Below are 120,412 nucleotides of genomic sequence, written 5' to 3' on the forward strand. Positions count from 1 at the left end.
TTTGTGAGACACAGTCTTTTGGTATCTGCATCGGGAGGCTCCCTTCAAATATCTGATGAATCTCTATTTATGTGTTTATTTTTCAAAATAAAACTTACATAAAATAAAATGCAGAAATTTTAAGTGTCTAGCTCAATGAGATTTTACATATGTATACAGCTGTGGGAGCACCACTCAGCTCAAGATATAGAACATTTCTGTCAGCCAAAACTATTCCCTGTGCCCATTCCCAGTTACTGTCTCCTCTCTCCCCATAGGTAACCACCATAGATTCATTTTGTCAATTCTGTGATTTACTCTTTTGAGCCTGGCTCCTTTCATTCCGTATAATGTCTTTGGGATTCATCCATGTTACATCTATCTGTAGTTTAGTTTATTTTAATTCCTGTTTAGTATTTTTCTATATGTATATGCCACAATTTTTTTTCATTCTACTATTGATGGATATTTGGGTTGCTTTCCTATTATGTCTATTCATCTTTGAGAGTGAAAGTCATACAAAATGTTTCTGGAAGCTCTGTGTGAGTGGGGCTTAGAGACTAAATGGCTCCAGAGTGGGGCAATTGGATTGGCCATTTGGATGTGTGGTTTGGGACCTCCAAATATCACTCTTTCTAGCTTTTTTCTCTGGGGGTTGTTCAGTTTCTCTAGAGAAGGATCATCAAAATGTGTGAGCCAGGCTGCCAGTATTCTGGAACTTCAAGTCTTACCATTGCAGTTTAGAAATTCATATGCGCATTTTTTGTTCTGAGCTTCACCCTTCTCTCCAGGGCCTCTTTATTTCAATTTTTCCAGAAAACAAGCTCCTTTGGCAGGGATAATTACTGACAGTGAGTGTAGGGGAGTGTAGGGGAGAATGAGACACAATCTCATTTTCAGGCTCTTCCATCTTATCTCAGCCTTTTGTCATGTCCTCCATTCTTCAGCTGTTCAGAGATTCTGGGGGGAAATTGGATTTTTCTTATCAATGTATCTTTCCGAAGACACTTAGGTTTGATCTCCCTCTGATCTGCTAATTCATTTCTCTTTCCTCCATATACTTTCTTTCTTCATATGCTATGGTTTGGGGCAATATACCTTCCGGTTTCACTTAAAGATGAGTGTGTTTCTTTTATTCCTGCTATTTGGGGGTAAATGCTACAATAGGAAGAAAGTGGATTTGATGGATTTCCACTTCCTTTCCCCTCCTTTGCTGAAGTTAATGGCTCATCAACACGAATTCTAAGAGGTACAAAATCCTTAAGAGCTGATCCTGTCTCTCTCTACATTCACCTGTAGCAAGTCTCTTTAGACAAGACCCACATAGAGACTTACCTGATGGTCCTCCAGTACACAATGCTCTCTTACAACCACCTGCCTTGTTAAATTCTCTTCACACTGCCAGGAATCTTCCTCCCCGATTATTTACCTAAAATAGTCAAGGCTGTTCAAATGTCATCTCTTCCACAAAGACTGCCATGACCTTTCCCCAAAGTTCCCCACACATTCGTCCGTGCAGCATTTGCTGCAAGCACAATCATTGTCCACATGCTTGTTCTCCTCACTAGAATATGAGATTCTTGAAGACAAGTTTTATCCTGTTTTCATTTCCTTTACTAAGCAGATAACAATAGTGCTTATGGAACACTTGCTATGTGTACTATGTGCCAAGTACTAGTCTAATGACTTTATCCTATGAACTCACTTACTTCTCACAGCAACACTATAAGGTGGGTATTACATAACATCACCCCATGTTACATAATGGGAAAACTGCAGCACAGAGAGGTTAAGAAACTGTCCCAATTCTGTTTAACTAATAGTGGTAGAGCAGAAACCTGAACCCAGGTGATCTGGCTCAGAGACTTTGCTCTGGGCCTCTCTGACTTTTGAACAAAGTAGCACCTAACATGAATTAACTTGTTGAATGGGTTATTAAATGAATGACAGTGGGTAGTTGAAACTAAGGCTTTCAACAGAAGTCAAGCAAATTCATTCTTAGAGGTAGCTACATTTTGAAGCAAATTTAACTGATTTTATTGTCTTTGTTCTCTACGCAGCTCAAGCCATAAAGACCCAAGGAAAGAGGTCTAGGAAAGTATGTCTGTTGTCTAGTGTCATGGACTGAATGTTTGTATCCCCTCAAATCCATATATTGAAGCCCTAACCCAAACCCCCTCTGCCCCCAGCGTGGCTGTACTTGAAGATGGGGCCTCTAAGGAAGTAATTAAGGTTAAATGAGCTCATATGGGTGGGGCCCTGGTATAGCAGGATTAATGTCCTTATAAGAAGACATCAGCACATCCCTACCTATAAACCCCCAAGGCAAGCATGAAAGAAGAGAAACCTCACCAGAAAGCAAAGGTCAACATTTTACTTTCTATTTTTTCTTTCAACATCCCCTGCAAATATAGACTTTCTTAGCTTTCATTGTCTTAGCTAGCCAGCTCTCAGCCTATGCAGAAATTCAATTTCTCTTCTTAAAAATGTATACTGATCAATATTATTACTGGTATCAGCCATGTATATCTTAGTTAATAATGCTACTATATTTTCTTTCCCATTTGGAACTCTGCTATAATTGTGGAGTGAAACTTTGGGGTCTCTGAAAGATTTCAAGTTTCAGCTGTCTGGGGGCTTTAAAATAAACAAAAATTTTTTAACTATAAAAATTTCCAAACAGACAAAGAGTAGAGAGATTATAGCCTCACAAAGATGCAACATTATCAAGATTTTTGCTACAACTGCTTAGTTTATTCCTTTTCCTCTTTTTTCTTTGCTGACATATTTCAGAGCAAATCTAAGACATCAAGTCATTAGATTCTTTTCTCTTTAAAAAGGGAGACATTTTCTTATGTAATCATAATGCAATTATATCTAGAATTAACAATAATTCTTTTGTTTGCAGGCTTTTGAAGTGAAGCAATTCATACAAAATTTCATACTACGAAAAAGTTAGTACTGCATTAGAATAGCAATATTCTATAAACTCAAAAGTTTTAAAGTGAAACTGAGTATGTTCTGAAATGCGAGGTGCTGACCTACCATCCAACTAAAACTGAGCTCAAGAATGTCTGAGACAACTCTTAAAAATACACAGTATAAAGATTTCAGTCTTTTATATTATTTTAATAAAAAACACACTGCTGTGTACAAATATACAGATTCCAAGTTGTAACATTAAAATACAGAGTGCCATAAAGTAGTTTTGTAAGTTTTCTTCATTGAAAGACTTTCTGTCACATTTAGACTTTTATGATTATTAAGACATAGTGAATAAAAGAAGTACAGATTTTCCAACTTCATGATTATTAAATTTTCTGCAAAGGAATGAAAGTATACAGTTATTAAAAGGGAAACAGCTAGCAAATTAGATGGCCCTGCCTATGTTGTATTAATGTAACTAAGAGACACAATAAGAGCTATAAGAAACTGTAGTTAAATGTCATAAGTATAGGCAACATAGCTTTCTCAGACTTCTACCAATGATTATATACTTGATATATAAACATCCTTAAATGTAAAATACTTTAGTATGATTGCATCTGTATTTGTTCCAGAATGACAATTTGTTTAATGTATTAATCTGATATATATTTTTGAACTGGAATCATCTACCAAAAAAATGAGAAATCCTGAAAAGAAACTATTAGTTCCAAGTCAAATTATGTTTAAAAGTTGAAAGGTCTATTGAAAACAAAAGTGTGGCTAAAAAAACATTGGCTACATGCCAGTTTTTATTTCTAAGAGAAATTCTTACACAAATAATAATCTTCTTTATCTTACAAAACAAAACCAAAATATCCTAAAATCAATCCCACAAATCCAAATTAGGAGAACTTAGCATAACAAGTCAAAGCCATTCTTGCCATCCGCACGTTAATTTGATAAATCAAACTGCATACAAAAAAACCCCCCCAAACAAAAATCAACTTCATTTGCTCCTATGCAGAACTGATGACGACTTCCAGCCCTTAAATAAAGACAAATGTTACAGAGCTTTTTTTTTTTTTTAAAAGAAAGATGTATATCCAGGAAACCCACTAGAACATGTTACTTATGAAACACCATTAAGGCTGTTAGGCAGCCACGTGCTGATGGTACTTAAAGACAATAAAAGTTTGCATTCTTAATGCCCGTTGACGGGCTCTGTGCCAATATGCAAAAAATACGCTTTTCATTGGCTATAGATGATGAAAAGGTGAGGAAAGAAATATAATATTCCATCATACCCAAGCACAGAGCTACAATATTTGTATAAAGGAATCGCTAATTATTTGTTGTTTTAAATGGAGTCCCATCTAGGTATTAGGCTATAATCTAAATGTCAGTAGTGCCTAATTTTAACTCCCAAGATAAACAAAAAGAGTTTATGTATCAAGATTAATTCTCTTTGGCCTCAATGGATACCATTCCCTCTGGGGGCAGTCTTTAGTTCGCTTTCTCCTCAGCACCAAGTCAGTGGTTTTCCCAGTAGAAGTCTCTGCTGGTGTGGTTTCGATTTGTGCTATAAAGCTCTCGGGTTTAACATCTGGTTTCATGCAACAACTGGAAAAGACTTCTTGATGGACTCTCTGAAGCTGAATAATAGGCTGCATCTTTAAAACTTGGGAAAACCCATCTCCTTGTTCAATTAATGCAGGCAAGGACTTAAAAAGCAAACAGAAATACTCAACATTAATCTCAGGTTGAAACACAAACAGAGACAGACACAAAACTCGAGTATTTTAATTCTTCAGGTCTAAAACCTAAGTTTTTCAGTCATGGATATTTGACTTTACCTTAAAAATACCAATTTTAGCTGAGGAATTTTAATGAAAAGCTAAAACTAAATTTATCTATCTATCTATCTTTCTATTCTATTCTATTCTATTCTATTCTATTCTATTCTATTCCTACAATGCCTGGTAATAAAATAAAACTTTAGCAAAACAGGAGGTAACAGAATCTCAGACCTAAAAATTTAATGTATGAAAGTCCACATTTTAGGACAGTATTTTAGAAATCTTAATCATCAAGAACAGGGATCAGCACATTTTCCAGTAAAGGGCCACAGAGTAAATATTTTAGGCTCTAAGGGCCTTACATCTCTGTCACAATTATTCAACTTTACATTCACTGTAATGAAAAGAAGCCATAGACTATAACTAAATGAATGTACATGGCTAGGTTCCAATATAGTTATATTTTCAAAAACAGGCAGCAGGTTGGATTTTAGCCTGGACCACCACAGTCTGCTGATTCCTGATTAAGAACCTGCTATGAGAGAAGCATAAATACCAGAAAATCATGCGATCAATACAAAGTACAAAAGAATGTTATAGAATATGATCAAAACAGGGGAAATTCTGAAGGAATTTAAAAATAATTTTCATATACTAGCAATCCAAATGTTTTCTGTTTGGATAAAATAAATGTCAAGAATATAAATAATTTTATTATAATATCAAAGCTCCAAGTTGGATATGCGGTTGATGGAAGAAATTTTTACAAACAGAGATAAGAGGGAAGTCACTCTGATTTAGCCATGATTTGGCTTAAACTGTCTGCTAACTGAAACAGCTTGTCATGGCCTATCAAATATACACTGTACATCTGCTTTAACCATTAAAGAAAAGAATGTTGCTCATCATCCAGTTACACAAAAGGTTAAGTCACAACCCTATTGATTATTTGTGTCAATACAGTATAATATAATGGCTAAGAGTATAGGCTTTGGAGCCAAATATCCAGGGTTTAAATCCTGGCACAGTTATTTATTCGGGCAATCTACTTAGGCCCTCTCTGCCTTAGTTTCCTTCCTTAAAATTGGAAAATAAGAGTACTATCTCACAGGGTTACTGTAAGGATCAAATAAGGTTATATAATACATAGAGCCATTAGATGGTGGGCCTCATCCATACTAACTGCTGACTAAATGTTAGCTGGTATTAAACTGCTTGATGGATTGCTAACTCTCAGAACTAAAAATTATAGCCAGACTTTAAAGAAGCCAGCTATAATACTGGTGCTGAACAAATGATAGTTATTCTGAATGTTACTGTCACTTAATAAATTCATTAAAGGTCTATATAGAAGACTACTGAGAATTGCTGTTATAACAGACTAAAACACATAGGAATGTTGAAAACAAATTCCGAGCTACACATGTTGTTCACTTTACAATTTAGCAGGTAGCTTTTACCTTCATGGTTTCACTCATCTCCTTAGCTATTGTTTCTCCTCTGCATATCAGGTTTTCTATACGAGCGGCTGCAAAGAAACCACCGAACAGTGTTTTAGGTTTTACATCTACCACCACGTCATAAAAGGTATGCAGATGCTATCTGGACAACAATCTGTTAGGACTATTCACCTTAGCTCAGTCTTTCTTGGAATACTTTGTAATCTATTAAATTAAGTGTCCTATTAAGTTTATCTAAATAAAAAGACTGTGAAAATGTTAGCACAGCAGAGAAAAACTAATAATTACACATATAAAGCGACAGACAACAGAAGTTGTGCTATGAGTAGTCTTAACACTGTGTGCCCTTAAAAGAGAAGCAAATGTTTGTTCTATATGTTATCTGCCACTGTTTACTGTCTTCAAGCACTATCATCATGTTTTCAAATAAATTAGTATTTGTATTACTCTGAATTTTCTAAAACTAAAACATATTTGAACTTAAAGTATATAATCACACTACATCGAGAATACCTAGATGGAATTTCTGAAAAAGAAATCTGGAAGAGATTGTCAGTAATATTCATTTTTCTTTCCTCACATCCTCAATGCTCTTCTGATTCCTAATACATTTTATTTTCTGCCAATCTTTGTTGTAAATGTTCATGGCTACTTCATAACAGAACTGCATATTTAATGATATAGGGGGATAAAAATCCTACTAAAACTCCAAGTGAAACTAGAGATAATAAAAATCACTCTATTATGAAGTAATCTACAAATTAGTTTTGCAAAGAGTAGTTCTCACCAGAAATTTCTTAAAGCCTAAGCAAGTAAGGCCACAGCTTTTACTGGCTTCAAGAGATTGGCAAATAAGCCAAGCGAAGAATTTCACAGCTGCAATTTTTCTTTTCTGACTACTTAGCTCAAAAAAGTGAGAACACGTTTAGGAAAAAAAAAAAAGGAAATGCACAGCAAAAGCAACTGAGAGAAAGTGGGCACTCAAAGGAGAAAGGCAAAGGCAACATGATGGCTTCAGCAAAAGGGTTCTTCACCTTTTCTCTTCCCACAGATTCCTTTGGCAATTTGGTTAAGCCTGTGGACCTCTTCTCAGAATATTTTAACATGTTTATTTTTTAAATTGAGGTATAATTTACATACAGTGAAATGTAGGTCTTACATGTAGCATTCAATCACCTTTGACAAATGTATACCAAAGACATGGGACATTTCCATCACCCCATAGTGTCCTTGTGCCCACTTCCAGTCAGTCTTCTACACCAGAAGCAACCATTTGTCTGATTTCTATCATTATACATTAATTTTGCTTACTCTCAACATCCAGAACAATATTTTAAAATATAATTACTTAAAAATTCTGATAGGTAATACAAGTGCTTCTTCATTAATGATTTAAATAACAAGATCAAGCATCAGGTCTAATTACCATCCTAAGAAAATCATGATTATAAGTAATATTGTTAGGCATCTGCAACAACTGAAACTGAAAATATCTCTGGCTTCCAGTAGCAAAAAAAAAAAAAATTACAGGTATTGCTAATACTACCACCATTACCTGCATTCAAAATTGAAGGAAATGCTAGATTGCAGTTTGAGGTTAAGAAAAACAACAATGTAGCTTTTTTTTCCCAATCCAAGTTCATAGCCCCCTATATAAGGACTCTTACCTTAGAATAATATGCTATTTAAATTTCTTTTAAGATTTGGGGAGATCCCTCAAGAGTACTCAGGCAATTAATAAGTTTTCTCCTGGGTATGGCAAATAAATGATCCAACCTTTGGTACCCTTGTGGTAGTTTGGCTTCCAGTCAGACCCACACTTATGCTCTCCTCATCAAACCTGCACACCTATGTGGAGTTGCCCATTCTTGTAATATTTATTATGTATCTTCCACGAACAAGTACCAGCATTAGGTACTCAGAGTAAGGAAAAATGGTCTCTGCCCCTTAAAGAACTTTCAGTTTAAATGACAGAAATGCACAGAAACACACAGAAACAAACTACTTTTTCAAAATCAGCTCAACCTCAAATTCTCAAGTAAAATTTTAAGCAATGGGTCCAAGTGCTAATATGTAAAAAATGTAATAAATATTTGCCTCATGTTTCCAAATTTGGGGGACACTGTGGACTGTATTTATTGTACATATGAAAGCATAATGGGCACATTATTTGAAAACGTAACATACTATTTAAAAATAAGTTTATCCTATGTTTCCCAACTACACGGACACTCTATCTAGATCAAGGTGGCAGGTATATATCTTTTATGTGTATGTGTGTGTACAAATTTATTAAGCTGCACACCGTATGTTATATTTCAATAGACACACATACACACAACAGTGAACAAAATCTTTAACATTTACTCTAGAACATTATCTTACTTTTATGTATAGAGTAAGGCAATCATTTTCTTCTTCATTGCTATTGTATGACTCTATCATCCAAGGGATTCTTAATTTTTTTTATAAATACATGGTACTTAAAGATTTTTTTCTTCTGTAAACCCACATTGATGGGCAATAGCTGTTTTCTGTCTGTTGCACAAACAATGACAATGTAAAAAGTGCTGAGTAGTTTGGGTTTGTGTGTAAAATGGAGTTAGGTCCCAGGCTTGGATAATTATGAACAGATTTTCTCACGTGAATGTTTGGTGGAATATTCTAAAGTTGTGCTGGACTTACAGACAGTTAGTATTCCTGGCCCCTGACTACAAAATACCAGCTGTACCCTCCCATTACTGTGGTAACTAAAAACTTCCCCCTGCTTTTTCAAAGGGCCGCTAGGGGGCAGCACTGCCTCCAGTGGGAACCTTGGTGTTCTCAGGCATCTTTCAGAACTTCCTTGGGAAGAAGAACCTCATTCTCTTCATCTTGGACTCTCTAGCGCTGAACACAGTGCCTGACACGTAGAGTAGTTGCTTTATAAGCATGATGGACTAAGGATATGATAAAGTGTGCCACGGAGGCAGAGGAGGGTGAGGTCAATCCAATAGGTGAACTGAAAGGAGAGTAGAGCTTCACAGATGTTGTAAGAAGCTGCCTTAAGAGGAATTGGTGCTGGATGGCAGGGGGGTGAGGGGGAATAGGAGGTGGGTGGTAGAGGATGTGCTTTATCAAAACAAGGGAATAAATCAAGAAAGGAGAAAACACAGGAACCAGGAAACATGATCCAAAACAGAAAAGAAGTAAAGGAAATTCCCAGGATGATGAGGAAAGGAACAGACAGGATGAAAGCTTTGCAGCAGGCTGAGAGAGAACCCAGTCCAGATTAGGAGAGGAAGACAAAAGGCTCCCAGAGGAATAACCCAAGAAAAAGGAAAGGGTTTTAAAAAATGGTTTGTTGGACAACCTGAAGTGTTTACTACAGTGAGAGGAATTTTATAGTTCTGTTGAAGTGTTTGGGAAAGAATTAGTGATCGACACAACAGCAAATAAAGCAAACAGAAAAACAGAGCATTCTGAAGGGGGATGGGAAGATGTTCAAGAAAGAAAGTCCTTTCTGTCTCCTACTGAAGAACATTTACATAGTCGTAACAATATAAATGTTAAATAATACTGATTTTTTTTATAAAAATGAGAGATTAAAAGTAAAGCTGATGAGTGTAGATCATTCTTCTGAGAAACCTGGCTATGAAAAAAGAGTTCAGGGAAAAGAAATGATGCATGAAAGCTTTCCCTCCTTGAAACTCTGACAGCCCATTTCCATAGTATTATGGGTAGTCACACATTGCCAAGCAATCCTATGTAATAACTTAAGCAACCCGGTGAGGGAAGCAGGTTTCATCACCCTCCTTTTTTTTTTTAATTGAAGTATAGTCAGTTTACAATGTGTCAATTTCTTGTGTACTGCATAATATTTCAGTCATACATATACAAACATGTATTTGTTTTCATATTTTTTCATTATAGGTTACAAGATATTAAATATAGTTCCCTGTGCTATGCAGAAGAGCCTCCTTTTATAGATAAAGAAACAGAAGCTGTGAGAGCTGAGAAATGTATCTGAATTGAATGAATAACTGATTAAACATTGAAAATAATTAGAACCCACAGCACATGCTCTTCTATATTCTATACTATACTCCTAAGAATATAAGTTAATGAATGGTAAAAATTAGCTTCAATATAATGAAAATCTCTTGAAATAAATTATGCCTGGTAAAGAATTAAAAATGGAACAAGTCTAGAGTTAAATTTGTTTCAACTATTAACATTACAGTACCTTCTTTTTTTCGTTAAGTGAATTAAATTCCTTTCTTTGAAAACTAAGGAGCATCAGTAATTTTAGAAATAAAACCAAACACACAAAGACTTAAAAAAATCCACAAAGGTGGGAAAACAAACACACAATTAAAAACAATCACTAAATATGTAAATATGCTGTCTGTGAATGTATCAAAAAAGCATTTACCAACATTAGGATCTGCTTAGGAAATTTCAAAATATATAAACTTTTCAATCCCTCACTTAAGATTATTATAAATGAATTTTTCACTTTTTGTAACTAGTAAGAGCATATAGGTCCTCCTGATATACAAACATTTGACTTAAGAAGGTCTCACCAGAAGATGGCCTGTCCCTGCCATCCAGGAGGTGGGGACGGGCTTCCCCAACAAGTGTTCCCAATGGCGCTCTCCAGAGCCTTGATGGAAACATCTTCATGGCAGCACTATTTACCCTCTCACCACAAAGGTGTTTAGGAACCCAAACTATTCTCCCCAAATCCCATTTAAACATCATGTCAGTGGAACTTAATGGGCATCTGAAATGTTACTTTTATAATACTTTTCATCATAAATGTGTAGTATTTCAGCTACATTATGGGTTACACAGGTCTCTAAAGGGCAGCCTAGAAACTTACCTATTTACAATACCATTTGTAAATTTTTTTCAGGGGGGAAATGCATTTCAAGTTCCAAAGCCTGGATTAAATATCAATTTTTGAAACATAACCACTTGTAGTTACTACCTGTAACTATTCTGACAGAGGCTTAAGCAAGTCGTCATTATTAGGAAAAAAAGGAACTGCCTCTCAGTCTTCGGTTTGTAGGGTCAGCAGAAGAACTGGAATTATCATAAAGTCTACTATAGAGAAACTTAAAATAGCTCCTTGTCATCACTACATATTTAGTGAAGGACAAAAAATAATAAAAAGGGAGTCTCTTCAATTAACTTCAAAAAGCTTTTTGAAAAAGAAGATCATATGGAAGAATGATTAGTTTTACTAATAGGATCACAAAAGGTGACAAATGAAAATTCATCCTATTGGTAGACAGTTAATCAGAAGATTGCTGCAAAGTTATTAAAAAAAAATAAAGTTTGCTCTTAAAAATGTGGAAGTTAGGCACCCTTGAGTACACTGCCTTCCCTAGTTACTTGCTTTCTAAAACATAGGGAAATGAAAAAGTGGAAATGAAAGATTGAGTAACCAATCTTGTTTTGCTTTCAGGTCACTGCACTGACTAAACCAGGAAACATGAAATTCCAAAAGCCTGCACAAAATCAGAAATTCAGCAAAAAAGCATTAGCTGAGTGCTTCCTATCTCCACTGTACTTTATGAGCAGGAAGGAGCAAGCAGGTGTAATATAGGATGTCTGGTTTGTACTAGTTACTAAAAGGGTAGCTAAGGGTATGTATAAGAACCACGAATTGAAAAGTAGCATCCTTGTCGAAAATGAAACAAAAAACTAAGCAGTGATTTATGAATTTCTGGAAGATAACCTTTGCTACAAATTTAAACAGGTCTGTTTAACACACCTGCCAGGTAGCAGGTATATAATCCTCTGCATCCAATCCCACCTGCACCTCACCACCTCCTACGGTACTGAGAGCTGCATCTCGCTTAAGGTACCACATACTTTCAAACTCCTAGCTTGTGTTATCCGGCCTCAGCCGAGTCTCTAACCTCATCCTGTAATGCTCTTTCCCTCTATTCCTTCCACTACAGCCTTAGTGGTCTTTTGTTCTATAAATACTCAAGCCCATTCTTAACTTAGGAACCTTGTTCTAGCTCTTCTCTCCAGTTGAAAAAAGCTCTTCCTCTTTATTGTCACAAGACAAATTCCTTCTTGCTGCTTGCTCAGAAAAGTGTTTCCAAGCACCTAAACACATCACCCTAGCACTGATGTTACTTATTTATTTTTATAATTGTTCATACTTTTCTTTTCCCACTAGAATGTAAATTCCATAGAGCAAGGACCTTGTCTGTGTTGTTCACCGTTAAATCCTCCACATTGAGAACAGTTCTGGCATACAGTAGACATTCAATAAGTATGCTGAATGCATGGGTGAATAATGGTCACTCAGTAAGTATTTAGTGAGCATGGTGCTATATGCTGGCTACATGCAATGCAAACACAAAGTAAAAAAAAGCTAATGGAGCTTTCAGTTCTGTGAGAAACCATAAAGAAATACACAAATACATACTGTAACAAATGTCATTAAGGAAATAAACAGGTTTTATAATAGAAAACTGGGGAGAGGCTATTTTAACTAGGGTGGTTAGGGAAGATCTCTCTGAGGAGGTAGCATTTAACTGAGAAAGAAAAATTGAGAGATGCCAACTTCAGAAGTACTCAGGAAAAGCATGTGTGAAAGTGAGGCACTTGCAAAGAACTGAAAGATGGAACATGGGGTGAGAGCAGAAAGGAAAGTGCCTGAAATGAAGTTGGAGGGACCAGATTATGTAAGGGAATGATGAGAAGTTTGAAGTTTATTATATATATATTTTTAATTGGAAGATTTTAGAATTTTAAGCAACAGAATGAAAGTTGGTTTGTGTTTTTAAGAGTAGCTATGAAAGTTCTACATGTCAAGACTTGAGGATGTGGCTAAAGCAGGACTTAAGAGATAAATCTGTACTGTTAAATGCATTTACTAAAAAATAAGACTGAAGTAAACTAATTAAGCATTAAACTCAAGAAGCTAAAAATAACAGAGAGAACTCAAGAAAGCAGGAAGACCACACTAAAGATAAGATCAGAACTCAAGGAACCAGAAAATTGAAAAACAATAAAGAAACTCAATAAAACTAAAAAATGACTCTTTGGAAAGACCAATAAAAACAAAGAAACCTAGAATAAAATATCAAGAAAAAAGAGAAAGCAAAAATAATATTAAGAAATAAGCGTATGTGGAGTAGAGATTTTTTAAATTAGAAGCAACTACTATAGTTTCATACCAATGGACTGAACACATGGATGAAAAAGACTATTTTCCAAACAAGTATTACCAAAATTTATTCAAGAAAAAAATAAAAACCTGAAGAAATCAATAACCATTAAGTATACTAAATCAGTTAAATCAAACTTCCCCCAATACACTAAGCTCAGACAGTTATAAAGAAGAATCTTAACAACTTTTCAAAGAACAAATAATCTCTAATGTTTAGAAACTATTTTATGAGGGCAGCATAACCTTCATAACAAAACTGGAAAGGAACAGCATATTTTATATTTTAAAATATCACGTTCTTTTTTGTGTGACTAGAGATGCAAATTTACTATTGGTAAATATACTAAATATAAAGTACAGGTAACTTTAATTCAAATATATGAAAGAAAAAATATACTGAGTAAAGTGGGGTTCTCTCTATGAACGCAAAGACAACTACCAGAAAAAAAATCTGTCAACGTTAATTCACCATACTAACAGAGTTAGAGACAAAAAGCGTATGATCTAAGAGCACAAGGGAACTTTATGAGTGATGAAAAAATGTTCTATATCTGAACTGTGGTCATGGTTACATAGTTATATACATATGTCAAAACTCAAACTGTACACATAAAATGGATGTATTTTATTACATGTAAATTATACCTCAATAAAGTTGGTTAAAGAAGTATATGATCTCAGTTCATGCAAGAGAAATGTTCAATAAAATTAAATATTTATTCATAATTTATAAGTATCATGACCACTATCATCACTACTATTCAACATTATACTGGATATACAAAGTTAGGAAAAAGACAAAATCTAGCATTACTTGTAAATGATGTAATTATCTACAATTTTAAAAGATCTAATTGAAACTAGATAAACCATTAGAACTAATAAGAATTCAGAAAACAAAAATCAATAGTGTTCCTAAACACGAGGAATATTCAATTATAATATGTAATCCCAAAATGTTACCATTTATAATAGCTACAAAAAGATATCTAGGAACAACAACAAAAAAAAAGATATGTAAAAATCTATGTAGAGAAATTTACAAAACACTATTTTTTTCTTATAATCATCTTTATTACATGTTTTTAAACACTTCTCTAGATGCATAACAGAATATCATATCCATTTCCTTAAATAATACTGTTCTCAATGTAGCAAGCAGGCAGCACTATAACCATCTTTATTACATGTATTTATAGAAACTATTGGGGGACATTTTGAAAACTGAAAACATTTTGAAAAACTCAAAATGACACGTTTATAAATGGGAAGACATATATTGTTAATGTGACACTTCTTTCCAAACTTATCTACAAATTAAATGTAATTCCAATCAAATCCCAGTAAGATTATTCAAGCAATTTAACAAGTTGATTTTAACAATTCCTATGAAAGAATAAAGGGCCAAAAGTAGGCAACAAAATTTGAAAGAAATTGCAAGATATCAAGACTTCTTATAAAACTAGAGAAACTTAAAAAGTGTGGTAATGGTGCAGAGACAGCAAAGTCAACCAACAAAATTAAAAAGAGAGCCCAGACATATATCTGGAGAAAACTCTAATTCAAAAAGATACTTACACCCCAATATTCATAGCAGCACTATTTACTATAGCCAAGACATGGAAGCAACCTAAATTTTCACCAACAGATGACTGGATAAAGAAGATGTGGTATATATATGCAATGGAATACTACTCAGCCATAAAAAATGAAATAATGCCACTTGCAGCAAGATGGATGGACCTAGTGATTATCATACTAAGTGAAGTCAGACACAGAAAGATAAATATCATACATCACTTATACGTAGAATCTAAAAAAAATGATACAAATGAACTTATTTACAAAACAGACAGATCCATGACATGGAAAACAAACTTACGGTTACCAAAAGGGAAAGGGAGGATGGGGAGAATAAATTAGGAGTCTGGCATCAGCAGATACAAAGTACTGCATATAAACAGGTAAACAACAAGGTCTTAATGTATAACACAGGGAACTACATTCAATATCTTATAATAACCTATAATGAAAAAGAATATATATGTATGTGTGTGTGTGTATCACTGAATCACTGTGCTGTACACCAGAAACTAACACAACATTGTAAATCAACTACACTTCAATAGAAAGAAAGAAAGCAAGCAAGCAAGCAAGCAAGCCAACCCGCCCACCCGCCAGCCTGCCCAGCAAAGATTTTTAAACAAATGCCATTCATTGTTTATGATACATATCTGTAAAGTAAAAGCATAAAAACATTGGTAGGAAGGATCCACTCAGCTTGAGGACAGTAGTCATTTCTGAAATAAGAGGAAGTGAAATGGGATGGTGGAGGGTACAGTTTCAACTGTATCCATACCTTTTAGTTCCTAAAAAGGTCTGATTCAAGTTTGGCAAAATGTGAAAAACTCTTAAAAATGAGTAGGTACAAAGATGTTCATCATGTTATAATCCATGCTTTCTATATGTTTGAAATATTTCAAAGAATTTTTAAAAATTCACCTCTGCCTGATGGATATGCAATGGAATGGAAGAGAACAAGAGTGAAACAGAAGACCTTCTATAAAGCATGTCTAGAAGTCCTGGCAAGAGTGAGGGTGACCTAGATTAGAGGTAATAATAGCAAGATGAAGAGGAGTGGATGAATGTGAGCTTGTATTTCAAAGGAATAATTTGTAAGATTTACTAATGGATTGTGTGTAAGAAGTTCAGAAGAGGAAAGAACGAAGGTTGACTTCCGGCTAATGCAAATGTAGGTGAAGGTGCCAGTTACTCAGCTGGGGAAAACTGAGAAAGGAACTAGTTGGAGGCATCAAGAATCCTGTTTTATGTTCATCTCATTTCTTCTACTCAGACATAAGCTCTTTATGTGGAGAATCTGTCTTCTTTATCTCCATATCCTGCAAAGTTCTTAACATAACCATACAAAATCATTGTTATACACATTGCCTAAGCAATGCATTTTGAAAACCAGACTGTCTTCTTATTTGAAAGTGTCAGCTTTCAAATAAACTTGATATCACTTAATACTCTAGTAATAAAAAGAAAAAAATTTCTGAAGACATTCCCACAAAAATTTTACATGAGGCTTATTCAGATTTTTAGCTTCTATACAAATTTATGCTTTCTACTTTCCTCCTAAGCCATTTTAATTTCATACAATTTTATCAATTAAATGTATTATAAGTTATGCAGTATTATAATGTGTACCATTGTAAATGAGATAGAATTTATAATAGGGTTATTATTACATAGCATCTACTTATAAACTACTACTTTGTATTTTAGTTACAGTTTATAAAGCCCCTTATCACATGTGCTTCATAACACTATCTTGATAAGTAGGCAGGACATTTCTGTAAAATTTAGTGGCAAATCTGGAATTCACACCTTAAACATCAGGCTCAAAATCTAGAATTTGCCATAAAGAAACTGAGGCTTGAGGAAGTCAAGTGATTTGTCCAAGGACATACAGCTAACAGAACTGTAAGTTAATTTTGTTATGTTTAAACAGCTGATGCTATTCTAAGCTTATAAACATTCTAAAAATGTACAATGACAAAAATCTCAAAATTTATCCAAAAGATAGATTTCCAATTACTCCTTTGCGTACTTGTGAAATCAGAATCATATGATAAAGATTTTCCAGTAATACTATATAACTGTAATGGAAGGACTAAAACCATGTAGACCTTCAAAGGCCCATTTAAGTAAATCTGTTTTCGCTCCTAAGATAAAAAGGTTACCAAGTTTCTTTAGAAGATAAGTAACTATACCTAAAGAGTAATACTTCAGTATACTATGAAATGACAAGTTTCAATTATTATTTTTATGTTGTTCAAAATTAGAACAAGCATGTATCAACCACTGCATTCTGGCAACCATCCCTTTTTAGTGAAACATGACAATTAAATGTGAGGTCCTGGGTCCATTTTTATTGTCAAACACAGTGAATGCTGTGAATTTCACAATACCTTTATGCTTGTACTTCCTCCTCTCAGTTTATCCCGCTGGCTTGGGACATTTGCGAAGGGCAAGGGGACATGTTAGAAAGCACTTCAGAATTCCACAAAGGTAAGGTATTCAAAGCCTTAAGTATAAATGTCCAATACAAATAAATCAAGGTCTTAACTGTTTTTCTAATAGTTCAGAAATGGCACTTGAGTACCAAAGACAAATTCCAAATGCTCTCTTAGGAAGAGTGCTACAAATTTTTAAATGCGAGAATAGACTCATTTAAAAATATATATGACCCACATTTTCAGCAATGCCAGTTCTGTTGCTGGATTTACATAAGTCTGTATTAATTTTATTTCTCTGTGTTTTAGAGGATGCACCTCAAGGGAAACAGAATTGAGTTCAAAGGCATAACAAGTGTGTATATCTCTTAAGTTCAACATTGTATTTTTATTGGATTTTATTCTGTAAATGATGAGAAACCAATGAAGGTTATCACGCTGAGGAGTGACACCATGAGTGCTTTAATAGTATAACTTTGGCTGTAATGCAAAGAATGATAGCATAATAGCAGTTAGAGATGGGAAGGTGTAATAATAGACATTAGAGATTGGGATGGTGTTATAATAGTTTAGGTCAGGAGAGAGCTTTATAAAAGTCCAGATTCCTGAGTCCTAGTCCTAGAGATTCTGAGTCAGTAGGTTCAAAGCAAGTTCTCAAAATCCTAAGTGAAAAAGGAGCTAAACACTGATAACTCTCAGTGAGTTAGAACACCAAAGGGAAGAGACCTTCAAATGAGTATCAGGAACTCATAAAAATTACAAGCTCATGCTTCATTTTTACTGCAAATGAACACTGACTCACCTGGATCAGGGTCATATTTTAGGTCCAATGGATGTACAACAGGGTGGTACTGCTTCTAAACATAATATAAATTAAAACAGATTTAATGTAACCACTTAATACCTCATATAAACATTTTCTTCAGCTAATATAAGCAAATATACTGTTAGTATTAGCATTCTTTTGCAAAAAAAAAAACTTAGATTCTGAAATCTGTAGGGAAGAGAGAAGAAAAGAAAAAAAGACCAAACTAAGCCTGAATTATGCCTTTTGCAGTATTGTCACTTACTGCATACACGAAGAAAGAGCACCACTAAAAAGCATAAGAAAAGCAATCAAGCAAATAAAAGACACAGAGACTGAATCTTGTATTTATAAAGTACAAGGTAGTTTCCAAATTATGAATAGACTGTTTTTTAAAAGTTCACTTTAAAACAAGTGCTTGGAACTCAGAACTCACATTCCCCCAGAAACTCTATTTTAAAAAGTGGCGCGACCACTAGCATGCTGGCGTACTGAGGCTTATATACCCTGTGACACATTGGGACCACAGCAGCAGAACTATAAGAACAGGAGCCACAATTAAGGCAAAAAGAAAGAGGAAAATGTCCCTCCTTTCTCTTGCCCAAAGTAGCAGGAGCCAAAAAGTTTGTTTTTTTAAGTCGTCTTTAGTATCCTCACCTCATCCATTTTGTATCACTTTTTAAATTTCCACAGCAGTACTTCACCTAGGCCTGCCAACTTACTTTTATGTAATACAGATTACTAGGGGTTTTTTTGGGGAGGGAGAGGTAGTAATAGGGACGGGGACACTTGAAAGAAATACATTTTGATTGTATTTCCTGAGGAAATTTTAAAAGTGGCAAGGGTGGGGGTGATGGAGTGGGTGATTTCTGGGAGGACTGACTTCTACAGAAGGAAAAAATGAAAAATTCTGCTTATAATTATTTTTTCTCATGGAATGACGGCTAAAATGCTTCAGATAAAGTATCTACCTTTACTGTCTAGAACAATTCCTGGAAGGAAAGCAACTGGAAGATTCACACGTGAAAGTACGCTAATTTCAAAAAACTAAGGACCAACAGTATAGCCTAATCTAAAGCAGCATGGATTTCTCATTCCAGAGGCAATGCCATTGCTAGCAAACCTGCTTTTCCACCTTATCGTGATTTGGGGAGCAAAACAAATTACTCACAATCCATACAGCAAATTTTGATGTTATGAACAGGTACTCAATCTTCATCATAGATTAAACTGAAGGCTCTTCCAAAATATATTAACATAAATAATGTGCAAAAAACAAGTAACAAACAGAAGGAAAACGCTTAAAAGATAAATTTCTTTTTCCTTCCTCATCTCAAAATTAGGTTATTAAGTCATCTTCCATCTTCAAATTCTATTTCAATACCAGCTTACTCAAAACCTACAGTGACTTAGAAGAGGAAAAATTTTTACAACAGACGAACAGTAGTAATTGAGGCAGGAAAGACAAAGAAAACAAAATGTCATTTATCCCCACTTGGATCTTATACTCTAATTTTTTTATTGTAGTAAAATAGACAATACATAATATTTACTACTTTAAAGGTAAATCATCTTACCAGGATTTCTTGCTTTGCTTTTATGGTTTTGATGACACTTTCAAGGATCTTTCTGGGATATTGCTTACGTTTTGTGGCTATGTCTACTATGATTTCATCAAACTGGTCTTCAAGTACTTTGATATCAGAATCTATTTCAAGAGGAAAAAATAATACCAAAAAATTCCTTAAACACATTGTTTATATTCTATATGAAAATGTAATATAAAATAAACTAAATTTAGCAAACACAAAGTCTAAGGGAAACAAATATGACAAGTTAATAGATGCCCCACTTTGGTGATGGATTCATTTATTCATTGAACAATCAGTTACTGAGCACCTATGGGAAGCCAGGCCTAAATCAGAGAAACACAAAAATGAACATAACACAATCCCTGCTCTCTAAGAGCTCATGGTTCAGTGGAAGAAACAGATTAACTGCAAAATAATTTAAACGCAATACAGGTATGAACAAAATGCTATCAGGACAAAAACAATGGAACACTAACTCTGCCTTAGGAATTTAAGATTTTAAAGAGAAAGTAATACTTGAGTGGGACCTTGAAATACAAGTATAGAGCCACTGGATTAAAAAAAAGGTAGGGAAAAAAATAAAAGTGAGAAGAATTATATGCAGAGGAAACATATCTGTAAGATCAGTCTTTGGAAAACAGAAAAAGTTCTAACTGGTTACAGGATAAAGTATAAGGAAAGAAGGGTGACAAATATAAAAGAACCACATTGTAAACAGCATTTAACCTCAGGGATGCTAACAAGTTTTTGCTTTATTATGTGCTGAACCAAAGCCGTGACAGCAGCAGTGAGGAAAGTAGCTAGATTTGAAATAGGCACAATGGATAAATGGCAGGAAAATGTAAAAGATGTGGTGACTTTACAGTTTCTCTGCTTTAGCAACAGCTATCTTATCAGTTGCTTTCCTATGTTTTAAAACACAGTTGACCCTTGAACAACTTGGGGGTTAGGGCTGTTGACCCTCCACGCTGTCAAAAATCCAAATATAATTTCATAGTCTGCCCTCTTTATCCACGGTCTGCACCCGTGGATCCAACCAACTATAGATGATGTAGTACAGCAGCATGCGTTTAGTGAGAGGAAATAAAAAGAAAACCCGTATAAGTGGACCCTTGCAGTTAAACTCTGTGTTGTTCAACAGTCAACTGTACTGATTTTTAAACTCTAGGAGAGTGAATAATCAACTGGGGAACTTGTCAGAAGTGCAGAAATTTTGATTCAGTAGAGGTCTCTGGAATGGGGCCCAGAAATTAAGCATCCCAGATGAAATGAATGCAGGTGATACATCAACTTTATTTTGAAAATCATTTTAAAGAGTAGCAAATATTAAGTATTAAAAATACTAAAGAGCTAGGTCCTCGGCTTAACTGGTCTTATATCATACGTGTTCTGCTATGTCAAAGTCTATGCTAGAATGCATCTACTTATTTTATTGAGTAGAGCTTCCTAGGAAGAAGCCTGAAACATGTTATGTATTTTGGAAACATCTTGAGACACTGCTGACATACATCAGCAGAAACATACATACCAGGTAAAGGCTGATGAGGTACATCATGTATGGCTTTTCATTCATGAAACAAGTATTTACTAAGTGCAACTAAATTACTTCTTCTGAAAGCATTATGAGATATAATCATGTCTTACTTTGAATACTCATTTAAATAAGCAGCCCCCTCCCTATATTTTGATTTATTATTTAAAAGTTCAATCCCTAGCCTGAAAGGAAAATTGTTACTATTTCACAATCAGTTTTTAAAAAAAAAAAAGTCTCCCAGCTAAAAAGCTTCTTTGTATCATGGAAAATGGTTTCTTAGCGCCACCTAATGATAAAGCTACAAAACTGAAATGTATAAATTTGAGCAGGGAACAATTAGTCATTAATTTAACAAATATGTACTGTGTGCCAAGCCAAGTATTAAAAACACAGCAAAGAGGAAAAAATATATAATCCCTGCTCTCAAGGAAATTATCTTTTAATTCTTAAATGTGCCTGATCCAACCTTCTGAATTCAAGTCCTTTCAGGGTAGAGGGGCAGGGAAGGAGTTGGTTTCACTTGTGTATTCATTTTTTCACTTGTTCACTCACTTGTACAGTGATCTTGGTGAACAAAACAGACAAAAACCTCCCCCCTTGTGACACTTACTGATTCTCTGTATTAGATCAGACACAAATCTTATTAATTCTACCTGCTGAACATCTCTCGAGCCTGGCTGTTTCTCTCCTTTCCCACTGTCTTAGGGTAGGTCTTCACCATCTTTTGTTGTATTATGGCAATAATCTCCTAAGGTATGCCTGCCTTGAATTTCTCCCTTCTCCAATCCATCCCCCACCACACAGCTAGCAGGTAGCTCTCTAAAACACAAAACTTTTGTTATAGTAGTGCACCCTTATCTGTGGTTTCACTTTCTACAGTTTCAGTTACCCATGGTCAACCACAGTCTGAAAATATTAAATGGAAAATTCCAGAGATAAACAACTTGTAAGTTTTAAATTATGCGCCATTCTGAGTAGCATGGTGAAACCTCATGCCATCCTGCTCTGTTCCACTTGGGACACGAATCATCCTGCTGTCCAGCATACCCTGCCCATTAATCACTTGGCAGCCACCTCGGTTAACAGATCCACTGTCACAGTATCACAGTGCTTGTGTTCAAGTAACCTTTATTTTACTTAAAAATAGCCCCAAAGCACAAGAATAGCGATGCTGGAAATTCAAATATGGCAAAGAGAAGCTGTAAAATGCTTCCACTAAGTGAAAAGATGAAAGTTTTCAACATATTAGGAAAGGAAAAAAATTGTATGAAGAGGTTGCTAAGATCTACAATAAGAATAAATCTTCTATCCATGAAATTGTGAAGAAGGAAAAAAGAAACTTGTGCTAGCTTTGCTGTCACACCTCAAACTGCAAAAGTTACAGCTGCAGTGGGTGATAAGTGCTTAGTTAAGATGGAAAAGGCATTAAATTTATACAACAATTTGAGAGTGAGGGAGAGAGATCACATACATGTAACTTTCATTACAGTATATTATTATAATTGTTCTATTTTATTTTAGTTATTGTCATTAATCTCTTCCCATGCCTAATTTCTAAACTAAAGTTTATCACGGGTACGTATGTTTAAGAAAAAACATAGTATACATAGGGTTTGGAGCTACCTGAGATTTCAGGCAACCACTGGACGTCCTGGACAAAATCTCCCTCAGATAAGAGGAGACTACTGTAACTGGATTTTAAAAACCTTCACCAGTGTCCCCTTACCTACAAGATAAGTAAAAACTCCTTATCAGATCCTAAAGGACTTTTTGTGCTCTGGCCCCAGCTTCTCTCTCTGGTCACATCTGCCATTAGTTTTTCCAATTCACTTCTGACATTTTCCAAACATACCACTCCTCTGTGCCTTTGCACACGCTCTCTTCTTTGCTTCAGATGTTCTTCTTACCTCCTTTCTGTCTAGTACACTCTCATTTATTAAACCTACTCCATTAGGTCTTTTCCCACTTCCCAAAGAGTAACAGTGATTCCTTGTCCATGTCCTTCCATTAACAATGAGTTCCTAAAAGGTAAGGGCCATGTTTTTCATCTATTTCCCAGAATTTGGCCTAGTGTCTGGCATTTATCAAGTGCCCAGGAAAGAAGGTAAAAGTATAGTTTTCTTAACTATTTCCCCTCAGAGTTATTAGGGGAAAAGGGGACAGAGAATAGCCACACTTCAGCCATCCACCCAGGCTGCCAACCTGTCAGAAAATACTTATGTTAATCTATAAATTGATGAATCAGATTGCTAAAGGCAGTCTGAACCAAACAATAAAGTGACTTCACAGAAAAAGTCAGATAAAGACACAGTAAAGGCTGTGCAGTTTGAAAATACTCCTAGGTGATGCAGATACACTCTGTCTCTCCTACTAAGTGGCAATCACTCTGATAATATTTTGGAAAATCTGATTTTTTTTTCCATCTTAATATATAAACCAGAAAGTGAATTTTGGTGGCTTTGAAGAGATAATTATAATAATCCCAAGGATTAGGTAGTAAAGAACTATCTTAATGTTGAGGAGAATAATTATAACCACAGAGAATTACTTGATAGGCTTGGAATAAGCTCAAGGATATAACTGGATAACCTGAACAGCTAGCAGTGATATCCATCTTTGGTGGTCAGATCTCTGTAATATCACCATGGGGACTGACAAAACACTCTGGTCCTCTTGTCAGGGTATCCTTTCTCCTGGACACTGCTGGAGAATTCTGCCTCTCTTTACACACTGATCATTCTTTTTCTATTAAATTTTTTCCTTCCCACATGGACCATTTTCTTTCTATCAAAACTTTGATTTCTTTAGATATGTCAACATTATTAGTTAGGGTACAATCTAGTCTTCTCTGGACCAAAAAGAAATATTCTGTCTTTCTAAGGAGGTTTCTCCAAATATGGACGTCATCCTTTACACAGTACTTTTATAGTTTAACTTCACACTTCTAAACGCACTTCACTATCTACTCTAAGGATTGCCGGTAAAACTACAACTTGATTTATAAAGTATTAATCATAGGAATTCTCTGGGCCTGTGTCTTCATCTGGGGATAGTTCTACAGCATTTTCCAATAAACTATTGACAAGGGTGCTTTTGATAACTAATCAGATGAAAGTCCTGCTGGGAATACCAGATAGCATATATAAAGGATCAAGGTGACCGCTGTTACCTTGACTCAGCCTATGACTTCAATAGTCTTCTAGATTAGTTTTCTCTTTTTTCTAGTGAAGGAACTCCTCAAGTAAAGGACTTTAAAAAGAAGTGACACTGAAAATGGGGATTAAGAATTAGCATTCAGAGGGAGGGTATAGCTCAAGTGGTAGAGCGCATGCTTAACATGCATGAAGTCCTGGGTTCAATCCTCGGTACCTCCTCTAAAAATAAATAAAATAAACCTAATTACCCCCACTTTAAATAAATAAAATTTTAATTAATTAATTAATTATATTAAATTTTTTAAAATTAGCATTCAAAATAATATTAGCTACAAAAATAACACAGAAATTAATGACAGACGGGAAAAGTTAAATCATACCCATAAAGCAACTGTCTGAAGCTTCCTGCCATGCTTGCCCATTAATGCTGACATTCTCTTGCACAGCTGATTCAAAAGTCTGCAACACATTCACAATAGGCAAGTCACTAAAAATAACTTTAAATACTGAATTAAACATTTTGGCAAAATAACAATTTCAGATTTGTGCTAGAGAATACAAAGAAAAGTAACACAATAACCTATTAGTGTATTTATTATTTTCAATAAAGGAAGGTTTCACTTCGACCACTAATTCTACCTACACTCTAGCTCTGACAGCCATTATGCTATCTATGGGAAAATGTGCTGCAAAATTTCAAAATATTATTGTAAACGACAACAAAAAGTACTCCTTAAATGAAAGAAAAGAAAAGCTAACAAATTTGGACTCAGTTGAATCTCAAGGGTGTAAGTACTACGAATACACTGAATGAGTGTCAGTGTTAACAAGAGGGAAAATATACATGTTTAAAAGAAAGTGAAATTACTTTCTACTTTACATAGGATTGTACTTTTTTGAGCTGTACACTTAAGTATGTAGGAACAAAATGACACAAGATATGCAATTTGCTTTACAATAGGAAGTATAACGAATTTTTGATAACTTAAATTTTGTGATGATATGGGCTGTCCACTGAACTAGTCTACTTTTTGGTCTACTTTTTGTAAGGTTAAACATGTTCATAATACATTAAAAAATAAAAGACTAAAGGAATTTGGTAATATCATCCAAATTTTAAATGTGTATTCCCTACAACCTAGTAATTTCACTTCTAGCAATGTATCCTAAAGGACTAGTCTCATAAAAACATAGAGGATGTGCTGAGCACGTTTATTTCAGCACTGTTTGAAATTATGAAATATCGAGGGAAAAATAACAAAATCTAAATTCAAAATTAGGTAGGAATGGTTAAACATACAATATATCCATATCACACAATACTTAAAAAGAATGAAGCATTTCTCTACATAATATTGACAAACAAATAGTCAAAGCCATATTTCATTTTAAAAAAAGCAACTTGCTAACAATACAGTACCATGACACTATTAATGTAAAAAACAAAAAAAAAAAATTTAAAAACAGAGAGAGAAGCCAAGAAAAAAAAAGGATTACACCTTCCAAGAGCCCTTCAAAATAGTAAGTTATTTCCAGGAAGGAAGAGGGATAGGAGAGGGAAATTCAAATACTTTTGCTTTATGTTATTCTTTATAGTGAGAATGTATTTTGTACATTTTGTATAATTAAAAATAAGCTTAAATCAAATGATAACTAATAATTATGAGATAAAGTACATATTCTACACTTCAAAGGTTTTACAAGGTAAAATCTGACTTTCTATATATACTTTCAAGAATTATCTGAGAATATAAATTGTCTTTGTAATATTCTTTGTACAGTGGTACCAATACTACTTCTTTTAGAATATGCTACTATACTATATGGTTTTAGATAAAGAAGTCTCAACATAATTAAAGCCTCTGCCTTTTATCTGCTTTAATTAAAATAAAACAAGTGAATTTTTTGGTAGTTTAAGAGTATACACCTTTTATCTTCTAATTCACTTTATCATCTACTAAATAGGGTAAAATAGATTAAGCTAAGTTCCTTTTTTTCTGTAAGGTAATTAAATGTTCTAAGTACTTTAGCACTTCCTAGAAAGTGGTAAATTCTAAGATCATTACGCAACAAAACAGTCTTCTCCCAAAAAACTACGAAAAATGTCCTCAAGTATGCCTCTTACTCTTCCCTTGCTTGCAAGGAGGGAATGACTTAAGAGCCAGTGTATACAAAACTGGAATACAGAATCACAACCCAAGGAGTGTTCCTTCATTCTTCCACTTAACCTTTACTTTCTTTACACTGTGGTCATTCACACTCAAAAGCGTTCCGCATTTTAATTTCTTCCTATATATAAACAGATTTTGTGCTTTCTTTTCACAGGCACCAATCCCTCAAATTTGTTATGTCTCTTCCCAAAAAACTATCTTCTTCGGGACTCCGCAAAATATTTGAGAAAGGAAGGGGAAATATATTACAAGGGTCAATGTGTGATTCTTAGTGAAGTTTATAATCAAGACAGAGTCTTTCTCTACTTTAGACATATAGAGAAAATGTTTTCGTTGTCTTTACCAGATGTTCTAAAATAAGCAAAAGGAAAGGCTAAAAGCAAGCCTGGTGACTGACTGACTTCCAGGACTACCCTTTCCTGGAGAATTTCTCAAGAGTCTAGACTAGCCACTTTGTGGCTGCTGAGGCCTTAAAATGTGGCTAGTCCCAAAGGAGATGAGCTGTAAATTTAAGACATCAGATTTGAAAAGCTCAGTATATGAACAAAAGAATGTAAAATATCTCCTTCATTTTCCAACTATTACAAGTTAAAACGGTATCTTGGATATAGTGGGTTAAACAAAATATATTATTAAAATTAATTTCACCCATTGTTTCTTATTTTTATGTCAAGTTACATACGTGGCTCGCCTTGCATTTTTCTGACAGCAGCGGTTTAGGTAATTAACAATAATACCCCACTGCCTCTAGCATCTATTTCCTTCCCTCGCGTTTCTCGGGCTGCTTTCTAACGGAGCAAGCGGCACCGTTCACTCTGTCAAAGCCTGGCGTAGGCGCTTTTTCTGACTCTTGAAACCTGGGGTGTGGAGAAAAGGGGTGATAAGACAAGAGATGGCTACTGGGCCCGTACCCACTGCGCATCTCGCAGCACGGGCTCCCGAATCTCCTCTGGCAGCGCGTCCCCGAGCTTTTGCACGAAGCGGCTGCACAGCTCTAGCATTTCCGTCACGGCCCGCTTCGAGGTGCAGCGCACCCGGAAGTCTTTTCGGGAGGTGGCAGGGACCGAGACCCTGTCGTCTGTCCCGGCCACTCGTCCCACGTCCCGCGGAGGGGAAAGATCCACCAACTCAAGACCCCTCTCCATTTTTCCAGCTTGAACTGTGGGCGGGAACTCTGGGAGCGGAAGAGCGGGTGTCCCGGGAGGAAGGAGCAAGCGTCCGGCCGGAAACTTGGCCCGCCGCGGCGGCAGCGTTCCGGCTGGGACTCCGCGGGCGAGAGGAGAGCTTCAGTGGCTGAGGCGATGGGGGCGGCGGGCGTAGGGCTGGTGGACTGTCACTGCCACCTCTCCGCTCCGGACTTTGACCGCGTACGTGAAGGCGAGGCCGGGCCCGTGGGAGAGGGGAGGCCCCCGTTCTTCCCTTCAGGTTATCTTGCTCTCCTCCTTTAGGACGAAGCCTCAAATCCTCCCAGGCCTCTGTCTATGGCCCTGTGCAATTTGCTCCTTACTCCCTGTTTAATCTTAGTCGCACTGATTTTTCTTTCTGATCCTGAATAAAGATAAACCTTCTATCTCCACGTGGCTTTTATTTGCTGTTCCCGGCTACTGGAGTCCTTCTGCCTGCTTTGGCCCGGCTGTTTATCCACCGGCCTCACAGGTCCTGGCTGAGAATCCACTTTCCCCAGGAAGCGGTCCTCAAAACACCGGCTGGCTCCAACACGCCGCGTGCTCCAGTTCTAATTGGGAGAGAAGCAAACAGAAAGAACCACATACTACAAAATCGGGGTTTCAAAGTGTTTTACCCACTACATTGAAAACTAAAGGCTAATAATATAAAAGGAAGAGTGGAGTCTATTTTAGATGGAAACGTCTCAAGAGGTGACACTTAAGTTGGGACTATAAAGCCAGACAAGCAAGGGGGTGGACGTACGGTGGTGAGGAAAGCAGGCAGGTTGCAGGCCTCCAAACAAGGTAGAACTTGGCACTGCCAAGCTACTGGATGGAGCTTGAGCATAAAACCAGACCGAAGAGGTTTGCAAAGGATAGGTGAGGTAGATCAGTAAGGAGTTTGGATTTCATTAGAAGCACAATGAGGATCCAGTAAAAGGTTTTTGTTTTTGTTTTTGTTTTTAAGGAGAGTAAGGAGACCTGATATCCATTTAAAAACCATTTTGCTCATGTGTGGCTCATAGATAGAAGAGAGCAGAAGTGAAAGTTAGATGACCCGTTTGGAGGCTTTTGCAGTTTGTAGATAAGAGATGGTGGTTGCAGGGGAGTTTGAGAGCAGCAGATGGATTCAAGGCATATTTTAGAGATAGAATCTATAGTACGAGCTGAGAGGAATTGGATGTAGAAGGGGAGAGAAAGGGAGAACTTGAGGATGCTGTGGAGAGATGGTGGTGCTGTTTAGTGAGATGGGGGAAGACAGGTTGGAGAGGGCAGGCAGAAGGAATAGGTTTGTTGGGGAGAAAAGAGTTATGTTTGGCACAGGTTGAAACCCAGTATCCATCCAAGTAGAGATATCATCTGGGCATTTTAAAATGTGAATCTTGGGTTCAGGAGAGAATTATAGGCTAGAGATAAAAATTGAAGACTCATTAGCAAAGTGAGCATAGTCATGAGATCACTTAAGGTGAGTACAGAGAGAGAAGCATAAGGTCCTGAAATCAGATAGAGGAGAGACAGCCAGAATGAAAAGTAGTAGCCAGTTGGAGAGTAGTATTTGCAGAAGCTAATGAGTGGGAAATATTTCGGGAAAGGAGTGGACAAGTGAGAGATTCCAATTGCTGCTGAGGAGGAGAGTAGGAGCACAGAGAAGTGTCCTTTATATTTGAGAATAACAATTTCTGTTATAGTGGAGTGGGAACAGAAGCCAGATTTTACTGAGAGTAAACAGAAGGTGGAGCAGTGCAGGCTCTGCACATTCCACTACCCTGTTCCTTGCCATCATTGTCATTCTTTTAAAAAAATTTTTTTTAATTTATTTAGTTAGGTTTTTTTGAGGGGAATAATTAAGTTATTTATCTTTTTAACTATTTTTAGTGGAAATACTGAGGATTGACCCCAAGACCTCATACATGCTAAGCACCCTCTCTGCCACTGAGTTATACCCTCCCCCATTATCATTGTCACTCTTTATGGTGCCTCAACTACATTGATCTACACAGCCAAGGAACAGGTTCTTATCTATCCAAAATAATTGTGATTACTTATGCTTATTTTAGGATCTGGATGATGTGTTGGAGAAAGCCAAGAAAGTAAGTCAATATCTATAATTGCCCTTTTTTGTTGCTTTGTTTTCCTGCTAATTTTGATCTAAAACAGATTGAAATTTAGAGTTACTATGTTGAGTTTGCCTCAGTGATAAAAAGCTAATAAAAAGTAGCATTTATTAAGTATTTACTATGTGCCAGGCAGTGAGCTACACCTGTTCTTCACATTATCTCATTTAATGTTTCACCACAACCCTCTGAGGAAGCTGCTATTTTATAGTCAACCGTTACCCATTTTGTAGATGATGAAACTAAGGCCTAGAGATTATACATGTCCAAAGACGCCCATTAATAAAACGATAGAAGATAGTCTGAATCCAGGACATGTTCCCGCAGCCACCACGCTCACCAGCAACATGGAACAGATTCTGTCAGTTCTTAAATTAGCATTATTCTGGAGTTCTTGGAGAAATTATAAAAGTTTTCTGAAGCATTCTGATTTGCTTGGGAAAAAAATTACTAATTTTTGGAAGCGTTTATGAAATTCATTGTAACTAGCATTTTGTGGTCTTCCCTGAATGTGACAGTCAGAAATGGTTGCCAGTACACTTTTTTATACAGCCATCTTTCACTATGGGAGATTACATGGAGTTTTACACAGGCCTAATGATCTTGGGCAAGTTATTTGGCTCCATCCAAAACTCTGTCTCTTGAGCCATGCAGTGGATTATAGCAGTGCCTATGGCATAGGGGTAGATAGATTAAATGAGCTAATATTTATATTCACTGAACATAGTGCCTGAAACATAGTGACTACTCAGTGATAGCCATTGTGATTATATCATGAAGTGTGAGTGAGCAAGGATAACTGAAAACACAGAAGACTTTAACTTTTTATTTAATTATCTTGGATGTATGTTGTTTGAAACTCTTAACTATTCTATTCATTTTTGTTTCAGGCCAATGTTATGGCTCTTGTGGTGGTTGCTGAACATTCAGGAGAATTTGAAAAGATCATGAAGCTTTCAGAAAGGTGCTACTTCTCATTAAGAATTAGGAAGAGTTGTTAATAAGGATGCAGTTATGATGTCATATTGATAGTATGTTTTTAGAGAATAAGAAGAAAGAAATCTTAAAAACATAGCGCGAAGAAAATCCCTTCCTACTTGTTCTTTAGAGTAACATTGTCTCCTAGTCTAATATTCCTGCTTTCTTAATTTGTTCTACATTTTTAGGTATAATGGGTTTGTCCTGCCATGCTTGGGTGTTCACCCAGTTCAAGGAGTTTCACCAGAAGATCAAAGAAGTGTCACTTTAAAGGTAACAGTCCTATGAAACAAGAACCATAAAAAATAATAGCACCTTTTGACTTAGTAATCCTCCTCTTTCTGATTTATATTCCAAGGTGATAATCCAAAAGAAAATTCTGTCTTCTACAAAGATGTTCATTGCAGCATTATTTATAATAGAGAAAAAGTAGAAACAGCCTAGAGGTTCAGAAATAAAGGAATAACTAGTTAACTTGTAGAGTGTTAAATATAATGCATTTACGAAAAATGAAGATTGTAATGTTTATGTAGCAGCGTGGGAAATGTTTACAGTGTAGTGTAGGGAGAAAAGCAGGACACCAAATGGTTTATTCACTATGAGTCACATCCAGGTGAAAATATATTCTCTAAGGAAAAGACTAAAGAGAAAAATATAGAAATGCTACTAGCAGTGATGATCTGGTCGAGTTATAGGCAACTTGCTTTCACATTTTCTTATCATGTTGTCACATTGCTTTGGCAAAAAGTGATAAAATATCCAGAAAAAATAAAGATACAAGATACAGTATTTCTTTCATTTATGTAGAGATTATACTAATAGGCGTTCATTTAGATAGTCAGTCAACAAGTGTTTACTGAGCACCTACTGTATTCCAAGCACTGCTCTAAGCACTAGAGTCAAATCCTTCTCATGGAAGCTGGAGTCTAGGTGGGGGCAGACAGATGATCAGCAAATAGATACATTCACAGGAAAACTTTAGGTAATAGTAAGTGCTTTAAAGCCCATGAACCAAGATTGTGTGTTGGGGATTATGGATGTTGGTTTTTAGCTTGTGAGGTCAAAGAAGGCCTCTCTGAGGCGGTGACATTTGAACTGCAGCCTCAATGCTACAAAGGAATTGACCATGCAAAGGGAGGGGTCAGAGTGTTACAGGCAAAGGAAACAACCAAGCACAAAGGTCCTAAGGTAGAAATAAGCTTGATGTGGTCAAGAAAGAGGACTGATGTGACGACGGGGAAGGGAAAGTAACAGTGATGAGGTCAGAGGGATTGGGCAGGGATCACCGACCACCTCATACGGGGCCTTGTTGGATTGTAGTTTACATCAATGGGGGATTTAAAGTGAGGAGTGACAGGATATGGTTTCTGTTTTGAGGAGATCTCCTTGGCAATGGTGTGAAGAATTGATTTTGAAGAGGGCAAAAAAGGAAGAAGGGAGAATAGTTAGGAGGCTATTACGATGTCCGTGTGAGAAACGATGGTGGTTTGGACCAGTGGTAGCAGTAGAGTGGAAGAGAGGTGGGTGGATTTGGCATATTTTTGGCATGAGTGTAGAACTGACAGGATGGTATAACTACAAAATTAATTAAGATATCGGCAATATTCAGGTAATTTTAGATTCTGAAAGCAGATGGGAACTCATCACATCTCAAGAAAGCCCTCTGGGAAGGACCACTGTTAAGCAGTTGTATTCCTAACGTGCTTGTAGTTCATGTCTTGGTTTAGTTTTCATGTATTGATTAGATTATAAGCTCCCAATATGTGGTACAAAGTTAGGTATGTAGAAAATATTCACTAAATTACCTTGGTTTTTAAAATGAAAATTGCCTAGCATCACACAAATCTTTCAGCATATTCCTGAATTAATTTATTTATAGTTACTATTACCAGGCAGGATTTAGGCCCCCGCCATACCCTGGGGCATCACAATTCACTGGCCACAATCTGCTGCCCCCTGCAGGCAGGGCATGTGCTGTCCAGTTGATTCCTGTCTTCACTAGTTAACCCACTTCACTAGTTTCTGTTACACACCTGACCCCTGTTCTAAAGGTTCTGAAGACTAAACATTTTATTTAATAAAAAATCTGTTCTAAATATTTTAAATCATTCAGAGTAAGTGTCCCCTCCTCCCTCCCCTTTGTCCTTCTTTCTTCCTTCCCTTTCTTCCTCCTTCCCTTCCTTCTCTCTCTTTTCTTCTTTCAGCAGCATAGTGGAAACAGCATGGGCTTTGAAGTCAAAGACACTTGGCCTATTGGCTTCTACAATCTGTGGCACTTAACCTTTGCCAAGTCTCAATTTCCTTATTTGTAAATCGTGAATAATTATGTAGTGGTAGTATTCACAATCATAGGATATAGAGGTATAGGATATTTAAAAACCCCACAACAGAACCCTTAGCTGTTAAGGAACTTGAGACCTTAATGGAGGAAGTGGGAATAAAACTGAAGTCAGAAATAGACTTATGATTGTCCTTAATAAATATTTTTACATCTATTAAAATAAAATGATAGACCACACATACAAATACATTTATATATATTAAATTAGTGATATGAATTATGTTAATTTCTACTTACTATCCTTGGCTTACGAGAAACTTCCAAAATATTTCATAGGAATTGTAATGGTCTCATTGTAAATTTGTTTTGCTTCTTTTTATAGATAATACATTTTCCAAGAAGCATTTTTTCCCCTGTATCTGGTCTTCATCCAAATGTGCAATTTCTTTCAGACTTAAGACTTTCTAAGTGTCAAACATTTCCTGGGTAATCTCTCCAACTCCTCCAGTCCCTCTGAGGTTCCAGAGACACATAGTAGTTTGGATGTTTGATGAGGAACATCTTTGCTTGACATTTTGACCTACTCAGCTATTGTCAGACACCCAGGTATCTCTGATACCTGGGGTTATATACTCTTAGCTCCTGACAGTATTATTCTCCATCATTGAATCTACTGGAATGTCTAAGGCCTGAGTTTACCCTCCCTCCTCTTCTTTTCTCTTTCTCGTGATGTAATTATAAAATCTCCTGTTCTTCCCCCTTCTGCTGTACCTCCCTTTTCTTGATTCTCCCTTGTTCTGATTATCCTTAGTAGAAGTACCTTTAATTTACATATTCTGAGACTAAAATCCTTAAAGTAGTTTAAAATATCTAGAAGCAAATATTTCATGTATTTGTCTTTCCCTTGCCTTTTTAAGTGGAGGAATTCTCTTTAAGTAGAGGTAGTAATGTCATGGAAACCAATGGTATACCATTACTTCGGTAGTTGACATGCAAGCACGTATGTGATGTTTAGTATTTACATTGTTGAACCTTTAAGACAAAAATAGGCTAAGCAGGACTATAAAGACAAAAGAAATCAGTGAAAATAATGCAAATGATGTATGGAATTTTCACTGTTATAACTCACAAACCATTAGTACCATAAGAGAAGAATGTAACTCCCCAAAACTCACTCACAAAGGTGACCCCCTGGTGGCTTTCTGCTCTCTTGCTCAGCTATTCCAGAAAATTTAAATCAGTCCTCCTAAGTGCCAGGAAATGCCTCCTAAACAGAAGGAAGTGTTCAAGTGGGAATCTTCATAAAAAGTCATGTTCTTGTAACTCAAATTTCCAGGTAGAAGTATTGACCATTATGGAAGAATTATTATTCCTCTACTTCCTCTAGATATTGAATGTACATAAAGGACCCAGTATAGCATCGTGTCTGGGATATAATAGGTGTTTATAAAATATCAATTCCCCTCTCAGATTTTAATAAATTTACTTTTTTTCTCCCAGGATTTGGACGTAGCTTTGCCCATTATCGAGAATTATAAGGATCGATTGTTGGCAATTGGAGAGGTAAATACCTACTAGCTGATCAGATGATTTCTAATTCAGACTTTCATGTGATATATAAAGATAATCCTTAATTCAATATTGGTGATTATAATAGACTTGGATAATTAAGTTCACCCTGTTCAGAAGAATAATAATTTGTCAGTACCTCCTTGAAAGCGCTTAGGGATAAAACAATAGAAAGCCTCACCATAGGCTTATGTTAATGGAAGAAAACTACTTTATTAACATTTCAATATACTTTGCTCCTTTTTTTTTTTTTACTTTTGCTTAAATAGAGTTATCTCTCTGGTTAGTTAAAATAGTATATTCAAGGATACTTTAAATAGGTTGTAGCTTATAATTAAAGAACATTTTTTATTAAATAATTTATAGTTGTGAATCATTGTATCCCTTGGTAATGAACTCCACTTCTAACTAAAGATAAATGATAAGAATAACACATTCAGAATATAGGTTATAGCAATGTATGCCAAAGTAGTATCGAGGGAAGCAGTCATTTATCATCTTCACTGTCCAGTGTGGTGACCACATGCAACTGCTGAGCACTTGAAATGTGACTGGTACAAACTGAGATGAGCTAGCAAGGTAAAAAGCACAGAGGATTTCAAAGTGCCATCCCCCCAAAAGAGAACATAAAATAACTCAATGATGTTTATTTGTGTGTTGAAATAATAATATTACTGTCTAATAATGATGATGGTAGTGTTTTAGATACAGTGGATTAAAGCATATTATTAAAATAACTTCACCTGTTTCTTGTTAGTGTTTTTAATGTGGCTACTAGAAAATGTAAAGTGTACGTGACTGTTGTTGGGGCTCCCATTGTATTTCTCTTGGACAGTATTGCTCCATAGTACATCTTTTGGGGTTTGTTAAACCATAAACATGTAATTCTGTTTTATTTTTCTGTTACAGGTTGGACTAGATTTCTCCCCTAGAATTGCTGGCACTGATGATCAGAAGGAAGAGCAAAGACAAGTCCTAATCAGACAGGTCCAGTTAGCCAAAAGACTAAATTTGCCTTTGTAGGTTAATTAATCATCTTTCTTTATTAATATTTATAGAGCAAATTTAATAATGATTCTCCTGAAATGGAGATCTGCATTTCTTTTTCTCTGCATTTCTTTAGTATAGCAAAAATAATACTTTTATATTAAGTACTTAGAAGGAATTTTTTTGTTTGTTAAACAGAAATGTTCACTCACGCTCAGCTGGAAGACCCACCATCAGCCTCTTAAATGAGCAAGGTATTTAGGTTCCTGAAAAAAATATGTTTAACGTTTCAGTTTGACAATTCTAGTCCATGTTCTTGTACAACAAGCTATGTTTTATTTGATTTATTAAAGGAAAGGAAATGGGTTGAGGGTAGAGATGGAAATCAACTAAGATGGTTTTGCAAATCAGCCTACTATTTACAAGGTTTTCAGTGTGATTATGATTATGAGACCAGGATAAAGCAAATGAAAAACTGAATCAAGTAATTATATTCCTTAATTTAAAAATTATCAGTTCTTATATTTTAGTCAGCTTAACCAGCTGATTAGTGAGAGAGGAAAAAACAAAGTAAAGAATGGTGATATAATTGGGTTACTGTTTTGCATATTTTCTGGCTTGTACTATACAGATTATGGCCATCGTACGTAAAATGCACTGTCATCTTCACCAGTTGTTCCTGAAGTAAAAATACTTCTTATTGGATTACTTTTCAAAATGTTTAATGTGCCATTCACACTAAGAAGTATATTTTATTTTGAAACTCAGTATGTACACATTTTGGTTCTAAGACTTTGAGATTCAGTGTATACACATACAGAAAACTGACCAAAGTTTAAGAAGCAGTACATCTATATGTATGTGTGTATAGCTATCTGTAATAGGTATCATACAAGCACATGCTGGCCAGTCTTGACCCATTAAATTGATTTCATAACTTACTTATGATTGTAACCCACTAAATGTCACACCTACCATTTGAAAAACAGCACCAAACAGTGAAGTAAATGTAATTGCCTGCAACAAGAAAGCATTGTATTTCTCAGTGTTGAGGACTAAGCCACTCTGGAATCACCTAGAGCATGATTTTCATGCAGGCTGAGCAGCCATCCTTTGACAACTAGAGGTAGTTTTTAGAAGCCAACTCTGACTATTGAATTTATAGGTCATTTATCTCCCTGTTTCTTCTTCCACTAGCGTTCTTGTTAAGGACAATTTGACTGCTTAAAAACCTATTAAGAACAGTAATTTGACAGGTCACAAACTTTTAGAAAAGGTATGATGGTATAGGAAGTTTAAATAATAACTTAAAAACTTGTATTTCAATTTAATTTGTTTTATTCTAAAGATTAAGAATATACTATATTTTTATTCTACTATTTGAACACTGTATTTATCTATGTTTTAGACGTCACAGAACGTTATCTTTATATCACAGTGGCCAACATTTACTTAAAATCTGTCTTGCTCAATTTGATTAATGGGAAATCTCTCATTAAGGAAATAAAATAGGACTCTGATTTATCTTTAATTTTTGAGAGGTGCTGACAAAGTGTTGCTTCATGCATTTGACGGTCGGCCATCTGTAGCCATGGAAGGAATAAGAGCTGGGTACTTCTTCTCAATTCCGCCTTCTGTCATTAGAAGTGGACAGGTAAATTCTCTCATTAAAATTCATTTTACACTTTGTGAAATAGACTTTAAGATATGAACTTTTATTATATATTTGTGATACTATTCTGGTTTTATTACAAAAATTAATCCTAGGTCCCTACTTCACACTTATATGAAAAGTAACTCAAAAATGGATCAGAGAACTAAATGTAAGAGCTAAAATTATAAAACTCTTAGAAGAAAACAGATATAAATCTTTATGATCTTGGATTAGGCAATGGTTTCTTCGCTATGACACTAAAAGAACAAGCAAACCAAAGAAAAAATAGATTAAATTGGATATCATCAAAATTTAAAACTTCAACAATAAAAAGAAAATTTGAACCTTCATGCCTCAAAAGCACTATCAAGAAAGTGAAAAGATAATCCACAGAATGAGAAACATATTTGCAATTATATATCTGATAAGGGGTCTAGTGTCCAGAATATATAAAACCGTTACAACTCAACAATAAAAAGACAAATAACTTGATTTAAAAATTGGCAGAGTTTAAATAGCTATTTCTCAAAAAAAGACATACAAATGACCAATAAGCACATAAAACGATGTTCAATATCATTAGCCATTATGAAAACACAAATCAAAGGCACAGTGAGTTATCACTTTACATCCACTCAGTTTCATTCCTCAGAACATTAAATATAAAGTTACCATGTGACCCAGCAATTCCACTTCTAGGTAGATACCCAAGAGAAATGAAAACATACTTACACAAAAACTTGTACAGGAGTGTTTATAGCATTATTCATAATAGCCAAAAAGTATAAATGTAAATGTCCATCAGCTGATGAATGGATGAACAAAATGTGCTGTACCCCTGCAATGGAATATTGTTCAGCCATAAAAAGAAATGAAGTACTGATTCATGCTAAAACATGGATGAACCTTGAAAACATTATGCTAAGAAAAAAACAGCAAGACACAAAGGACCACATACTATATCATTCCATTTGTCCAATGTCCAGACTAGGCAAATCCATAGAGACAGAAAAGTAGATCAGTGGTTGCCAGGGAAAAGGAAAACAAGGAGTGACTGCTAATAATGGGTAAAGGGTTTCTTTTAGAGTGATGAAAATATACTGGAATTACACAGTGATGATGGTTGTACAACCTTGTGAATATAGTAAAAACTACTGAATTGTATACTTTTAAAGAGTGAATATCATGGTATATAAATTATACCAATGAACAATGTAACAAAAACCAATTTAGGTAATCTAACTTATTTCACCATTTTTAAGATACTTGTTTTTTCATATTTTATTGTATGTGAAATTGAGATGCATGTAACAATCAATGGCACCTTAAATTCTATGAAATACAGTAAGTTGTCTATTAATATTCAAAAACTAGTGTAAGTATAGAATTGAAGTATAGCCAATTTTTTAAAAAGTCTTCAATAGCAATCATTTATCTGGTTTTTTTTTAATTACAATTTTTAAATTCAGGCTTAATGAGGAATACGCCTATAGTGATTCACCCTTTTTAGGTGTATAAATTTGTGTGTTTTGACAAGTATATACTGGCATATAACTACCACCACATTCAAGATAGAGAATATTTCCATCATCCCAAAAAAATTGCTTCATGTTTCTTTCTAGTAAATCCCTCATTCTATCTCTCGTCCCAGGCAACCACTGATCTGATTTCTGTCCCTATAGTTTTGCCTTTTCTAGCATGTCATATAAATGAAATAATTTATGTAGGCTTTTGGATGTGGCTTCTTTTATTTAATGCTTTTGGGTTCATCGATGTTACTGCATGTATAAGTAGTCCATTTATTTTGATGGTTGAGTAATATGCATATCCACCTACCAGTTGATGATCATTTGAATTGTTTCAGTTTGGGACTATTTTGAATAGATTTGCTGTAAACATTCACACATAGATCTTTGTTTGGACATATATTTTCATTTTTGTCACATTAATACCTGGAAGTGGTACTGCTGAGTCATAAGGTAAGTATATGTTTACCTTAATAAGAAACTGTCAAACTGATTTCCAAAGTGGCTGAATCATTTTGAAATCCCACCAGTCATACGTCAAAGTTTTGGTTCTGCATCCTTACCAGCACTTGGTGTTGTCATTTTCTTAGCTATTCTGATACAGGTAGAGTCATCATTCTTTGTGGTTTTCATTTGCATTTCTTCAGTAGCTAATGACATTTAAAATAAGCACATCTTTTCATATGCTTAATTTCCATTCATACATCCATATCTCTCTGTTTGGTGAAGTTCCTTTCAAATATTTTGCACCTTTTGGCAGGAAGGGGCGGGGAAAACAATATTGTTTTTCATTATTGAGTTGGCAGAGTTTTTATATATTTGGGACACAAGTCCTATATGCTGTATGTTTTGAAAGTTTCTTCTCCCAGTCTTTTCATTTTCTGAAGTGTCTTTCAAAGAGCAGAAGTTCTTAATTTTGATGAACTTCTGTTGATCAGTATTTTTCTTTTAGGATTTGTACTTTTACTGTCATATCTAAAAAAATTTTATCTAACCCAAGGTCACAAAAATTTTTTCTTATATTTTCTTCTAGAAGATTTATGTTTAATTTTACATTTAGGTTTGTGATCTATTTTATATATGATGTGAAGTATGAGTCAAGATTCATTTTTTGCCAGTAGATGTCTAGTTTTGGTACAATTTGTGGAAAAGACCATTCTTTCTTCCTTAAATTACTTTGGCACTTAAAAAAAAAAACTAATTGGCCTTATATCAGGGTCTGTTTCTCATTTTTCAATTCTATACCATTGATCTATCTTGGTACATGCCTGTCCATTTGCCAGTATCACACTATCATGATTAGATTTCTGGTAAGTTTAAAAGTCAGGTAGTATGAGTCCTCCAAATATTTATCTATTTTCAGAATCATTTAGACTATTCCAAGTTCTTCGCTTTTCCGTATGTATTAGAATCAGCTTCATAAAACTACAAAAAGTTGACTGAGGTTTTTATTGGGATTGTATTGAATCTATAGATCAATTTGGGGATAATTCACATGAACACAGTATATCTCCTTATTTGGATCTTTCATTTCTCTCATCAGTGTTTTATAATTTTTGGCATATAGAACCTACATATATTTAGTTATATTTATCCCTAGAAATTTCATATTTTTCATTCTGTTTTAAATGATACTGTTTTAAAAGTAAGTTACCAATTATTCATTGTTAGTGTATGGAAATACAGCTGACTTTTATATGCTAAACTTTCATCAAGTGACCTTGCTAAATTATTAGTTTTAGTAGAGTTTTGTAGGTTTTTTTCAGGATTTTTTATATAGACAATCATGTCATCTATAAACGAAGACAGCTTTACCTTTGCTTTTCCAATATTTGTGCTCTTCTATTTCTTTTTCTTGTCTTATTTCACTATAAACAGCTACCAGCAGAATGTTAAATAAAAAATGGATGTTGGATTTTTGTCAAATGTTCTTTCTTTTCTATTTTTTAAGAAACTTTATTTTCTGTCAATTTTATTTCCATTTTCAGTTTGTCAAATGCTTTTTCTGCTTCTACTGAGATGATCATGTGTATTTTCTTTATTTTGCCATTGATTATATTATATTGATTGATTTTCTGATGTTGAACCAACCTTGCATTCCTAGGATACATTCTACTTGATCATAATATATTCTCCTTTTTATAGTTTCATTTTATTGTTTTTTAAGGTAGAATCTTAAATTATTTATTCAAAATCTCATATGTTTTCTAATATATACATTTAATACTAGAGTTGCATTAGCACTACCCACTTCTTATACTTGCAATCCACAAATTTTGATATATGCTGTATTTTCACTTTCTTTTGGTTCAAAACATTGTATAATTTACCTTGTGACTTTCTCTTTGACCATATCAATTGTTTAAAAGTGTGTTGTTTAATTTCCAAATACTTACAGATTTTCCTGGTATCTTTCTGTTACTGATTTCTACTTTAATTCTGTTTAATTCTAAAATCATACATTGTATGATTTTAATTCTTCTAAATTGGTTGAAATTTAATGGCCCAGTACATGGTCTGTCTTGGTGATTAGAACATATATACTTGAAAAAGAATGTATATTCTGCTATTGTTGGGTGGAGTGTTCTTGAAATGTCAGTTAGGCCAAGTTAAATGATAATCCAAGATTATTTTTATTTTTTCTACTTTTATTATTTGTAGAGGAATTTCTTAACTAGTAGTAATCTTTAGCTGTGGTATTGTTTCTTTGCCAAAACTAAAATGCTATATATTCTAATTTTAAAGATAATATTTGTACATTGTAGAAAATGGAAAAGAACAAATTTCAAGACAACTCAAATCCTACCACTCAGAGACAATCATTGTTAACACTGATTCAGATAAAATAAGAAGATACCTTATTCTTTTTGTTTTGTTTTGAGTCAGCTTCACAGGTATTTATTTGTATCTGTAACTATGAACTGTCATTAAAATGACTGCATATTTCACAATATGAATACACCATAATTTATTTAAGCATTACCTCAAGTAAAGATTAGGTTGTTTCTCATTTTTCACTGTTGTAAACTGTACTCAGTGAATGCCTTTGTACATCCACAAATACACATTTTCACTTTTGTAGTTGTTGCCTATAAATGAAATCACTGGGAAAAAAAAGGGTATACATCTTAAATTTTTGGTTATGTTGTCATGTTTCCTTCATGGAGGTTTATACTAGTTTAACTTTCATGCTACCAAAAGTGCATAAATATACCTATTTCTGTGCTTTTGAAATTTTAACCTTAAAACAGTTTATTCTAACAGTGTTCACTTTGCCTAATGTATCTCCTTCCCATTTTTTACTTTAAAAGTACAGTAGCTGCAAGAGAATTATGTTTTTGGTATAATACTCATTGTGTTCACTGTAGTCCTTAGAAAATCATGAACAAAATAAAATCATCTACCACCCAATCTAAAATTTAAAATGTGCATATGAATTGTGGTTTTATAAACATAAAGCCATGAGTGATTTAAAATGAGCAGTGGAAAGAAACACTGAGTGTGGTGGTGATGGTGGTGGAGAAACAACAGAAATCTCTCTGGATCTTTCAGTGGACACGTGATGTCAGGTGCTTCTTGCTAGATGTACTTCATTTTTTGCTATACTACTTTTTCGGTCCCTGGAAGCTTTGGATAATTTTTGGCAAAGAATGTTTCTGTTTAAATCTGTTAATAGTAGAATGATGAGAACATAGCGAACATTTATTGATTTAATATTAAAGCATGAATTATAGATTCTTGCAGAGTAAAATGCATTCTCATCTTGGTTTAATGCTCCTTTTTTTTGGTCTTTATTTTTCATGTTTTAAACTTACTAGCTTTCTCTTTCCTCTAAGAAGCAGAAACTTGTGAAACAGTTGCCTTTAACTTCAATTTGCTTAGAAACAGATTCACCTGCACTAGGACCAGAAAAACAGGTAAATGATTTTCTGATATTTACATTATTTAAATTGTATCTTTCATTTGAACTATTTGAACTATTTTTGGTTTAGCTGTGTTTCTCATTACAGTGTAAATATGAAGGAATCCTGTTTTAATGCTAGGTTAAGAGGTTATGTTAACTTAATTTCAGGTCTTTTCTAAATATAGCTAATTATGCTCCAAAGAATATTATTTTATATATGCCATGTCCTAATTTTTGTAATATTGAAATCTAGACCAGTATAGTAAAAAGCTCATTGTCTAGAGTGAGAAAGACCTGGATTCAAATTCCATCTCTGCTGCCCACTACCTCTGTGACTTTGGGCAAGTTACTTAAGCTCTCTGAAACTGTTTCTTCTTTTATAAAATGTGGGCAAAATAATAATAAAATACTTTGAATTATTACAGTAAGGATTAAATGAAGTAATATATATGAAAGTGCCTACCAGGGTCTGGTATATAGTAGATGCTCAATAAATGTTTATTTTTATTTTAACTAGCATGTTAAAATGAGGCTCAGTTTCTTTTAGCTCAAGTACTATATCAATATGATATAGTCATAGATTTATTTATGTGATCTTTGCTGTACTCTTTGTTATTGTAGGCAAAAAATATAGAGAATCATATTTTAAATATTGGAACTATTATAAATTGCAGTTTTCTGAAAGGAAGCCACAGTATCTACTTCATTTGCTTTAGACAGTGCATGTTATAATCACCTCCCAATGTATAGCTTACTAAGTTCCCTGACTGCCCATCAGATCTGTGTCTCCATGCCTCCCAGATTTGGAGGACTGGCACTCAAGAGTCAGAGGTTTGGGAGTAGTAATGATGTAATTTTTAGTAAATTATGATTATTTGTGATTACAATGTGAATTTTCCTAATTAACAACCAATTAGTTACTTATTTTTATTAATCAGCCCTTAAAAGAATATAGAAGACAGAGGAATGAGAAAATAAAGGACCATAACTAGTTATTTTTTTGTTTGAGTGTAGGACAGAATGGTACAGAATTACCTTCTTACTACTGTGTGAAATAGAAGGAGAAGAATCTAGCTTTTTCTCCCTAAACAGCAATGAATTTCAAATGCTGTTGTGACTCAGTTTTATAATTGTATTTAGATGATTTGATAAAAATAGTGAGTCTCTGGCATCTAGATTTAAACAGGTACTAAACAGGTACTGAAAATATGTATTGAATAATTGAATTTTTAAATTGCATATTCTTTTTAAGCAAAATATGATTGTTCTAGAAAATTAGAAAACATAGAAAATCATAAACAAGAAAATAGAGCCATCTACCACTGAAAGGTTACCACTATAATATAGTGGTTAAAGTGTAAACTCTCATGTCAGATTGCTCAAGTCTAAACCTCAACTGGGCTACCTACTAGCTGTTTAGGATACCTTCTTATTTATAAAAAAGGGATGCTAATAATAATAGTACCCATCTCAGAGTTATTTTGAGGATTAAATGACAGATTCCATGAAAAGCTTAGAACAAAACCTTGCCTACAGCAAGCACTAAATAAATGCATGTTCTTATGTCCTAGTTTTTTTATATCCATATATGTACACATATATATTTTTCATAAAAGTAAGATTAGCCTGAACACATCATTTCATAACCTGCTTTTATGTGATGAACATATATAAATGTCAATAAATATACTTTTCTTCATCAGGTTTAGTAAATGCATAAATTTTAGTGTGTTAATATACCATAATATAGTTAACTTGATATTGTTATTTACAGTTGACCCTTGAACGATGGAGGGGTTAGAGGTGCTAACACTCACCCCACCCCACACCATGGAAAATCCACGTGTATTCACCCTTTGTATCTACAGTTTTGCATCTGTGAATTCAGCCCTTGTCTTCGTGGTTCTGCATTGGTAGATTCAACAAAGTTTGAATCTTGTGGTACTGTAGTATTTATTGGAAAAATATCTGTATGTAAGTGGACCCACACGGTTCAAACCCATATTATTCAAGGGTCAACTATTTTATAAACAATATGTTGAATGTCCTTGAACCTAAATCTTGGTGCACATTTTTCTTTGTTTTCTTAGGCTACACTATCAAGATTATTTTTTTATCCTGCCCCTGGGGCCCCTAGTTTAGGCATTCGGAGATTTGTGTTCCTTGATAGGCAGAATCAACACCCCTACTCAGCCTGGAAGTAGTTTCGAAAAAGATGAATCATCACCCCTCTGCACCCCTAGAAGATTATGGGAATAAAATTTCTGATGGGAGAAATGAGACAGGAGGGAAGGGGGCAGGGCACAGCCATGCCCGGAATGACAGCTGTTAACACCAAAATGGTGGAAGATTCAACTCCCAGTACGCCTTGAGGATTAAGATGGCTGAAGATTTGACTTCTAGTAGACCTTGAGCTTCATTATACGCTCATTGTAGCATATTAGCATGATAAATAACATGCCCACAGACACCATGACTGTCCCAAGGCTAACCACAAAAGGTCAAAGAGTGGATGGGTAGCCCAATTCCTGGGAATCCCAGAGCCTTCCCCAGGGTAGTTGGAATAGTCCTGCCACTTGTAGGCGTGGGAAGCTACAGAGCCCATAAAAACTGGCAACACTGCCCCTGGCCGCCTTTCTTGCTCCCTCCTCTTTGGAGACAGCCTGCACTCTGTGGAGTGTGTACCTACTTTGACTTTAACCTGAGCACCCAACCCCCACACCTTGTGGCCTTTCTCTTGCCGTTTGAAACAGCCTATACTCTATGCAGTATATATCTCTCTAAATAAATCTACCTTTACTCAAAAAAAAAATTTTTTTTAAACTTAACAGTTATCTTACTCCTCTGAACATAATCATCCTGAGTAGATAACTTAATAATAACAATAATAATATATTTCATCAAATCTAAATACCACTCATTGTAGATGTGCCACTGTTTTGTGACCATTAGGGAAAAAAAACACTACCAATAATACTTTGTAATGCCATTGAATGTCAATAAAATATATATCAATTTCAGACATGTTAAGATAGGGGAGAAATGCATCTTAGATTCAGTGAAATAGGGGTACGTGCTCTGTGCAGTCTTCCAGACACACGATGGCATTACTTGAATCAGACTGTAATGTAGCCTGTGAGGTGAAATAGCCAAGCAGCAAAGCATGACCTTTACAAGCACTCATTTGAGCAACAAAGCAGAGTTAATCCATCAGTCACGCAGGTTGCCAAGTGTGCACTATGTGCAGACTGCTTCATTTGCCAGGTGCTGGGACCTCAATTGTTAATACCCCAGGGCTCTTTTCAAGAGCAGCACAGACTTACAATCAACATTGTGGCGGTACCTTACGAGCTGAAGTTCAGGGCCTTCTCAGCTTCACCTCCCCCCATTTGAAAAAAAGAAGAGCTCATCAGTTGTTTTTAGCAACTCATTTTCTTCTCTTTTATCTACAGTCTCCAAGGATTGCTTCCCGTGAGTGTCATGTGTGATTTAGCATATGCGTTGTTCTGTTTCAGGTACGGAATGAGCCCCAAAACATTTCCATCTCAGCAGAATATATTGCCCAGGTGAAAGGGATCTCAGTGGAAGAAGTCATAGAAGTGACAACACAGAATGCATTGAAATTGTTTCCCAAGCTTCGGCACCTGCTCCCGAAATAGCTTGAAAACAAAATCAACTGCAGGGCGCAGCATTTGAGAAAAATAAATGTTCAAGCTATTGCATAGGGATATAGAAGAGTATAATTTTAGAGAAGTATTTCTCTTAGAAGTACAACTGGGCTTGGATCCTGAAATCGTGGGCTCTGATTCCATCTTGCACTGCTGCTTAATTAATGGAGCCCTTGCAGGAGATTGTGAAACACCACCGCTTCTTACCTTGCCCCTTTAAATAGAACCATCATGTGAACTGAAACCATTTCTTCTGGCAAGTGTGGCTTCCACTGGTAAGAAATAAGTGCTACTGTGATGGCCTGGAATAGGTTAAAGTTTGATCCTTCACCATCTGTTTGACTTTCCACAGGATTTATCCAGTAAAAGGAGAGTGTCTAGTTTCCTATACTACCATAAATCTTCTCTTTTCTGGGTTTGAAAAATTCAACTTTTAGTACTTTGAATTATTTATTTTTAAGAGAAAAAATGTACAAGTCTTTTGTATTGATCTTATATTTTGATCTGTGAAGCCAATGGTTTGTACAATCACCATTAAATACCAAACCCTAAGTTTAGTTAATAAATTGATTTTATGTTCCAGTCTGAGTTTTGCCACATGTTTAAAAGTAAATAGCTTCATTTAAAATGTAAGTGCATGGTGAAGGTCACAGAGGAGTGGCCAAGATGGCAGAGCAGGCAGACTCTGAGCTTGCCTCCTTGCACAAGCACACAAAATTACAACTGTTTACAGAGCATTATTGGTGAGAAAGATGGGAAGACTTGCAGAGAAGATCGTCTACAACTAAAGTTACGAGGAAGGAACAACAACGAAATGAGGTGAGTAGGAGGGGCAGAGACATGGTAGAGGCAAGACCCATACCCGCCCCAAGCAAGTGATTGATAAACAGGAGGTTAATTACAATTGTAGAGGTTCTTCTCAAGAAGTGAGGGGTCTGAGCCCCACATTGATCTCCCCAGCCCGGGGGTCCTACACCAAGAAGATGAGCCCCCAGAACATTTGGCTTTCTGGAGACCCAGAGGGCTATGGGAAATAGAAACTCCACTCTTAAAGGGCACACACAAAATCTCATACACTCTAGGACCCAGGGCAGAAGCAGTCATTTGAAAGGAGCCTGGATCAGTCCCACCAACAGATCTTGGAGAGCCTCCTACAGAGGCAGGAGGCAACTGGAACTCACCCTGGGGACATAGACACTAGCAGCAGCAAATCTGGGGAAACTCATTCTACCATGTGGACAATGGCGCTGGCAAGTGCCATTTTGGAATCTTTCCTCAAGTTTATTAGCGCTGGGACCTGGCCCTGCCCACGAGTACTGGGATGCCTCAGGCCAAAACACTAGCTGGGAAGAGACACAGCTCCACCTACCAGCAATCTAACACTAGACTCAGTGACCCCAGCCCCCCAACCACCCATCCCAGAGCCTGGCTCCGCCCACCAGTGGGCCAGCACCAGCCCTGGGACCCCAGGGACTCTGCAGCCAGCACCTCATGATTTGGCCTTGCTAACTAGTACCTGGCAGCTTCTGCACAAGGCAGGGCGTGGCAACCAGCCAGAGCAAAGGCAACCACACCTACCAGACCTCCCACAGTACTCAGCCGGCCACAACAGGAGGACCCACACAGCCCACATAGGGGTTCTCCTGGAGCATATAGCTCTGATGACCGGAGAGGAGTGAGCTATCAGGGCACATAGGACATCTTCTCCGTGGTCAGGAAGTGTAACCAATCTACCAAATACATAGAAATAAAAACAGAAAATTAGGCAAAATAAGATGACAGAGGAATATATTCCAAAAAAGGAGGTATCCAGAGAACTCAGGAGAAGACTGGATGAACAGAATGAGAAGTTAGAAGTTGTTAACCAAGTTAGAAAATATAAAGAACTCAAACAGATGAAATGAAAAAGACACTGGAAAGAATCAGCAGATTAAATGATACAGAGGAATGAATCAGCCAGCCGAAGTCAGAGTGGTAGGAATCACTGAAGATGAACAGAAAAAAGAAAACTGAATAAAAATCAATGAAGACAGTTTAAGAGACCTCTAGGACAACATCAAGTACACTCCAGTGTTCCCAGAAGAAGAGAGAGGGAGAAATCATATCTGAAGACATAATAGCTGAAAACTTCCCTAACCTGAGAATGGAAACAGACATGTAGGTCTAGACAGAGTCCCAAACAGGATCAACCTAAAGAGGACACCAAGACACATTGTAATTAAAATGGCAAAAATTAAAGAGAATATGAAAAGCAGCAAGGAAAAATCAAGTTATGTACACAGAAACTCCCTTAAGGCTATCACCTGACTTTTCAGCACAGACTCTGCAGGCCAGAAGAAACTGGCATGATATATTAAAAACCTACAGCCAAGAGTACTCAGGCCGGCAAGGATCTGATTCAGATTTGATGGAGAGATCAAAAGTTTTACAGACAAGGAAAAGCTAGAAAAGTTCAGCACCACCAAGCCAGCTTTATAAGAAATGCTAAAGGGACTGACTTAAGTGAAAAAGAAAAGGCCACCACTAGAAACATGGAAGCTACGAGAGGAAAAAGCTCGGTGAAAGCAAATATACAGTAAAGGTAGTAAATCAACTACATATAAAAGAAGGTCAAAAGACAAAAGTAGTAAACCCTTCTATATGTGCAATAAATACACAAAACAAAAAGATATGAAATACGGTATCAAAAAAAGTAAACATGGGGAGTGGAGTGAAAATGCAGGGTTGTTAAAAATGCATTTGAACTTAAGAGATCAGCAACTTAAACTAGTCACACATAAACATTGCCATATATAAGCATGGTAACCACAAACCCAAAACTCTGTAATAGATACATGCACAAAAAAAAGAGAGGAATCCAAACATAACACTAAAGATAGTCATCAAATCACAGGGAAGAAAGACAAATACGCTTATGATTTCACTTTTGTGTTATAGAGAATGGATAATCTTAACAATCTTTTATTATTTTTTAATCTGCATACTGGTTTATTTAAGTGATCGTCAATGCTACTATATATTTGCCTTTCCTGTCGTGATTTTTCTCTTTCCTATAGATTCTCACTTCTATTTAGAGAAGACCCTTCAATATTTCTTTTAGAGTAGGCCATAATGCCTCAGGAAAATAAGATCAAAAATACTCTATCTGTTCTGACATACCTGCCCTAACTGAAAAAATCTTCCCAGAATAATGTTCTCAATGACTTCTGAAACAAATGAGCAACATTACAAAACAAACCAATGCATTTTGTTACCCATATCATGGGTAATGAATTATCTCTTCCTAAAGCTTATAAAAGGACAATTTTTAAAGAATATAAACAATTGGTAAAAGGAGAGATTTATGTTATCCTAATGAGGAATCTTGGTTATCTAGAAATCTGAAAGGTAATTAGGCTGCAAGATTTCTGTTTATATTTCCGCATCATGACTGGTCCTATCTTTGCTGCCTTAACCAAGAGATTAGATATATGTATTGGGGGTTTTGTTCATTCTAATCTTAAAAATAATGACCAACAATAAGTAGAGGAGGAGAGCAAATGAGATTTTTTTTTAATGATATGCAGAATCAATGAGCCAAAAAATTCCTTTTTCATCAGGGGAAAAAAAGTTCTGATGCGAAAAGTACGCTGAAAGCAAGAGACAAAAGCTATAGATTTCTCCCTGGAGCTCCCAGAGGGAGCCCTTCCTGGGGCAAGGGTTGGAAGTCGGAGAAGACAATGGAATTAAGATGCACTTGAGAGCACTGAGTTCCTGGTCAGGCCTAGGGCAGGCCCCCTCCCATTCCAAAGAGGGACTAAATAATCACCCTGGATGGAACAGGAAAGGTGAGAACAATCAGCATTTTACAGGGTGCTACATTCCTCTTAACCTCAGTGAATCTTCAGGAGGAACTCTGGAGGGTCTGCCCATTCTTCTGAAATTAGCAGCCTGTTATCTCCTTCCTGGGGCATAGCCTGTGGGTTAAAGTTATTTCTCAGTAAAGAATGAATCAGCAAACAGTTTGCATCAGGGAAGTCAGTTTGTTCATTTGCTTTATACTCCTTCAAAACCTCTACCCCAAACATCCTCTTTAGTCTTTAGCTGAAGATGGTATTTATAGTGAGGGCTTCAGCCATTCTGGCAAGTTTCTCATTTTCCTGGGTCTCTCCCACGTATACACATTATTAACTTCTTTTCTCCTATTACTCTGTCTCATGTCAATTTAATTCTTAGATCAGCCAGAAGAGCCTGGGAGGGTAAAAGAAAATTTCTTCCTCCCTGACACATACATACCCATGATAAAGTTTAATTTATAAATTAGGCATAGTAAGAGAATAAAAATAACTATTAATAAAATAGAACAATTAAAACAATATACTGTAATAAAAGTTATGTGAATATGGTCTCTCTCTCTCAAAATATCTTCTTGTACAAACTTAATGCCTGTTTCAACTTAACTAAGCGCTTACCGCATACCATGGCCTTAACTCTTGCAGCTTCCTTCTTCAAAATGTCACAGATAGACGATTTGTTCTTACCACAGATGTTAACAATCCCAGCAAATGATTTTTTCCCTTTCCTTATTGAGAAATTTCACCTTTTCATTTAAAGCAAGCATTTTTTTGTGCTTTGGGTCCATTATTAAATAAAATAAGGATTACTTGAACACAAGCAGTGTGATACTCTGACAATTGGTCTGAAAAGCAAGCCAGCCCCTAAGAGACTAATTGGTGGGACAGACTGGACGAAGGGATGATTCACATCCCAGGACAGCGTGATGTCACATTGCGCTACTCAAACCATACGAAATTTAAAACTTACGAATTGTTTATTTCTGGAATTTTCTATTTAATATTTTCAGACTGTGGTTGAGTGCAAGTAAATGAATAGTGGAAAGCAAAACCATGGATAAGTGGGGAGCTACTGTAAAGTTAATTTAAACTAATGTTACCCAGATATACAGAATAAGAAGGGGAAGGGTGACAGAATAAGGCAGAAAACCACGAGTAGTTCCATAAACCAGAAGTGTGGGGGTGGAGGGAGGAGGGAGGAGGGGATCATACAGAAATGAGGTTAGAAGGGTTGTTAATTGTATTGTACATAACTTGCCACTCATTTACTATGCCTTTATCTCCCGTGATTCATCTCAGATTGTGCCAAAGAAAGATTGATGCTGTATTTGTAACCTGTATTTGGACTGCTAGGTGTTGGGAGATAATTCCCATAGATCTCTCACATTTCTGCAGGCTTGTACCAGAGGCACTGACAGCTTCTGTTCCAGGCTATCTCTTCAAGGGTGTCTGTATCACCAAGGGCCTTGGAAGACAGAGATAATGTCCCCAATGGGTCAAAGGGGAGGTTTATTTACTGTCTAGAGTAATAAAGCGAATGTGTTCCACCAGGCAAAGTTAGGTTTCTGAAACTCAATGGTGTACAGCTGTGAGGCAGAACCTCTGCGTGGGTGGCATGTATCTGCACACCTCCATATTGTCCCGTGGATTTTAGGGAAGTGGGGAAGGGCAAGGGGAACCAACCGAAATACGAGGTTTGTGCTGCTTGCTGTGCTCTGAGTAATAAGTCCTGTGCTTTGGAACCAGGAGTCTTATGTCTTCTATCAACGCCCGTGAAACAGTTGAACCCTTCACAGCTCTTGACACTAAGTGTTTTGCCCCCTTTTTTTTTTTTTTTGTGATTGCCTTTTTGAGAAGCAAAAAGTTAGCTTTGCGTCTGGCTTTTTTTACATTCCCTCAGACTTGAAGGCTCTTATCCATACTGTGCCCTGGCTCAGTCTAGCCAAGGTAGGATTTTAGGCCAGGTGACTGATTCATATCCCTTCCAGTATTAAAATGCTTTGGCTTATGAATCTCAGTTTTCTATGGAGGCAAAGGGCAACCAAATAAAAGGTGAATATTACACTGATGTAAAAACAAATGTGAAGACACAGCTGGGTTCCAAGCCAAGCAGTGCTCAGCTTGCCATATGGAATAGGCTGTTAATACGAGTGGAATAGCAAGTAACCTGAACTGCAAAACAGGAACAAAAGCCAGGTTAAAATTTGAAAACTAGCCTGCTATCCAAGCAGTGGTGACACAGAGGTGATAGTAGCCAAAAAGGATTTGGCCACAAGCTGAGTCTAGCAATGCCCAGCTTTGGGGTGGGCAGTGATATACAACAGATGCTCTACAGGCACCTTATGTTACCTTCTCAAGTATGTACTTATTTAAATTATCAAAATCATAGATCTAATCAGAGTACATTAATTAAGCAATAGAAGCAAGTGTTAATTTTGAGAAACTTTAATCTTCAAATTGGTTAGTGGAGTTGATCAACTTATTCCACTGATTTATAGAAACAATGTAAACTATTTAAATGTTTTAGATTAGTAAAGAGAAGATCACTGTAAAGTGAACTTTTAGGTCATCCATTTTTGAAAGTATCTTTAATAACTCAAATTCTCTCTTCAAAACATCTAAGTCTAAATGATGGAATGAAGATGAAATATGTTTTATGTGACTCAGTGTTTACTTGGTGTTCTAGTGAATAGTTTTCCTTGGCTTCTTTTATAATAAATATTTGTAAATAATTTAGACAGACATTGAAGTACGATCAAAGAGATTGTTTTTTCTGTGTCTCTGGAGATGCACTTTATCCAAATATGGCATTATCTGAAAAATAAAAAATAAGAAGTATTTGTTATATAACTTATAATACATTTCATAGTTCCAAAATAACCTTGGAGGTAGAGTGGACAAGTACTGTTTCACAGATACAGAAAGTAAGGTTTACATATGATCCAGCAATTCCACTCCTGGGTATATATCTGGAGGGAACGCTTAATTCAAAAAGATACATGCACCCCAGTGTTCATAGCAGCACTACATACAATAGCCAAAATACGGAAGCAACTTAAATGTCCATTGACAGATGACTGGATGAAGAAGCTGTGGTATATTTGTACAATGGAATACTACTTAGCCATAAAAAGAATAAAATAATGCCATTTGCAGCAACATGGATGGATCATTCTAAGTGAAGTAAGCCAGAAAGATAAAGAAAAATACCGTATGATATCACTCATATGTGGAATCTGAAAAAAAAAAGGACACAATGAACTCATCTACAAAACAAAAACAGACTCGCAAACATAGTAAACAATCTTATGGTTACCAGAGAAAGGGGGTGGGAAGGGATAAATCTGAGAATCAGATTTTCAAATGTTAGCCACTAATATAAAAATAGACTTTTAAAAAAGTTTCTTTAGTACAGCACAGGGAACTATGTTCAATATCTTGTAATAACCTTTAATGAAATGAATATATGTATGTATATGCATGACTGGGACATTGTGCTGTATACCAGAAATTGATGCATTGTAACTGCCTACAATTAAAAAAACAAAAAAAGTAAAGTTTAGAGACACTAAACGACTAAAAGCATCAGACTACTCAGTGGCAGAAGCAGAACTTGAACCCGAGTTCAGTGGACTGAATGTTTGTGTTCCCCTCCAAATTCTTATGCTGAAACCCTAATCCCAATGTGATGGTATTTGGAGGTGGGGCCTCTGGGAGGGAATTGAGTCATGAGAGTGGAGTCCTCATGAATGGGATTATAAATGCCCTTGTAGGAAGGAAGAGGCCAGAAAGCCAGCTAGCTATTTCTGCCATGTGAGAACACAGCAAGAAAACCAGGAAAAGGGCACCCCAAGAACCCAACCATGCTGGCACCCTGATCTCAGATTTCCAACCTCCAGACCTGTGAGAAATAAATGTTTGTTGTTTAAGCCACACAATTGATGGATATCTTGTTATGGCAGCCTAAGCTGACTAAGACACCGAGTCTTCTGTTTTTAAGGCTAGTATGTTTAAGTAACACTGTCCCTCTTTTGGCCTCACACCTCCAAGTGGAAGACTGAAGAGAGAGCTTGGAGATATCTAGCTAAGAAAACTCCTTCCCAGGTCTTCATATCATTATGGATAGAAGGAAAGAGGTGTGCCCAGAATTCCAAGTTTTCTCAGTAAAATCCCCAGCCTCCCTCACCCTTAGCACTCATGGTCTCACCACCATTTGAGACCATTAGGACTAATTTCATTCTGTCCCTTGTCCCTGTTGACACTGGCTACCTCAAAGAGTCTGGGAGTTCTGGGTCATGTCACATGCCCTGGAGAGTAATCTTCATATAGCTCAAAGGGCAGCCATGCATCCCCCACCCAGCACTTCCTACTGGCCCCCATCGTGCTGCTTTGTGTTTCCCCGTGGCATTTACCCACCTACTGCTATTTGCCACCACCCACTAAAATACCCTGAGATAATGAGGCAGGGATTGTATTCATTGTTGTATTACCAAGCACAGAGAACAGCTCCTGGCAGAAAGCAGGCACTCATAAATGTTTGCTGAATGGATTAATAATTAAACAAGGAATGAATGAAATATGCTTCTTCCTCTAACACAGGTGTGTACAAAGGAAAAGAGTAAAGTGCCTTCTAATTTTTATTGTCTATGACCAACAAAGTACACCTTCTTCTTATCCTCTTTAATTTCTAAAGATTATTCTACAGCAGCAACTAAGGTGCCATGGGAAACTAGATTTGTGAGCCATCACCCAAGGACATGGCACCAAGAGGAATGAGGTAAGGTCCACCATTATTTCTGCAAAAAATATATTCCATGTCCTAATTTTTATTAGCCAGAAAAAAAAATTTCCTGAGTGTCAGACACTATTCTAGGAACTGAAGATAAAACAGTGAAAAAAATAGATACTCTCTCTGCTTTCAAGGTTAGCAATATGGAGTGACAAATACTCTGGGGGAAAAAAATCTGGGTATGGTGTTATGGGTGCTGGGAAGTTCTTTTTATATAGAGTGGTTTCTGATTAATTGACTTTCGAATGAAGATCTGAATAAAGCAAGGGAAAGAGAGTTAGTTCCAGGTACAGGGAACAACATATGCTAAGTCCCTGAAGTGGGAACCGGAATGGTATGTCCTAGGAACAGAAAGAAAAGCCATGACGGCTAGTGAAATGAGGCCAGGGAGAGTAGAGGAAATGAGGCTGAAAAGAAGAGCAGGGACTTGTTCATGGAGAGTCTGTAAACACAGGGTAAGGAGTGTGGATTTTATCCTAAGTGTGATTGAAACCATAGGCCAGTTTTGAGCAATAAATGATGTATCTAATGTATGTTTTAAAAAGATCACTTGGTTGTTGTATGAAGAAGTAAATGTGGGAGATAGCAAGAGTGGAGGCTGGGGGACAGTTGGGAGGCCCCTGCTATACGTTGGAAGAGAGATGATCATGATGGTAGCAGTGGTCAGATTCAGGACTGATTGTGAAGGAGGAGTTGACAGGACTTCCTGACAGATTGAATGTGGGACCTGAAACAAAGAAGAGAGTCAAAGATACCCTTAGATCACTGGCCATTTCCTGAGATGAGGAGAGGGCAGGGATGAGTATGTGTGTTTGCGGGTGAAGGATAGGAATTCTTTTTTGGCAGTGGTAAATCTGATATAACAGTAAGTAGAGGTGGCAGTCTGATAGCTGTGCCCAGTACTCAGGAGAAATGTCGGGGCCAAAAATAGAAATATCAGTGTTATCAGACTAGAGGTGTAATAGTATGTAACAGCCTTGTAACAGGTTAAGGACCTCCCATCTGTCTAGGTTGAGACCACCTGAAAACTAAGTGTAGATGATGAGAAGAGGGCCCAGTATTGAGCTCTGGTGTTCTTCAACATTCAGAGGATGGGAGAGGGCCACCTTATATAAAGAGGATGTTATTTTCTAGTTAATGATGTTTATCATTTGATTCAACACAAACTTGTCAAAGTTCTACTAGTGCATCAAGGTGCAGAGTTCATGTCCCACCTCCTTATTTTACAAATGAGGACTTTCTGTCTGTATCTATCTGCTGGCCTCCTGGGCTAGCGGTCCTCTCATCCATTCTCAGTCTGCTGTGGCACACCCAAACTTTTGGTTTGGAGTGGGATATGTTCTCTTTTGGGGTAAGTTCACCTTTGGCTGCTTTTAAGCTGATTCCTCCAATATGGATTTGTTTTCCAGTAACAGAGCCAACATTCTTACTTCCATCTATCTCTCAATTGATATAAACTCAGATTAGGAACAGAAGGGTATTATCGTTGACCTTTTCAAACCTTTACAGTATTCAGAATAAAGCAGGCACCCCCCAAAAATGTCAGCATCCTTCTCCATACCCAGGTACTTTTCACTTGTGGAAATAAAAAGAAAATAAGCCCCTAATAGCTTATTTATCCTTGATTAGAATTAAAGTTGAAACTGTAGAGTTTCGAGCAGAGATTAATTACAAAACCATGAGGAAAAAATTTAATAAGCTTTTGAGAATACACAGTATTGGGTCAACAACTACCTACCATTTGTTTAGATAAGTGGTTCTCAAAATTCTTGGTCTCAGGATCCATTATACTCTTAAAAATTATTGAGGACTTTATTAAGCTTTTGTTCATGTTACCACATTAGAAATTTAAACTGAGAAAAAAATGTAAAACTCAAGAATACAAGTTCACATTCCATTAATGGTCAGAGTAATGATATCACTGCACATCACATTGCTCCTGGAAGATTCTATTGTACTCCCATGAGAGCATGAGGATAAAAAGGCAAATAATATCTCAACATCATTATGAAAATAGCTTTGTCCTCATGGACCCCTGAAAAAGACTTGAATATCCAGAGGACCCCAGATCACCCACTGAGAATAGCTAATTGAGGCTAAAAAAGAAAGCATATATTTATGTACCAATTACCATAACATTTAAATTAGGTGGGTACTTATTCCGTCTTTCGTCATCATAAAGTTGAGTTTCTGTTTAAGTCTGTTTTCTTAAAAGAAACAAAGAGCTTTTCTGCAATATTTAAAGGTTTATTTTTATGTTCCAGAATTGTTAGTTTATAGCCTTGATATCATGAATGTTGGCTATGGAAATTATAGTTGCTAGACTCTGTTTTGCAGAAAACCCTGTGTATTTATGTAAAGGTAAACTATGTTTGTCATAGGAGGTAGATTTTACCTTTCGCTAAAAACTTGAGAACTAACCTACGAGCTGTGGCTTAACTCATCTAATTCCAAGTAATTCAACCCGAATAAAAGATTGTGCAGATCTGCTTAGAATTAGAAACACTAAAGGCATTCCTCCTTGTAAAAGAGTTACTTTTTCAGTAAAATAAACACATGACTGTTACATACTAACTCTAAACACACTGGACAAATATCAGTTTTCCACACTATGCTGCGTCGCCCTCTCTAGCCCACTCACTAAGAGCACGGGGCAAGCGTAAAGTCACAGCCTCCTCATTGAAGAAGTTAAATCTCCTATATGGCAGTTCTGTAGTTTCTGATCTAACTTAATCATTTGTTGGTTGTATTCAATATAATTATACTCTCCTTTTTTCCCCAAATAAATGAAAAAAATACGATCAGTTTCTTGTATTGATTAAGAAAGAAGTATTCACAATTAAGGTATTTATCAGTTTCTCTTCCTCCTCCTGCAAAATAATACCACCACCACCGCCACCGCCACCACCACCACCACTGCTGCCGCTACACCCCACCCCCACCCCAACCTCCCTCCACATTTTACTATTGTTCCTCAGCGCTTTTTGATATTTGTTATCAAATTCGTATCTACTGTATCTCAATTTTGCACATGAAATTTCGCAGAGGCAACAGAAACTGATGAGATAGAGAGGCTCTGAAGTTTTTATATTCTATTATAATTATTTATAACAACTTTTTTTCAAAATGTAGTTCTCAGGCTATCAGCATCAGAATCAGATGCTGCTGAGAATGCAGATTCCAGGACGCAAACTAGAGCGTATTGAATGACCCAGCCTGGAGGTGGACCCTGGGATCCTGTAAGCCCAAGAAAATGAGAATCTCTGGTCTACGGTAGATTTTTCACCAACTAATCTAATTTATCAATGAATTTAAAAAACTTCAGACAGATTGCCTTTCAGCAATACATATGAACCTCTTTCAACCTCAGAAATAACTCCTAACTTATAAATCCCTCCTGTCACCTGGGTGAGAATCCTACTGTAACATCTTACTTTTTAGTGGAAAGTGCCTTTTCTCCCTGTGAACAAGGAGACTCAGTTTGACCCAGGAGCTCCTGCCGCTGTCAGGAACAGGTTCTTTGATTTGGGCGTGGGGAAGGGGCTTGTAGGCACCACTGAAATGCCTCTTTTGAACTCTCAGTAAGTTGATTTGATTGCTTCTTTCCACCAAGCAGTTAGATTCACGCTTTTCATTTATCTTCTCCAGCAGATGTTGTTTGTCTGCTTTAAGTTTTTTAATTAATTTACTGGTTCTGTTTACAGATGCCATTATGCTGACAAACTAGTCATCAAGTGATTCTCGCTGTCCTGCAAACAAATGAAAAAAATACTGTCATTCGCCTGCTTGACCTAGAAGCCAGTATTCATAAGCAGGTATTTACCAGTGCCTCCAGTTACCTTTATCAGGTAACTACCTCACAATCAGGTATTTCTCCTGCAAAATACCACCACCATGAGCCCCCCAATCTTCATCCATTTTTTATTATTGCTTTCTAAGATCTTAATGTTTCTTCAAGGGAAAAAAGTTCAAAAAGAGGGGAAATTATAAGAAAATACATATTAGTTTTGAAAGTAATACTATGCATTTATTCTTGCTTTTAGGAGTTTTTGCTGCTTCTTCTGTTTATAAAAATATGTATGCATTGTAGGAAATTAAGAAAATATAGAAAAGTATAAGGTAAAAAACTAAAATCACTTGTGATCCAGAGACAACCCAGTTAACATTTTGGATACTTTCCCAATAAATATCCAAAGGTAATTCATTATAAAAAGTGCAAAAAAAAAAAAAGACATCAAATTGGGTATGATAAAACATACATTTTAAAATATATGAGTGTTATTAACTCTTCAGGAAATTTTGCTTGTCAGAAATATAAGTTTGTCTTTCTAGGCATTTGAAGTACTTAAAAATCAGATATGCTGCAAAGGGAATGTAAAATATTTAAAGGACTTGTATTAACTAAGTTTTTAAATGGGCTGATTAGAGGTGTTTAGTCTCAATTTGGGTGAACTGAATATTAATTTCAGAAAAAATAAGAGTGATCATTCCTTATATAACAATAATTTGATTTATAAATAGAAGACAAGGCTCATGTTGAAATCAAAAGTTGGCAGAAAGGTTTTTAATGTTTTAATTTTAGAAAATCAGTATTAACTTGAAATCTAAGTCACTATAAACATTTCTTTCAACACACAGAGGCTACTCTCAGATATTAAAAAACAACCTCACATTAACATTTTATACAAATGAACAGAACTTCCATTTACGTGACTGTGATGGACTAGGTTACTCAGACAAACCATCTGGTGAAAATATTTTAAATGCTGGGGGAAATTTTTTTTTTAATTTGTTAATAACGAAATGACAAGAGAATAAGAAATGATCAGGCCTCAGATGAAGGGAAAGCAAGAACAAGGACCCAGTGAGGTAGACAGAACCTGTGCTTGCCCTGAGGACATTTTCTGATCCCAGAGGGTTAGAGAAGTAGCTTTGCTAACCTCTAGAACAAGGGACACAAAAATCAAAGCCCAAAGTGTACACACAATGGACAATCTGAAGTAGACCTTGTCCATATTAGGTTGGGAACCAAAGGGTTACCCCCTCAGGGTAAGAGTGAACCAGAAATAAATTCACACTTGTCATCAACTCACAGGGAGAGTGTTGCCTTATTACTAACCACAGCTTCGGGGTGGAGGAGGGTCAAAATCCCTCCATGAAAAGCTATAAGCACTACTCATTCTTGTATACATTTTCAGCCCAAATTCATAACCAGCGTGGTTACAGGAAATGGCAAGTTGAGAAACCAGAGTGGTTGGTATAAGAAACAACAAGCTCAGAATTTAGCTGGAGGGGTTCTGGGCTGGGAAGACATCCAAGTACTTGATGAAAACAAACTCAAATAATTTCTGGAAGAACTTCATCCTAGGCCTCTGGAAACCCCCAACACTACTTTTTCAAAGGTGACAAACAGCCAAGAATAATCAGTCTAACACACAAGTAAATAAGGCATCATGAAGTGAGAACAGCAAAAACAAACCCATGAAATCTACATACATTAGAAGCACCAGGCAGATTATACAACAATTACACATATTTTAAAGAAATATTAAACAGGTTTGCAACTGTCTTTGGGAAGCAATAAACCAAAAAAGAATTTCTAGAGATGAAAAAAATTTATTAAATAAATTTAAATTCAGTGTATGGGTTTAGCAGCAGACGTGGATTCAGATGAAGAGAGAATTAGAGGACTAGAGATAGATCGGAAGTAATTATCCTAAATGCAGCACAGGACAAAAAGAAACTATGAAAAAGTTAAATATGTGGAGGACACAGTGAGAGGTCAAACCTACGTGGAATGGGAAGTGAAGAGGACAAGAATGAGACTGACACAAGATTTACATAGTTGAGAAATATCCAGAACTGATGGATGATACCAGTCTACAGACTCAAGAAGCTCAAAAAAGGGGGAAAAAAATCAGAATTAAAAAAAACCAAAAACCACACTTAGATTACAGTGAGATTTGAAAAAAATAAAAAACTAAAAGAAAATCTTTAAAGCCAACAGAGAATAAAAGTAGGGGCAGTTGGACTAACAGCTGACTCCTCATCAAGCGACAACAGAAGCTGTAGACAAAGACATTGTATTTTCAATGTACTATATGAAGAAGTTATATGAATGCTAAGTTAGTACATAAAAAGATGCTCAGCAGTTATCCCTAATTATCAATCATTAGGGATCAATCAATACTACAATTAGATACTACTACAAACCACTAGAATGGCTATAATTAAAAAGATTGACCAAATCAAGTGTCAGTGAAGATGTGGAGGAACTGAAACTCTCATACTCTGCTAGGGAGAGTGTAAAATGGTACAACCACTTTGGAAAACAGTTTGGCAGCTTCTTAAAAAGCTAGACATACAAACATTCAAAATTTGAAGTACAGTTTCAACTGAGTACATATTGCTTTTGCACCATCATAAAGTCAAAAAATCATACAACAAACCGTTGTTAAGTCAGGGACCTTCTGTACTTTAAACATGTGCAATTTACTGTGTGTCAATTATATTTAAGTAAAGCTGTTAAATAAAATTGGGATTAGCATCTAGCACATTGCATGCTACATATCAGGTGGTTAATAAATACTTGCTGAATGAATGAAAAGTATTTTACTTATCAGATGATTTCTTTTCACTTAATATTAACATTGTGAGAATTTTTCATGCCATTATATGTGTCATTAGTAATAAAAAATGTAATATTTGATGACAGTAGTCTATCATACCGACTTACAATAATTTATTGATTGGTCCTTTTCTTGTTAGACTTTGAGGTTGTTTACACTTTGAACACTTTGAAGTGACAAAAAGTCACACACGTTGTCTTAGGAAACCCACCAGAGTCATCAGTTTTCCATTCCTAAATACACAAAAGAAGAAGAGATATATTTTCAAAGTTTCCTGGGCTAACCAACAAATCTTGTGAAGAGGAAGTTACTTGAAGAAAATAATTGCCCTGCACAGACGGAAATGCTTTAAGGGAGAATGGAATTCCTGACTTTTTTTCTCCTCCCTCTGCCCAGAGCCAAGAGAAAGACTAGGAGCTCCTGAATGATTCTAACTGTCTCAGGCCTTTATTGCCACAATAATGATGTAAAACTCAGCAGCATGCAAAAATAAACATTTATTTCTCATGCTCAATAGTGGATTGATGGGCTTCAGGCTTGAGAATCTGGTTGGGACTGACTCCTAGCTGAGGGCTGAGTTGAGGACTAATGTTAAGACGTTAGGACTAAGAGAAACAAAAAAAAGCTATTTTTCTCTAATCCATTATCACAGACAGGATCTAATTCTCCTATGCTTATTTTATTCCTGGGAATTTTAAGAGCATAAAATAAACTCTTTAAGATAAAGGATATGAGAAGAAAACAAAGTTTTTTACTGAGCTGCAATTTAATTTTTCCATCTCTGGCATATACAGCCTTTCCGTTTTAGCTTTCTCTTTCCTGTCTCCCTTGTGATACAGTGAAAATGGATGTGGGGTGAGAGGAGGGCCATGTCCCAGATCTCGGTTGAGTCATTGGGATGTGCCATGCCAAGTGTGGGTCCTGGGCTTCCTGCAGGAAAGAATTCAAGAGCAAGCCACAGTTGAGTAAAAGTATATTTATTTAAAGAGATACATACTGCATAGAGTGTAGGCTGTTTCAGAAAACAAGAGAAAGGCCACGAGGTGTGGGGGTTGGGTGCTCAGGTTAAAGTAAAAGTAGATACACACTCCACAGACAAATTGTGGGCCATTTCTGAAGATAAGGGAGCAAAAAGGGCCGTGAGGGGCAGTGTTGCCGGTTTTAATGGCCTCATTGGCTTCAGTACTAATAAGTGGGAGGACCATTCTAACTACCCTGGGGAAGGGGCTGGGATTCCCAGGAATTTGGCCATTGCCCACTCTTTGACCTTTTATGGTTAGCCTTGGAACTGTCATGGCGCCTGTGGGCATGTTATTAATCATGCTAATATATTACAATGAGCTTATAATGAAGCTCAAGTTCTACTAGAAGTCAAATCTTCCACCATCTTGAGCCTCAAGGCCAAATGGGAGTTGAATCTTCTGTCATTTCAGTATTAATTACTGTGTCATTCCTTGAATGGCTGTGCCCTGTGCCCTCTCCCCTTCCCTCCTATCTCACTTGGAAAATCCTTGACTTTAGATGTCATATCTTTTACACTAACTTTTGGAGTTTCAGTTCAGTGTAATATAGGAGCCCAATAAAAAGCAGTTGAGAAACTGGCCTTCTTAAAGGTATAAATCCAATAATATTTGGTCACATATATAAAAGATAGTGTACAACTCACCAGGAAACGATCCCTTGGTTTTCAAGTGATTTAAGTAAACAGTTCTTTAGGCAAGATGTCAATTGCAGAAATGAAAAGGGAAAAGAGAAGACATCTTTTCAACATTGGACTAGCAAGTTTAAATCGAAAGAAAGCAAAATATTTTACACACTCAATTAACACTAAATAATTAAATTGGCCTTAATCTTGCTAACTCTATTCCAATCACCAATTAATTATCCAGTGTAGTGAAAACAAGAAAATATGGATGAACTAAATCTACAAATAGTTCCAATAACTTATTTTTGTCATTAATTTCAATTTACTTTTGCTAGAGATACTAATTTGTCAGAAATTAAAGTTTTTAAAGTTCTGTCTCCTTCAATACTTTAACTGTTTATCTTCTCTAGAGGATGTACAATTGGAAAACAAATGGGGACATGACTAAAGGAATGGAAAAAGAAAAGATAATTGCCTCCTACGTACTTTTGAGCTAATTTATATTTTGTTAAAAGCCCATTTGTATAGATTTACTGCAAGCGAAATGTAGATGTCTTGGTTAAAAATTCACTAAGAAGATCACAGAATTCAAACTCTAACTACAGATTATGTGAAATCTGGAGCCAACTAAAATTAGACAGAGCAATAATCTAGTGGTAAAAGCATGGAATTTGGAGTCAAAAAGATTTGATTCCTATTCAAGCTATGCTAACTGGATGACCTTGGGAAATAATACCCAAATCACAGAGAGTCATAAGGATTCAGTAAGCTAATATGTTATCGAGAACTTAATACAATCAAACCTCAACAAATATTAATTAGTCACTGTAAAAAAAGATTTATTTAAGTGCATAAATATATAGTATTTTTGTCCCCCTAGTTATTAAATCTGTTTACTTGGCGTGTAATCAGGATAAGCTTCATAATTTATGGGGCCCAGTGAAAAATGAAATGGCAGGACCCCTTGCTGAAAAATCATTGAGAATTTCAAGATGGTGACAGCAGAGTATTAAACTAAGTGGGGCAGGATGGTGCTTGTGTGTTGTAAAGGTCACATGCCTGTAAAACTGGCTGTACGTGTGACATAGGAACAGGTTGATTCCTACGGTTAATTCATCATAAAAATTCAGTTTTACAACCTCTTGAACGGAGATAAGTAATGTTCCACATCTATGGCTTTTTAAAGGGCTTTGAAAATATTAAGCACATATATACAGCAGATTCTCATTAGTCATGGATTTTGTATTGGCAAATTTGCCTAGTCACCAAAATGTACTTGTTATCCCGTAATCAGTACTGTGGTACTTTCACCGTCATTCCCAAACATGCACAGATTAGTGGAAAATCTGAGTCTCCTTGAGATGCACGTCCCCAGCTGAGGTAGAACAAGGCACAAACGTGTCCTTTTTCTGGTCTTTTTGCATCTTTTTTTTTTTTTTCATTTTGGTGCTTTTTTTTTTAATGGCTTTGGGCTTGTTTTGTTTTTCAGGGGGGAGGTATTTAGGTTTATTTATTTATTATTATTTTTTAATTCAGTGGAGGTACGGGGGATCAAACCCATGACCTCGTGCATGCTAAGCACGCACTCTAGCACTGAGTTATACCCTCCCTCCATTTTGGTGCTTTTTGTTGACTTCGCCGTTTAGAATGCCCCCCTACATAGTGCTGAACTGCTGTGTTGTGTTCATAGGCAGTAAGAAGGCTGTGATGTGTCAAGTGTGTGTTAGATAAGCCTTGCTCAGGGCTGAGTTATAGTGCTGTCGGCTGTGAGCTCGATGTTACTGAATCAACGATGTGTGTTACATACGTGTCTTTAAACAGAAACACAGATAAAACACGGTTATACATTGAAAGACAAAAATGTGACCAGAGGCTCGCAAGAATCTAATCCTGTATTTCCCCCTAAGGGCAATAGCTCAGTATTTGTTAATTCAGTTTTCGGTGCTACTTTATACAACGTAACTACTGAAATAACAAGACTCAAATGTGTGTGTGTGTGTGTGTATACATATATATAGATTTTGGTAATAATTCAGTTCAGTAAAATATATATTACTATTTCTACAGGTATATTAGAATAAATTACCTTTAGAATACAGCAACCCAAGGCCTATTTGAAGTCCACTGGTGTGGATCAGCCTACTGAGACGTTACCCCAGCGATGGAATATTCTGATCTGTGCCATTCCAACTTTGTTCTATGCATAGAATCCTGGTTAAGAGGAGTTTTGGATCAGAGAGATCATTTAGTTATCAGCCATGTGTCCTTGACTCTTTTTTTTTTTTTCAGTGGAGGCACTGTAGATTGAACCTAGGACCTTGTGCTACTAAGCACGTGCTTTACCACTGAGCTATTCCCCACCCCCTCAATCTCTCTTTCTCTCTCTCTTTTTTTTTTTTTTTGGTGGGGGGAGGTATTTAGGTTTATTTATTTATTATGGGAATTGAACCCAGGACCTCATGCATGCTAGGCATGCACTCTACCGCTGAGCTATACCCTGAGCCCCAGCCCAGTAAAGCCTTTATGCAGTGCCTTATACACTTGGCTTCCTTGATCATTTTCATTAGATTCTCTTTCAGAATGTAGTCAAAATTTTATATAACCATTTCAGGTTGGGTGGCTCATAAGGCAGATGTTCTTGCAGCCATATCAGCCAAATTATTTCCATTGGTTTTATCTGAATTTAATTTTGAATGCTCAGGCACCTTAACAATGGCAACAACAGATGGAAGTTGGATTATCCCAATTTCCGTTCTTAATCTGGTTTCCTGCCTAAAATCAAGAACCTTCTTTGTTTCCAAAGTGCAAAAGTCAGCGACTACCACAAAGTAACTATCTGTTTAGATGTTTGTAGTTTTACCTTCTGCTCGGGTGCAAGTTCTAAAGAAAACATGGACTTCTGTGTGCTGGGCTAAAGTAGCAGTTGGCAGCCGAGCTATCTCAGTAATTTCAAAGGAGGAAGTGATTGCATACTCGGCACAATATTTTCCTTTGCCATTTTTCAAATAAGAGCTATCAGTAAACTGTGAAATTTCAGCATTAGCACTAAGGATTTCTTGTAAGTCAGCTTTAGGGATTAATAACTGATCAGTCAGGGTCAGATAGTCATGAGGAGTTTCATCAGTAGGTAAAGGGAAAAGGCTTGCAGGGTTAAGGCTATTGCAGCAGGAAAGGGTTGTGTGAGGAGAAGACAGGAACAATATTGCAAGTGAATTAAGACAGCTTACAGAAAGGCGTTGAGCGTGATGAAAATTGAACAAGCTTTCTACTGCATGGGGAACAGATGACGAGTGGAGAACTCATAACTATTTCCTCGGTTGGTTTTGTAAGAGCTGCCGCTGCTGCTGAAATAGCTCTCTTGCATGGACCACAGGGTCTAATTGTTGATAGCATTAGCCAAAGGGTCAGTGTTGATCTCTGTGCCTTGAGTGAGCACTCCTAAGGCATTATTTCACCTTTTAGTACACAAACAGGGAAAAATGGAAGCTGGTAATGAGGACATCCTAAAGCAGGTGATCTGAGAAGTCTGCTTTTCAGGTCCTGGAAAGACTGAAAGTTGTTTTCTTCCCACTCTAAGGGATCTGATCGTTCAGCTTTGAGCAATGTATAAAGAGAGTGGGCAGTTTAGGAAAAATTCGGTATCTAGTTCTCACAGTGCCTAGCCAGCCCCCCAAATCCTTGAAGTTATCATCTGGTCTGTGGCTATCAAAAATTTAACACATTTTATCCTATCAGGGTCTAAAAGGCATCCTTGATCTGAGATCATGTGTTCTAGATATCTGACCTGCATTTGGAACAAGTTGCAATTGCTCTTTAGAGACTTAATGAATTTTAGTTGCTAACAGTTTGAGGAGGCAGATGCTATCTTGCCCACTTGCTTCCTTAGAAGAGGAGCACAGAAAAAGCTCATCAACATACTGTAAGAGGGTAGACCCTTGTGGAAAAAATGACGTCTGCTAAATCCGCTTTTAAGATCTATGAGAAGTAGGAAGGACTTTCAGTATAGCCAGGTGTATTGTTGTCCTTCCCATGTGAAAGCAAATAACACTTGACTTTCGGGATCCTCTGGGATGCTGAAAAAGGCACTATAGAGCTCTATTACAGTGAAAATTTTACCCTCTGTAGGTATTGCCATTAAAAGGGTATAGGGTTAGGGATGACAAGATGAAGCGGGATAATAATGTTACTAATAGCCCTCAAATCTTGGACAAATTTCCATCCTCTTCCTCAGGGTTTCCTAATAGGGAGACTGGGTGTAGTACAGGGACTGGTGCAAGGGACTATGAGGCCTTGTGGCTTACATTCCTCTATGACTGGTTTAATTCCTGCTAAGGCCTCAGAATTTAAAGGATATTATTTAATGCTTGGAAGAGGCTTATCAGGGTCAATTTGAATTTGCATTGGGGGAGCTAAATGAATCCACTTAATACTGGCTGTGAATTTTGCCCTTAATTTTTCAGGGACTTCTTGGAGAAATTTTAAGTTTATATTATCTTCCGAGCTTGTCTTAAGGGCAAAAACTGCTAGGAGGGTTGAGGAGCTTGGAATCAGTTGTTGAGGGGACTGAAGTGATCTCAAGGATAATGTCCCCTTTTTGAGAAAAAGAGATGACAGCATGATGTTTCTCCTAAAAGTCTCATTCTAGGAAGTTGACAGGAGCAGAACTGACAAATAGGAAGGAATAGCTGTCCTGGAGGGAGCCCGATTGGAAAGGGAAAGGAAGGGCTTATAAACTCCAGAGGGGTTATTATTAGATATTCTCACCATTTGAATTTTCTCAGTGCTCTGAGGAAGTGGTTGTTTGAGGTTGGTGGAGTTGAGCACAGATGTGCGCTCTCCAACTCCAGTGTCAGTTGTGACAGGAATGACCTCATTTCCAATCATAAGGGAAGTGTCACCCAGAAGATTAAGGGGAAGGATTGGAAAAATCCCTTGTTTGTCCTTAGAACAGGCTCAGTCCACAAGAGGAGCTAAAGGCTTAACATGGGAGGATTGCTTAAGGTGTTTTAGACTAAGGCAATCCTTTTCTCCAATGACTAGGTTTCTTACAAAAATGGCAGACATTTTTAGAGGCTTTAATTTAGTTTGTTGAAGCCTCTGGAAGGAGTATGACAGCTTTTGAAGCTGTAAATTCACTTTAGTGGCCTTTTGCTTATTTGAATTTTGAATAGTCCAGGCCAATTGGTTTGCCAGATTAACCAAATCAGGAGTTGCCATAATTTCCCAGTCAAATTAGGCTTGCTTTACTAGAATTGTGAGATTGTCATCTGGGCCACTTACGAACATGGAGTGGAAGGCCACCTTTGTTGACTCTGCTTCTAAAGGGTGTCCAGAGTTTTCCTTAAAAACAATTTCATGTTGGCTGTAATAGTCATACACAGGTTCATCAGTCCTTTGAGTGCATTCTTGGATTTATTCCAATCAACAGGTTTTGGGAAGGCCCGAGGGATGGCTTCATATAAAGTTTTTGCCATTTCTTGAGCTTTGGATCCATCTATCAGCTGGCATAATCCATTGGAGATCCTCTAAAGGATGATTCCAGCCAGCTTTAGCCATACAATGTTGGGCCTGACCTTCTCCTAGGAGCAGTTGGACTAATTAATAAAGATCAGGAAAGACAGGCTCATAGATTTGAATGACAGTGTTAAATGCCTCTGCAAAACGGGAAGGATTCTCAGTAACCTTGGGAAATTCTTTAGCTATAGCTAGCAATTCTGCCTCAGTCAAAAATGTGTACATTACATTTAAAAGGGTGTCCTCATTATTGGGTTTATATTTAAATGGATCAGTTTGAATTGGCTGAATGAAAGAGGCTGGGGCTGGAGGATCAAGGAGGGCCTCTGGGTCTTGGGGATAAAAAGAGAGTTCAGCAAAGGAAAGGGGAGAAGAAAGGGGTGGGGTGGAGGACAGACTTGAGGAGCTGGAGTGGGTGATAGAGAAGAGTTATGAGTCTTTTGTAATTAAGAAATCTTTTCATAAAGTTTAGAATTTGTGTCTTGGAGGGAAGCAATTTGGGGATTAAAGAATTGCAGTTTGGGGCACAAAGATTTGGGTAGCAACCTAAACAGTGTCCTGCTGGGGAGTAAAAGTCCAGAGCTTTTAAAGGCAAAAAAGGGAGGTTTGTATTACAAAGAATTTTAGCTGTAATTGGAGGCAGAAACCAGTAGTGGCTAAACAAGTTTGAGTGCTAAGGTCATTACTAAAGGGAGGCAAGTGACGACAGGTTTCAGGTGTTCTTGCAGAGTCCTTGGAATATTCGTGGCTGGCCCAGTTCAGAAGTTCATGGTTCCATCCAGTGAGGATGTATGTAAGGCGCACCTCCTTAATGGCCTCCTGACTCTATTTTAAAAATCCCTCAACATCAATGCCTTCATTTTATTTCACATTTCACTGGAAATTCCAGGCTTCTTATCATGGTTTGATCTTTCTGATGACCAGCCCCCATCCGGGAGCCCACCAGGAGTCACTTCATTAGAACAAAAGATTATTATCACCCAGGAAACTCCAAGGGATTTATGAACTCTGTGTCTGTCAGGAACCAGGATCAAAGACCAAACATGAAAACAAAAGATGCTCCTAGTGCTCTTATCACTTAGGAAATTACAGGAAATTTAGGAGATCTGTGGGGGGAAGTGGGAAAGTGGAGGGAATAGGGGAAGTGGGAAAGTGGGGGGAATAGGGGAAGTGGGAAAGTGGGGGGAATAGGGGAAGTAGGGGGGGCAGAGACCTATATTTTTTTTTCTATTTTCTCACAGCTATAAAACAGTTTCTTTGCAAACAGTATTTCACTGTTTAAGAAAATTCATTTTAGTCAAAAACTTTGAACTTACTAAATTTGTAAGTAGTGCTTTACATGCTTTGTATGATTTGTTTTGTTAGCTTTTTAGCAATGGTGACTTGGTAGATGTAGCAATTGCCAATTTCATCATATAAATACCCCCATTATGGCCAGTTTCAAGCTACCAATGTAATGTCAATGAAGCTGAGCTAGGAAGAGATACACTCAACTCTCCCAAGCTTGTGCACACTGGTTTCAGCACACCACTGCTTTAAGGCAGCCTTGTTAGATGTTTGGAGAGCTTGAGAAAATCAGCTATTATATTTCAGAATGGTTAAGAGACTGCGAATAGATGTATTTAAATTTAAATAGCATTAAAATGTGTAATTATTTGACATGTGAGAGTTGTAAATTAATTGAATATTAACCAAGTAATAGATAATTTTACATCAAAATTTATGTTTGTAAATAAAATCTATAGATATCAAAATAACTAAATGGATATATTAAGCTTAAGGACTATTAAAGTAAAAGATTTTAAATTACCAACTTTAATAAATTAGATATTGATTTTAACACAAGTAACCTTATTTTGTTTTATTTTTCTGAGCACAAAATCCCTCCTCAACATTAAAAAACAAAATAAGCTCAAATGACCATGACTGGGGGTAAAGGGGCAGTCAGGGGTAAATGTGTGAATGATTCAGGAAAAACGAGTGTGAAGTGAGAGGAGGGCCATGATCCAGGTCTCAGTTGAGTCCCTGGGATGTGCTCCACCAAGTGTGGGTCCTTGGCTTCGTGCAGGAAAGAAATTTCACTGTACTGATGAACTCAATTGGCATCCTGGACCAAGAGAAAGCAAACAAAAACACACAGAAGGGAAAATCCTAGGATTCATTTTCTAGGAATGTAATACATACATACAAAGACATCACTTCAATGAGGGGAAAGTACACATGGGAGGATTCTGATTTCCAGCCACCTCCACCCCTCTATGCCCAACTTAAACCTTTCCACAGCGTAGAAACTCATGGCTTTGGCCACTCAGGTGAACAAACATGGTAATAATTGTGCCAACTGAAAACAAGGGTGCTAATATCTACCCCCACCCCCAATCATGAAACATGGATTTTACATCTAGTGGCCTCTTTCCGGTTTGTATCGTGCCCTCTTAGACTTCAGGAAACCTTTGCTTGGGAACAGCCACATCACTCCTAATAGAATGTTGGAACTTGGCTCCTGGGTGTGGTTCAGATTTCGTATAGCTGAACTGTTACTTATTCCAGTCTCTCTCAGGCTTCACATTCCACATCTACAATGTAGCTCAATCTCAGCTTGACTCCCAGCCAGGTAATGTTCTCAGCCCTGTCCTCTCTAGCAGAGATTAAGGTTCATGTTACGTTATACATCCAAACATATGATAGAAAGTATGACTCATGCCTAAACTGGTTAATAAGTATCTACCACTGAAGCCTCAAGAGAAAGGAGGCAAGGTTGCCACAAAGAGATACTGTTGAGTTTTTGCCTTTCTGTACTCCATTTGTTACTTTATGGAACTTTGTTGAAATAGGTATATGACTTGCGTTAAGTCCTTTCATCGGAAATATCATATTTTCCTTTCATAAATCATAGAAACTTTAAGTCAGAAGAAACCTTAGATCTCACACAGCTCAGTTTTCCATGGTGTTCAGGAATCCTATTCACACCATACTTAGTTCAACATAGATATCATCTAACTTGTCTAGATATATCAAATGGTGGTCCATTCAACTTTTGGCCACTTCCGATGATAAGAAATATTCCTCTTGTTAGGCCAAGGGTAATTAGTATATACCATTGTGTGCATATACAAAAGGCAGCCCCTTTAGGGACATCCTTAGAGCACCCTCCAGGGAGGGGCTCTACCACAGTAAATTTTAGATCGTAAGTCTAAAAGAACTTGGAGTATCTCCAGGACAATCCAAGCAGGTTTAAATAGACTAGATGGGATCAAATCCAAGATAATACGAGAGTGAGATATGACTTTGAGGAGACAGAAGTTGATAATAATGGCTATGAATAGCGTTTTACTGAGTATTACTATGTATCAGGGTCAGGCACCATTTAAGTACTTTATGTTTATTAGCCATTTCTTTCTTTTTTTTAATTTTTAATTAAAAAAATTTTTTAGGAGGAGAGGTAATTAGGTTTATTTATTTAATTAACAAAGATACTGGGGATTGAACCCTGGACCTCGTGCATGCAAAGCGCGCACCATACCACTGAGCTATACCCTCTCCTACTAGCCACTTATTTCTTTGCAACAGTCTCATGAAGAATATTGTCCTCATTTTCCAGTTGTCCATTTTCCAGGCACAGGGTAACTAGTCCAAAGTCATGCAACTAGTAAGTCAAAGAGCTAGGATTTGAATCCAGGCCATTTGGCTCTGGAGCCTGGAGCCTTAACCACCAGGGTAGACTATCTTAGTAACTGTAAGAATGCCTAAGCCATGAGCCAGGTGTTATTCACTTATTTAATTCTCATAATAACAGTCTTATGAGGCATTACAGAGCAGCTAAGTAACTTGCCCAAGTTTGCACAGCTAGTGAGTACTGAAGTTGGAATTCAACTCTACATAGCCTGGCTCTAGATCTGATACTCTTCTCCACTACTTTAGATCCTCCTGGTGATACGCTCCATGTAGATGATGACAGTGTCAGATACAGAGCTTTGTTAAGTGCAGGGAAGGCAAATGACAAAGTGAGCAAGAATAAGGTAGGTAAAGCTGGTAAATTAGACGCTAACTGGTATCCAGGACACCCAGAGGACTCCTAACCTCAATCCTTCTTGCTAAGGACACAGAGAAGACAAATAATCTCTAAACAGAAGGAGCCTAAACAATCAGAAAGAATGGCCTCCCTGCAGAAGTACATTCAGGAAGCTGCTCCTGTGCAGAAAGGAAAGTTATCTTCCCAATCTGGCAGAAGACTATCTCCAACCTTCACTGGATAATGGGGAAATGAGGCCTAATATAGTTTGCCAGTTTTTGGTTTCTGGAAGCGGGTGAGAAGTTTGCAGATACCTGAATGTTTACTATGAACATGTGAGTTGGAGGTACTACTGGGGCAAGTAAAGAAAAGTCCATTTAAATTCTACCCATTGTGATCATTTTCTAATGTATAGAAATATTGGATCACTATGTTGTGCACCTGGACAAATATAGTGTTGTAGGTCAACTATACTTCAAAAACAAAAAAAAAAAGAATCAAAAATAAAATAAAATTCTACCCAATGGATTCTCTTTCTTCCTTTCTTTTTTTTTTTTTTTTCTTTTTGGAACACAGCTGCACCCTTTCATATACATATTCTGTATGTCTGCTTTGGCCCTATGTTGAAGTTGAACAGTTGTGACTGAAACCATAAGACCTGTAAAGCCTAAATTATTTACTGTCTGGTCCTTTACAGAAAAAAGTTTGCTAACCCCTGAACTAGAATTAGTCGTGAAGAATATTAACCTCACAGTGTAACGTAAGCACAATTGGATTCCCTTTCTGAACAGCTTTCTTTGTGAGCTATATAGGTTTCATGGTACATGAAGGTATAAATAAATACCCCAGAATATTGAATAATAAGTTGTGCTGAATATTATGCAGTGCAAGTTCACTTTTCAGAAATCCATAAAAGAAACTTCTTAACCAAAACTGAAGTCCTTTGGATTCCACACTTAGTCATTTGTTTGTTCAGGGAACATTACTCAGCTATCTAAAATATTTAAATCAATGTTAGAAAGTCATATTTGCAGAGAAAATGTATAAGTTTTTTTAAAAAGAAATGGTTTCACTTACAAAGTAAGTAATTATTAAAAATATTCAATGCTTGCTAGTTGCAGCCATTCAGTAAATATTTATTGAATACCTACTGCTAGGTACTGTTTCAGGTTCTCAGAATATAGCAACAGCAGCAAAGTAACGAAACTTTCAGCCCTGCCTTCATGGAACGTATTTTAGTGAGGAAGGAGAAAATAAGCAGAAAAAAAATAAGTAAAATATAGGACATTTTAGACACGGCGAAGCATTAAGAAGAAAAACTAAGCAGGGAAGGGATGTGCAATTTATATAGGATGACCAAGGAAAACATTAAAATGTACTCGTTCCTTAAAGTTCAGGATCATGTAACATTTCACCTATACTGAGAGGGATCTGACATACATTTTATGTACTACCAAAATAATAATGTTAAGAGGCAATAAAAAGAAAGTGTATCAGGTTTAGGGTTCCAAACAGCAGTACTTTTTAAGATTAAATTCATTGTGAGATACCTCTAGTTTCAATTTCATTTTAACAATGTCTGCAGCCTTTCCCCCCCCTCGTTCAAAATTAGTTTCCCAAGAAGTAGCAGGACTGATTTTCCTCTAGCCCAGGAAGACTCATAAGACTACGTGTGCTCTTGAGAAGATGGACTATGTCTGATGTTTTATTTTTCATTCCCCAGAGCCCATGACAGTGTCTGTTACCTTTCAAACCAAGTTTGGTGCCTGGAACCCGCTGAATAAGTGTGTGCAGTAAATACTAACTACAAGTGCTGGCCCAAGGGAGAATGTTGAACGACAGAGCCTGCTCACACATGTCTCACTCGCCTCAGACGTCAGCGAGGTGGGGGTGAGGAGATTCCAATTTCGTAAGGTTTCTGAAGAAATCTTTGTTTGGATTAGAACGCTTTCTGATGTTTTCCCTCTGCCGAGATAGCACTCATTTACGAAACGTGGTCCTGTCTGCTCTAAAGGCAGGGTCCGATGCTGACGGACGGCTGCTCTGGGCCAAGAGGCCGAATTCGTTCTCAGCCAGTGTTGGACGCAGCCCAAGGGGAGCCCCTCACGGTGGAGACGCTGATGTCTGCCTCTTTGTCTCCCAGCTGTCTTTCCCACCCCCTCGCTCCCAGTCCCGAGTTGCCCAACCCGCCGGTTGCTTCCCACCGGCCAACCGCAGGGCGGAAGGCTTCGGGTTTTCGCAGCCATTCAAGAGGAAAGCGCCGAGCCTCGCACACCGGCTGGCCTTCCTCTTCTGCCTCCCGGCGAACTCGCTCCCGCCCCGCCCTTCACGGAAGCTCCCCGAAGCCCGCTGATTGGCCTGCGGGCCGTCACCGCGCAGTGACGCTGCGCTCTCCAGCCGGGCCTCGCGCTGGGTGGTCGCCGCTCCGGCCGCGCGCGCGGACGACGATTTCTCCTGCTGACTCAGGCAGCCCGGCTCGCGGCTCGCGGCTCGCGGCTCGCGGCTCCCGGCTCCCGGCTCCCGGCTCCCACCCGGACTCACTCTGCCGGGGAACGAGTCGCAGGAGCGGTGGGCCAAAGGGTTGGGCTTGGGGTGCCGGGAGGGCTTCGGGTCTTGGGCCGGGGGTGCAGGCCTGGGAGGAGGGCGGGGAGCCCAGGGACATGGCGCGGCCGGACGAGGAGGAGGGGGCAGCGGTGGTACCCGGGCACCCGCCCGCAATAGGATACCTCCCGGTCCCCGGGGAAGCGCCCGCCGGGAAGGTGAGCGCGGAGACGCAGAACGGGCCCAAAGCCGGCTCCCTGGCCCTGAATGCGGTCTCTCGGGGTAGCCCCAAGGAGACCTCCGGAGCCCTGGACAGGCCGAAGACTCCGCCGGCCCCGGAGGAGGAGACCCAGGCCTGGCTGCTGCCCAGGGGCCCCGGCGAGGAGACCCCGGGGGCCGAGGACACCCTGGTGCCGCGGACGGCGCTCTCCCCGAGGCGCTTTGTGGTGCTGCTGATCTTCAGCCTGTACTCGCTAGTGAACGCCTTTCAGTGGATCCAGTACAGCATCATCAGCAACGTCTTCGAGAACTTCTACAATGTATCCTCGCTGCACATCGACTGGCTGTCCATGGTGTACATGCTGGCCTACGTGCCCCTCATCTTCCCGGCCACCTGGCTGCTGGACACCAGAGGCCTGCGGCTCACCGCCCTGCTGGGCTCCGGCCTCAACTGCCTGGGCGCCTGGATCAAGTGCGGCAGCGTGCAGCAGCATCTCTTCTGGGTCACCATGATGGGCCAGTGCCTGTGCTCCGTGGCCCAGGTGTTCATCCTCGGCTTGCCTTCCCACATCGCCTCAGTGTGGTTTGGGCCCAAGGAGGTGTCCACAGCTTGTGCCACCGCTGTGCTAGGTAATCAGGTAAGGACTAGGGTGATGGATGAAAATCGGATCCTTAAGGACCAGATAAAAAGTCGTAGACCATGTGAGCTAGGCATATGGATGAACCCTGAGGAGGCATTCTATAAATGAAGGGGAGGAGATGGGTAGTCATAAAATAGGAAGCAGTCTTGGATTAAAGAGGGGTTTTAATTTACTTGTAAAGACAGAACTTTCAAAACCAGTTTAAAATGATCGCCTTGTCATCTTCGAGAATTACCTATAAAATTATTAACTGTATTGTCCCATGTATGCCTAATGTCATAAAAAACTTGTCATTGCAATGATGAATAAGACTAAGGTAGGTATTATTTTTGTCACCAGTATTTTTTTGTGAAAAGAAGATGTTTGATTATGTTTGTTCTTATTTTGAGTGGTCAACATGAACAGCTCCTGTTTAATCTTACATATTAGCAGTCAGCAGGGTATCTGGAACATAACAGACATGTATAAATAATTGCTAAGTAAGTGTTCTGGTGATAAAGACCTCACAGCATTACTGAGTCCAATTACTAATTTTTAACAGTATGAAAATGCAACACAAATCACAGATCATGGAATCCACTGTAATAAAAGGGTGGCTTATTTTGCCAAGTCTCTATTAAGGTATCTCCTAGTCTTTGCCAGCATCATAGTTCAAATTCAGTTAGCATTCTAGTAGCATTTTTAGGTAGAATGTTTTGTGTGTGTGGTTTTTTTTTTCCCCTTAATTGTAGAGTGGTTCTTTTAGTATAGTTTAAATTTTGCATATGGAGTCCTATGATATTTTATGTAAATTATATTGAGTGTTCATTCAACTTGAGGAGAATCAAGTTACAAATCCATATACCAAAAACTTCACCTCTCTATACATCACTACAGGTAGCTGTGTAACAAAAGAATGTTACTTTCTCACTTCCAGTCTAACACTTGTTTCAAGATCACAGTAAGATTTATATAAAATCCATGTAAGGGGAAGGGTATAGCTCAAGTGGAAGAGCACATGCTTAGCATGCAAGAGGTCTTGGGTTAAATCCCTAAGACCTCCTCTAAAAATAAATTTTAAAAAATAAATAAATAAACCTAATAAACCTCCTCCATCCCCCCCCCCCAAAGAAAACCCATGTAAAGACTAACTCTACGTGTAGGGTCATTGCTGTATGTTTACTTCTTTTAAAAGTGCAAAAAGAATAGCTTGAAATAATAGTTGTACATCCAGAATAATTTGTGACTGATATTTTATTGGTTACTTCTGCATGTTTGATAAGAACTGTTTCCTGAAAGTATTTTACATTTAGAAAATTACACTCGATTAATACTTCATTGAGCATAATAGAAATATATTATCAACTCCATATCTATGGATTATGTATTTTATGGATGATAAATAAAAATTTTTCTCATAGGCAGATTTCCCTCTAAAACTTAGCACACTTCTGGGCCTTCCTCCTACATCCTCCCTAAGTGTTCTCATTCTCCCTTGGCTCCAGTAGCTGTGCACTTGCTTATGACCCCCAAGTATGCATCTTCAGCCTAGATTATGGAGTGATCTTTCATAGTTACAGTCAACATTACTGAGCATTCACGAAGAACCTGGCACCATGCTACTCACATTGTTTCATTTAATTTAATTATGTAAGGTAGGAAATATTAGTCTCCTCATTTTATACGTACAGAAACAGACTTGAAGGGATGAAATTACTTTCCAAAAGTCCCACAGCTAATTAGTGGCGGCATTCACACTCAGGTCTGATTCCTGAACCCTATCTTTTAACTACCCATCTACACTGCCAAGGCACTAACCCAAGAGAACCTTATAAAACATGGATCCGATCATGTCATTATTCTGCTTTGAACTTGCCAATGATTTCCTATAGTTCTTAAAATAAAACCTAAATGGTTTACTCTGGATTACAAAACCTTACTAAGATGTCTTTGGTTCCTTAAACTTGCATTTTGCATAGGGGCCTTTGCAGAATCATTCTCTCTGCCTGGAATGTTCTTCCTCCTCAGATCACATTATATCCTTCTTGTCACTCAGCTATCAGTTTAAATTCATCTTAAATATCATTCAGGGGAATTTCTTGAGGATCCCATTTAAAGTTGCCCAGTCACTCTCATTACATCATTATACTTCAATTCTCTATGTAGTGCTTATCACCATCTGATAGATTTATGTTTATATGTTAATAGTTCATTATTACTTATCTCCCATCCGTACTGTTAGGTTTTAAGTTTCATGAAATAGGTACCTGGTCTGAATGTACAGAATTGTATCACCAGCATTTGTTATAGTGCCTGTAATTCTTCATAAAAATTTACTGAATGAATGAATAAGCTTCAGACTCATAGATACTGGTCAGTTTCTTGTCCACAGCTTTTGCTCTCTTCCCTCAGTTCTCCACATTCATCCAGTATAGTATTTTTAATGTGCAGATCTGTCTTGCACACTCCCTTGCCCCCTGCAGTGACTTCCATTGATTTTAGGATAAAGTTCAAAGTCTCTAATGTGAAGAAGTGAGTCCCTCCAGTCTGCCTCCCACCAGTTCCTCAGCATCACCTTTCTGCACAGCCCCCATACCTCACGTACAGACTGTTTCTTTGCTCTGAGGGGAATTGTGCACTACTTACAGTTTCTCACAAGGTCATGCTCTCTCCTTCCTTTGTACATGCTGTCCTCTTGGCTGGGAACATTTCTACTTCACTTGGCTAACTCCAGTTTCTCATTCAGATCTTTGCTCCTCCAGAAATTTTTCCTGAACCCAAGTCTCTACAAGGTGGTCCTCCAAAGTATTGTCTTAGCTAAGGTGACCATATGTTCCAGTTGGCTTGGAATAGTCCAGGTGTACCCCTGTTGTCCAGCTCAACTGCTCATAGAGCCCCTTTCATTCTGAGCAGTGTTCTTTGGATGATCTTCCTGGTTTTGGCACCTCTACCCCTCCATCACAGTACTGCTCTTAACCACACTCTCTCATCCTTACCTGTTTAATTGTCTCTATCCAGCTTTTTATAAGAAAGCAAATGAAATATTTGGTAAACTCTCCCTGCCTCAGCCTCCTTTTTGAAGCCTATCTTGGGCCCATCCTTCTCACCTCCATCCCCTAAAGAATCTGATGTCTCTCCCCAGTGAGCCTCCTTTAATACTTTGATTTTAGTTTTCTTGTTGTGATGATCATAGTCAGCCTTATTTTTTTAAACTGAGATAAAAGTCACATAACATAAGATTAATCATTTAAAAGTGTACGGCATTTAGTACTTCTACAGTGTTGTGCAACCATCACCTCTATCTAGTTCCAAATCATTTTCATCTGCCCTCAGAGAAGACCCAGCACTCACTTAGCAGTCACTCCTTATCCCTCCCACCCTCTAGCCCCTGGCAATCTCTAATTTGCTTTTGCTCTCTATGGATTTCCCTATTCTAGATATTTCACATAAATAGAATCGTACTACATGTGACCTTTTGTGTCCAGCTTCTTTCATTTAACATGTTTTCACAGTTCATCCATGTTGCAGTGTATATCAGGATTTCATTCTTTCTGAATAATATTTCGTTGGATGGACACACCGCATCTTGTTTATCCATTCGTCCATTGAAGGACATGTGGGTTGTTTCCACCTTTTGGCTATTGCAAATAGGGCTGCTGTGGATATTCAGGTACAATATTTAAGACCTGCTTTCAGGTTTTTTGGTTGCATACCTAGGAGAGGGGTTGCTAGGTCATATGGTATATGTTTAACTTTTAAAGGAACAGTCAAATTGTTTTCCACAGTGACTGCACTATTGTACAATCTTTTTCTTTTTTTTTTTTTTTTGGTGAGGTATATAGTTGATTTACGATGTTGAATTCGTTTCTGGTGTATAGCACAGTGATTCAGTTACACATATATATACATACTCTTTTTCATTACAGGTTACTACAAGCCATTGTATATAGTTCCCTACGCTATACAGGGACCTTGTTGTTTACCTATCCTGTACATTGCACTATTTTACAGTCTTACTAGCAGTGTATGAGGGTTTCAATTTCTCCATATTGTGCCAGCATTTTTTTTTCTGTTTTTCTTTTTTTTACTATATGCATTCTAGTTGGTATGAAGTATCTCATGGTGGTTTTGGTTTGCATTTCTCCAGTAACTAATGAAGTTAAGCATTTTTTCATGTGCTTGTCAGGCACATGTATATCTTCTTTGAATAAATGTCCATCCAGGTCCTTTGCCCATTTTTGAACTGGAATGTTTGTGTTTTTGCTGTTAAGTTGTAAGAGTTCTCTATTTATTCTAGATAGTAGAGCCTTATCAAATATATGATTTGCACATATTTTCTCCCGTTCTGTAGGCTGTCTTTTCTTAGCATTTTTTTGGTGTGTGTATTCTTATTTCCCTTTTTGATTGTAAGTAGCCTGTATCTTAACACAAATTTATTTCAGCATCATTTTGGTGATTAAAGTTTAGTAAATGTTATTGATTAGAGAAGACATTTGTCAGCGATTTGGGGGGGGGTGGGAGGTAATTAGGTTTATTTATTTATTTTTAGAGGAGGTACTGGGGAATTGAACCCAGGATGTTGTGCATGCTAAGCATGTACTCTACCACTTGAGCTATACCCTCCTGCAGCAATTTTTCTTTAACAGTACAATGGTTAAAAAAAAAATTAGAACATGGTGCTTTAGAGTTTACAAAGGCATCTTACATATACTAGCTGTCATCTTTATATTGCATTAATTGCCAGTACGTACTCTTTTCTTTTATAATAAGAAGAAAGAATTAACAGGACTGTTTATTTTACAGCTTGGAACTGCAGTTGGCTTTTTGCTACCACCAGTTTTGGTGCCCAATACACAGAATAACACAGAACTTCTGGCTTGTAATATCAGTATCATGTTTTATGGAACGTCAGCCGTCGCCACGCTTTTATTTATTTTAACAGTAATTGGTAAGTGAGTTCTTTTTCCTATAGCTTAAATAGGTAATGCATGACAAACATATGAAAATAAAAATAACGGACCCTGAAGATTTGTATTGATAGCATCTCAAGTGCTATTTGCTTGTTTCATTCTTGCTGTGCACTTTCTTATTTAGGTAATGAATGCAACAACCCTAGGGTTATGTTCTGGTCCACTACATCTGTTTTAATTTTGTAAAGGTTTTGAAGACTAATTCATCTCATTTATCTCCCTACTAACTTTTCTTCCCTGATAACTGTTGGTTTCAAACGTAACACCTGCCTCGTCTTTGCATATTAGTCTAGATGTTCTGCATCTTACGCTAACCCAGCCAGGAACAAGTTCTTGTCATGCTCTGAAATGATGCAAATAGGCTACAACCTGCCTTTAAATGATAAGTCCTCCTAAGGATCCCCACTTTAACAATTAACTGGGTCTGAAATGTTGACCAGTGAATGCTCCTGAGCAGCAGCAAAGCTGTTCAGCAGAATTTCAAACTGTGGCAACTATCTGCTTGTTAGGCCACTCCAGCAAAGTACTGCTGCCACCATTCGTCCCTGAGTCCTCTCGTCCGGGCCTATCTCTTGAAGCGGCCAGTCAAAATCAGCTGCAAGCAGCCATCATCATTTTGGAAGAAGGTTTGGGAAGGTCGGCTTTTTAAAGTTTACTTTTAATGGGAAACAATTTTGACTTCAGGGGAAAGGATAAGTAAAGCTGATTTAAGTAATAAAGCTGCTAACATTAGACTGTTGCCCTTTGGGCACTGAGTAAATCTTAAATTGATTTGATGAGGAAAGGAATTTTAAAGTTGAAAGGTCATCTTTTATAATCATTAAATTTTATAATTAAAAAACATTTTACAGTTAAATTGCATTGTAGCTGGAGTTTTAAAATTTATATATTAATTTTTACCATGGTTATAATAGTAATGAAAAATTCAAGTTTCAAAATTCAAAATTCATATCACCAGATATGAAATCCTCAGTTTTCGAAGAAAACGTGTGCTAAAGACTATGGAGTGTTTTGATAGAGACTGCCTTTAGAGATGAAGTTGCTGGATTCAGGTATAGGAAACCCAGCCCACATATTTAATTTCCCTTGAGATAATGAACAAAATATTCTCTTGGTAGCCTTTAAAGTATTCAGACATGTCCAATCTACTTATGTTTGGTTTTTATGTTTCAGTTAAGGAGTGGCACATTTGCTGTGTGCTGACTATTGAAAAAGGACAAACTATCCCTGTACTGTTTTGGCAGTTTAGCAGTTTTAAAAGAAATGTATATTTTTCAAAAACAAATTCTTACATCCACTTTTCTGGTAGCCATATTTGATTTGCTAGATGAAATATGAAGTATAGTTTATGTATATTTTGCATAAATGGACCTTCTATTAGCAATAGGGATTATTAAAATATAAAATCCTCTTTCCTTTGATTGTTTATGTATCATCAAATAAATTCTGGTTTTCCTTTTTTATTGCCTTCAATTGTTTGTCTCTTTAGAAGAAGTGAGAGAATAATAGATTGTATATATCTATAGATATGAAATTATATATATGACACATTTGTGTTTAAACATATGTATATGTATGAGATGCTAAAAATAAAAGTAGAACATTTTTATTTGTCAAGGAGTGGGACAAAAAAAAACAATAGGTGTGGTTATTAGCATATTACCCTGTGTTATTTGAGAAAGTAAAAGAGAGCTATTTCTGTACATACTTACTTATTTATGTACTCATGGTTTATGAGTAGACAGTAGAAATGGAAGCTGGGGGGAGGGGAAATAGAATGGAAAGGGAATAGGGAGAAAAAGCTTCATTGTCAAGTTTTGCTTGGTGACCTGTAATATACCAAACATAGTATAAAAGCAAAATAATACACAGTTGTGATATAAAAGTCTTGGTTGAAAATTGTGACATTTAAATTAAAAATTTATCTGTTTTCCTAATGAAATATATTTGCTATGAAGGAGAATATAGATTATTTTAAAAATCCTTATTTCCTTAAATTCCTTAATTACTAAGAGACAATCCTACTTCCCTCTACATTCTACCCAGAAATACTTTGGAAGCCCAACTAAATCTTGTAAAATAATTTAGTTTTGCTGATGCTTTTCAGCAATGTCACATATACCAAATTAGTATCCAGCAGTCTTTCTAAAATACTCTCTTGAGGTTTCATGCATGTAATAAGGGTTCATGCGTGTAATCCTATCACTCTCCTCATGGAGTTTACATGTAAGTGTGAGCCATCTAGCATTTCTAGGAATTAACCCCAGCCTCCTGAATTTCATACTAATACCCCATTCTTATTGAGAGAACACGATTATGCTCTCTAACGTTTGATTGATATGTACCAAACATTTTTAAAACCACACTTCACACTGTATTTCATTTAATCCTCACAGCCCTTTAAGGGTAGTACTGTTACTATTCCCATTCTACAGATGAGGAAACTGGGACACAGAATTTAAGTAAATTTAATGTACCCATCGTCACAGTTAGTAAATACTAAAGGGGAATATGAGCCTAGGCAGTCTAACTCCATTAATAAAATGATGCATATACAAATATGTCATTTTAATTTTTACTTAGCCTTATTTTTTGTTTCAATTCAAATTCCTCTTATATAAGTGGTAATGCTGTCGTACTTGAAAGCTGTTCTTACAGAGAACAGTAAACTATATCACTTAAGTATGTCAACTGAAGTCCTTACCATGCTGATTCACTAAAATGAGTGGATGACAGAAACTAGAAGTAATGGCAGTCAAAATATTTAATACTAAGGTATTTAAACACATGAGTATATAACATGTACGCATAATTTTACTTTTGTTTCTTATATTCAGGATATTTATATATTGGCTGCTATTATAAACTTTAATAGAAATACATTTTACTTAGTCTATAAGAATTTCAAGCCCAAGTCTCTGATTTTTAAAGATAAATATTCCTCAAAAAAGACAGTATATTTTGTGTAGTAGTCAGTAATTACAAGACTCCTTTACATATATCATATAATTCTCATAGCAGTTGGTTGTTATTGTCTGCATTTTATGGATGAGAAACTTTAGCTGAGAGGTGGGAATTGACTTCAGAATTCAGAATCATACAGTGAGATGAGGCAGAGCCAGGATTCAAACCTATGTTTGTCTTAAAATATGTTAATATGTACAATGTCTGCTTGCATCACACAGGCATAAATAATGAAATCAAAAGATAATATTATAATCTAATTTCAGACAATAGAAGTGACCCTAAACACAATAGATTTGCTACTTATTCATCCTGGGAGAAAAAGTTTCAATGTGATACCCAAAATCCTTTGGCTGCTTTCCATGCCCTTTGCCAAAGGAGGATAATAACTGTTTTAACAGTTAATTATTTTATTGGCACAACTTTTTGGTGGGGAGAGGAGAAGAGGGTAGAAGAAAACAATTGTTTTTCAGTTTTAAAAGAGAAAGAAAAAAAGAGAGAGAGAGAGAAAGAAAATGCCATATTTCATCCTTTGAAAGGAGCAATACAACGTAAACAGGGTCATAGACCAATACGTTTTTGTTCCTTTTTCTTTTTCTTCAGACTTAAGCTCAACTTTACTATATTGTGTAGCATGTAGATACAGGCTAATTCTGTCCAAGAGGATAATTGACTTCCTGAAACTAAAAGATAACACTTGCATTCAAAAAAATAAGTCTAGTGGAGTTAAAAACTAGTAGAAATTGTTTTCATTTTGCATTTAAGTTCAAATCTGAGCCATTTAGACTTATTTTACCATAGCAAATAAAAAAGTAAGAAACTTAAAACTCATTCAATATCCATGACTACCTTGTAAACATAGTTTTTACATTCTGAAACTTTGTTTTACAGCCGTGTGAGTTCTGCTTTACCAATATTAATAAAAAGAGATATCTCCTAACTTAACTAGGATACAAAGAGACTTTCAGGAAAGGACAACAGATGTCCTCAACAGTGCAAGGAGCACATAGGGTGAAAGGACGAGGAGGAATTGCAACAACTTAAACATGTGTCTGTCAGTCCTCCAAAGTAAGGACATTAAAAGTAAATATTTATGAGTTATGTCTCCTCTTGAATTAGTTGTGAAACCTGTAAAAACAGAAGTCTGTTTTAGTTTGATGTTTTATTATATCATAATGAATCAGTGTTTTGATAAGCAAGAACTGTAACTTTTAAATTTTTAGCAATAAACAGGAGATCAGACTTACAATATATGGAAGTTTTAAGGACCATTTCTTTATTTTGCAGTGATTTAAAAACCTGACTGGGTTTGAGTTTTGTGTTTAATACAGATTCTCAAGTTCTCCTCTGGAGGTTTTGGTTCATTGAGCCGTGGGTAGAATCTCAAAATCTGTATTATTTTAAAATTTCTACATGATTGCAATTTGACAGTCAGGTCCATCAGATCTAGCACACTTTCAGACTACAAAGCAGGCCTTCCTTGTTGAAAGAAGGAAATAGCCACTATTTAAAAAGAAAGAAAAAAGAGAAAGAGGAAATTCTAATATTTCTTAAAACAAACTTTCTTCTGAATCTATTTACTTTCTTTTTTGGCTTTTGAATTTACCCTATTTCATGTATTCTCAAGTGTACATTTTTTTTCTTGAAATCTCTTAAATTGAGATACCTTTAATAAGCAATCAGTGGCATCTAGGATGAAAAGTTCTAGAAACCTGCTGTGTAACGTTATGCCTGTACTTACCAGTACTTACTTTGCACTTAAAAATTTGTTAAGAGAGGGTAGGTTTCATGTTAAATGTTCTTACCACAATAATAAAAAAAAAATCAACGACATATAATGTTGTTGGCAATTGAGACATGGTTATGTTAAAACCTTCTGCTGATACCTGCCAAGATCACTGAGTGCTAACATCAGACTGTCTTAGATTCAGTGAAATAGAGCATTTTCCATCTATTTTAGTTTAAAGTTTTGAGTCAACACTAAAACTAAGTTTTAATTTCTGATGAGCCAAATCTTAGCAGATCAGCTCTTCTCTCAAGAAGTCTTGACTCCTGGCTAGCCAAACCCTACAGAAATCTTTCCCTAGCCATCTGTTAGAAGTTAGTAGATCCTTCCCTGCCCAGCAGCAAGGCAGTCTCTAAATGTCTAGCTGAGAAGCTGTGAGATCTATCTCTTAACTCCAGAGAAATGCGCAGAGCTAGAACTTACAGTACCAAAAGCCAGATGTCACACTTTTATGTCTCTCAGCTCTACCCCTGGATTTTCCATATGCAGCTACAGTGAGTCAGCAAGCAGGACCTGGCTCTGCTCCCATGAATCCACCTTGACATTTTCAGTTCTAGAAGGGTAATTGGGTCAGATGATAAACTTTATGTCAAATTTCAGAAGCAAATATCTACTAACACAAGACAGTCCTCTAAAAAGTTCAATAACATATTGGCTTGCTCATATCTAATGTTACCTCTAATTAAACATTGAACCAACTTTAGAAATAGAATTATTGAATATTTAATATAATAAAAATTAATCTTGCTTAACTAAAAATGGAATAATCACTGGGCAAGGTTGTAACACAGTATTGATGGTTTTGCAGTTCAGTTGTGTGAATTGGCCAAATCCATGCGTTTTAGTCAGTTTCAGCAGGTTGAGATGATAATACCAAACTATTCTTCACTTAGAAATTAGTGACAATGAAAAACCTCTCTATAAAACCTTTTACTACCTTTTTAAACTTAACCTGAATTTAGTCTCCTTACTAAGGAAGACACATATACTTAATTACCTTTTCATGTATGTTTTCAGCATTCAAAGAAAAACCTCAGTATCCACCAAGTCAGGCTCAAGCAGTTCTCCAGGACAGTCCCCCTGAAAAGTACTCCTATGTGAAATCAATAAGGAATCTATTCAAAAACATTCCTTTTGTGCTTCTCCTGGTCACTTACGGTAAGCAATTTTCCTTTATTTTCTTTGATGTCTGTGTAAACCTTTGTGCATTGTGGTTTTTTTCCTTTAATCTAGTGGTTTGAGCTTTAATTAATGAGATAATGAGATAGGTTTATTAAATCTGTAATTATAATGATAGCAGGGTCATAAAATTCGAACTAAAAGCAGAAACTTTAGGATGGATTTTCTTACATACTTTTAAAACAAAAAAATTATAGAACTTAGAGAAGCACTGTCATCTTTTGTGAGTTCTCCCAGGGTGTTTTAGGTCCTTTATGAACTATAGTTTTGATCACTAAAGCATATGGGAAATGTATCAATAACTCCTTTCTCTGACCCTATGCTAACTGTAGTCTATTTTGACTGCGCAGTCAGAATCTCATCCTTGTAGAGACAGATACCCATCCTAACACTGTAGCTTTGACTGCAGGCACCAACACATTTGATTCCCTTCAGAGTCTTCTGACTCTTTGTTTCTTATATTAACATTTTATATTAATCAATACCCCCTATTTTTGTCTTACTTGCCTTCAGAAGTGACTTTTTTCTTCTTTACATTTTTTTAGGGAGTGCACACCCTAGTACATAATTGTTTTCTAAGCTGTAACAAATTATGCTCTGACCTAAACTCTTACTGTTTTACCAGGATTACTCCCCATACCCTTTTTTAGTGAAAATTTTTAAACACAAAAGTAGAACATTTAATTTTATGAATTCCTGTGTACTCATCAGCACTCAGCTTCACCAATTACCAACATTTCACCAAGTTTGCTTTTATTTTCTCTAATTTTTTCCTGGAATATTTTAAAGCAAATCCCAGATATTAAATCATCTCATCATTAAATACTTTAGCATGCCATAGCTCCTTTTCTTAATTTTGCTGGTTATCTCCGCTGCTTACTTAAACCTAAAATTCATAACTAGGAAGTAGAGAAAATACAGTGTCTCACTATTATCTATTAGAGTGGATTCATTCCTTTAGCCTGTCAGCCTGTCATTGGCTTCTTTCCTTCTTTTACCTCTCAGTGTTTCCTGATACAGAATTCTCTTTCAGCCAAATTTATAATCAACCCCATGTCACACACACACACACACAAACATGCCTCTGCATACATATACACTGTTAATTCTAGTCTCTGTAACAGTTTCTGCTGCTATTTCTTTCACCTGAAATGTGCTTTTTTTTCTTAAGCAATCCTTTAAGAGCTAGCTTAACATTGCCTCACTATTCATTCTGTCATTTGTTCATTTATTCATTTATCCCACCAGTAATTATCAAATATCAACTAAATATGTCATAGAGCCCTAGATGCTGTATTGATTAGAAAGAAGCATGATATATGATTTCCACTCCAAAGTAATCATAAACCAGTTGGGGAGATTGATATAACCATCTGAAAAGTAAACAACAGCACAAGAGTTATCTATCAAAAAGGTAACAACACAAGAGAAGTTGTATTACAAGTGCACGCTCATGGCCTTCAGAATACAGAACTGGGGCAGGATACGTGAAGGGAAGAGTGTGGATGGCAGGCAGAGGTGGTGGTTGAGCCTGGTCTTGAAGGATGGGTCAGATTTGAGTAAATCATGGGGAAGAGGGCAATATAGCATGAGCAAGGGCCTGTAATGGTATCTTCTCTGAATACTCTGATTTCTGTGGAGCCTTTTTGTCTTTTTATCACATTATTTAGCACTTGCGTGATTATATGTAAAGTATTAGGTGAAAGTTTATTTAAAATTTGCATGAAATGTATAAAGGACTTCCATATATATTATTTCATCTAACTTTTTGACATAGAAAGATTATTATACTTATTTTATAAATGAAGACTAAGTTCTCATTTCTTAATTCTCCGTTTTGTCATGTATTTTATAAAATTTGAAAGGTAAAAAGGATACACAGTGAAAAGTCAGTCTTCCCCCATCTCTGTCCCCAGGTCACCCAGTTCCCCTCCCTGGAAGTAAACACTGTTATCATCTGTAACTTATTTATTATCGCTTGCAACTTATTCATGAGGCTATTATAACCTTGATATCAAAATCAGACAAGGAGAGTATAAGAGAAAAATTATAGGCCAATTTCCCTTAAGAGCCTAGATACACAAATCCAAAATAAAATATTAGCAAACCTGATCCAGCAATTTATAAAAAATGATAATTCATCCTGACCAACTTTGGTTTATCTCAGGAGTGAGAAATGATTTAGTACTAGAAATATATTAATATAATTGACCACAGTAAGAGATCAAAGAGGAAGTTTTATCCAGTAGCTGAGGAAAAAGCACTTGATAGAATTCAATACTCATGGATTAAAGACTTAGCAAACTGTGAAGAAAAATGAACTTTCAGAACCTTTCAGATGAAGTTCATCTATGAAAACCCTACAGCAAACGTAATTCTGAAAGCCGAACCTTAGACGCAGTCCCCTTAAGAATCCATAAGAAGTATCCCTTAAAATGAAGATGCCTGTTGTCATCACTTCTATTCAGCGTCCAGCTGGAAGTCCTGGCTGGCCCAGTAGTACAGAGAAATTAAAAGTATATGAACTTGCCTGGAGATTGTCATTCTAAGTGAAGTAAGCCAGAGAGAGAAAGAAAAATATGCTGTCACTTATATGTGGAATCTAAAAAAAAAACAACAAATGAACTTATTTACAGAACAGAAAGAGTCTCACAGACATAGAAAACAAACTTATGGTTATCAATAGGGGAAGAAGGTGGGAAGGGATAAATTGTGAGTTTGAGATTTGCAGATACTAACTTATATATATAAAATAGATAAACAACAAGTTTATACTGTGTAGCACAGGGAACTATATGGTGAAAAAGAATATGAAAGCAAATACATGTATGTTCCTATATGACTGAAGTATTGTGCTGTACACCAGAAACTGACACAATATTGTAAACTGACTATACTTCAATAAAAATATATATATTTACCAGAAAAAGTATATGAGTTGGAAAGGAAGAAGATGCCCTTATTCACAGATAATATAATTATGTATCCCACAGGTCAGCAAACTATGGCTTATGAGCCAAATCTAGCTATTGCCTGTTTTTACAAATAAAGTTTTGTTTACTTACATATCATCTATGGCTGCTTTTGAACTATAAGGGCAGCACCGAGTAACCACCTCAGCTGAAAATATTTACTGTCTGGCCTTTTACAGGAAATGTTTGCTGACTCCATGGTCTACAAAAATAATGCAAGAGAACCTACAGACTCTATTAGAACTAATATGGATGGGTTCAGCAAGATTATTAGATACCTGACAATGTGAAAATATTAATTGCATTCCTATAAAAAGATACCTTTTATAACAGGAATCAAAAGTATAAGATGCCTAGGAATAAATCACCAAAATTACTTCATAAATTGTAAAATTATAAAACTTTGAAAAACATAAGAAAAGATCTAAATTAAGCAGAGGAATATACCATGTTTATGGATGACTCAGGATTGTAATAAGGCCGGTTAACCTCGCAGGACCATGGTATTAACAAATCCCAGTGGTAGATTTGGATTGATGGAGAGGCCAGACATGGACACAGGCTTCAGAAACTGAACAGAGTTTATTTGTTGAAAGAATTTGGAAGAAGGAGTTGGGAAACACTGTGGAGAGTTGAAAAATATTCCTCAGGACAGTTGGAGAAGTTTCTCTACATCATATTCATCACCAAAGGGGTGCATGGTTAGGGACCATAATGTCTGATTGAGTGAGAATCACGTCACACCTTTTGGAAGCGTACCTGTCCGCCTCTATGCCTAATATTGTATATGTAAGGTCGGAGCAGACTTGCACATGGGATAGTCTGGATAGGGACTACACTCTGAGGACAGGTTTTTAGGATTTTGTAGTGTCCAAATAATTCAGGAACCAAATAGACTAAGACAGTTTTTGCGGGGTTTTTTGTTTGTTTGTTTGTTTGTTTGTTGAGTTAGGGCTATTTGGAGAAAACATGGTCCCTTACTATCCCAACTATTGCTACTTGCTGTCTGAAACTCAGACAAATACTGTACTCTAGATTCAGGTAATAGTATTCCTCGTTACTGTAATTCTTTATCCAGACTCTTGGATTTTTGGGAGTTTTGAGATTTGCAAATAATAACCACTATATATAAAAATAGATGAAAAGTAAATTTCTTCAGTATAGCACAGGGAACTATATTGAGTATCATAATAACCTTTAATGAAAATGAATATATCTGTATATATGCATGCCTAAGACATTATGCTGTATACCAGAAATTGACACATTGTAACTGACTGTACTTCAATTAAAAGAGAAAAGTCATATGGCTATGCCACTAAGTACCTGAAAGAGAAACACTAGAATATTTCAGCTGTGATGGTTAGAACATTATGCATATATGAAAACTTAATGTTTGTAGAAGATAATCTTATAGTAAATTGCCCTGGGACAATCGATTATCCATATGAGAAAAGTAAGGTAAAATAAAGGTCTCTCCTTTATATCATGCACAAAAATGAGTTATGAATAAAGACCAAAGGGTAAAAATCAGAACTTTAACATTTTAGAAGCAAATATAGGAAACCATCTTTACTATTCTTAAAAAAATTTCCTAATGCAAAAAACAGAAACCCTAAAGAAAAAGATTGATAAGTATGATTACATTAAAATGGTATTTTCTAAAAAGATACCAAAAATTTAAAAGTAAGACATAGACTATGAGAAAATGTCTGCAATACATATAACTAACAAAGGCTTAGTACCTACAATATAAAAATAACTCCTACTAATTAATAAGAAAAGAGCAAACAGTCCAGGGAAGTAAGAAGGCATTTATATGTTTGTGTGTGTGTGTGTGTGTGTGTGTTGTTCATATATGATGCTCAACATTACTAGTAATCAAGGAACACAAATCAAAACCAGAGTAAAATATGATATCACATGCATTTAAATTGGCAAAAAAAAAATTCTTTTTTAATCTGATGAAAACAAATTGTCAAGTATGTGGAGTAAAGGAACTCTGCTGTTAGTACAACCATTTTGAAGAGCAATTTGGCTAGATCTAGAAAGTAGAAGTTCTACTTTTAGTTATATATACTTAGAGAAACCTTATATGTAAACAAAACAAAAACATAATATTCATTGCACTATTGTTGTTAATAGTGAAAAACTGTAAAAAACCTTAAAGTGTCTATTGACTTAGGATAAGTGATAATTAAATTGGAGTGTATTCACACAACAGACTATTATACAGCAGAGAAAACTAATGAACTAGAACTGAAAGTATCAACATGGGTAAATCTCAAAACCATGATATTGAGTGATAAGAGCAAGCTGCAGATAGATACAAATAAATTTATTATTTATAAAGTTTAAATATATGCAGAATAATTCTAACTGTTGTTTATGGATACACATATATTATAATATCTAAAAAATGATGAACACTAAGATCAGGATAGGGGTTACCTCTGAGGAAGAATAGGATTAAGGAAGGTCTAAAAAAAAATGAATCTGAAGCAAAGATGGCAAAATGTTGATGTTTGACAATGATGGGTGATGAGTAAGGATATTTATTAAATTATTCACCAACACTTTATATATTTGAAATATTTAATAATAGAAAAATAGTCAACTTAAATCTCAGCTAGGTTAGGAGACTTAGACCTAAAGTCATACAATATGTGTGAAGAAACACCAGGGTTCAAACCTAGTCATAGGCTCTCAAGATATCAAACCTGATAACCATATGCTTTTATTTTTCTATTTTAAAGTATTCTTAAATTAACATTGTCTTACTAATTACCTTGTAAGTCTTTGATGCAGAGGTGAGATCTCTGAAGTAAGGATTTTGTCTTGATGCTTTAACTAAGCTCTCAGTAAGCAATCTGTTGGCGTGATTGTCATATACAGTGTTATGCATGGGACTATGATTTCTGGTCAGTATGTCTGAATCTAAATAATAAGAAATGGTAAAATGACAGAAATCTACAATCAGAATTCTACTAATCATGATAAGTTTAGGTGTTACATTGATCAGTCCATATCCTGAAAGGGAATAGCAAGAGATCTTAATTCCTTCTGTCAGCTGTCTAAGAAGATGTTGTATTTTCACAATTGTCACAGAGTGCTCCATGTCATTTTATGAACTGGCAAATGGTATATTTATGGTTTTCTGTTTATTGTTATAGGTATCATGACTGGAGCATTTTATTCAGTCTCAACATTATTAAATCAAATGATACTGACATATTATGAGGTAAACTTCTGTCTATATTGTGTTACATGCCTGGCCAAGAATGTTTTAGCAATGTAATTCCTATCAGCATGATCATGAGATTAAAGATTTATCATCTTATTGCTGTAAAAGATTTATATTTGCTTTAATTGAGAATACACTTAATACAATTTATTAAATACAACATGGAAAGCAGAAGTCATTATTGCCTTGACAATACATCAGTCTTTTTTTTTTTTTTAATTCTTCTTTAAAGAGATAGTGTGATTGGTTATATGGGAAAAGATAGAGAACAAAATTTAAAAGAAACCAACACAAATATAAAGAAGTAAATATCAAGTTCTGACCTCTCTTTGCTTTTGAAAGTAGAACTCAGTTGTAATATGTAAAAGTTATTAGATTAACCTCCTTTTCAGACGTTGTGAATTACTTAAGAATTCTAACAAAAATCATTTCTAACCATGAAAGATCAAGAAAAAATTTCTTTTTGATTTCTCCCATAAATCAGGGTAATTTTTTTTGTTTTTAATGTAGAATGTCCTTTATATGTGCTTTGCCTGCCCCCTACCCCTTCGCCCTAACACATGTGCTGAAATCTTGTTACATTATATGCTTAATTTTATCTGATTATTTCCATTGACTATAAGAAGGTGTGAGAATGAAGGACTGAACTAGAAGTATCTGATTAACTTCTTTTGAAAACTGTTTTAAGGGAGAAGAAGTGAATGCTGGAAGGATCGGGCTAACACTCGTATTGGCTGGAATGGTGGGCTCTATCCTTTGTGGCTTATGGCTGGATTATACCAAAACATACAAGTAAGTGAAAGTAGGCAGATGTGTAGTGTACACCCTAAGGTATTTTGATTTTAAAGGAACCTTTGCTTTTTATTTTAAGAAATTTACAAAGTGTTGTTATTACTAAAAGACTTGGGTTCTAGACACTCTTAAGTTCCCTTTACTTGTGAATGTTTCAGTAGTTTGTGTATTATCTTATTGGTCATATTTATTTCAAATCCGAGAACTTGGATACCTTATGAACTTTCTTCCCCTTACATACTGCTTCAGAAATGGATCATTTCTATCCCAAAAAGAGCCCTTTCTGAGAAACATTGGACTTTTGACAGTGACTCTATATTGCTCTTTTCTCATGTTGTAAATTAAAGACAAACAAATAAAAGTTCTTTACTATCAAAAAATTATTATTGGGGATAAGGCTTTTTTGGTAAAAAGTTTTTGGCTAAAATGCCCCTGAATTATAGCACCACTGAACTATAATACTGTAATACATAATATGAAAATGCTATATTAATTGTACATCTATATGGAACCAGAAAAATGCTAATACAAAAGAAAAAGTGAGTAATGCCACCTGGGAGACTGAGAAAGGGATCTCAGACGCAACATCTTTGTCCCTGGGCCTTAAAAGGATAGCTACATTTTTTTTAACAGAAACTTCCCAGCTACTTGGGAGAAATGAATGAATGGAGCTGTGAATGAATGAAGGGAATGAAACAAAAGGAATGAATGAAGTAATGGAAATGTGTCCTATGCACCTTTCAAGTCCCAAGATACATTTGATACCATTATCTGAACCCTTCCAAAGTGCCTCTGATCTTGAAATTCTCGAAGATGGTTCTCCCATAATTTAAGACAGCACTTACTGTGGCTTCATTATTATGAAATAGTAGCTTAGAGTGGAACTGTTAAATTTGTAGATGATGGGAGCATAAAGGATTAAATTTGTTAAGGCTTTGGCCCGTTATATAATTAGAAAACTGGATAGGTAAGCATATGTGTTCTCTGTTGCCCTACTTTTCTTCTCAGGGTAACTACCATTCATTCACCAAGCCCCTGTTGTGCGCATCACTCTGAGCTAGGAATCATGGCAAGCAATGTATGATCCCTGTGCTTAGGACATTTGCAGCCTAATTGGGAAAAATAAGGTGTTCATATATGAAAAGTTAAATAATAATATAACAGACCAAAATGGATATCAAGTGCCAATTATGTAGACAAAATTATTAGAGCGTTTGGAAGAGAGAATCTTGCAAGCTGCAGTGATTAGGAAGGGCATTTTGGAAGAGGTGGAATTTGACCTGAATCTTGAAATGCGGGTAGGGAACTATGCCATTTGGTGGCATAAAAATGTTTTATCCCTATGAGTATTCCTTCCTGTCTGAGCATTGGATATGATGTGGGTTTTGCTATCTGCTGCTGTTGAAACTTAAATTTAATCTTTAAAGTCCATGCTTTGGTGGAATCATTTTCCATTGATAAGAAAGGGTGGATCTTGAAACTGGAAGAATGTACTATTGTATAGACAGAGCAACAGCTAACTACATGATTTTATGTGCCTAAGAAAACCCAACCAAATACTAACAGTTTTGTTGTTTTTGTTTTAGACACACTACTCTGACAGTTTACATTTCGTCTTTTGTTGGAATGGTTATATTTACTTTCACCCTAGACCTTGGACACATTATCATCGTGTTTGTTACTGGAGGGTTGCTCGGGTAAGCATCAAGTATGTTTCAGAGGAATGATAGCATTGTTATAATCCTGAGGTATTACTACTGTGGGTTTTAATGTTTTAAAAGTTTCTTTAATATTTTAAACTTTAAAGGATCTATCCTGTGCATGTAAATGTGTAATTCTTTTATTTTGTGGGGGTTTTTGGGGGGAGGAGGTAATTAAATTTATTTATTTATTTTAAGTTTTTTTTTTTTAATGGAGGTACTGGGGACTGAACCCAGGACCTCGTGCATGCTAAGCATACATTCTACCACTGAGCTATACCTTCCCCTCATGTAATTCTTTAGAACTATAAAAAACAGCTTAAAAATTTTTTTGGTATATGCTGTATGAAAAATGGATAAGCCCTACTTAATCCAAGTAGCTTTATTTGGCTAGAAAGACAATTCACTTAGAAAACCAGAGGTAAATTTTTCTCAGGAAAAAATTAGAAATTGTTTTGCTTCCTAATTCATTAATTCACTTCTCAGTTCTCATGTCCTTGGGTTAACTGGTGAATAATAATAGTGCCTTCGTTGCACTTACCGACTTCAAAACATTCACTTATTTGGTCATTAGAGTAGGTCTGAGAAGTAGAGCAATTGCATCAATATGTGATAGAGTCCTTCTAATGATTCTTTATGTAATTTTGGATTTATTTTCTTAGTTTCTTCATGACTGGTTACCTCCCCTTGGGTTTTGAATTTGCTGTTGAAATTACTTACCCAGAATCTGAAGGTACTTCCTCTGGTCTTCTTAATGCTGCTGCACAGGTAAACATCTGATTTCTCTTAAATCTGAAATGATTAGTTTACCAAATATTCCAGCAGATAATAAGTTTGACCATAGTTTCTGTTTTAAAAATTCCACCTTTCAGTGCATATTTCTAGAAGCCAAATCATATGAATAAAATAGTTAAGAAAAGTTCTGGGGAAAAAAATTACTTTTTTTTTTTGAACTTCATATAAGTTGAAAAGTTTTGCTTTTTTTTTTTAAGTTGAAGTATAATCAGTTTACAGTGTGTCAATTTCTGGTGTACATCATATTGTTTTAGTCATACATACACATACATATATTCATTTTCATATTCTTTTTCATTATAGGTTACAACAAGATATTGACTATAGTTTCCATGCTAGAAGAAACTTGTTACATTTATTTTAAAGAAGCAAACTTATTAAAAATTATTTCTCTTCTTTTATTTTAGATATTTGGAATTTTTTTCACGTTGGCACAAGGAAGGCTCACATCAGCCTATGGTCCTCAGGCAGGAAACATTTTTCTCTGTATTTGGATGTTTGTAGGCATCATTTTAACAGGTAAGTTAGGATATTTGCCTGCCAAAAGTGCTTGTGTCACATTGTCTTTATATTTAGTTTTTATTTATATTGCTTCTCAGTGGCTCAGTAAAACACAAGAAAAAAAATAAGATTAAAAAGTAGGATATTTTTGTTTGCCTCCAAGGATATGAATCTGTGATTCACTTTTGAGATTTCAAATTCAGTACAATTACTATGCACAGAAAACAAAACCACTGGAATGAGTTGGTCAGGACCTAGAATGGACAAACCTGGCCTGAAGTTCTGATTCCGCTGCTCACTAGCTGTGTGACTTTACTCAAGTTAACCTCTCACATCCTCCTTTTCTCCTTTGTATATCAGGGTATTAAAGGCCTGCTTTAGAGAGTTGCTATGAGGACTGACTGAGATGGCTGATGAAAAGCTCTAGTGTCTGGCACATGGGACAGGCCTGATCATGCAGGCTTTTGTTATTATATGGTAACCGTGGTAAGAAGTCGGTGGTGGTGTTGTAAACAGCACGTGGAATTGTCTGCCAGTTCTTCTTGGGAATAATCAGGGTAGCCCTGGGCAGGGAGGAGAGTAGTGCCCACTCTCCAGGAAGAGAGCTTGTAAAGGGCTTTCATCCATACTTTATCCAGGCACATGGGTATAAGGATGGATTTAGAAGCAAGATTTATGTCCAGCAGCACTTCCAGGCCCATGTTGGCCTCTCCTGTTATTTCACGCTGTTAATTTCTCTCTGCATCCCTTTACCGACATGAGAGAGAAGCCATGGAGACTTGAAGAGGGATGATTATTTTTAATCTAAGTTAATTCAAGGATGGAATCTAACAGAAATACATGAACCAAGACTTCTTTTTATGTTTGTTGAATACCTGATTGTTCTTTCTGAAACGCCCAGTATGAACTCTCACCACTCTTACCAATGATAAACGCTTATTTTGGAAATACACAACCACCTAAGGTCACCATCGTTGATTCGTACACTCAAAGGAACTGATTGTACCCTGTTTCCTCGAAGAAAAATATCTTACCGTGAAGGAGTTTTCTCCCATTCTCTTCAGTTAGTAAAATAAAACATACAAAACTGAATGTTTTTTAACTGAATGTATGTAGTTTGATACATTAACTGCCTTAACTGCTGATCTGTCACAAGTAATTCCTTGTTGGTTCTTAATTTCTAGGGAAATAACATATAGCTGTCAAATAGAGTGTTATTGTTGCACCAAAAAAAAGGGAGCAGTTTTGTATTCTCTTTTCATATTATTTTATAATGACTAATAAATGTTAATTCAAAAAACCGAAGTCCAGAAAATTCATTAAAAAGTGAAAAAAAGATCTTTAAAATTAATTTTGCATTGATACTTTGACCATCCAGAAATGCTGACTGATGTCTCTCATATGTTGAGTATTTTACTGGAGAAAGCGTGATGGATTTATATTCGGTAGTCATTTGTATAGACAGGAAAAGGGGCTGGGAAATTCCTGAGGTGTGGTGAAGGTGGTACCTTTTTTTTTACATTTTTGTCCTGTAATTGTTGGCAGGTCTTCTTTTTGACATAGGAACTAACATTTGAATGAATGCAGTGCATTTTGCTTTTCCAATACTGACAGCTCTCGTTGGTTCTGCTCTAAAATATCTCTGAACTCTGTTCCTCCATCACCATTTCTCACACATTCAGCTCTTACCATCTCTCAACAGAATGAAAGCCCCTTGACTGGCCTTCCTGCCTCTGGTCTCATTGCTGATGATCGTCCTCCACGCAGCTGCCAGATTGAGCTCCCAGATGTGCAGGCCTGATCATGTCCCCCCTACTCAGATGCAGTGTCACCAACCCAGCCTCATGTCCTGCCACCTCCCTCTTGTGCTTGATGCTCCAATGATCCCAAACTACCTTGAGTGCCAAGAATAGGCTGTACTCTTCCTATCCTGATTTCTTGGCATATACTGGTTTCTGTCTGCCTAGAATGCCTTCCTCTCTCCTCTCATCTGCTTGACAAGTTCCTACTCATTTTTCAGACTTCAGTTCAAATATGTTCCTTTGCAAGCCTTCCCCGATTTCCTCCAGCTGACACAGGCATTTCCCCCACGCTCCCATGCACCCTGTGCAGGCCTGCATTCCTGCAGTTGTTATGCAGTGTTCTAATTGTTTGAATGTCAACATTTCTCTAGATTAGAGGGCCCATTATGGAAGAATTGCGCTTTTCATCTTTGTCTCTTGGTCCTTAGCGTCCTGTATTTGTTCACTAATGAATGACTTGCTAATTAAGTTAATGGCTTAAATGTTATTGTTTCAGGCTACAAGGATGTTGTAGAATATTATGGTACTATAGTATGCTACATTTACAGTATCAGAAAAGACTTTGTTTCGCACTGCTTAGAAAAATGTATATTTGTACATACTCTGTGGTAACTCCATTGCCACTTCTGTTTTCAGCGTTGATCAAGTCGGATCTGAAAAGACACAATATCAACAAAGGAATTACAAATGGTGATATTAAAGCTGTAAGTAATGAATATTTTTATGACTATACTATTGAGAAATGTGTGCATAGAGTAAGTGTAAACCAGTCTATCTAGTCAGTTATTTTTTTTTTCATTCGTGAACCAACTGTTGATCTGTCATAATGGCATATGTCACATATGTACTACAAATTTTTTATCTTCTGATTCTTTCTACAGGTACCAGTTGATAGTCCCACAGACCAGGAATCAAAAACTATTCTCATGTCTAAGCAGTCAGAATTAGCAATTTGAGGTAAAGGGAAAAGTTAATATCATGTGATAACTGAGTAGTAAAGATTAGTTTATGGGTTATGGGGAATGGACACTTACTTGAAAATTATTTTGTGACTTGTAACTGCAGTTACTGTTTTTACTTGATTGTTATTAAGCAACATTTTGCTTAAAATACTTCTGCTCACATCATTTTAACACTACACATTTATCCAAGTGTCCCATCTTATATTGTTGATCTAAAAGTAAGCTTCTTGACATTTGTTTTTCCAAAGTAAATGTTTTTCTTTCTGTAGACAATGGAAGCTTAGAAGGCTTTCTAAAATAATAATATGGCAGTCCCAATCCCTTCAAGTCCCATAGCAGTACATGCAGTTCATTTGTATAAAACTATCCAGTGGAACTAGGTATACAATATATTCCTAGTTGTCTCTCTTTCCATCGTTCAGACCAGCTGTCCAAGCCCCCTCCGTGTGAATACAGTAAAACAATATGACATTTCTAACCCACCAAGTGACCCTTCCAGATGACCTCTACGGTTTTCCCATTTCATACCTTCTTGTTAGAAAATGCTTTGTAACAGGTACTGTCAATGGCCATAAATGTGTGCAGACTGAACCCATAACTTTGGTCTTAGGCTATGTTCCAATTAAGTGAAGGAGCCCAGACACAGACTCATTCCCTCGAGTTCTTCTCTGTGCTGCCTTCCCATCACGGTGTGAATATGAACACTATATTTTTTCACTCCAACTTGAAATAGAATAGTTTTGTATCCATTGCTTTTCTTACTCTTTCAATATACAACTTTCTAGTAGGAAAATTTCATCCTATGTGTTACTGGCTTTTTCATGATTTCCTTATATATACTTTTCACACCTTATATATACTTTTATCTTGAAGATTCCTAGAGGTACGGACTCTATAAGAACTTCAGATAGCCTAGGGGTTCCCACTGAGTAGAGACCTCTTGAAATGCTGTCTGTTCTAATTCCGCAGCATCGTTTTTTATGACCATTATCCTCTGAGGAACACTGTGCCCAGGTCTGCGTCCCACAGTGTATCATGAGAGTAGGTTCTTTTCTTCTTCACCAAGAATGCGCATAGGCTCCGTGCTGTTGGGACAGCCTGCTCTTTTACATGCTCAGGGTACGGAGAACAGGACCAAATGTGTTTCCACAGTGCCTACCACTGCATTTTGTTTACAGTGAGAATCTAAATGTTGTTCGTGTCGTGAGTCTCTAAGCTGAGAGGGAATATCTTCACAGTAATGGCATTTAAACAGTCGTAATATTTATTTTATGTTCACATTAAACCCAAAAAGCGAATCAGGTATACCCTTGAATACCCTTGAAGTGAATTAGTAATTCTGATTTGGTTGTAGTATATGCTTTGCTTTATATTGAAATTACAACATTCTCTGAAACCAAGCGGCACTAAATTACGTGGACTCTCACCCTGGGGAACATGTTCCCGGAAGAGCTTAGCTGGGAATCCGGAACTGCGATCCATGTCCTGGATCTGTTTCTAGCTTCCCTGTAAATCTCCAGGCAGCATTTTCCTCATCTGTGAAATGAACATCTTAAATTCGATCTCAAAGATATTTTTTGAGTCTTAAATGCGCTCATCAGGGGGTAGACTGAATCACTGTACCACAGGAACTTAAATCTAGCTGGAGACAATTGAATAAACAACTGTGGCTCTTACTTTGTAGACACCGGGAATTTAAAATCTGTTTTTTGCCTTTTTATTCATTTGGTGATAGCTCAGGCAGAATCTGCTGAATCATTAACCTCCTTAGATATTTACATCGCAGGCTTTATGGCCAAAAATATATCTTACGGTCCCTCCTCTAAGTTATTGTCTTTATTTTTAAACTGACAGTGTTGTTTAAAATAATAATGTACCTATTGAATTCCTGAGGTTTTGAACAAATTATAGATAAAAGTTGAAATATCTTATTTCTGAAAATCATATATACATATATCATGTGTATTTTTCCTTGTTGATTAGAAAAAGAATGAAATATGATGTGACAAAACACAAAATGAATTGATAATTTTTCTGTGTTTTTGAGTTACGTTTGTCTATAATATGTCAAAGAAGAATGTCATATAATTATATGTCATATCTTTGGGAAATGGAGTTGGATAACCATGACTTGTGCAAATTTTAATCAAGTAATTTTAGGAAGAAACTGGATGCTTTCTAAAGCTCTTGTATTTATTTATAAGTGTTGCAAATATAGCTTTTGCATTTTGTGAATGTTGGAGAAATGTCTTTAAAAATGTGTTTTAAAAATATCTGTAAACAAGAGTATTGCCAGAAGAATGCCTGTCTTAAGTCATTTTTCAAGTTCAAATTAGCTCTTTGTGCTGTTTATCTGTATGCTTATTCTTCAGTATTTGAGATTTGAGATAAATTTATTTTTTTAATGTTAATTTTGTATGGTGCTTTTTTTTTTAATTCTGATACTTCAGTACACATGGGGAGTGGATATGGATTATAGGATTTCAGAATGGGCCAAGGGAGAGAGGTGGTTTGTGGAACACAAAGGAACAAAGCCCATCAGGGTCAGGGTCAGGGTCAGGGCTGAACCAGCAAAGCAGTCAGGGCTCAATCTCCTCGCCTTACTTTGGTGCCGGACTCTCATTGGCCAGGTGGGCCGTCCTCCGTGGCCATCATGACACAACACCTAAGCTCCAGGCTGTCCTCTATCTTTTCCTCCTGGTAGCATGCCTGTGTGGTACCTTATATCCTAGAGAATGTAGCACTTTTTCTCAAGGCTTTGCTGATTGATGTAATAAAACCAATGTACAAGTTTCTTCATTGACAGTAGGGTATGATAAACGTTCATTCTTCATAAGGTTCAATGAGATAATACATGAAAAGTGTTTAGAATAAAGCTTGATGTACTCAACGTTCAAAAGTTGGCTGCTATTTTAATGCATTAATGATTGGAAACTAGCAACGAATACCGTTTATATGTATTTAGATTTAAAGAGAGAAGTTCAAGTGACTTATACCAAAAGAATATCAAAGGGGAAAATTTGAGGTTCTGTAGGGGGTCAATAGAAAAGATATTTGGGGAGGAGGGGCATGGTGGCTGTAACACTCAACTCAGACCGGGCAGGAGGCTGCCTGCTCCAGATCCTCCCAAAGCTGGTCCCGTGTACTAACAAATGGGTTGGCATCTATTAAGGAAATTGTAATAGAGACTGGAGGCTGGATGGAAGATTAGTCTAAGGCAGTGACTTCCAAAGGTTCTGGTTTCAGTTTTACACTGAAAATTCGTTGAGGATCCCAAAGAACTGTTTTGTGAGTTGTATCTGTCAATATTTATCATATTAGAAACTAAAACAAAAATATTTTATTCATTTAAAAGTAACTTCATTACATCTTAACATAAATTACATCTCTATGAAAAATAACTATTTACCAAAGCAAAACGAAGGTAGAGAGAACGGTGACACTTTTTAATGTTTAAAGATTGCAAAACTTTAATGCCTGGCATTATAGAAGACAGCTGGATTCTCATATCAGATTCTTACTCAGTCTGTAAAGATACACCGTTTTGCATGTTTGAAGAAAAGCTTTGCACACATATGGGAGTTGGAAAGGAAAAATATTTTACTCGCCTTTTCAGATAATTTTGGATATTTTTTAATGCTATACCACAGTTTGAACTGGTAAAGGTTAGTTGCTATGTGGAATCCGAAACCGTGTCAAAAACTTTTTGTACTTTGTTACATGAAAATCTAACAGTCTGTCTTGTGTTTTAAATAGATCTTTACCCATGCATGACTTTGTAACATTATGCTTTGGCATTTGGAAAATATGATTTCACTGCATTATGCAGCTCTTCCAAATACTGATATATTTCATTATATGATGTGAGGCAAGTCACGTTTGTTATACTCTGATCTCATCACAAATTCTTTTAAGTATTGGGAATTAGTCAAGCTCATACAAATATTCTAAAACTTGTTTTGGCAGATGCAGGATTTCCAAAATGCTAATTTTATCTTGAAGACTTGATTCTTACCATTGGAAAAAAATTCTGTCAGTTATTTCTTGAAGTAACTTGCTTCATTGCTTCTTGAGAAAATACTGCCAAATGCCCAAGTGTGACTAACTGACATTTATGTCGGTCGTTCTTTCAAGAGAAAATGGTGTTCTATGAAAAGAAGCCTCCAGTTCAGCTTGCAGCTCAAATTATTGTGTAAGTGCTTTTCCTCTAAACAACCCTCACACTTTGGTGTGGAAGAGCGTGTTATACATACTTCCCATATCAACACACGATATTAAAAAGCCACGTACCCAATTATCAAGATCCAATAGCTTTACTCCTTCATCAAGGATATTCTTAGGTGAAACTGACTTTTTTTTTTTAACTGCAAATGCATAATGGTGAAGAATCCAATGGCCACCAGTATAGTATAGTTTGGTGCCACAGTCTTATTTGGTCTAAGATGCCAGCAGTTTTTCTTTGTTTTTTTTTGTTTGTTTGTTTTAATTGAAGTATAGTCAGTTTACAATGTTGTGTCAATCTCTGGTGCACAGTATAATGTTTCAATCATACATACACATACATATATTTCTTTTCATATTCTTTTTCATTATTGGTTTCTACAGGACATTGAATATAGTTTCCTGTGCTATATAGAAGAAACTTGTTGTTTATCTATTTTATATATAGTTAATATCTGCAAATCTCGAATTCCCAGTTTATCCCTTCCCACCACTTCCCCCACAACCGTAAGTTTGTTACTATGTCCGTGAGTCTCTTTCTGTTTTGTAGATGAGTTCATTAGTGTGGGACACGCGCTGCCCAGAACCTGCTTCTGTGCAGAAACACCGTGAGCACCCCCGGGAGCTGCAGGGAGGGCCAGGCTGCTTCCTGGAGAGTGTCCGCTGTCTCTCATCCAATCAGACGTTTCTCTTCCCTCCCCCCCCTTACTTTTGGAGCATTTCAGAGAACAGAGTGGATTTGAGATGGGAGCAGAGGACTCTGCTTCCAGCAAAGCAGAGTTGGAAAAGCCAGCTTCTAGGAAAGCAGTTTCCTGCCTGGTGAAGACGGCACTAGCTAACACCCCCATTCCCTCGATGACCACTAGAAGAGGAAGACAAGCAGCACTCTTCCCTGGTTGGGAGAGAAGGCAGCAAGGAGTGAAGAGGTTCTGCCCTAGAAACTAGGTGCAAAATCTATCACCTTCAAAAGGGAAAAATCCTAGGCTTGATGCTACAGCCTCCTTTGGAACAAGTAAGGAGGGAAAGAGATGCTTTAGCTTTGATTTGTATACTCTAGAGGTCACCTAGTGATCCCTGGGACAGCCATGCTGCGTCAGACCCACTTCCCTGAATTATGTACTCACTTCCAGAACTATCAAGAAGGGATTCACCTAATCCTTCCTCTGCCTGTTTGTTTTCCCTGTATTATTTATAAGGATAATGACTTGCACGATAAAGACTTCTGTTTTCTTCTTCTTTAAATTGTCTCTTAAAATTCAAAATCTTCTCTAGGTTTCTGTCCCACGGCTTAATTGTGGGATTTGTTCGTATATTCATTCAACAAACATTAAACAGTAATTTGGGCCAGGGGATAGGTTGCAGAGCCAAGCAAGACCTGATGCCAACTCTCACAGTCTGGTGAAGACAGACATATGGAGAATTTTAATGGTGAGAAAGTGCTGAGGAGGGTGTCTGTGCCTCCTGCTGAAGCGCATTAGCAAGGATGAACTCTGTGGGTGGGGGTGGGGTGGGCAGGGGTGGGTGAAGGAAGGTGGCCTGGCAGAGCTGCTGTGTGAACTGAGTCTGAGGGGAGCATTCACCTATGCCCCTGCGAGCCTTCCTCTAGTTTTCTGTCTTTTCCCACACAGACAGGAGCTTCTGTCCTTAGCAAAATTGCCAAATACATTTAAAATCCTGTTTTCATTCCCGAGTTTCCTTCTGCACTATCTCAGCTGACTTTCCCGAAAGGAATATATGGCTGATATATTTGGTGTGTTCCTGTCACTTCATCGCCTCCCAGGGACAAGTGAGCACTTTAAAATTGGGAACTATTCTCCTGAATTTGAATGGGTTGCAAGAACTCTATCTGGGCAGGGGACCAGATCCCACGATCAACCCTTTCCAAAACTCAAATTGAGTTTGTACAACAATAATCAGGGATGCTTGTGATTCAAAACAAACAAAAGCAAAACCAAAAACACCTCACAGATTGGTCCAGCCCACTCCCAGAAATTGATTCCTCAGACCCAGGATGTGGCTATGGTGGGGAGAGGGTATAGCTCAGTGGTAGAGTATGTGCTTAGCATGCACGAGGTCCTGGGTTCAATTCCAGGGCCTCCATTTTTAAAAATTAATAAATAAATCTAATTACCTCTCCCCTACCGAAAAAAAAAAAAGCTTGAAAAAAAAAAAGACTTGGGGAAAGATGTGGCTATAGAATTTTTCACAAGCATCCCGCCTGTTCCTGAAGCCACTGGGCAGCGGCCACCTTTTGCCTCTGAAGGTCTTACCGCCTGGTTGGAGGACTAGCTGGGCTGCTGATGAGCAGGGAGGTTTCCCCCAGAAAAAAAATGCTTTGAGGGGTTTGGAAGATCCAAACAAGTCCCTGGTTTAGGAGGGAGCCAGATAACCACCTGGGGCATCGTCCACAGCTGGGAAAGTGCTCATTGAAAGCCTCGTCACAGAAGAGTCCACGCTGATCCATCGGCAAGCAATGCTGGTCAGGGTCCCAGGCGAAGGGCTAGGGTCCTGCTTTAGGAGGAGATAATAATCCGCTCCATCTGTTGAGAGCATTACAATCCCCAAAGTCTTGACTACATGATCTCATTTGACCATCACAACCCCCTGTGTGGGAGGCAGGGTTTGACTCCTGTAACCATGGCAGCACCAAAAGGTGGCTGGGAGGGGCTTCCACATCGCCCTGTCTCCTCCTGCCCCAGCCCACCCCTAACAAACCTGTAATCTAAGCAAAATGGTGTATAGGTGCTTGTAGACAACTTCCCAACACCTCCTTCCTTAGAGTCCCTAAGTGCCTCCTATAAAAAGCTCTGGAGCCTCACTGATTACAACCACTTTGCAGAAGAGTAGACTCAGACTCAGCCTTGCCAAAAGTTGCATAGTCAGAAAAGAATGGAGCAGGGACCAGGACAGATTCCCAGGCAGGCCTCTGCCCTGTTCCATGTGGCCTCCTCAGGAAAAGGGCAGTCAGAAAACCCAAGCTGGGAGAGGCTGGCAGCAGCCCCAGCCTCAGACAGGCACCAGTTCACCCCATGACCCAGAGGGATAGACGTAGGTCTCTAAGGAGGAGTCAGCGCTGATTATCAGCCTTGAGGGGCATCAGGTGCTGGCTTTCTTAGCCTTGGCCTGAGTCTGCTGCTGGCACATGTGCTCCCACCCCCACCCCCACAGGACAGTTGCCTGGATTGCTCACCTGCACTGCAGCCCATGCAGACCCTCCAAAGGGAAGGTCTCCTACACCCGACCTGCCTGGGGCAGTCCCCACTGGTGCCCTCAAGCCAGCCCCCTTTTAAGGCCCACTCCATCCTCTGGGCCTCGTAGTGAGAATCTGGGTCAGTGACAAACACTCTGGGCTGCTAATCATGACAATGATGTAAGCCACATTGATGATTCCCAAACTTGGGGATCTGGGGGATCTTTCGGCACAAAGTCCAACAAGCCACATCCACCTGCTCCGAAGTCAGACTCCCAGAGGGAGCTGGAGGTTCATATATGCTAGCCTCTTTGATGACAGCTCTATGCTGAATAAAGTTTAAAGCATAAATCCATTCATGCTTCTCTTATGCTTATTTTAGTGATGGTTATGTAGTTCCAAGTCTGCAGCAGAAAATGTATTTTAAAAAGCTACCTTGGTTTTGAGTGACCCATTCCATGAGGGGGCTGTGGCCCACCCAGTGGACCCAAGAGAACAGAGGGGCACCTGGGCATCACATCACCATCCCAGGCTCGGCTTGGCTGGGCACCCACACCTTAGGCTCATGGTGGCTGGGCTGCTCCATGCTGTACCAGGGACCCCATCCGTCCCTCCTCTGGAAGAGCTGAATAACTGCTTTTCCCCCTCCACCACCCTCCCCACCTCAGGCTCTGGTCTGCACACCCCACCAGGAGCCCGGAGAGCGGAGATGGGTAACTTCTGGTTGTTAGTCTTGCTCCCGGATGGGGAGCCTCTCCCTCCAACCTGGGAACACAGGCCAGCATCCCTGGTTCCTGAGTTGGATGGAGCATCCTCCCCTGTCAGAGCTGCTGTTGAGTCACCAGCGAGGGGGCTAGGAGCCCAGGGCTGGCAGCTGAGCAAGGCGGCTCTCTCTTGCTTAGCCCTCTCTTACCCACAGGTTCCTGGGTGTGAGAACCGCATGGCGTGAAAGCCAGCCCAGAGGGGTTCTGCAGTGGGGAGGTGGGCAGCAGAGAGGGGTGGACAAAGCATACGAAGGCTTTAGTGTTAAATCTTACAATAAATATTTGCTCTGCCTCTTACTAGCTGTGTGACTTTGGGCAGGTTACTAACCTCTCTGCGTCTTGTTGGGCATTAGGTGTGAGTGGGTTAAATGACACGGAGATTTCGGGTTCCCTACACAGCACAGAATGCCCTACAGACACTGGTTCCCATGCCCTTCCCCCTCCCACAGAGTCTGAGTCTCCAGGGCACAGTCAGGACAGATGTCAGAATCAAATGGCCTACCCAGCAAGTTGGGCAGCTCCCCTGGGAAACCTACAGCTGCCAGTCCCCAGAGCACTAAGCCTCCTGCCTCGCTGAGTCTGAGGTCAGGGGGCAAGGGAAACAGCAAGAGGCCTTTGTCTCTGGATGTTTCCTCCTGGTTGAGCTCAGGCAGCACTCCCATCTCTGCAGGGGTCATCAGTCTGAACACAGAGGCTTCTCCCAGCCAGCTGTGCCCATCGTAAACACAGGTGGGTTTGCTCTTCTGGAAACAGACTTTAGGTTTGGCTCTGGGCTGGACTCTAGGTTTTAAAAACTGTCTACAAGGCAGACTTGGGTGAACCCCTTGCTAGGCCTGTGGATTCCCCAGTGCTTTCTAGAACTTGCTTCCTAGTCTCTGTATTAGCGCTGCCTCCTCAGCTCCCAAATTTGTCCCGAGCTAGAGGCTGGGCTGTTGTTCACACGGCAGCCACTGGGGGGCAGTGTGAAGCACTGTCCTATTTGCTCCCTCCTGCTGGGGCTCATCACTACCGCAGGGATTCTCAGGCACGGGTGTGCGCTAGAATCACCAAAGGGCTTATTCAAATATTTTCGTCCTGCCGTTACTAGCTGTGTGACTTCGGCAGGTTGCTAATCTTTCTGAGCTGATTTTCTGAGTCAGGGCTGAGAATTTGCATTTCCATCAAGTTCCTAGCTGATATGGCTGCTGCTAGTCAGAGAACAATGTCAGGGTCTAAGAACCCCTCCCAGGCTCCTGGGAGCCCAGCGGCCTGGGATCAAACTCTCTGATCTCACAGGAAGTGGGTGGAGGTGGCCACAGCTCTCCTTCTGGGAAAGCTCCTCTGCCGGCTTTGCTTGCCACCCCGCCCCCTAACATCCTTTGTCACTGTCCCTAAAGTACATCTCCACCAAAGCATTCAGTGTCCAAACAATCAACCTTTCTGCAACCATAGAAGCTGAACAGAGGGTAGGTGCCACTGGAGAGAGAACAGGAATTGGAGGAAAGTAACTGGAGAAGGTCAGAGAGGAAGGAGGCGGGAGGAGGGAGCCCGGCACATGCGCGGTGGTCCCAGTGCCATCCCAGAGCGGAAAAACACCACCCGTGCTGGGGCCTGAGACGGGAGACAGAAAGTCTAGGGGGCCTCCTCCTGCCCTTCTTCTCAGCGCCTTTCCAGGCTCCTTGCCGCGTGTGAATGCGTTCTGGCAGTGGAAGGTGAGTGGAAGCGCTCCCACTCCCACCCTGGCCCGCGAAGGCTCCCAAGTGATTCCCTCTCTCAGCTTGTGGGCCACGTGGATACCAAAGCCCTGGGCTGCCTTGGGGGCCACCCCTGGAGGATGACGGAGCCTCTGGCATCCTAAATGACTGCATGGAGCAGAGGGTCTTCCCCTCCCTCCACCGAGGCCGTTCAGCTCTATGAGACAAGAACGAACGCCCACTGAATTAAGCCGCTGTGATTCCAGGCTCCATCTGTGACAGGGTGTGGCATTCCCTAACCAACGTATCTGATGTGGGAAGTGAGAGGGACAGCAGATGCCACCACAGATACAACCTTGCTGGTCTCCGTTAATTTGAGCAGAACAAGCCCATTTAACGTCTGCTGCTCTAGGACAGTAGGTCACCCCCTACTGAGGGTGCCGGACACTGCTTTCCCTTCTTTGGTTCATTTATTCCTCATAACAATGTGAAAGGTAGCAGTATGCTACCTTTAATCCCCACTTTGAAGATGCAGGCCTGAGGTGGGCGGTCGGGTGCTGTTAAGTATCGTGCCCAAGGTCACTTAGGGATAACATCTCTGGTAAGAGGCAAGATCTTACTAGAATTCAGGCTGCTTGTCTGTAGCCCACACATTCTAAGCCACACCAGGTGCTCCCCAAAGGAAGACTCAAGGCCTGGCCCTCGGCTGTGAGGGACTTAATCTGAGTCAGGAAATCAGGGTGTATACTTGGGAGTATGGATTTGGGATGGAGGAAAAGAGTTTTTCTGACCCTCGGGTTGCCTGCTAAGTGTAGCTATGAGGACCCACGGTTGAAGGAGGAGGCAGAGAGGAAAGGAAGACAGGATTAACACAGCAGGGACAAATCCCTAGGAACCTTAGGAGTTTGATGAAATGATGCGTAAGCTTGGGGAACACTGTGTGAATCAACAGAGTCCCAGATGTCCCTTCCCTTCCCACTCTCTGCACCATCCAGCACCCTCTTCTTTAGCTTTGTGATTTCAAGTCTGTCCCAAGAGTAACACAGAAGAGGGTCTGTCTTGTTCACAGTTGTAACCCCTACCCAGAGTGGTGCCAGGCACACAGGAGGTGCTCAGTAGGTGTTTGTGGAGTGCATTAATGGGGAGAAGCACAGCTGGCTTGAACTTGGCAGCAAGAGTCTGTCCCATTGGAGCCTCAAGTCATGGAATCTTATGGGCAGTGGAATTCTCAAGAGGTCCGTGTTTTGCTTCCACTGAGGACTGCCCGCCCATCATCCCCTCTCTCCTTTTCTTAAAGACTTAATATACGGTAGGGCTGATTGAGGCCTTGAGAGACCATGTAGCCCTGTGGATCTCAAAGCTGGCTCTGTACAGTATTCTAGTTTGTGGACCCACTCTTAAAGATTTTGATTTAATTGATCTGGGCTGTCGCCCAGGCATCAGGATTTTTGGCAGCTCTGTGGCTGATTCTAATGTGCAGCTGAGGATTAGAACTAGGGATCTAATCCAATCCCTTCATTTCACGGGCCAAGCCTCAGAGGGGAGGGAGTTCCCAGGATTATTCAGCCAGGTGACGGCAGGACTGAGCCCCTAATCCAGGGAGTGCTCTTCTCTTTTCCAAAGGCCACCCCATCATCTCTTCTGAAAATGCATTTGAGGATCTCCTGGCTCTTGTGGCCAAAAGTTCTTCCCAAGGTCAGAACCTTTAAGTCTTTCTTTGATCCGCCCAGAGTGGATTTAGTTTTAATCCAGAGTTTCAGTCCAGCCTGAATGCAGCTCCCCTCAGGTCCTCCTTTTGGCTCTGTGTGGCTCTCCCTTGACCATCACGCGGGCTTCTTCAGCAGCTCGGGGAGGTCTCCAGCCCGCCTCCCCAGGAGCATCTCTCTGATCTGACGCTCCCTGTCCAGCTCCTGTCTGGCCTTCCTTTCTCCGCCTCATTCTTCTCCAGGCCGAAGTCCTCGCCAGATCATCCCTCCGCCACTGAGCTGTTCCCAGTAAGACCTGGCAGAAAGTGAGTTTTGTCTCCTTTTGCATTTCTCCTCCTTGGTGACCCCAACACTCCCCCCTACCCCACACACTCCCACAAGAGGAGAGCTGGCCCCAGAAAATCAGCTCTGTCTCGCTCTCAGCTGGCAAACAGCTCACTTGAGTCATGACCTTGGAACACATATAATCGGCTCTCATTTGTTTAAAAACAACAACAAAAAACCCCCAAACCAGCAACAGCCAAAAAAACGCACTGATAAAGGCTTTGGCGAACGATGATACAAAGTAGATAAACTGTTCCTTAATCAGCAGCTCAGTAAATACCCTCCTTCTAGGGGAGCCTCACTGAGAGTATTTCGGGCAGCCTGGGGAGTTTTTAACCCTCATTAGCCCCCACTAAAAATGAACTGACTGGAATTTTTACAGGCAGCTATTAAGCAAGCGTAGAACTTTCAGTGCATTATTACAAACCCTGTTACTAATTTTGCCTCCCAAGCCCTCCGAGCAGAGGAGGCTGCTTGGTTCCTGTCTTCCAGGGGTGAAATCACCATTCTCTCATCCCTGACAGTTTTTCCACTTCCCAGTCAGGCCTCTGGGCTCTCCAGATCACCCTCTGCTGCTTTTTGGAACTTGCCGGATCGTTTCTCTTTCAAGCGTGTTACAGCCAACGAAACCATCATACCCTGTAGGTAAGGGGCCCACACACCTAACATAGCGCCGAGCAGTGTCTCTGAGCCCGGCAGGGGCTGCACACACAGCTAACTCATCATCTGCCAGTTGCTTCCTCACGTACGATCTTATTTAATCCTTCCACAGCTCCTGCCAGGTGGGTGTCATTGGACCAATTTTCAGAAGAGGAAGCGGGCTCAGAGCTATGTGGCTTAGCCAAGTCTGCACAGGGTTCTTTGCACTGACTGTACCTGGAAACACCTCTGGATCATGATGGCACTCATTTTTCTGAAGACAGGGGTCTTGGAATCTACACACAGGAATATTGCCAAAGGCAGAGAGCCATGGCCAAGGGGAAAGGAAGGAGGAGAAAGGAGTGTAAAACAGATCTTCTACTCCAGAGGGGACATTATACACCAAATATGGCCCCCCTGTAGCTATGTCTTACTTGACTTGCTCACTCTTTCAGGTGGAATTTGTTGATAGTATTTGAAAAAACCGGAACATTTCCCCCAAAGATCCAGACTTCCAAGTTTGTCTTGAAAAACTGTAAGAACTTGGCCAACAATTGGTCAAAGCTTACCTCTCCAGTGGCTTCACTTGTTTGTGTTACCTGCCTGATCCCTGTTGACCATTAAGTTTATTTCCACCTACCTCCTTCCCATGAGAAAAGCAGGGCCCCAAGAGGTGATGAGATCAAAGTCAAAGGCAAGTGGGATGACTTAGGAAAACCACTTCGCTTCTCTATGCTGCAATTTCCTCATCATTAAGATGGGAATGTTAGGGGGAGGGTGTAGCTCAGTGGTAGAGTGCATGTCTAGCATGCCTGAGATCCTGAGTTCAATCCCCAGTACCTCCATTTAAAAAAAAGAGAGAGAGAGAGAGAGAGAGAAAGAATGAATAAACTTAATTACCTACCCCCCAAGAAAATTTTTTTAAAAAGATGGGGAATATGATAGTGCCTGTCATAGTCAGCTCAGGCTGCCATAACAAATGCCACAAACTGGGTGGCTCAAACAATAGTTACTTGCTCATGTTCTAGAGGCCAGGAGTCCATGATTAAGGTACCAGGAAATTTGGTTTCTGGTGAGATCTTTCTTCCTAGCTCGTAGATGGCCACCCTGTTCCTCTGTGCTCACGCAGACTCTCCTCAGGGCATGTGCTGTGCTGCGGGGGAAGTGTGAGCTATTTGGTGTCTCTTCTTATAAAGACACTAACCCTAGCGAGTCAGGGCCCCACCCTATGACTGCATTTAACCTTGATTATTTCCTGAGGGGCCCTGTCTCCGAATCCAGCCACACTGTGGGGCTAGGGCTTCAACATATGAATTTGGGGGGTAGGTAGGTAATTAAGTTCATGATGGTGCGCACTTCCTAGGGTTGCTGTGTGAGGATGGACTGAGTATACGTGGAGAAAGTGTCTGGTACTCAGTAAACGTGAGCAGTAGCATGTGAGGATAACACGGAGCATGGGGGCTTCCTCTTTAACTTTTTGTAGCACTTCTGCCAAAAGAGATGTTTGTCGTGGGCACCCACCTGCTCCCCAAACCGCTGTTGTCTTTCATAGGGTTGAGGAAGGTGTAAGAATTAAGCAAGGAAGGAGTGCTGGCACATTTCTGATGCCGACCCTTTCCTCAAATTGGACACTCAGGGAGCATCAAGGGAGACTGTCAACAAGAGACCCCTTGGACCTCTCCGCAGGGAAAGGCGAACACCTCCCCACACAACCTTGGGCTCACACTCCCTACTCAGTACTGTTACCAAGTCCAAGCTCATACTGCTTGCGGCGTGACAGGCCAGTCAATCGAGAGACAGATTGGGGTGATGAATAGTGACTTTATTCAGAAAGCCGGCAGACCAAGAAAATGGTGGACTAGGTCCCAAAGAACCATCTTACCTGGGTTTGGGTGCTAGTTCCTTTTATGGAACAAAGAGCGAGAGGTTAGTAGGAAAGGAAAAAAGACAGTAAGGTGTTGCAAATATTTTCCTGGTTCCAGCCAGGGAGGGGATGTTTTAATTTCTTCTTTTCTGCAGCCAATCACAGGTGGGCCTGGTCAGGATGTTTCCTGCGGCTTAAACAAACGTAAGCTTAGCACTGCGGCATGGGAGGCAGGGTTTCCGGGGAGGGGCCATTATGTATGCTATGGAGCGTGGATGCAGTTATGTGTGCTGAAGATCCAGGTGTACTAGTCATCTTTTTTTGCCTCCCGTTCACTTTCTGCTCTGCTCTCTATGCAGGCTGCCGCCCTCGGTGAACTGGGCTCTTGTCTCCTGCCTTCACCCACTCCTTCAGGCCTGGGACAGGCAACAGCTTCTGGGTTCCTCACCATCCTTGATGGTCCCTGTCATTCTGCCTATGTCTCTGTCAACAGATCCTCCAAAAAACATCTTTCACTGAAACCTTTTTGAGAGTTCCACCTGTTTTCTGCTTGACCCCTGACTGTAGATCCTTAGGTAGATTTTCAGGGGACAGTAGAGAGATCTGAAGCCAGAAAGCCTGCTCGGTGGCCAGGGTGATGGGGCATGCACTCACCTTGCTCAAGGATGATGGATCTACTCCAGTTTCCATGAATATTCAAAATACACATCTTGTGGCATTCACCAAATACCAAGAGGTGGCTGCCTGCCTCAGCCAAGATGCTATAGGCAGAGCTAAGATTAACAGATGGGACACCCTTCATATCACAAGGGTCCCTGGGCCTTCAGAAGCTCCCCAGTGTGCCCTGGACGACCCCAACCATGCGCTTTCATTACAGCAGCCTCAGGTCTCATTCACCAGATGGGGCAGGCCTGGGTCACTGTGTTCCCACTTTCCTTTGGGACACAGGTGCTATCTTATTAACTTGGTTCATTTTTGTTTTCCTAAAGTGCCAGAGAGCCAAAAGGGAGGCTTCCTCGCATAACCCCAGCTGTCCCAAGGCATCTGAGCAACACTGCGTGAATCTCAGGAAAACCCCAAAAAGGCCAAATCCAAGTATTTGCAAGATGGTTGCTGCCGGAGACTGACTTTTTGTGTCCCTCCAGAATTCATGTTAAATCCTACTCTCTAATGGGATGATATGAGGAGATGGGACCTTTGGGAAGAGATTAGGTCATAAGGGTGGAGTCTTCATGATTGAGATTAGTGTCCTTATAAAAGAGGCCCTGGAGTGCTCCCTTGTCCCTTCCACAAGTGAGGACACAGTGAGGCCCCGGCCGTGTATGAACCAGGAAGTGGGTCCTCACCAGCGCTTTGATTTTGAACTTAGCGGCCTCTGGAACTGTGAGAATTCAGTGTTGGTTGTGTATAAGCCGTGCAGTCTGTGGTCTTTTTGTTAAGGGGCAGGCACGGAGCCTCTGACTGCACCGTGCACGAGTGACGGCAGGCTTCCCCTCTGAAGGCTGCCTTTGGAATTTTACAGCAGATGATCCTCTTCCTCTCTGGACAAAACGCAGCTGAAATCCAGGAAAGTCTTAAATTTCGGCTCCCTGTAGCCAAATGTCCTCAAAGCACCTTCGCCACCCTAAACCTGGCAGGAAGGACCATTGTCTGGGGCCACCCTGCTGCCAGTGGATCCTTCAGGCCCAGTGTGTTCCTTTCCCTGGAGACTCCCCTGGTCTTGGTCATTTTGTTTCTAATTCTCCTCATTCTCCCCCTTCTCTGGCATCCCCTCTCCAGGGGCTAGGTTAGAAAAAGGAACGAACCTGAAATTCAAGGGACTTCCCTGAAAGGCAAGAGTTTGAAGCATCAGGAGAGTTAAACTTTTTATCATAAGGATGTCTGGGACTTGTCTATGATGAACAATTAAGTCCATGTTCTTTTATAAAACAGAAATAGACTCACAGACATAGAAAACAAACGTATGGTTACCAAAGGGGAAAGTCGAGGAGGGATAAATTAGGAGTTTGGGATTAGCAGATGCAAACTACTATGTATAAAACAGACAACAAGTTCCTACTGTACAGCACAGAGAACAATATTCAATATCTGGTAATAACCTAGAATGGAAAAGAATCTGAAAAAGAATATATGTATATGTATGTGTATATATATATTTTGTACATATATAATATATATATAACTGAATCACTTTGCTATGCCTGAAACTAACACAATATTGTGAGTCAACTCTACGTCAACTTTAAAATACCCATGCTTTTCCTGCTGTTAAACAAATAAAAGAAAGGAAAGGAAAAGAAAAAGACAAGACTTGGATTAAGAGACTCTAGATATAATTTCTAGTCCTGACACTTACTCATTGTATCATCTTATGCAAGTTACCCAACCTTTTAAACCTGGAAATAAAATAGTGCCTGTCTCATAGGGTTAGTATAATAGACAGTTATGTTCTCAGGGGTTACTCAGCCCCCCTTTTTTTCACATGGAAATAATTTCAAACTTACAGAAAAGTGGCAAGAATAAGAACAGTGCAAAAACTGTCCATATATGCTTTACCCAGATTTATCTACCCTTAACATTTTACCTTATTTCCTTTAGCATTTTCTCTCTGTATACACACACACACACACACACACACTCACAAACACACGCACAGAGGTTTCTCTTTTCTGAATCATTTGAGAGTAAGTCGCAGATATAATAGCCCTTCCCCCTACACCCCTCAGTGTATATTTGCTACGAATAAGAATGAGGGTATTCCCTTACACCACCACAGCAGGTATTAACTTCCATAAAGTGAACACAGACACAATACTTTTATCTAACTGAACATCTAGGTTCCGATTTTTCCAATTAACCCAATAATATCATTTACTCCATTTTTCCCCTGTAGGCCAAGATCTAGCTTATGATCAGATACCGTATCTAGTCATCATGTCTTTTTAGTCTTCCTTAATCTGGAATATTTACACAGATTTTCCTTGTCTCTTATTGCACTGACAGATTTTAAAATACAGTTTTTTTTTAGTAGTACTCTTCTTATTTTATACTGGTCTGCTGTTTCTTCATGATTAAATTCATGGTATGGATTCTCAGCTAGAATATTGTCCTCTGGACATCGTATCTGGAGATAACCTCAAATGAGTCACTGGGTGTACTAGTGAAAGGGTCTACCTTCATCCCTTGGTTCCTGGATTCATTCTTTTTAACTGTTGGGGATTAGGACCACATGTTGGTCATTAGTTCAAAGTGTCCTACAGCCTGGAGGACTGTGCCACAACTCTGCAGAATGCCTTCCCCTAGCTTTGCCTTAACTGAGTTTCAACAGTCTTTTCCACTGTACTATCAGGTCAGCTTATTTTGGGTGTAGGATGTGTGGTAAGAACAGTCATGAGCCCATTGTTGCTCCCTCTTGCACCAAAAAGTGGGTCTCTGTTCTCAGGAAATATTGTACAGGTAACATGTCAGTGGATAAGATATTTTGGAAATTCTCAGATAGTGGTACGGGCTGAAGTCCTGTGGACAAGGGACGCAAACCCGTATATGGTGTTTACAGTGTGGTAAAGTCAAGTCACTGCCCCCTCTAAGGTGGAAGCGCCAATATAAATTTACCTGCCACCAGGTGGCTATCTGGCTCCCCTGAGGGATGGTGTTATATTGAGCGTCAGTCTTTGCTGTTGGCCAGTTGGGCTCACTCAGCAATGCCAATAGCTTGGGGCCAAATCTGGTTTAGATTTGGAAATGAAGTGAGGGGCTACAGTTTTTCACTGACGTTGGCCTTCTGCTGTCTATTCTGATTATACAAACCAGGCAACAATCTAAGTGGCTACTCATCTATCTTACTCCTGGTAGGGTTACTATCGGTATTAGTTTGACTGAGATGGTTCTAGTGTATACCTGTTTTCCACATGTAATCATTGCTGGCACCCTTTTCATGCTTAAACATGGCTCAATTTAGACAGCAAATTCTATGAATACCCTTCTCCTAGGACCACCATTATCCAAGCACCAGGTGTCCCTGCAGACAAAGTCACCCTGATCCCCTCTCCTCCTTGCTGTCCATTGTGGTGTGTCCACCTTGTCCTTTATGGTTAAGTCCTCCCACCTAGGCTTTGCAATTCTGTGATTTTTATCATCCCGACTAAGCAGCTTTCCCCCCACCAATTACCCTGGATGACAAGGCTAGCCATGACCACGTGCTCAAAAAGCCTCCTCTACTAGTACACTCTTTATTACTTAAGAGAAGGGAGTGTCCTCTGGGCTGGCCCGGGGAACTAGTCTGGTGGTGGGCTCTTGAACCATAATAATAAATGCTTCTACCACTCTCTCCTTCCTGAGTCTTCTGACCCCTTCCTCAACACTATACATGGAGGCTGGCTTTCTCCACTTTGCTTACTATAGGCCATTGTTGAGACCAGGCTTCAAAGAGCCATCCCAGTAAACTGTCAGGACAAACTCCAGGCATCCTTGCAAAAGCATTAAATCTTGAGTTCTGCATGAGTATCCCCAAATCAGTGAATGCTCCCAACTGAGCTTCCTGCTTCACCGGCACCCCTCAATATAACATCTTCAAGATCCACTCCCACACACATTTCTGCAGTTCCTGCCAGTACACGTTAGCCAAGTCCCGCAATATCTTTGGCTGGTATGCTTTTTCTCCCTGGAACAGGACTTTTTCTTCTCGGTGTGGGTGGCGCTACGACTTGACTCTGGGTTTTGGTGGAGGCAGTAAGCGGTGGGGCCAGGTCTTGAGGAAAACAAGCCATGGAGAAGGGGACCTTGTTCAGGCAGGAACATTCAGAGGATTTGAAGTGTCAAGATGCTCACCCACTGAGACATCCCTATCCCAGGTCTCAGGGTCCCAGGCTTTCCCTCTCAGGGCTCTGCTTTGATGCCTATCAAGGCCATGTATTTAGTCGTTTTTGCAGTTCTGCGACCCTGTGACCAGATCCTGTGACCCTGTGATCAGATCCTGGGCTTGATTTTAAGAGTCTATCCTACAGCTTCAGGAAATATGATTGTCTGGCTTTCAGAGCATCCCATGAGTTGGTAACTCACTGCTCTGAGCCTGTCATTTTCTGTTTCCAAGGTCTCTGTTCACTGTTTATATCATTGTTTCCAAACTGATTGAGTGCCACAACTGCTTGATCTCCCAGTGTCTCGCTCTCCACCCAACTCACCCCAGTTCTACAACTGAGAGTTATGGTGCTGTCACATGTCGGAGTTACTAGCATCCCTCTTATCGCCAGCAAAGAACTCCATCGATTTCAGACGGCTAGTAAATACAACCCCCAAATCCTTCTTGAGGACTTTCCTTTGTAGAACCACTTGTGGAACCAATTGTCTTAGCTCAGTTTCTCTAGAAAACAATCTGAAGCAAAGATTAAATCTGGTTGAAAGGCAGCAAGAGTGAGGGAAAAGGGAAATTAGACCAGGACGAGACGTAGTGCAAGGTAGCGTATTATCATGCAGGTCAGTGCTTCCCGACCCGCTGCAAAGTGCCCTGGCCGCTTCCTCAGAAGGTGTAGCTGCTCAGCCATGCAGGACATCTCCAGACAGTCTGTGTTAGAAAGTCACAATGGGGAACAGTCCACAGGAAGCAGGAAGGAAAGAGAATTCATTTACCCAGGCCCCTCCCATCTCCTGCTTCTCATTGGTCAGAATGCTCCCCATGGGAATTAATTCCCTTGGACTCTCCTCTGATGGCTGCTTAGAAGCCACATCCTGTGTCCAGTATGGCATTTTATCTGATCCAGAAGTGGTGGAAGATTCAGAAGCCCTGGACACATGGCCAGCTCGCCTGGCTGTGCAGCAGCAGCCAAGAGGGACCCGTCTGGGAAAGTGCCTGTCAGTCCCAGGTGGTTGAACTGCACAGATCTGGTTGGCTGTAGAGGTCGCTGTGGAGCCAAGAGAAATGTAAGTTCTAGCCAATGTGATTAGGCTCACAAGATGTGTCTGATACACTCATTAATAAGCTATTAACATCAACAGATAAGGGGGAGGGTGTAGCTCAGTGGTAGAGTGCTTGCCTAGCATGCACAAGGTCCTGGGTTCAATCCCTAGTACCTCCATTTAAATAAATAAATACACCTAATTATC

The 120,412-nt window shown here is 38.1% G+C and overlaps 4 protein-coding genes across 9 annotated transcripts; 2 read left to right on the plus strand and 2 right to left on the minus strand.

The window, feature by feature from the left end:
* Positions 1 to 3,087: 3,087 nt before the first annotated feature.
* On the minus strand, positions 3,088 to 27,761 carry NSL1 (NSL1 component of MIS12 kinetochore complex). Of its 2 annotated transcripts, XM_006198757.4 has the most exons (6): positions 27,528 to 27,761; positions 24,826 to 24,904; positions 19,742 to 19,872; positions 18,162 to 18,216; positions 6,164 to 6,231; positions 3,088 to 4,628 (listed from the first exon to the last, which is right to left on the minus strand). In XM_006198757.4, the coding sequence occupies exons 1-6, from the start codon at positions 27,759 to 27,761 to the stop codon at positions 4,350 to 4,352; spliced, it is 846 nt and encodes a 281-aa protein (XP_006198819.1). In that variant the 3' UTR covers positions 3,088 to 4,349. The 2 variants fall into 2 exon arrangements, with proteins under 2 accessions (XP_006198819.1, XP_072804609.1); XM_072948508.1 differs by lacking the exons at positions 3,088 to 4,628; positions 6,164 to 6,231 and adding an exon at positions 14,456 to 15,640.
* A 50-nt stretch (positions 27,762 to 27,811) lies between these two features.
* On the plus strand, positions 27,812 to 47,048 carry TATDN3 (TatD DNase domain containing 3). Of its 5 annotated transcripts, none has more exons than XM_031690017.2 (10): positions 27,812 to 27,983; positions 29,840 to 29,872; positions 30,787 to 30,860; positions 31,063 to 31,147; positions 34,656 to 34,718; positions 35,634 to 35,743; positions 35,910 to 35,965; positions 37,253 to 37,365; positions 42,728 to 42,808; positions 46,311 to 47,048. In XM_031690017.2, exons 1-10 carry the CDS (start codon positions 27,918 to 27,920, stop codon positions 46,452 to 46,454), a joined length of 825 nt encoding a protein of 274 aa, XP_031545877.1. In that variant the 5' UTR covers positions 27,812 to 27,917; the 3' UTR covers positions 46,455 to 47,048. The 5 variants fall into 5 exon arrangements, with proteins under 5 accessions (XP_031545877.1, XP_072804610.1, XP_072804611.1 ...); XM_006198759.4 differs by having other exon boundaries at positions 27,840 to 27,983; positions 42,731 to 42,808; XM_072948509.1 differs by lacking the exon at positions 35,910 to 35,965 and having other exon boundaries at positions 27,838 to 27,983; positions 37,251 to 37,365.
* A 5,819-nt stretch (positions 47,049 to 52,867) lies between these two features.
* On the minus strand, positions 52,868 to 65,518 carry SPATA45 (spermatogenesis associated 45). Its single transcript, XM_072948245.1, has 5 exons — positions 65,446 to 65,518; positions 63,381 to 63,424; positions 61,822 to 61,947; positions 58,520 to 58,834; positions 52,868 to 53,110 (listed from the first exon to the last, which is right to left on the minus strand). Exons 4-5 carry the CDS (start codon positions 58,794 to 58,796, stop codon positions 53,091 to 53,093), a joined length of 297 nt encoding a protein of 98 aa, XP_072804346.1. The 5' UTR covers positions 58,797 to 58,834; positions 61,822 to 61,947; positions 63,381 to 63,424; positions 65,446 to 65,518; the 3' UTR covers positions 52,868 to 53,090.
* Positions 65,519 to 75,239: 9,721 nt separating this feature from the next.
* FLVCR1 (FLVCR choline and heme transporter 1) lies at positions 75,240 to 102,343 on the plus strand. The gene is made up of 10 exons (XM_072948512.1): positions 75,240 to 76,283; positions 81,069 to 81,213; positions 87,003 to 87,143; positions 93,310 to 93,377; positions 94,069 to 94,172; positions 95,759 to 95,869; positions 96,535 to 96,640; positions 97,075 to 97,186; positions 99,607 to 99,674; positions 99,852 to 102,343. Exons 1-10 carry the CDS (start codon positions 75,546 to 75,548, stop codon positions 99,924 to 99,926), a joined length of 1,668 nt encoding a protein of 555 aa, XP_072804613.1. The 5' UTR covers positions 75,240 to 75,545; the 3' UTR covers positions 99,927 to 102,343.
* The last annotated feature ends 18,069 nt before the right edge of the window (positions 102,344 to 120,412 follow it).

This window comes from Vicugna pacos, chromosome 23, assembly GCF_048564905.1.
Source record: "Vicugna pacos chromosome 23, VicPac4, whole genome shotgun sequence".
NCBI classification, from domain to species: Eukaryota; Metazoa; Chordata; class Mammalia; order Artiodactyla; family Camelidae; genus Vicugna; species Vicugna pacos.

Excerpts from the sequence above, each read along its gene's own strand:
- NSL1 (XM_006198757.4), bottom strand. The coding sequence starts at position 27,761 with ATGGAGAGGGGTCTTGAGTTGGTGGATCTTTCCCCTCCGCGGGACGTG. Across the intron at positions 18,217-19,741 it reads AAGCAAAGCAAGAAATCCTG|AAGCAGTACCACCCTGTTGT; the intron begins GTAAGATGATTT and ends TATTATGTTTAG. Across the intron at positions 4,629-6,163 it reads AGATGAGTGAAACCATGAAG|TCCTTGCCTGCATTAATTGA; the intron begins GTAAAAGCTACC and ends TTGCTTTTTAAG.
- TATDN3 (XM_031690017.2), top strand. The coding sequence starts at position 27,918 with ATGGGGGCGGCGGGCGTAGGGCTGGTGGACTGTCACTGCCACCTCTCC. Across the intron at positions 27,984-29,839 it reads CCGCTCCGGACTTTGACCGC|GATCTGGATGATGTGTTGGA; the intron begins GTACGTGAAGGC and ends TGCTTATTTTAG. Across the intron at positions 31,148-34,655 it reads AAAGAAGTGTCACTTTAAAG|GATTTGGACGTAGCTTTGCC; the intron begins GTAACAGTCCTA and ends TTTTTCTCCCAG.
- SPATA45 (XM_072948245.1), bottom strand. The coding sequence starts at position 58,796 with ATGGCATCTGTAAACAGAACCAGTAAATTAATTAAAAAACTTAAAGCA. Across the intron at positions 53,111-58,519 it reads AAGGCACTTTCCACTAAAAA|ATAATGCCATATTTGGATAA; the intron begins GTAAGATGTTAC and ends TTTATTTTTCAG.
- FLVCR1 (XM_072948512.1), top strand. The coding sequence starts at position 75,546 with ATGGCGCGGCCGGACGAGGAGGAGGGGGCAGCGGTGGTACCCGGGCAC. Across the intron at positions 76,284-81,068 it reads CCGCTGTGCTAGGTAATCAG|CTTGGAACTGCAGTTGGCTT; the intron begins GTAAGGACTAGG and ends TTTATTTTACAG. Across the intron at positions 99,675-99,851 it reads CAAATGGTGATATTAAAGCT|GTACCAGTTGATAGTCCCAC; the intron begins GTAAGTAATGAA and ends TTCTTTCTACAG.